General features: G+C 44.2%; 1 protein-coding gene and 1 non-coding gene across 5 annotated transcripts; one reads left to right on the forward strand and one right to left on the reverse strand.

Moving 5' to 3' along the window:
• The first annotated feature begins 37,601 nt into the window (after nucleotides 1-37,601).
• Nucleotides 37,602-117,244, forward strand: LMBR1L (limb development membrane protein 1 like). 4 transcript variants are annotated; one of them, XM_075852183.1, is made up of 17 exons: nucleotides 37,602-37,688; nucleotides 66,168-66,252; nucleotides 68,473-68,506; nucleotides 85,617-85,756; nucleotides 87,302-87,405; nucleotides 87,684-87,810; nucleotides 91,613-91,681; nucleotides 92,513-92,577; nucleotides 92,968-93,040; nucleotides 93,130-93,213; nucleotides 94,107-94,183; nucleotides 99,124-99,201; nucleotides 99,294-99,367; nucleotides 99,519-99,609; nucleotides 100,625-100,691; nucleotides 106,600-106,761; nucleotides 108,417-108,534. In XM_075852183.1, exons 2-17 carry the CDS (start codon nucleotides 66,210-66,212, stop codon nucleotides 108,503-108,505), a joined length of 1,377 nt encoding a protein of 458 aa, XP_075708298.1. In that variant the 5' UTR covers nucleotides 37,602-37,688; nucleotides 66,168-66,209; the 3' UTR covers nucleotides 108,506-108,534. The 4 variants fall into 4 exon arrangements, with proteins under 4 accessions (XP_075708298.1, XP_075708296.1, XP_075708297.1 ...); XM_075852181.1 differs by lacking the exon at nucleotides 37,602-37,688 and adding an exon at nucleotides 38,266-38,587; XM_075852182.1 differs by lacking the exons at nucleotides 37,602-37,688; nucleotides 108,417-108,534 and adding exons at nucleotides 38,268-38,587; nucleotides 116,475-117,244.
• On the reverse strand, nucleotides 110,239-110,345 carry LOC142747797 (U6 spliceosomal RNA). Its single transcript, XR_012882036.1, has one exon. It is a non-coding gene; the product is annotated as a U6 spliceosomal RNA (small nuclear RNA).
• Nucleotides 117,245-144,179: the final 26,935 nt, after the last annotated feature.

The following is a 144,179-nucleotide window of genomic DNA, read 5'->3' on the forward strand; positions in this document are numbered from 1 at the left end:
GTGCAACCTGCGTGGTTTTCACGCACCCATTGACTTCAATGGGTGCGTGATGCGCGAAATACGCAGAGTTATTGAACCTGTCGCTTTTTGTACGCAGCGAACAAACTCTGCGCAAAAAGCACGGACTGTCTGTACTGCCCCATAGACTTGTATTGGTCGATGCGTGGCGCGTGAAAGCCACACGGCCCGCACGGACCGAATACACGCTCGTGTGAATCCCCCCTTAAATTGTGTTTTTTTGTATTTTGCTTGTAAAAATGTAAATAAAAATTATTTAAATTAGAAAACTTCTGACATGTCATAGTGACATGTCAGAAGTTTTAATCGGTAGGGGTCTTAGCACTGAGACCCCCACGGATTAGTAAAACTAAGCGGCAGAAGCCGTGTGTGCGCTGTGCCACTACGTTTCTGATCTGTCACTATAACATGTCGGAAGTTTTCTGAAAGTTTAGTTACACATTAAATAGTGCAGATAGAAACTAAAACTCCACCTGCAAACAATAAGACTTCACACCACTCAATTGATGTAAAAGTAAAAAAGTTATGACTCTTGGAAGGCGGGGAGTGAAAAACAAAAAATGGTTTGGGCTGCAAGGGGTTAATGGCAGTATTCTCTCCTACCATCATGTTATCAATGCAAATGTAATACTGATAATGGCCATGATTCAGCAGCCTTGTCATTTGTTTTTTGTTTTGTTTTTTTTTAGAATTTTTTGGACAGACTTGATGTAGTATTTTAGAAGTAGCTAGGGTAGATCTCCAAGTGGAATTTCAGGAGCCGCTCCATGTATCTTTTATTACATTTATTTAACAAAATTGCAGACCCATCATTTGTCATCTTTTCATGCAATTTATAATATTTTACGGAACGGACATTTAAACTGCTTTGACACTTTTCAGAGATTTATGTTACTGGCGCAACATTGTTAAAAAAAGGGCCATATGGTGAGAAATTGTATGCCTATATGCCACTGAATACAGATCACACGTATTAGTATTTAAAGGGGTTTTCCCATCAGGAACATTTATGACATCCACAGGATATGTCAGATAGATGCGTGTCCTAGCTCTGAGACCCGCACCTATCTCCAGAACGGGCCCCCTAAAACCCGTTCAGCCGCTGTGTGTTGCGGCTGAATGTGGTGTTTCCGACCATGAAAAACATTATATGGTCGTGAGTTATATGGTCGACTTACCTGCAAACGCTGATGCTGCTGCAGAATCAACTGTAGCCTCTGCTGCCGATGTGGCCGTCACGATGCAGGACCTGTGAGTGACGTCACAGATCTGCACTGTCACAAGCTGGGCGTTCTGAAGAGAAGAGGATGTTACTTCTCATCAGAGCGCCCAGCTAGTGAAAGTATTAAAAACGCCCCGATGTACGCACATAATACACGCCCACTTGGACTTTTACTTTTAAACACACCCACTTGGACTTTTGCAAGCCTCATTTGCAAAACTACAAAAATGGTCATAACTTGGCCAAAAATGCTCGTTTTTTAAAAATAAAAACGTTACTGTAATCTACATTGCAGCGCCTATCTGCTGCAATAGCAGATAGGGGTTGCAAAATCTGGTGACAGAGCCTCTTTAACATGTTTTTTTATACTGCGTGGTGAACAGTGTAAAAATAAATAAATCGCATGTACCCCAAATTGGAACCAATAAAAATTACAGCCCGTTCCACAAAAACCAAGCCCTTACACAGCTCCGTCAATGGAAAAATAAAACGTCATGAACGCAATGATGCAAAATTATGATAAATGATGGCCCAGACTAATTTTTTAGGTGCAGTAGTTTTTCACTAAAAACCCCACACCATCTTTTGCTAGACCCCACAGGTGGACCCCATAGATGCAGCGGAGATGAGGACACTTTAGGGCCTTGTGCTTCTTATAGGGCTAGTGAAGAAGTCAAAGATTAAGCAATACTGGAGCGCAGATATTTTGTACAATACCCCGGATTTATCACATAGCCATGTCCAATGGTACATAAAGCTGGCCGTGCACATCGTACAGATGGCATTGTATAATGCTTACTTGCTATCCCGATGTACAGGTCAGTTGGGAACATTCCTTCAGTTTTAAGGGGTAATTATCAAGGCCCTAAAATTTGGGAACGGGGGCCCAAGCACGTCTGCCCCAAAACGTCATCGGCACAGCAAAACTTTCTCAAAGAAGTTCCCCAAACTGCAAACAAGGGAAGGACCCAAACAAAGTGCAGAGTGTTTAAAAAAGAATATAAGAAAGGACACCATTTATCAGTTGCTTCACCTTCCCAAAAAAACCTGGCCTGTTCATAAAGGATTGGTTCAAAGTGTACCACACCAGTCCATGGATTATTAATTTTATTATTCATTCACCCCATTATTACATCATCCTACTATGCACTGATGTACTCCGCCCAGCAATGGCGGATCATCATTGGGCATTTTGGGTGGCAGCCCGAGGCACCTGGGGGCCCATGGACGCCCCAAGTACAATGCATTTTTGCCGCAATTTTGCCACGAAACGCGGCAAAAACCGAGACAAAACGACATTGTGTATAACCTGTAAAGGACCTGCAGACACAAAGGTCACATGACCTTATGTCTGCAGTTCTTGTTACTGATTAGAAGAGACCTGATGGTCACATGACCGCAGCTCCTAGAACAGCAGCAAGAGAGAAGACCGTGAGGTGAGCTGCGAGTTAAGTATAAGGGGATCATGGATTTGTTTAAGGGGTCTATGTTTAGGGGTCTGTATTTAGGTGGTCTGGGGTCTGTATCTAGAGGGTCTGTAGTAGTTTAAGGTGTCTGGTCTGGGGTCTGTATATTTATGGGGTCTGGTGTCTGTATTTAGGAGGCCTGGGGTCTATATTTAGGAGGTCTGGTCTGGGGTCTGTATTAGTTTATGGGGGTCTGAGGTCTGTATTAGTTTATGGGGTCTGTATTTAGGGGACCTGGTCTGGGGTCTGTATTTGTTTAGGGAGTCAGGTCTGGGGTCTGTATTAAGGGATCTGGTCTGAAGTCTATTAGTTTATGGGGTCTGTATTTAGGAGAACTGCTCTGGGTCTGTACTCGTTTAGCGAAGTCCTGAATAAACTCAGGTAGAGTGTTCACCTCCTTAGCGAGAGAAACCAAATTAATAGAAAAACAGGAAGTCATGCATTCATTACCCCATTTGGTAAGATCCCCAGTATTCCAGTTAAACGTGGGATTATGCATCTGCAACCAAGGAAGGCCTAAAACCAAATCGGACGATAATCCCTGCATCACCAACACAGAACACTGCTCCAAATGCATGGAGCCAACCATGAGTTCAAATACAGGGGTATGCTGTGTAAAATAACCATTAGCAAGTGGAGTGGAGTCGATACCCACTACCGGGACAGGTTTAGGCAAATCAATTAAAGGCATAGCTAGATACATAGCAAATTCCACAGACATAATATTAGCAGAAGACCCTGAGTCCACGAAGGCACTGCTGGAGGCAGACCTACCACCAAAAGAGACCTGAAAGGGAAGCAAGATTTTATTAGGTTTCATATTTACGGGAAATACCTGTGCGTCCAAGCGACCTCCCCGATGGTCACTTAGGCGCGGAAGTTTTCCGGCTGCTTATTCTTACGCCTAGGACAGTCGTTCACTTGATGCTTGTCAGCCCCACAGTAGAAGCAGAGACCATTCTTCCTGCGGAACTCTACGTTGTTGGGGAGACACAGAGGCCCCGAGTTGCATAGGTTCATCCGAGTTTTCCGTGGAATAAAGCAACGGAACCTCTGGAGCCATAATAGGGGAGTCAGAGGAAAAGGCACAAAAACGTTCGAGTCGTCGTTCCCTGAGACGTCGGTCAAGACGTACGACTAAAGCCATAACCTGATCTAGAGAGTCCGAAGAGGGATAACTAACTAACAGGTCTTTCAGGGCGTTCGACAGACCCAATCTAAACTGACACCTCAGGGCAGGGTCATTCCACTGAGAAGCTACACACCACTTCCTAAAGTCAGAACAGTACTCCTCAACGGGTCTTTTTCCCTGACGTAAGGTCACCAGCTGACTCTCGGCAAAGGCAGTCTTGTCAGTCTCGTCATAGATGAGCCCGAGAGCGGAAAAAAAAAATCAACAGACGAAAGTTCAGGGGTGCCAGGAGCCAAGGAAAAGGCCCATTCGTCCTGGAGCCGGGACATAATTATACCCACTCGCCGGTTCTCAGAACCAAGGTAGAAAAGGTATTTTGTGCCTGTGATTATGTAATGACGGTGTAGGGAGACAGACAGATGAGCCCTAATCTATCCACTCAATCCCTGCCTACTTGCACGGCCCGTCCTAGGCGACGGCGTACAACTGGGCAACGGTCCCTACGCTCAATAAGTGCACGACTGACAAACAGACAAGGGTACACAGAAGCTAAGGGAAATGGGGCAGTTGACCACGGCAACACCGTGAGCAACAAGAGTAGTGAACGAGCCGAGTCAAACCAGGAGTGTGTACGAGGTACCAAACGCAGAGCAGGAGAGTAGTCAGTAAAGCCAGGGTCAATTTAAAGCAGAGGACAATAGTACAAGCAGGAGCAGCAGAGCCAGGAAACAAGAATCACAGGCAAAGGAGGAGCAGGAAATGAGGGTATAAATAGACAGAGGGCGGGAGCTAGCTCCGTCTGGCCAGGCTGTGATAGGTTCTCCCACTCCCCAGCCTGAGTGGTAGCAGATCGAGTCACTAACAGATCTAGGCACAGATGCAGGCTGATTAACCACGGGCGTTGACAAAGAAGCTGTGTCAGGCAAATCCATTACATTTTCACTGCCCAATTCTAATAAAATCTATGGAACACCTGTGAAGTCAAAGTGCTTACTACACCCCTAGATAAATTCCTTGTGGGGTGTAGTTAACAAAATGGGTTATTTATTTTAGCGGTTTCCTTTGTTTTAGCACCACAAGACCTCTTCAAACCTGGCAAGGTGCCTAAAATATATTCTAATAAAAAGAAGGCCCCAAAATCCACTAGGTGCTCCTTCACTACTGAGTCCTGTGTTTCAGTTCATCGGAATACTAGGGCCACATGTGGGATATTTTTAAAAGCTGCAGAATCTGGGCAATAAGTATTGAGTTGTGTTTTTCTGTTGCTGTGTTACAGGAAAAATGGATTAAAATTTAATTCCTGCAAAAAGAAATTACATTTGTTACTTTCACCCCCACTTTTCTTCAATTCCTGTGAAACACCTAAAGGTTTAAGCCATTTTCTGTTTTGAATACTTTGAGGGGTGCAGTTTTTAAAATGGGGTGATTTAGGGAAGTATCCCAAAATATAGACCCCTCAAAGCCACTTAAGAGCTGAACTGGTCCCTGTAAAAATAGCCTTTTGAATTTTTTTTGAAAATGTTAGAAATTGCTGCTAAAGTTCTAAGTCTTGTAACGTTCTAGAAAAATAAGAGGATGTCACAAAAAAGGAGGCCAACATAAAGTAGACATATGGGAAATGTTAATTAGTAACTATTTTGTGTGCTATTACTATCTGTTTTACAAGCAGATACATTTAGATTTAGAAAAATGCTAATTTTTGCACATTTTCTAAAAATTTGGGTGTTTTTCACAAATAAGCAATGAATTTATCGACCAAATTTTACCCCTGACACAAAGTACAGTTTGTCACGAGAAAACAATCTCAGAAAAGCTTGGTTAGGTAAAAGCATTCCAAAGTTATCACATAAAGTGACATGTCAGATTTGAAAAATGGGGCTCTGTCATTTAGTCCAAAAGTGGCTACAGCAGGAAAGTGTTAATGGCAGCACTATTCACATCTTATTGGCATCTGGTATGTGCAAACATCTGCATATTGATTTCAATGGGAAAAACGGCGTTCTGTTCTGACGGGCCGTTTTTTGGCGCGGCCGCGAAAAAGTGCATGTCACTTCTTGGGATGTTTTTGGAGCCGTTTTTCATTGACTCTATAGAAAACGGCTGTAAAAAACGCAGCGAAAATCGCGAGTGGCTCAAAAAACTTCTGAAAATCAGGAGCTGTTTTCCCTTGAAAACAGTTCCGTATTTTCAGACGTTTTTTAGTAAGCGTGTGAACATACCCTAAGGATAGATTCACATGACCGAGTGCAAACTCATAGACTTGACTCTATTGAGGGATCCGTGAAAACGGAAGAAAATAATAAATTTCCTATTTTTCAACGGACCCTTCACAATGTCCATTAAAACAACGGCCGTGTGAACAGCCCCACTGATATACATGCGTCTGTGTGATGGCCGTTGTTTTAACGGCCGTCACACGAATGTATACAACGTTCGTGTGAATAAGCCCTTAAAAAACAGGAATAGTCCATCTGCACTAGAGAAGTGGTTAATTAGAAAACGCTGAATTAATTATCTTGGACTCGGATCATAACTTGAGGGGCTTGGCTAACTTTTCTGTACAAAGCTTTATGTGACCACTAGATGTCACTATGAGCTGGGTGAAAATTATATATGGCGGAGGTAGCAGTCTTGGTAAGGTACACAGTCATTGTAAGGGCTCGTCCACATGCTAATTTCGGACGGAGAAAACACAGCAGAATACAGCAGCAGCATAGTGGATGAGATTTAACAAATCTCATCCAAATGCTGCGTAAAATCTTCCAAGCAGAAATTGACCTGCATTGCGTATTTTTCGGACCGCGGCATGTCAATTCCTGCTGCGGAATGTGAACAGAATTGCTGCGTTTTTCAGAGATGTCCCCATCTCCCAGCATAAACGCAGCATTTACGTACCATTTTCTGCTGTAAAAAAACACAGGAAATGCAGCGCTTTTGCCGCATCAGAATGTTTGCGTTTTTTAACAGAATTGCTGCAGAAATATTTGTAGTGTGTAGACAAGTTCTTAGTCTACTTGCACACATTGCGTAATTTGGTGAAGAAAATCCAAACCGCAGGTAAACACAGGTAATTTCGCAGGTAAAATCCGCACCTAATGGTGCATTTTTTTTAATGCATTTTTAGGTGCGGTTTTTATATTTTAATGCGGAAATAGGTGCGGTTTTATGCTGCGGATTTTGGTGTGTTTTTTTAAATAAACTTGTCAGATACAATTCGCAGGCAGAAACCAACGGATTTAATTGCGGAAAAACAGCTGCGTATTACAGTAGCAGGAGAGTGGATGAGATTTGAATAAATCTCATCCACACATAGCGAGAAAAAAAAATCAGCTGAGAAAACGTGCATATATTGACCTGCGGTCCGGTTTTTTAATCCGCTGCATGTCAGTTTATGCTGCGGAATCATTGCGCTTTTGCTGCAGGATTGTCCCCATTGAATTCAATGGGTAGGTGTAAGCCACAACAAATAGCAATTTTTGCGGCGAAAAAGTTGTGATTCCTCTGCAAAAAAAAAACCGCAAACCTGGAAAAACCCCAAAACTTTTTTATATATTAATTTAATTTTAAAAAGTCTATACTTACCCCCCTGGCATTGTCATAGCGAAGGCTCCTTTTTACCATGGCTGTTCTCTGTGCAGTCCAGCCTCCAGGGATTTCATCCCATGTGACTGCTGCAGTCAATCACAGGCTGTAGTGGTCACATAGGCTGCATGGTCATCAGAGGCCAGGCTACACGAAGATCAGAGGGATTAAAAAAGTTCTCCATCACAAACCTCGGACTTCCGGTGTCTGTGTCGGCAGCTCCGTAGAAATGAATGGAGCGCAGGTCGCGCTTGTGCGCATGCGTGACCAGCGCTCCTTTCATTTTTATTGAGCTGCGCAGACGCCGGAAGTCAGAGGTTAGTCATGGAGAACTTCGGGGGACCTTCAGTCCCCCGTTCTCCCTATCGCTGCCAGCAATCACACATGTATCCCCTATCCTGTGGATAGGGGATACATGTCTTTTGTAGGACACACTGTAGGTCAGATTTTTTTGGGGGGGTTGAGGCTGCATGGCGTTACCTACAGGGGGGCTGCATAGCGTTACCTACACGGGGGGCTGCATAGCGTTACCTATATGGGGGGCTGCATAGCGTTACCTACACGGGGGGCTGCATAGCGTTACCTACACGGGGGGCTGCATAGCGTTACCTACACGGGGGGCTGTATAGCTTTACCTACAGGGGGGGCTGTTTGGCGTTAGCACCATACAGTCCTTCCATATATGGACAATGACGTCAGGGGCTTCACCTGTAGCATAGCCGACTATCCATATATGGGACTCCCTCTGGGAGCGCCATACAGCCCCCTCTGTAGAGAACGCCATACAGCCCCACTGTAGAGAACGCCATACAGAGACCCCTATAGATAATGCCATACAGCCCCCTTTGTAGATAACGCTATACAGCCCCCCCTGTGGGTAACGCTATACAGCCCCCCTGTAGAGAACGCCATACACCCCCCGTAGAGAACGCCATACAGTCCCCTCTGTAGAGAACTCCATACAGCCCCCTCTGTAGATAACGCCATACAGCCCCCTTTCTAGATAACGCCATACAGCCCCCACTAGAGAACGCCATACAGACCCCCTTGTAGATAACGCCATACAGACCCCCTGTAGATAACGCCATACAGACACCCCCTGTAGATAACGCCATACAGACCCCCCTGTAGACAACGCCATACAGACCCCCTGTAGATAACTCAGTACAGAGTCCCCCCTGTAGATAACGCCATATAGACCCCCTGTAGATAACACCATATCTACAGAGGGGGCTGTATGGCGTTATCTACAAAGGGGGCTGTATGGCGTTATCTACAGGGGGGGCTATATGGCGTTATCTACAGGGGAATGTATGGCGTTATCTACAGGGGGCTGTATGGCGTTCTCTACAAGGGGGGCAGTATGGCGTTCTCTACAAGGGGGCAGTATGGCGTTCTCTACAGTGGGGGCTGTATGGCGTTAAAGTTGTATATAAGAAAGTTTGTTACAATGTATCAGTCAATCATCTGTGAGCTAAACGCAGCAACAGCACAAACCCCTCTCCTGTGTTGGACTCCAGGAAGATGGCTCTTATCTACACTGATACATTGTAACAAGACCATCAGCTGTGAAAGTAATAAGCCAGGACTGGTTTTAATGTTCTCATTCACAGACAGCAGGCAGAGATCTTGAAAATCATGAGGAACTGAAGCAGGAAGACAGAAAGCTGCAGAATGTCATTATACAGTAGGCTGGGGTGCTGCACCACTTGCAGGGAATTTATACGTGTAAGGCTATGTTCACTCGGAGTATTTTGACGAGTTTTTTTACGCGGCAACCGCGTCGCAAAACTTGTCAAAAACGGCCCAAAAGTGCCTCCCATTGATTTTAATGGGAGGCGTCGGCGTCTTTTTCCCGCGAGCAGTAAAAGGGGGGCCCAGAAAATTTAGATGTATGGGGCCCTGAAATTCCCGATGGCGGCCCTGCCTGTTCACATCAGCGTTGCTTTGTGTTGAGGGGTGACGTCAGAGCATTTGATGCGCTATTGATTCCGTCAAAAAAACGGAACCCTTTCACATCGGTGACAAACGGAAACCATTAGTAAAGTATCCGTCACCATTGAGATCAATGGTGATGCAAACGGAAGCTGAGGTTTCCGTTTGCCTTTCTGTTGAGGGGTTCCTTAACCCTTTCACGTCGCATCCCTTTTTCAGATTTTCATTTTCGTTTTTCCCTCCCCACCTTCCAAAGGCCATAACGCCTTTATTTTTCCGTTGATATAGTACTATGAGGGCTTGATTTTTGCGGGACAAGTTTTTCGTAGCACCATTTATTTTGCCGTATACTGTACTAGGAAACGGGAAAAAAATTATTTGTGGGGTAGAAAATGAAAAAAACAGCGATTCCGCCATTGTTTTTTGCGCGCCATTTTTACAGAATTCACTGTACAATTAAAACAACATATTCATTTTATTCTATGGGTCAATACGATTACGCCGATACCAAATATGTGTAGGTTTTTCTATATTTTACTACTTTTAGAAGTAAAAACCTAAGTGTAAAAAAGAAAATTTATTTTGTTTCGCCAAATTCCGAGAGCCGTAACGTCTTTATTTTTCCGTCGATTAAGTGGTATGAGGGCTTATTTTTTGCGGGATAAGCTGTAGTTTTTAATAATACTATTTAATAATTACTACTTTTTATTTCATTTTTTTGTGGGAGATTAGGTGAACAAAAAATAGAGATTCTGGCGTTTACAATTTTTTTTTTTACGGCGTTCACCGTGCGGGTTAAATAGTGATATATTGTGAGAGTTCAGACTTTTACGGACGCGGCGATACCAATTATGTTTATTTATTTATTGCATTTTTTACTATGCTCTAGGGGGAAAATGGGAAAAGGGGGGTTTTTTGAACTTTTAATATTTTAATTTTTTTTACACAAAAAAAACAACTTTATTTAACTAATTTTTACATTTTTTATTAGTCCCCCTAGGGGACTTCAACCAGCGATCGTTAGATCGCTTGCACGATATACTGCAATACTAATGTATTGCAGTATATCGTGATTCTGACAGTCTCCTATGAAGCCCTGCCGGAGGCAGAGCTTCATAGGAGTACCAAGATGGCGGACCTGGGGGACTTCGTCAGACCCCCAGGCAGCCGTGTGAACCAACGGCTCCCCCCGATCTCGCTGCGGGGGTGAGACGTTACAGGGGGTCGCCCCCCTGTTTTTAGTAATTTAAATGCCGTGATCTCTATTGAACGCGCCATTTAACGGCTCGTAACCCGGAAGTGTCGGCTGTAACACACAGCCGACACACTCGCTCTATGGAGCGGACTCAGCCCGTGAGCCCGCTCCATATTCCCCCACCCGGCGTGCACCGTATATATACGGCGGATGTCGGGAAGGGGTTAATGCGTGTATTAAGGGACACTTCCACCATATATGCAACATCGTACCACCTGTGCTCTTGCAACGCCAACATTCATCTGGCACACCCGGATAAAAGGCATGCAGCAATGCCGGAACCCTATACCACCGGGATAAGATCTTATAATTAGTCTCCTGAGCTTTACAAGAAATAGAGAATTTATGACACAGGACGAAAGCTTTCGACCAGTCAGCCACTGACGGGGTAGAGGCCAGGTCCCTCTCCCACCCCTTTACAAACGATGGAAGAGCATCAATACTCAAGTCTTGCAAAAGATTATAAATGAGAGATATAGTCTTCACCGGTGCTATAGCAGCAGTACACATGCACTCCAGGGGCGTGAGGTCCCTATGCAGACGCAGCTTCGTCTTATTACTTTTGTAAAAACGTTGCAACCTAAGAAAGTCCCAGCGCCTAACTGTCAATTTTTCAGACTCCGGCACAAGACTATCAAAAGACCTAAGGGGCAGAGGCGTCAACACCTGATGGAAGATTAACACCTTCCCGACCGGCCACTGTCTTTTGACGTCAGGCGGTGCGGGTGCTTAGTCTACAGAGACGTCTTTTGGCGTCGCTGCAGATGAAGCTGATGAGCGCTCGTGTGAGCACTCATCCTCTAAGCAGGAGCTGTTACTAACAGCTCCTGATCTCAGAGCAGCCTCCTGAACACAGCTGGGGTCGGCAAACATTCGGACCCCAGCTGTTTAACACTTTGATTGCCGCGGTCCGTGACCGTGGCATGATCAAAGGGAATTCCCCTCTTTGATCGCATCACCGGGATTCCAGTGATGCGATCAAACACTGGGGAATCCCTCTGCAGTCAGCCCTGGGGACCTACAAAGGACCCCAGGGCTGTGTGTTCCGTGTGCCTGCTGTTCGGGCACACCATGTGCTGCCCGATCAGCAGCCTGTGTCATAGTGACACAGTGTAATGTATTAGCGTACAGAAGTATGCTAATACATTGCAAGTAAAAAATAAAGTTACAAATAAAGTTATCCCTTGATGGGATAAAAAAAAAAAAAAGTAACAAAACAAATAAATAAATAAAAAAAGTCCCAAAAAGAGTCTTTATTTTGCATTAAATATATTTTATTGCCCCTACACTAAATAAAAACAAAAAACCTACGCATATTAGGTATCTACACGACCGTAATAACCAGAAGAATTAATCTAATGGGTTATTTAGCGTGAAACGTGAACGGGATAAAAAATAAACAAAAAAAACTATTCCGAGAATCGCCTTTTCCTATATTCACGCCGTCAAAAAATTTTTTTTTACCCCCAAACTGTGGGGAAAAAAAAATACTGTTTCTCTCGCATAAAAAAAGGCCTCATACAGCCACGTCAATGAAAAAATAAAAAAGTTATGGCTGCTGAAACGCAGAGAGGCAAAAACAGAAAAATTGAGCTGGTCATTAAGGTCTTTTCAGGCCCGGTCACTAAGGGGTTAATGGGGAAGGTCTAGAAGAGTAGGACAAAAAATTGTGACTTAACCCCAGGGGGAAATCCTCATTATTGGAAATCGGCACCTATGGGCCATCCGGAGGAATCACCGCCGCCAATCCCCCAAACCTTTTAAACGTAAGAACGATCTGCCTTGCCACAAAAGGAAGTTGAGCATTTTTAGTAACTGAATAAAATATAAATCTGAGCCAAGGTATAGTAACTAGGGGAACCGGTGCTAGCGAGTCCTCCAACATCACCCACAACTTAGAGGATTTATGATGGAACCAATCCAATATTCTCGCGCTCACCGCAGCAAAGTAATAGGCTTGACAATCAGGTAGACCTAATCCCCCACAACGCTTTCTCCTAACTAGAGTAGCCTTCGCAATCCGGGGGAGGGGGGGGGGGGGGTCTAGAACGCCAAATAAACCTGTTCAGAGCCTTACCCAACAACCAAAAAAACTGTCTAGGAATAAGTACATCAAACGAGGCCAAACATTCATCTTAACTACACTAATACGGCCCAACCACGAAAAATCTTTATTTTCCCATTTAGCCAAATCAACTCTTAAAGGAACAGTGTCACCAAAATATTTTTTTTTTATATCAGTTTGTTGTTAGTGTTTTATTAAAAACGTTTGTATTAATTTGTGTGTTACTTTTTTTTATTTTTACACTTTTTATTCCCTATGGGGGCTGCCATTTTTTTTTCCATTTCTGTATGTGTCGATTAACGACACATACAGACATGGAATACGGCAGCTCCAGTCCATAGGAGTCAATGAACGGGACCCGTCCCATTGACTTTGCACTATGGCTCTGTCCTGCGCAGACGCAGGTCAGAGTCAGACAGAGCAGAGCAGCTGTTTGCAGGGAGAGAGCAGGCGCCATCTTGAAGACCAGCTGCACTGCAGGTAAGATGTGTGTCTCTGCATGTCCCACTTTCTACCTAACAGACCCCCGCTCTCGTGACCCCCGACGGGCCCCCCCACCCGACGCCCCCCCTCCCCTGAGACCCCCCCCCCGAAACGCCCCCCCCCCCGACGCCCCCCCTCCCCTGAGACCCCCCCCCCGAAACGCCCCCCCCCCCGACGGCCCCCCCCTCCCTCCCTCCCTTGTGTGAAGGACACACGATTAAACTGTACTGGGAAAGCCCTGAACGGTAAATCTCTCTAGTTGTGCTGAGACTGTTTGGGGATGTGACTAATGAACCTCTCAGTCTCAGCACAATTAGAGAGATTTACCGTTCAGGGGTCTGGGAAAGTTGGGTGACCACCATTACCCCTCCTACTGGAGTGTGATATTCATTAGTCACATCCCCAAACACACTCCACTAGGAGGGGTAATGGTGGTCACCCAGCTTTCCCAGACCCCTGAATGATAAATCTCTCTAGTTGTGCTGAGACTGAGAGGTTCATTAGTCACATCCCCAAACAGTCTCAGGACAACTAGAGAAATTTACAGTTCAGGGGTCTGGGAAAGCTGGGTGACCACCATTACCCCTCCTACTGGAGTGTGAGAGGTTCATTAGTCACATCCCTAAACACTCCAGTATGAGGGGTAATGGTGGTCACCCAGCTTTCCCAGACGCAGATATAACCAGGAAAGGGCTGGATGGACGGGCTGAGGGTGCACAGGGTTTTTGGTGACCCCCTCTGTCATGTGATCGGACCTAGGTTACCGGTTCATCAGACGGGGTTCATGTGACTATAACTCTGTCCATAACAAAAGACAGTGCACTCAGGACAAGTCCTGCCCTCATGCCATAGTTGTGTGGTTCTGCCTGCGGTGATGGCGGTGGGTGGCTCTGACACCCGCCTCCCCCGTCGGGTCATCTCAGGACAGAAGGGGTGTCCGGATTGGAGACACAGCGCTGCACCTGTCCTCAGGTTGTGTCTGGTATTGCAGTTCACCTCCATTGAAGTGAATAGGACAGAGCTGTAATACCACACACGACCTGAGGACAGGTGCGGCGCCATGTTTTTCCTGGACGACCCCTTTAAGACTTTTCCCGTGTGTGTGTGTGTGTGGCAGAGTGGAGTGTGCACGGGCGCCGCTGATACTTCATAGCCGCTTATCAGCTGTTTTGAAGAATCAGCGGCGAGAATACACACACACACACATCCCCCAAACACACAAAATCAAGTGTAATCAAGCGTTTTTTATGTGGTTTTTTTGCACGTAAAATGTGCAAAAAAAAAAACATGTCAAATACACGGCGTGTGAACCGGTCAACTGAAAAGTCATTCACTTCACTTTCATCATTCTAAGGCTGGGTTCACACGACCTATTTTCAGGCGTAAACGAGGCGTTTTACGCCTCGATTTACGCCTGAAAAGACGGCTCCAATACGTCGGCAAACATCTGCCCATTTATTTGAATGGGTTTGCCGACGTACTGTGCCAACGACCTGTAATTTTACGCGTCGCTGTCAAAAGACGGCACGTAAAATAACAGCCTCGGCAAAGAAGTGCAGGACACTTATATACATTATATGCAGGACACTTCTTGGTACGTAATTTGAGCCGTTTTTCATTGAATTCAATGAAGAACAGCTTCAAATTACGGCCGTAATTGACGCCTCGCAAAACGCGAGTACGAGCAATTACGTCTGAAATGACGGAGCTGTTTTCTCCTGAAAACAGCTCCGTCATTTCAGACGTAAATGCAGTTAGTGTGTGCACATACCCTAGGGGTATGTTCACACACAATGTTTTCAGCTGAAAAATCGGAAGTAGAACGCCTACAAGCATCTGCCCATTGGTTTCAATGGGAAATACGGCGTTCTGTTCTGACAGGGCGTTTTTTACGTGGTAGTTTTCCAAAAACGGCACGTAAAAAGACGCCCGACCAAAATGAAGTGCACATCACTTCTTGGGACGTTTTTGGAGCCGTTTTTCATTGACTTTACAGAAAAACAGCTCCAAAAACGGCCGTTAAAAAACGCGAGTTTGATTAAAAAATGGCTGAAAATCAGGATCGGTTTTCCCTTTGTTTAGTAAGCGTGTGAACATACACTTAGCCTTTTGGTGTGTCCTATAACTTCTTCCAGCTGCAGAATCACACCCAATATGGCTGCCAGACACTGCTTAGCAATTTGAAGACACCTTTACCTGGCTTGTGAGAGGGGGGGGTGAGGTTCCCTCCCACATTTACTGCAGCTGTGAGTCAGGTTGCTTTGCCTTATTCACCTTGCTGTAATTCTGGGAAGTGCTCCCCCTGGTGGCCAACATTGGAAAACATGTCAAATTATTATTTAATTTTTAATACTTTCCACCATACGGAAAAAAAAAAAAATACAGCAAAAAACTTAAAAAATATAATAGAAATAAGTAACGACACTTAAAAAAAAAAGGTTTCATTTGCGACACATTCCCTTTAAGAGCTTGAAGAAGAGGTAAAAAGTTGAGAGATTAGGAATCCGCAAGGTCAACCGGGATCTTTACCCCCAAATATTTAAGAGAACCCACTTTCCACGAGAAGGAGTAGTTACCGTGCACCTGTCTAAGTTCTTCAGCTGGTAGAGAAATGTTCATAGCCTTACTGTTAGAGAGATTCATCTTATAATTACTAAAGTAACTATAAGTTCGGATGGTTTTCAGCAGGGACGGCAGAGATAAGTGTGGCTGCGTGACAACAAGTCATCCGCAAAAGCAGACACTTTAAATTGCATCTCACCCATCTGAACACTCCGTATGTCACCATTGTTCCTCACCGCTACCAATAAATGTTCCATCACCACGGCGAACAACAAGGGTGAGAGTGGGCATCCCTGCCTAGTGCAATTCCCTATGCTAAACGGAGCAGACAAAGACCCATTGATCCTGATGCGTGCCTGCGGATGCATATAGAGACATTATGCGCGTCGTCATCACCTGACCCACCCTCATTTGACTCAAAGCCGCCTCCAGGAATCCCCAATCTACCCGATCAAATGCCTTCTCAGCATCCAGTGATAAAAGCATACACGGGATGCTATTCTGTTTGAGATGGTAGATCAATGAGAAGGTCTTGAGCGTATTATCACGTGCTTCACGCTTTGGCACAAAACCCACTTGATCAGGATGAATCATCGACCCCAAAAACACGCTCAGTCGATTTGCTATCAGCTTAGCGAACATTTTAGCATCTGTATTTATGAGGGAGATTGGTCTATAGTTAGAACAGTGAAGCGGATCCCTACCCTCCTTTGGAATGACCGTAATATGGGCCTGTAAAAATGAAGATGGGAATCTAGAGTGCTCAGAAACTGAATTAAACGACTCCAACAATGGTGGCACCAGCTCCTCCACCAATGTATAACTTGGAATAATAAGCGCAAAAGGATGATGCTATGTCTTCCTATTTCTAATAGAAGGTATAAAGGACACCGCAGCCCTATCCCTCATCGCCCTTGCAAACGCCTTGCCCGCCTTATTACCCCATTCATAATAATAACGCAAACAAATCTGGCGCAATCTCGCCCCTCTCTTATCCAAGAGAAGCTGAATATCATGTCGCGTTCTTGTAAGCTCCCAAAGCGTGTGTTCCTGCAAAGTCTGCTTGTGCTGAAATTCCCGAGTCTGTAATGTGTGAGAAGAGTAGTAAGCGTAGCTCCCTGCTCTCTTTTAATACGAGCCCCATGCTTGACAGGGGCGTAGCTAAAGGCTCATGGGCCCCGATGCAAAGGTTCTTCTTGGGCCCCCCCAAAAACTTCTCAGGGCCGATCGCCCGCAGCTTTCAGCTGCATCGCTGGGTCTCCTAAGTGATCCAACAATGCAGCACTAGCAGCCAGCGGCGTCACTAAGGACTTAAAACATCAGGGGGAATAGCCCCAATACATATGTGCCCCCCCCCCCAACAACAAAAAATGTGTGCGTGTATGAATATGTGCATATATATATATATAGAGACAGCATATCTATAGCACTATGACTCTAAAGCTATGGATAAGATTAGATACAGCGGCTCAGCAGACAGTATCAGACATTATAGGATTAGATACAGTGGCTCAACAAACAGTATCACACATGATAGGATTAGACACAGTGGCTCAGCAGACAGTATCACACATGATAGTATTAGATACAGTGGCTCAACAAACAGTATCACACATGATAGGATTAGATACAGCGGCTCAGCAGACAGTATCACACATGATAGGATTAGACACAGTGGCTCAACATACAGTATTACACATGATAGGATTAGACACAGTGGCTGTAATGTTGGGGAAGGGAGAAAGACAGGTGAGCCCTAATCTACCCGCCACTCAGTCTCTGCCTACTTGCAACGGCCCGTCCTAGGCGACGGCGTACAACTGGGCGAGGATCCCTACGCTCAATAAGTGCACGACAGACAAGGGTACACAAAAGCTAAGGGAAATGGGGCAGTTGCCCACGGCAACACCGTGAGCAACAAGAGTAGTGAACAAGCTGAGTCAAACCAGGAGTGTACAAGGTACCAAACGCAGAGCAGGAGAGTAGTCAGTAAGCCAGGGTCAATATGAAGCAGGGACAAATAGTTCAAGCAGCAGCAGAGCCAGGAAACAGGAGAATCACAGGCAAAGGAGGAGCAGGAAGTGAAGGTATAAATAGACAGAGGGCGGGAGCTAGCTCCGTCTGGCCAGGCTGTGATAGGCTCTCCCACTCCTCAGCCTCCCAGCCTGATTGGTAGAAGGAGGGGTCACTCGATCAGACTTAGGAGCAGGTGCAGACTGACTAACCACGGGCGTCGACACAGAAGCTGTGTCTGGCAGATCCTTTACAGTACTCCCCCTTTTATGAGGGGCCACTGGACCCTTTCTAGGTGGACCTGGCTTATTGGGGAACTGAAGATGGAACCTCCTGAGCAATACTGCAGCGTGAACATCCCGGGCGGGTACCCAAGTCCTCTCCTCAGGCCCGTATCCTCTCCAATGGACCAGGTACTGGAGAGAGCCTTGGACCATCCTGCTGTCCACAATCTTGGCCACCTCGAATTCTATCCCTTCAGGGGTGAGAACAAGGACCAGAGGTTTCCTCGAGGGAGCCAAGGACGGGGAGCAGCGTTTCAGGAGGGAGGCATGAAACACGTCGTGTATTCGAAAAGACGGGAGTAACTCCAGCCGGAAGGAGACGGGGTTAAGGACTTCAATGACTTTGTACGGCCCTATATGCCGGGGAGCAAACTTTTTGGACGGGACTTTAAGGCGCAAATTTTTTGAAGACAGCCACACCAGATCCCCTACCACAAACAAGGGGTTAGCAGAACGTCTTCTATCTGCCTGAGTCTTTTATATGCTCTGGGACGCCTCTAGGTTCTTCTGAACCTGGGCCCAGACTGTGCACAGTTCCCGATGAACGACATCTACCTCAGGATTGTTGGAACCACCAGGAGAAACGGAGGAGAGCCGTGGATTAAACCCAAAATTACAGAAAAAGGGGGAGACCCCTGACGAGTTACTGACCCGGTTATTAAGGGAAAATTCGGCGAGGGAAATGAAGGAGACCCAATCATATTCCCACTCAGTCCCTGCCGACTTGCAACGGCCCGTCCTAGGCGACGGCGTACAACTGGGCGACGGTCCCTACGCTCAATAAGTGCACGACAGACAAACAGACAAGGGTACACAGAAGCTAAGGGAAATGGGGCAGTTGCCCACGGCAACACCGTGAGCAACAAGAGTAGTGAACGAGCCGAGTCAAACCAGGAGTGTACGAGGTACCAAACGCAGAGCAGGAGAGTAGTGAACGACCCGAGTCAAACCAGGAGTGTACGAGGTACCAAACGCAGAGCAGGAGAGTAGTCAGTAAGCCAGGGTCAATATGAAGCAGGGACAAATAGTTCAAGCAGTAGCAGCAGAGCCAGGAAACAGGAGAATCACAGGCAAAGGAGGAGCAGGAAGTGAAGGTATAAATAGACAGAGGGCAGGTGCTAGCTCCGTCTGGCCAGGCTGTGATATGCTCTCCCACTCCTCAGCCTCCCAGCCTGATTGGTAGAAGGAGGGGTCACTCGATCAGATTTAGGAGCAGGTGCAGACTGACTAACCACGGGCGTTGACACAGAAGCTGTGTCTGGCAGATCCTTTACAGTGGCTCAGCAGACAGTATCACACATGATAGGATTAGATACAGCGGCTCAGCAGACAGTATCACACATGATAGGATTAGACACAGTGGCTTAGCAGACAGTATCACCCATGATTGGATTAGATATAGGGCCCAGCAGACAGTATCACACATGATAGGATTAGATATAGGGCTCAGCAGACAGTATCACACATGATAGGATTAGATATAGGGCCCAGCAGACAGTATCACACATGATTGGTGTAATGGCAGGAAGGAGGTGAAGGGAAAGTGAGCCCTAATCTACCCACCGCCCTGTCCCTGCCTACTTGCAACGACCCGCCCTAGGCGACGAGGTACAACTGGGCGGCGGTCCCTACGCTGGCTAAGTGCACAGGAAGACAAACAGGGAACACGCAAGGGAAGGGGCAGTAGCCACGGAACGCCACGAGGAAACGGGGCGGCGAACGAACAGTCAGGACCAGGACGAAGTGAGTACACCCGAGCGGACACGGAGACAGAAGCAAGCCAGGGCAAGCAAGGCAGGTCAAGCAGAACTGCAGCAAGGCAGAAGCACGGCAGAAGCAGGCTGGAGCAAGCAGCAGTGGGGCCAGGAATCCAAAAGAATTACAAGCACTGAGGGAGAGCACAGGGCAGGTAATAAAGGGCAGGGGGCGGAGCTAACTCCGAGAGACCAGGCCGCGATAGGCTCTCCCACTCCTGAGCCTGCCACCCTGGTTGGTGGGAGAAGGTGTCAGTCGAACAGGTCTGGCCTCAGGTGTGGATTGATTAATCCCAGGAGTGTAGCTAGATGAAGTACCTGGCAGATCCCTAACAATTGGATTAGATATAGGGCCCAGCAGACAGTATCACACATGATAGGATTAGATATAGGGCTCAGCAGACAGTATCACACATGATTGGATTAGATATAGGGCCCAGCAGACAGTATCATACATGATAGGATTAGATAGAGTGGCTCAGCAGACAGTATCACACATGATTGGATTAGATATAGGGCCCAGCTCGCTGACATTGCAGCTCCAGCGCTGGACCCAGGAAAGGTAAGAATAATAATTATTTTACTTTTTGACGGGATACTAATTATTTTTGTGTGTTTGTTTTTTTACAAGTTCGGTTGTTGAACTACCTCAGATTCGAGGACTAATTTGATAACTGCGTTTTTTTTTATTCTCAATAAAATGGATAACGAGGGTTGTGTGGAATTTTTATTTAAATTAAATATTTTATCCATGTCTTTGTATTTATTTAAACTTTATAACTACCGCCCAAGTAATTGTCGCTGGCTGATTCACAACACCAATTACTAAGGGGGGGACTTAATGTTAGACATGAAGAGGTTAACACTAATCCCCATTATTACCCTGGTACCCAGTGCCACCAGGAAGAGCAGGGTACGATCTAGTACCCGACCATCTGTAGTGACAGAGGGGCGCTGGGGCGGCCGCAGTCTGGTATTATTAGGCTGGGAAAGGCCAAAAACTGTGACCCTTCCCACCCTGGTAATGCTAGGCTGCTGCTGCTATGTTGTATCTGGCTGGTTATAAAAAAGGGGGAACCCAACATCATGCTGTCCAATTATTTATTTTTAAAAAATGACGTGGGGTCCCGCCCATTTTTCATAACCAGCCAGATACAACACAGAAGCAGCAGGCTAGCATTACCAGGGTGGGAAGGGCCACTGTTTTTGGCCTTTCCCAGCCTAATAATACCAGCCTGCGGTCACCCTAGTATCCGACCATCACTACAGATGGTCTGGTACTGGATCGTACCTGGCTCTTCCTGGCACCCCTGGTGGCGGTGGGTACCAGGGTAATAATGGGGGTTAGTGTTAGTTTTTTCACCGGCTAACACTAAGCCCCGCCTTAGTAATGGACGCTGTCAATCTGTCAGCGGCCATTAGTAAGTTGGCAGCGATAAAGTTAAAAAAAAAAAAAAAAAAAAAAGTAATAGAAAAAATTGATTTATTGAAATAAAACACCCCCACACAACCCTCATTAACCATTTTATTGAGAATAAAAAAGCCGTCATCGAAGTAGTCCTCGAATCCGACGTAGTCCAACAACCGAACCTGTAAAAAAACACAAAAAAAACCATTAGGAAAGGCCTGTTCACATCATCGCTGCCCTTCCGTTGATGGGTTCCGTCTGGTTAACCCCTTCAACAGAAAGGGAAACTGAAACCTCCACTTCTGTTTCCGTCACCATTGATCTCAATGTGACGGAAACATTGCTAAAGATTTCCGTTTCTCACCGTTGTGCCTGCATTGTCGACTGCGCTATGGATTCTGCCAAAACAACGGAACCCGTTCACAACGGTGACAAACGGAAACCATTAGCAAAGTTTCCATCACCATTGAGATCAATGGTGATGCAAACGGAAGCTAAGGTTTCCGTTTGCCTTTACGTTGAGGGGTTAACCAGACGGAACCTCTCAACGGAAGGGCAGCAGTGATGTGAACAGGGCCCATGTGCATGTGTGATACTGTTTGTTGGACCCTGTATCTAAGCCTAATGTAGGCTTAGATACAGGGTGCAGCAGACCGTATTCTTATGTCTTATGCAGTATAAGCTGGGCCCATGTATCTAAGCCTAACACACGGTAGGCTTTAAAGGTTGTCCAGTCCCTAAACATTGATGGCCCATCTTCAGTATAGGCCATCAATAGCTGATGGGTTGGTGTCAGACACCAGGGACCCCCGCCAATCAGCTGTTTTGAAGGGGTTGCAGCCGCTCGTACGAGTGCTGCTTCCCCTTCATTTCCCTCACTTGCTCACACTGTGAATCGCTGACACGTCCATGTCCACGATTCAGTGTGAGAAAGTGACCGGAATGAAGGGGAAGTAGCACTCGTACGAGCGGCTGTCACCCCTTCAATCAAAACAACTGATTAGCGGGGTTCCCGGGTGTCTGACCCCGACCCATCAGCAGGACACAGGGGCATAACTAGGAAAGACTGGGCCCATAGCAAACTTTTGACTGGGGCTCCCCCTCCCCTGGGTATCACTCAACCCCCCTTGTAGATAGTGCCTCCCTGTAGATTCTGCCACACAGCGCCCCCTATAGATAGCACCATACAGCCACCCTGTAGTTAACGTCATACAGCCCTCTCCCTGTAGATAACGTCATACAGCCCTCCCCCTGTAGATAACGCTATACAGCCCTTCCCCTGTAGATAACGCTATACAGCCCTCCCCCTGTAGATAACGTCATACAGCCCTCCCCCTGTAGATAACATCATACAGCCCTCCCCCTGTAGATAACGCTATACAGCCCTCCCCCTGTAGATAACGCTATACAGCCCTCCCCCTGTAGATAACGCCATACAGCCCCCTGTAGATAACGCTGTACACCCCCTGTAGCTAACGCCAGACAGCCCCCCTGTAGATAACGCCATACAGCCCCCCCCTGTAGATAATGCCCATATAGCCCTCCCCCTGTAGGTAACGCCATATAGCCTTCCCCCTGTAGATAACGCCATACACGCCCCTGTAGATAATGCCAGACAGCCCCCCTGTAGATAACGCCAGACATCCCCCCCGTAGATAACGCCAGACAGCCCCCCCGTAGATAACGCCAGACAGCCCCCCTGTAGATAACGCCAGACAGCCCCCCCGTAGATAACGCCAGACAGCACCCCCTGTAGATAACGCCAGACAGCCCCCCCCTGTAGAAAATGCCATACAGCCCTAAACCCCCCTGTAGGTAACGCCATGCAGCCCCAACAAAAAACGACCTATAGTTTGTCCTACAAAAGACATGCATCCCCTATCCACAGGATAGGGGATACATGTGTGATTTCTGGCAGCGATAAGGAGAACGGGGGACCGAAAGTCCCCCGAAGTTCTCCATGACAAACCTTGGACTTCCGGCGTCTGCGCAGTTCAATAAAAATGAAAGGCAGGCTGGTCACCCATGCGCACAAGCGCGACCGGTGCGCAAGTCATTTCTATGGAGCTGCAGACAGACCCCGGAAGTCACTGGCAAGACACTAAAATTAAACTTGCCTACTCTTCGGCCGCAGGTCCTCACTCCATCAAGTGTCGGAATGCTGTGCGCAGCGCATAGCATTGTGACGTTATGCGCTGCGCACAGCGCTGTGACGTCAGAACCCCCAATGCGCTCCAGGAAGAGGAGGGGTAAGTACTGTCAGTTACTATAGTAACGGGCCCGTGCAGGGGCGTAGCTAGGGGGGGGCAAGCGGGGCATGTGCCCCGGGCACAGTTCAGAGGGGGCGCCAGCGCCCCCTCCTCCTGCACTATAATTGTACCTGTGTCGCAAGGACACAGGTACAATTAGAAGCAATGAATGACCGGGCACGTTCCGTGCCCGGCCATTCAGCGCCTCTCCACGAATGAAGCGACTGGTACCTTTTGTACCAGTGACGCTTCCATCGATGAAAGGCGCTGACTGACTGGCAGGGAAAGTCATCCTGCCCAGCCAATCAGCGCCTTTCATAGACGCCGCGTTCAACCCCCAGGAGACCTGCGCAGAAGAGAGCAAGTCTCCATGGCTGCCGGATGGCGTGGGAGCGGGAATAAGGTGAGTTTGAAATTTATTTATTTTTTAAATTGTAATAGAAGTGTGGCTGTATCTGCGGGGGGACTATATCTACAGGGGGGCTATATCTACAGGGCTGGGCTATATACAGGGGGACTATATCTACAGGGCTGGGCTATATACAGGGGGACTATATCTGCTGGGCTATATACAGGGGGACTATATCTACAGTGGGGCTATATCTACAGGGGGGCTATATACAGGGGGACTATATCTACAGGGGTGGGCTATATACAGGGGGACTATATCTGCTGGGCTATATACAGGGGGGCTATATACAGGGGGACTATATCTACAGGGCTGGGCTATATACAGGGGGACTATATCTGCTGGGCTATATACAGGGGGACTATATCTACAGGGGGACTATATCTACAGGGGGCTATATACAGGGGGACTATATCTACAGGGCTGGGCTATATACAGGGGGACTATATCTGCTGGGCTATATACAGGGGGACTATATCTACAGGGGGGCTAAATACTGGAGTGGGCTGTCTATAGAGCACCATATACAGGGGTGGGCTATATAGTATATAGCCCCCTGTAGATATAGCCCACCCCTGTATATGGTGCTCCATCGATAGCACACCCCAGTATATAGCCCCCCCTGTAGATATAGTCGCCCTGTATATAGCCCAGCCCTGTAAATATAGCCCCCTGTAGATATATTCCCCCTGTATATAGCCCACCCCTGTATATAGCCCCCCTATGTATAGCCCACCCCTGTAGATATAGCCCCCCTGTGTATAGCCCACCCCTGTAGATATAGCCCCCTGTATATCCCAGCCCTGTGTATAGCCCAGCCCTGTAGATATGGTCCCCCTGTATATAGTCCCCCTGTAGATATAGCCCACCCCTGTATATAGTATCCCACAAATAGCTCCCCCCTATAGTGCTCCACAGAAAGCCCACCCCTGTATATAGCCCCCTTGTACATATAGTCCACCCCTGTATATAGTGCTCCACAGATAGCCCACCCTTGTATATAGTATATACAGGGGTGGGATATCTGTATAGCACTATATACAGGGGTGGACTATCTAGTGGAGCACTATATACAGGGGTGGACTATATGTACAAGGGGGGGCTATATACAGGGGTGGGCTATCTGTGAAACACTATATACAGGGCTGGGCTATATGTGGAGCACTATATACAGGGGTGGGCTATATCTACAGGGGGGCTACATACATGGTTGGGCTATCTGTAGAGCTCTATATACAGGGGTGGGCTATATACAGGGGTGGGCTATCTGTAGAGCACTATAGGGGGAGTTATTTGTGGGACACTATATACAGGGGTGGTCTATATGGGGGCACTATCTACAGGGGCTCTATGGCAGGCACTATCTACAGGGGGCTCTATGGCAGGCACTATCTACAGGGGGCACAGTGTGTGTGTGTGTGTGGGACACGGTGTATGGTGCTATTATAATTAGAGGTGCAGTGTATGGCGCTATTATATTTAGGGGTGTAGTGTGTGTGGTATAATGATAACTTTATATTTATTTATAGGTGCAGAAATGTTGGAAAAGTGAGAAGCTGAAGACATGTGAGCGGCAAACTGCAGAAATGGACCGGGAGAATTCATCATAGAGGTCTGGACCAAATGGAGAAAAAGAACTAGAATCTGAGACGTCACCGGTGAGTCACTTAATGTAAATGTTCACTCTGCCTCTAATCAGCACTTGTAGTCACTGTGTGATCTGCAGTGAAATGATGGGTGGTGTGATTATGATAGGATTTATTTTTTGTGAAACGGCATCTCCCAGCATATCCTTACCATTGTTCGGGCTATGCTGGGAGCTGTAGTTTTACGCTGTACACACCTATACAGCAGGGGTTGCACTAAATTGAGCTGCATTTGTGCTGGTGCTGTATATATGTATTGAGCTTGGTTCTTGTGTTGTGTATAGTACCATATTGCTTGTGAAATGTACAAATAATTTTATGCTCGCGTTACATAAAAAGAAATGACACGTCGATTGGTAGAGAAAACAAACACGGCAAGGGGGAAGGAGATGTCGGGAAAGAGGTTGGTGGTGGGGGGGGGGGGGGGGCGCCAAACTGAATCTTTGCCCCGGTGCTGGAGAACCTAGCTACGCCTCTGGGCCCGTGTAGTTTATTACATAGGCCCCAGTTACTATAGTAACTTTTCATTGATGTGGTGCGGGGGGCTGTTGGCCCCGCTGGCTTATGGGCCCGGTCGCAATTGCGACCGATGCGACCCCTATAGCTACGCCACTGATGCTTGATCAGAACTCCTCTAAGCACACACTTAAGAGCCTCCCATTTAACCGCTGGAGCAGTCGTGTCCCATGCATGATCCACCCGAAAATTCTCAGCTGACCTCTTCCTCTCTGACATGCAGAAGGAATCCTGCAATAAAGATTCGTTGAGACGCCAGGTCCCTACACCGTACTGGGGAAAAACGTAGATCACAGTGCACCGGAGTATGATCCGACAAAAACACGTTACCTATAGAGGAATCAACCACAAAAGAAAGTAAGCTATGATGGACCATGATATAATCTAATCTACTATAAGAGTTATGTGCAAACGAGAAAAACGAGTAGTCCCTATCCTCTGGATGAAATAAACGCAACGCATCACACAACTGCATCTCCCTAAGCCTCTTTCTCAACTTATTCAATTTATTATAAGCCAATGAAGTCCGGCCTGAGGAAGTGTCAATTACAGGGTTAATGGCCAAATTAAAATCTCCACACAAAATCGGAGTACCAGAAGAAAAAGCACCTAATTCGTCTAGCATTCTCAGGAAAAAAGCGATTTGGTGAGTATTAGGAGCATATATATTGGCAACCGTAACCATCCGATCCCCCAATTCACACTTAAAGGGAATGTGTCGCTAGAAAAATTTGCATATGGTAAAGCAACCACATTGCTTTATGCTGCAAAATTTGAGAAAACTCACTCGCTCTAGTGAGCTCTCAGAATCCCCCCTCCTTTATCCTGGCTAGTGCCGGGAGAAACGAGGGGATTGAATGGTCAAACCTCCTACACTGTGTGTCGCCATTTTTTGAGCTAACACACAGTGTAGTAGGTTAACATACAGTAGTAAACACACAGTAAAACACGTACATACATAGTGTAAAGGATCTGCCAGGCACAGCTTCGGGGTTAACGCCCATAGGTAATCAGTCTTCACCTGAGTCTATGTCTCTGAGACTGACTCCAGCTTCCACCACTCAGGCTGGCAGGCTTAGGAGTGGGAGAGCCTATCGCAGCCTGGCCAGACGCAGCTAGCTCCCGCCCTCTGTCTATTTATACCTGCCTTTCCTGTTCCTCCTTTGCTTGTGATTCTTCTCGTGTGGTTTCCTGGCCCAGCTACAGCTTCTGACTATTTGATCCTGCTCCATATTGACCCCGGCTTACTGACTACTCTCCTGCTCTGCGTTTGGTACCTCGTACACTCCTGGTTTGACTCGGCTCGTTCACCTCTCTTGTTGCTCACGGTGTTGCCGTGGGCAACTGCCCCATTTCCCTTAGCTTTGTGTACCCTTGTCTGTTTGTCTCGTGCACTTACTGAGCGTAGGGACCGCCGCCCAGTTGTACCCCGTCGCCTAGGGCGGGTCGTTGCAAGTAGGCAGGGACAGAGTGGCGGGTGGGCCCAGCTACTGCGTTTAACACGCCCGAAGGTCATTTCGAATACCTCGTCATGCCCTTTGGGTTGTGTAATGCTCCTGCGGTCTTCCAGAATTTCATAAATGAGATTTTAAGGGATTACCTGGGGGTATTTCTTGTAGTGTACCTTGATGACATACTGGTGTTTTCCAAGGACTTGTCCTCCCACGTTGAGCATGTCAGGAAGGTGCTCCAGGTCCTTCGGGAAAACAAACTGTTTGCGAAAACCGAAAAATGTGTGTTTGGGGTACAGGAGATACCATTTGTCAGGATTCTGTTGTTGTACTGCAAAATTACCACTAGTGGCCGCTGTTTTACACTTTGAAGAATTGTGCTGCACTTTTACTCCTTACCACTGGAGGCTGCTGTTTTGCCCTTAACCAAGATGGCAAATGTTGCATTGTGTGAAACCATCTTGTTTCCTGTTTGGGCCTACTTCAGACCACATGGAATACCAAACAGTGCTTGAGTATTGTGACTTGTTCCAGTCTCCTGCTCCTGAGAACTGTCTTTGCCAGACTGTTCCTACTTCCTTGCTATTTACTAATACTCGTGTTCCACCCTCCAAGCACTGTTCCTGGGGACGTCTCACCGGGTTCTGCACTGTGCTCCGCTCGCTACTTCTGACCATAGGATTCCAGCAGTGTTCGCCAGTATCGTAACACCATTTTTGGGTCAAATCCTCACTCCTCATGAATTCCGCATGGACCCCGCCAAGGTCCAGGCTGTGGCGGAATGGGTCCAACCTGCCTCCTTGAAGGCGTTACAGTGTTTCTTGGGGTTCGCTAATTATTACAGGAGATTTATTGCTAACTTCTCGGTCATCGCTAAGCCTCTTACGGACCTCACTCGCAAAGGTGCTGATCTCCTCCACTGGCCTCCTGAGGCTGTCCAGGCTTTTGAGGTCCTTAAGAAGTGCTGTATCTCGGCCCCGGTGCTGGTTCAGCCCAACCAAATGGAGCCATTTATCGTGGAGGTTGACGCATCCGAGGTGGGAGTGGGGGCTGTCTTGTCCCAGGGTACCAGGTCCCTCACCCATCTCCGTCCCTGTGCCTACTTCTCCAGGAAGTTTTCGCCCACTGAGAGTAACTATGATATTGGCAACCGCGAACTCTTAGCCATTAAATGGGCATTTGAAGAGTGGCGCCACTTCCTGGAGGGGGCTAGGCACCAGGTAACGGTCCTTACCGACCACAAGAATCTGGTTTTCCTAGAATCTGCCTGGAGGCTTAACCCGAGACAAGCTCGATGGGCGCTATTTTTTTACCAGATTCAACTTTTTGGTTACCTATAGGGCTGGGTCTAAAAATATTAAGGCCGATGCAATGTCGCGTAGCTTCATGGCCAGGCCCCCTTCGGAGGAAGATCCTGCTTGTATTCTGCCTCCTGGTATAATCATTTCTTCTATTGATTCTGATTTAGTCTCAGAAATTGCGGCTGATCAAGGATCAGCTCCCGGGAACCTTCCTGAGGACAAGCTGTTTGTTCCCCTGCAATTCCGGCTAAGGGTACTTAGGGAAAATCATGACTCCGCACTATCTGGTCATCCAGGCGTCCTGGGTACCAAACACCTCATTGCTAGAAACTATTGGTGGCCTGGGTTGCCTAAAGACGTTAAGGCCTACGTCGCCGCTTGTGAGGTTTGTGCTAGGTCCATGACTCCCAGGTCCCGACCAGCGGGCTTACTACGTTCTTTGCCCATTCCCCAGAGACCTTGGACCCATATCTCCATGGATTTTATCACCGATTTGCCTCCATCTCAAGGCAAGTCAGTGGTGTGGGTTGTAGTAGACCGCTTCAGTAAGATGTGCCACTTTGTGCCCCTCAAGAAACTACCCAATGCCAAGACGTTAGCTACCTTGTTTGTCAAACACATCTTACGTCTCCATGGGGTCCCTGTCAATATTGTTTCGGACAGAGGGGTACAATTTGTTTCATTGTTTTGGAGAGCCTTCTGTAAAAAGTTGGAGATTGATCTGTCCTTCTCCTCTGCCTTCCATCCTGAAACTAATGGCCAAACGGAGAGGACTAATCAATCTCTAGAACAATATTTAAGGTGTTTTATCTCTGACTGTCAATATAATTGGGTCTCATTCATTCCCCTCGCCGAATTTTCCCTTAATAACCGGGTCAGTAACTCGTCAGGGGTGTCCCCCTTTTTCTGTAATTTTGGGTTTAATCCACGGTTCTCCTCCGTTTCACCTGGTAGTTCCAACAATCCCGAGGTAGAGGTCGTTCATCGGGAACTGTGCACAGTCTGGGCCCAGGTTCAGAAGAACCTAGAGGCGTCCCAGAGCGTACAAAAAACTCAGGCTGATAGAAGACGTTCTGCTAACCCCTTGTTTATGGTCGGGGATCTGGTGTGGTTATCGTCTAGGATCTTGCGCCTTAAGGTCCTGTCCAAGAAATTTGCTCCCCGGTTTATTGGGCCGTATAAGGTCATTGAAGTCCTCAATCCTGTCTCCTTCCGACTGGAGTTTCCCCCATCTTTTCGAATACATGACGTGTTTCATGCCTCCCTCCTTAAACGCTGCTCCCCGTCCTTGGCTCCCTCGAGGAAACCTCCTGTTCCCGTTCTCACCCCTGAGGGGGTGGAATTCGAGGTGGCCAAGATTGTGGACAGCAAGATGGTCCAAGGCTCCCTCCAGTACCTGGTCCATTGGAGAGGATACGGGCCTGAGGAGAGGACTTGGGTACCCGCCCGGGATGTTCACGCTGGGGTATTGGTCAGGAAGTTCCACCTTCGTTTCCCCAATAAACCAGGTCCACTTAGAAAGGGTCCGGTGGCCCCTCATAAAAGGGGGGGGGGGGTACTGTAAAGGATCTGCCAGGCACAGCTTCGGGGTAAACGCCCATAGGTAATCAGTCTTCACCTGAGTCTATGTCTCTGAGACTGACTCCAGCTTCCACCACTCAGGCTGGCAGGCTTAGGAGTGGGAGAGCCTATCGCAGCCTGGCCAGACTCAGCTAGCTCCCGCCCTCTGTCTATTTATACCTGCCTTTCCTGTTCCTCCTTTGCTTGTGATTCTTCTCGTGTGGTTTCCTGGCCCAGCTACAGCTTCTGACTATTTGATCCTGCTCCATATTGACCCCGGCTTACTGACTACTCTCCTGCTCTGCGTTTGGTACCTCGTACACTCCTGGTTTGACTCGGCTCGTTCACCTCTCTTGTTGCTCACGGTGTTGCCGTGGGCAACTGCCCCATTTCCCTTAGCTTTGTGTACCCTTGTCTGTTTGTCTCGTGCACTTACTGAGCGTAGGGACCGCCGCCCAGTTGTACCCCGTCGCCTAGGGCGGGTCGTTGCAAGTAGGCAGGGACAGAGTGGCGGGTAGATTAGGGCTCACTTGTCCATTTCCCTACCCCTATCATTACACATAGACCTAACTTACCTGCTCCTGCCGCCGCCGGTCTGTCCGCTCCGGTCTGCTCCCTCCGCTCCAAGTGCACAAGTCGGGAAGCCGCGACCGGAAGTAGTAATCTTACTGTCCGGCCGCGACTTCCGGTCCACAAGAAAATGGCGCCGGACGTCGCACAGTTCAATTTGGACTGTGTGGGAGCGGCGCATGCGCCGTTCCCACACAGACGGCGTACAGCATAGTGGATGGAACGGGCCCTGTTCGCATTCACTATGGGACTGTATGTGCCGTATTCCATGTCTGTATGTGTCGTTAATCGACACATGCAGAGATGGAAAAAAAAAATGGCAGCCTCCATAGACAAGAAAAAGTGAAAAAATAAAAAAAAGTAAAACACAAACACACAAATAAATATTTTTTTTTTAATAAAACACTAAAAGCAAATTGATATAAAACATTTTTTTTTCGGGACACTGGTCCTTTAAGAAAAACATATCGTGCCTCCGCATCCATGAGAGAATCTACCACCTTGCCCTGAAAGGATTTATGCAAAAATATGTAAACCCCTCTAGTCTTCCCCGTCAGATTACTACAATGATAGCCTACCGGGTAGTACTTATTTTTAATTATCGGCATATGATCAGTTTGGAAGTGGGTTTCCTGTAAACAGAGAACCTGGGTCCTATGTTTATGATAGGAATATAAGGTCTGCGACCTCTTCTCTGGAACATTAAATCCCTTCACGTTCAGGGAAGCAATAGTAAAATCAGCCATTATCCGAGAACGCGAAGGAATCCAAAATTGGACCGGCATAAAAACCAGATCCGAACAGACCAGTCGCCGAGATGCTCACTCCACCACAGCCAACACCAATTCTCCACCTCGTGTGCCCTCTATGCATCTGAAGCAAATAGCTAAGCATATCATAAATGAACAGAAAAAAAACAAAATATAAAGAGAGACAAAACATTCTGTCTACAATGGACTATTATATCGTGCCTCTAAGCACTCGGATCACTAAGGAGAACCCACGGATTCTCTGTGAAAACCTATGTGAGGAACACAGAAGACTGCTGTCAAACAGAAAAAATCCACTCAGAACAGTGAGACTCGTGAATGGGCCCACACTCCTCAGCCTATTAACCCATTAGTGACCGGCCCATAGTCTTTTTACGTCGGTCACTAACGGGCCTTTTCCGATGCCATAGACTTTTTACGTTGCGGCATCGGAATAAGTAAACAGAGCAGGGAGCTGTCAAATCTCCCTGCTCTCAGCTGCCAGAGGCAGCTGAGGGCTGGGAGCGTCCCTGCTCTGTCGGGTGAGATCGATATCAGTATCGATCTCACCCGTTTAACCCCTCAGATGCGGTGCTCAATAGCGAGCACCGCATCTGAGTGGTTTTGGAGAGAGGGAGGGAGCTCCCTCTCCCACCGACACCCGGCGATACGATCGCCGAGTGTCTGTGTCTTCCATGGCAGCCGGGGGCCTAATAAAGGCCCCCAGGTCTGCCAGTAATGAATGTCTGCTAGATCATGCCGCAGGCATGACCTAGCAGATGCCTGTCCGTTTTAAACGGACAGGCAGTAATACACTGCAATACAAAAGTATTGCGGTGTATTATAATAGCGATCGGAGGATCGCATAGTGAAGTCTCCTAATGGGACTAGTAAAACAGTAAAAAAAAAAGTTTATTAAAGTTAATAAAAAAAAAATTCAAAACCCACTTTTTCCCCTTACAAACTGCTTTACTATTAAAAAACCAAAATACAGTTAAAAAGTTACACATATTTGGTATTGCCGTGTCCGTAACGACCCCGTCTATAAATCTATTACATTACTTAACCCGTACGGTGAACGTCGTAAAAATGAAATAAAAAAACGACTGAAAAATTGCTGTTTTCTGTGAATCCTGACTTTAAAAAAATGTGATTAAAAAGTGATCAAAAAGTCGCATCTACTCCAAAATGGTACCAATAAAAACTACAAGTGTCCCCGCAAAAAAAAGCCCTCATACAACTGCATCGGCGAAAAAATAAAAACGTTATGGCTCTTCAAATATGGAGGCACAAAAACAAATAATTTTGAAAAAAAAGCGTTTTTACTGTGTAAAAGTAGTAAAACATACAAAAACTATACAAATTTGGTATCGTTGCAATCGTAACAACCCACTGAATCAACTTATTGTATTATTTATACTACACGGTAAACGGCGTTGATTTAGGACGCAAAAAAGAGTGGTGAAATTTCTAATTTTTTTCTATTCCCCCCCCCAAAAAAAGTTAAGAAAAGTTAATTAATAAATAATATGTCCCTCAAAATGGTGCTATTAAAAAATACAACTTGTACCGCAAAAAACAAGACCTTATACAGCTATGTCGACGCAAAAATAAAAACGTTATAGCTCTTGGAATGCGACGATTCAAAAACGTAAAAAATAGCTTGGTCATTAAGGTCTAAAATAGGCTGGTCATTAAGGGGTTAAACCACTTCAACCTGAAAAAAGAAAGGTTAGAAATATACATCCCAAGGGACAAACCATCAGTACAAGAAACGCTTCTAGATAGGGGAAGCAACCAAGTCCGTCAGGGGGCCTCAGGAACGCCGTCATCCCTGAAGAGCTAAAAGTCCAGCACCATACCCCAGTAATAGCAGGACGTCAAGTCCAAGTGTCTCAGCCGGCAACCCCCCCCCCCCCCCGGCCAATCTCTATGGAAAGAAAATACAGTGATACAGAAATACCCCAGTTGAAAAAATACAAGCATCTCAAATAGGCTAAAAGAAAGGATACTGTAACACTCTCCTCGAGGGGACGCTCTCTGCCTCCAACGTTGTCTCTTCGGCAGCGGAGATCTGGACCTGTCCCGCCGTCCAGATCTGATCCTCCCGATGTACGACAGTCCAGGCAAAGGCAGACCATCAACTTGGAAGGACTCCCAATTTGGTAAAGATACATGCAGGTCTAGAGCCCGTACAAAAGCCGGCAGATCCGCATAAGTAGACAACGAAACATTTTTGTCCTCCAATCTCACATGTAGCGCAAAGGGAAATCCCCAACGATAGGGAATACCACGTTGTTGCAAAATGGATAAAAGAGGTTGCATCAAACCTCTCTGCCGAAGTGTTCTCGCCAAATCCGGGAACAGAAGTAGCTTTGCACCGTCAAAATCTATCTCATTCTGCAATCTCGCTTTCTGCATAATATCCTCCTTCAATCCGTAATAGTGGATCCGACAGAGGACGTCACGCGGCCTTGAAAAATCAGCGCTTTTAGGCCTCAAGGCCCTGTGTGCTCTATCAATCTCAATGTGGGTATCCACAGGTCGACGTAGCAAGGTGTTGAAGATACCCGTCAGTGTAGGAATCAGATCTGGAGTACACATTGCTTCCGGCAAACCGCAAATTCGTATATTATTCCGGCGATTCCTGTTCTCCAAATCATCCAATTGCGACTGAAGTTGGACATGCTGTGAAGCAGACACCCTCTGAGCCTCCTGTAGTAAGTGAATGGAAGCAGACATAGACTCCTGCAGGGATTCCAGCTGCACGACTTTAGATTGCAGAGTAGAAACCTCCACTTTCACCACATGTAAGTCATGTCTCCACGCCAATTTCAAATCCTTGGCCATAGTGTCCATATCCCTTTTGGATGGAAGAAGCGCCAATAGAGCCTGCAGTTCCGGGTGCCCTCTGAGAGTCTGAGCCGCGATGTCTGGTGTCGGCAAATCCGCCATCTGATGTCCCTGAAAGGAAGGCAATGGAGATTACACCTCTACTGCCACTGCCCGAGATCTGTGAGGCAAGCACGTCACTGGGGGGACAACCCCATCATCTGAGGAGGAGGACTCCATATCCATCAGGGCAGCACCAGGTGGATTAGGGGACAGAGTAGGGGACAGAGATGCAGCCTGTAAAAACAGCCTCCCAGGTACCGAAGCAGCTGACAGCCGCGACACCTCTCCCAGCTCCTGTATGAGCACGTGGTCCGCCTCCACACCATCTCCCTCCATGCTCTCCTCTCTCACCTCCTCCGCTCTCAGCACAGGGCGGATGCCATCTTGCCTCTGCCTCGTGGAGACTCCAGGTAAGTGCCTCCCCAGCTCTCCAAGCGCCTCCTCACCACCCTCGTACGTCGGGATCCCCTCCAACCACTCTGGTCCCAGGGGACCCGATCTGCTCCTCCAGACGAGCCTTACATGCAGAGTTCTGCGCAGCACACACTGTCGGGGAGTGCCGTAATGGCGGCGTTGCTGGTCTGTCTGACCCAGGATCGCTCTCCCCAGCTCGCCAAGCGGCTGAAAAAAGTTAGAAATAGGGGCATCCGAACCCCCTGCCATCTGGGACCCTCTAGGAGTCTTTTTTTAAGCGGGTCTTCCCCATTTTGTTGCAGGTTTGTCCCTGGGAATCAGAGGCTTAAGCGGAGCTCATCTCACCCACGTCTGTTCTCCAGCGCACCTAGCCACGCTCACTGAAAATTACATATTATTTAAATCAGGTTATTAATATAAAGAGATTTTTAAAACATTTTTTTTGTATGTGACTATCCACAATTATCTTGAAATATTTCAGTTTTCACACTGGCCACCAGAGCAGTCGCAGTAGGCTGATGCTTCCTGTAGCTCACTTGCCAGCTTTCTGCGTAGACTGGGAAAAATGAATATAGCCATCTCATTATCATTAAAGAATCACTCCTACAAATAGCTTTTTTTTTTTTTACACCGTTTTGTAAATGCAATAGCATACCTGACACTGCAGCCTCGATGTGAGACTCATAGGATTGAATAAAGAGACCTACTTATGGTCCACACAGCAGACGCTGTAGGATTCAGTTAGTTAGAGCTGGGTCACATGGTCTGAAAAAAACGACTGAACGGAGACTGAAAATAGAAGATTAGCGCTCGCTAAGTATTCTTAACCACAGTGTCAGGTATGCAATCGCATTTACAAACAGGGGACTGTATGGCGTTATCTACAGGGGGGTCTGTATGGCGTTATCTACAGGGGGGTCTGTATGGCGTTATCTACAGGGGGGGCTGTATGGCGTTATCTACAGGGGGGTTCTGTATGGAGTTATCTACAGGGGGGTCTGTATGGCGTTATCTACAGGGGGGTCTGTATGGCGTTATCTACAGAGGGGGTCTGTATGGCGTTATCTACAGGGGGGTTCTGTATGGTGTTATCTACAGGGGGGTCCGTATGGTGTTATCTACAGGGGGTCTGTATGGCGTTATCTACAGGGGGGGACTCTGTATGGAGTTATCTACAGGGGGTCTGTATGGCGTTGTCTACAGGGGGGTCTGTATGGCGTTATCTACAGGGGGTGTCTGTATGGCGTTATCTACAGGGAGGTCTGTATGGCGTTATCTACAGGGGGGGGTCTGTGTGGTGTTATCTACAGGGGGCTGTATGGCGTTATCTACAGGGGGGCTGTATGGCGTTATCTACAGGGGGATTTGGGGCTGTAAGACGTTATCTACAGGGGGCTGCAAGGCGTTATCTACAGGGGGCTGTGTATGGTGCTATCTACAGGGGACTGTGTATGGTGCTATCTATAGGGGGCGCTGTGTGGTGGAATCTATAGGGAGGCACTATCTACAAGGGGGGTTGTGTGATACCCAGCGGAGGGGGGGGGCCCCAGTCAAAAGTTTGCTATGGGGCCCAGTCTTTCCTAGTTACGCCCCTGGTTAAAGGGTATTCCCAGAATCGACAATTGTTACCTATCTAGAGGATAGGTGATAATTGTCTGATCTCTGGGACCTCCTTTGATTGCAAGCACTAGGGTGTTCATCACTGCACCCGCACAGTGAGGAGCTTCAATTGAGCGGCAGTCGTGTACCCGCCACTCCTTTTATTGTGCTCCACACTGCGGTTTAGCAGTGAGGAGGAACAGGGTGTTCGGGGCCCCTGTTTTTGCAATTGCTGGGGGTCACAGCATTGGTATCCGAATGATCAGTTATCACTATAAATCTGACACGTATTTACTGGCGGATCTGCGGCAGATGTTACAGGTTTATCTTGGTATTCTGATGCAGATGTGCAGTATACCGCCGTTGGATTTGACACGGATTTCACCTTGGGACGGTGCCTTTAAGTGTTGACAGATTCTATTGAAATTATCCACTGACGATTATTGACTGTCTACAGGCAGGTACGGACACCCCCTTTTAACCGTGCAGGATCCCCGATCCTCTAGCCTAGGTCCCATGCACACGAACGTGCTTTTGCGGCCGCAATTCCCCCGAAAATCCACGGGAGAATTGCGGCCCCATTGATTCCTATGGGGCCATGCACACGACCGTGGTTTCCACGGTCCGTGCATGGTCCAGGAGCCCGGACCGCAGAAAGAACGGCCATGTCTTATTAGGCCTCATGCCCACTTCAGTTTTTTTCTTCAGGGTGCTATCCGTTTTGGTCACTCTTCGCACCCTGAACCCATTCATTTCAATGGGCCCATACACACTTCCGTTATTTTGACGGATGCGTTGTTCCTTTCCGTCAAAAGTAGAGCATGTCCTACTTTGGTCAGTGATTCGGTGACCGTGGGGCCCATAGAAGTCAATGGGTCCGTCAAAAAAACGGATGGCACACGGAAGGCTTCCGTGTGCTGTCCGTTTTTGACAGATCTGTTGCCCTAGCAACGGCAGGGCGTGCCAAAGTTCACAGACTGGGACATGTGACAAGTTCAAATAAAGTTCAATACCTTCCGTTTTCTTAAAGGAAACACAGAAGCGAAACGGAAGCACAACGTCCGTTTAAAACGGAAACACGGGACAGACACTGAGTACACACGGATCCCAAAACGGACACACGGATCAGTGAGAAACGGTCGAGAAAACGGTGATTGAAGTGTGCATGAGGCGTTATGGCCGTGTTCTGCGGTCCAGGCTCATAGCAAATAATGGCCACGGCCATGTGCACGGCCCGCGATTTGCGGGTGACACTCCGCCCCCAGCCGACCCGAAAATCACGGCTCTGCACATGACTACTGTCGTGTGCATGAGGCCTTATTCCACTGCAGCGTGAGTGTCCGTCACTGGCCTGGCCCGATTTCAGTGAACCTTTAGGGTCCTCCAGAGGTAAAACAACTATTTGCAGTGGTTCTTACTTCTGTCCCCTCTATTACCTTAAACTGCCCTACTAGAACATTTTGAAAGAGATTGTCTGATGTAGAGAACTCCTTTAAGAAATGTTTTACTAATTCATGATGGTAAGCAGGAAGAGAGCAAATGGAGGCATTTGGATTTATTAGCTTGGTTTCCATCATAAAGTGTCCTGTTCGGTGTGTGTACACATGATGAGTGCGTTTTCCCAGACATGCAGTTTTTCTTTACACGACGATTTATATTCCTGTCATATTATGGAGGCGCCCTGTATCTTCACCTTCCATCCACACGCACTACCCAGCCGTTACTAGCTGCGTCACTGCTCTACTCCACCAATCACATTGAAGTTCCCCTATCTTCGGTTAATACCATAGGTGGAGAAATGGGCGGGGCGTGTGAGGCCTAGAGGAGATCCAATGTAACCAGATACTGGCCCTGAGGTGTAGTCATAGCTCGGTGGGGACGGTGAAGCAAAGTACGGCTAGCTGCCGCGGAGCTCTGGCTTCCATCTATTCATTCTCCTTTGGGTGTGGAACCAGCTTGGGGGGGCCGCCATGCTGCCGGAGGATGGAAGCTGATCAAGATGTGTCGCTTAGAGAGCAGCTTTTCCACGAGTGGGTCCGAGAATGCATCGTGAGTTCGGGCTTCAAATGGTTAAACTGTATGGGAGGGCGTCTGTGTTAACCCATTCAGTTCCCGTTGCGTATTGCAGCAACTGACGTGACTGGAGAGGGGTATCACTAGGGTTCAATGACTTTATCTCCATAGAGGGGCAACAACCTGTGGCTGTCCAGCTAAGGAGCGACAGACATAGTGACAGTGCATGCTGGGACTTGTAGTTCTCCACTTTATTACCTTTCCTGTTCGGCTAATCTGGAGTTGTACGGCCAAAAGGCTGGAGCAGGAAGAGGACGTGTTTATTGTTGCCAGTGATGGGGCTGAGCAGTGTGTGAGGGGGGTCCTGGGGCCATACTATAAAAAATAGGTCAGGAACGAATCGGCCCATGTTTTTGATGTATAATAGTTTTATAATCTGCTGAACTTGATCATTCACCTAATCGGCTGTAATAATTGATCCAAATCTACAACCAGTAAGTTAATTATAACTGAATTATCTCTAAATGACTAAATACTTGACAGCGAAGATCACGGAAAATGTTTGTATGGACGCTTATTATTAGTAATCTAGTATGAACATTTGTTCAATAGCCAAAGATGGAGATATATTATTTTTTTTTATCAGACAAATGATCTTCCATTTCTACTCCACTTGGATGATCATCCTGGTGGTAGCAAAAATGGCAACAATAAGGGCTTGTCCACACACAACATAAAACTTCTGCAGCAATTCCGTGTAAAGTCAGAGACTTTCCGCTGCGGCACAAACGCACCATATCCTGCGGTTTTTACTTTAGAAAATGGTGCGTATTTTGCTGCGTTTTTCACAATGTTGGGAGATGGAGACCTCTCTGAAAAACGCAGCAATTCTGGCCACTTTCCGCAGCAGGAATTGACATTCTGTGGTCCGAAAAATACGCACCGCCGGCAATTTTCTGCTCTGAATTTTTACGCGGCGTGTGATCTGGTCCACTTTACAGCCTCTACTGTATTCTGCTGCGTTTTTTCCGGCCAGAAAAAACGCGGCAATTCCGCAGTGTGTGGACGAGCCCTAAATGTTCTCTATGAGACTGATGTCCAAACATATAATCTACACACAAGGTGCCTTGTTTACGTAGAAGTCTGCGCTGTACGTTCCTTTTCTATGTGCACGTCTTGCTTCTGACATCCTGTTGACTCCAGTGTCTGTTTACTTGCACTTGTTGCTGCCTCATTTACCAGCCTTGCCACGCTGCAGAGCCAGTTATTACGTGGGACACATTACTTTGACAGCTCGGTCCTCTTGTGTACGTAATCAGGCAGGAGACAGGGGAGGAAAGGCTGCAGGGCCGCACTGTAATATGCAGCGGAGAACAAGTAAAGAGAAGCCCAGGAACTTCTCATTGTACGGTGACGCTTCATAGTATGTCATGGTCGGAACAGTCGCTTGTACGTGTAGAGTTATTTTGAAAAAAGAAAAAAAAAAAAACTGCGTAGTCTCTGCTGATTACATTGGAAAAGAAGGATTTTCAAGTAGGTCAGATAACTGGAGGAGTCTAAAATTAATAACTTTTTTTTTAGATTTTTTTTTTTTTTACAACTCTGACGTTTTTAGGCCTTGGTCACACAGCAGTATTTGTATTTTTTTTGGTGTCCTTTTTGTGTATGTAAATGCTTGCTAACTGTACATACCCGTTAAGCTACATTCACACGAGCGTATCAGATTGACACCCGTGAATCTGGTCCGTTATGCATCAGTGTGCTTTGCGAGTGGTATGCGCTATTCACGCACTCACAAAGCACATTTTTTTTATTTTTATTGAATTGATGTGTAAATGTGACTTCAATGGGCGATGGGTGCGTGAAAAACACACCAATATAGGAAATGTAGTGAGTTTTACGCAACGGACAAAAGCTGCGTGAAAACTCCTGCATGTGTGAACGGCCCCATTGAGATCAATGGGTCCGTGTGCTGCACGTGATTTCCCCGCGCAGCGCACGGACGTTATTCACGTTCGTCTGAATGAGCCCTTAATCATTCACACAAGGTGGAAACATGTGCAGAGATTTCAGGGCATGCTGTAGATATTAACATCTGCAGCATGCCCTATAGGGTCCCCTTCACACGCTGCAGATTTTGTTGCTGAGAATCCGTTCCATTTATGTGAATGGGACTTGCAGGAATCCATGCGCCTGCTGCAGAAACAACATTCAGATGAATAGAACTGAATTTCAGTCGCGTCGATTTCTGCAACAAAGTGTGCGTGTGCATCTGACCTATGGCTCGGTTCCCACGTAGGGTGAACGCTGCAGGATGTCCGCAATGGAATTTCTGTGCGGAAGTTCCGCAGCATTTGAAGTAGCAGCAAAGTGGGTGAGATTTAGAAAATCTCATGCCCACGTTGCGGATAAAAAATGCAGCGTAAACGTTAATAAATTGAAATGAATTTATCTATTTCTGTTACTTATATAGCGCCGACATACTCCGCAGCGCTGTACAGGGATCCTCACTTACTGACCTCATTGGGGTTCACAATCTAAATTCCCTATCTGTATGTTTTTGGGGTGTAGGAGAAAACTGGACTGCCCGGAGAGAACATACAAACCCCATGCAGATGTTGTCCTTGTTGGATTTGAACCTAGGACCCCAGCGCTGCAAGGCAATAGTGCTAACCACTGAGCCACCACATTCTCCTCCGGCAGTCCGGCCTCCTGGGATGGTGTTTCATCCCATGTGACCACTGCAGCCAAACACCGGCTGCAGCGTGACATGGCCTGCAACGTCACCGTAGGAGGCCGGACTATGCGCAGAAAGGGGGAGGGGCTAAAAAGCTGCATTAAATCTGCACCTTGTGAACAAGGCCTATGTAGTGGATTTTCCCCTTAGCAAAGGGTAATATCTTCCGCAAAATCTGCCTGTAAGGCTCATGCATGTTTTTAATGAACCATAAATCCGGTCTTGCTGGAGACACCTAATCTGACGCTGGAGACACCAATGAGTATTTTGGCCTCTCCTGTGTATGTTTGTTGTAGGATTTGTTCTGACCTCACGGTATCTTATCTGTGAGTGCCGCAGGCAGGACGATTATACTTTCCCTGCATTTAGAAGGTGTCACCGAGCGCTGGGCAGCTGAGAATGTTCCACACAAGTCACTTGGCCTCATACCTTTTGGACAGGCTCATCCTCTTGCAGTGTCTGGTAGTAATGTGGTCTAGAACATAACATGATGGAAACCAGGTACTGTCTGCTGCACTGCGACTTACAATGGCTGGTTTATTAGGTAGACCTGGACCGCTCTTTAATGCCAATATCTAGTCGTCCAATCATATGGCAGCAAGTCAATGCTTAAAAACAAGCTGACATGGTCCAGCTGATCTTTGTCCCCATGCAAGATGACCCTGGTATCCTTAACCCCTTAAAGACCAGGCCAATTTTCATTTTTCATTTTAGTCTTTTCCTCCCCTCCTTCCAAAAGCCATAACTTTTCTATTTCTTCGTCGACCTAGCCGTATGAGGGCTTGTTTTGTGCAGGACAAGTTGTCGTTTTTCATGGCACCATTTATTGTACTGGGAATCTGGGAAAAAATTATTTGTGGGGTGAAATGGACAAAAAACAACGATTACACCATTTTTTGAGGGGCTTTGTTTTTACGGCATCTATCAGGCGGTAAAAGCGACATTTACCTTATTCTACAGGTTGATGAAATTACAGCGATACCAAATTTGTTTTTTTGTTATACCACTTTTAAAAAAATAAAACTATTTGCTTAAATAAAATGCTTTGTGTCGCCATATTCTGAGAGCCATAACGTTTTTATTTTTCCATCAATTTAGCGGTGTGAGGGCTTAAATTTTGAAGGGCGAGCTGTAGTTTTCACCGATACCATTTTGGGGTACATGCGACTTTTGAATCATTTTTTTTTTTGGAGAGCGAAGCTGACCAAAAAACAGCAATTTGCGTGTGTGTGTGTGTGTGTGTGTGTGTGTGTGTGTGTATATATATATATATATATATATATATATAATTTATTTTTATGTCGTTCACCCAGCGGGTTAAACAATGCTATATTGTGATAGTTCAGACTTTTTACGGATGTGGCGATACCAGTTATGTTAACTTTTATTTTTTTAACATTGCTTTAGGGAAAAAATGGGAAAAGGTTGTGTTTTTTTTTTTTTTTGTTTTTAAACTATTATTATAATTTTTTTTAAATTAGTCCCCCTAGAGGACTTCAAGCAGCGATCTAATGTATTGCAGTATATCATGATTCTGACAGTCGAGGCAGGGCTTGAAAGGTGTACAAAAATGGCACGGACCTGGGGTCCTTTGTTAGGCCCCCTGGCTGCCATAACAGCCACTGTAAACGGCCGATCTTGCCGCTGGGGGGGGGGGGCGCGATGGTGTGTTTGAGAGGGCGCCCCCCTGATTCTAACAATTGAAATGCCGCGGTCGCGATTGACCGCAGCGTTTAAGGTGTTTAACAGGCGGAATCAAAGTGATCTTTGATTCTGCCCGTTGCAGTGAGGTGTCGGCTGTGTAACACAGTCGTCACCCGCTGTGTATGGAGCGAGCTCAGCCCGTGAGCCCACTCCATACTTCCCCTTAACGGCTGCCACGTACCAGCATGTGACATGTCCTTGAGGGGTTAATTACGGATCCGTAATTTTGAAAAATCCGCAGACACATTAATTTCTATAGGGCACGAACACCTTTCCCTATAATTACGGATACATGTCTGAACCGTAAAATGATCCGCAAATTCTAGAACATGTCCTATTCTTGTTCGAAGTTGCGGCACAGTCTCGCCCATAGAAGTGTATGGGTGCGTACAAAATTGCGGAAGGCTACCGATGTGTAGCCGTCCATAATTGCGGAAGTGCTATGTGACGGCAGGGGATTCCACAAGAAAACTGATCTGTCATGTAACATCATGGGGCCTTATTGTTCAGACCCAACACCAGAACGTGGGGAAAAAACTATTATCTCAGTGGCTTTGACTATAGAATGATTGTTGGGGCCAGATGAGGATGTCTGGGTACCTCAGATACCGCCGGAATTTTCAAACCCAACAGACTCTATAGCTTACAGTATTGTACCAAAAACAGTGGGGGAAATATATTAAGACAGGTGTGTTCATCACCAGTCTTAAACTAATATACGTCGGCAGAAGATGCACATCTCTAAATATATTTGGCGCTTCTTTGGCTGTCCGTGCGACAGAAATGGACAGGTGTAGATTTGCACCAAACCTTACTTCAGTTTGTGGCATCAGTTGGAGGCCCTGTCCTTTCAGCTAAACCCCACCCCTTTTCATGGTGCTTTTTTTTTTTTTTTTTTTTAAAGTGACGAAGCTTAAAAAAAACACAAACTTAAAGGGTATGTTCACACGCAGTGGTTTCAGGCGTATTTCGGGCGGGGGGGGGGGGGGGGTTCGCACACTGTTTTTTTTTTTTTTTTTGACGTGACAAAAAACGGCCGAAAATGCCTCCCATTGAGTTCAATGGGAAGCGGAGGCGTTTTTTTTTTCCCGCGAGCTGTTTTTAAAAAGAGGGGACATGCACTATCTTCGGGCGTTTACGCCTCTGATCTCCCATTGACATCAATGGGAGGCAGAGAAAGCGTATTTCGCTGCGTTTTATGCCCGCGGCGCTCAATGCCTGTGGGCGAAAGTCGGCGTGCAGGCGGAGGAAAATCTGCCTCAATATTCCAAACAGAATTTTGAGGTAGATTTTCCTCCAACAAAAAACTCTGTGTGAACCCAGCCTATAAGAAGCTTAATTTTCAGCTTCAAAAACGCCTGAAAATCAGAGGCTGTTTTCTCATTTTCAGACGTTTTTTATTAAACGTGTGAACATACTCTTAAGCAACTATGAAGTGTGCAACTTTTTTACACCTGAAAACTGGTGAAAACCAGTTGATATATATCTCCCAGTGAGTGCAAGTTGCAAACTCCTGACAAGAATAGAAAACTGAGCTACAGGTATGACCGACTAAGGCCCCCATCTACATGTCCATGCCTGTATTCACAGCCCGCGAGTACGGGCACGGCTGCGGACCTCCACTTGCGTTTTTGGCCCCTGCTGCTATACAAAGTATGGGCGCATATCCCTTAAAAAGCAAAAGAACGGGCATGTTCCATAATTTTCGGAATATTTCTATGACCCGGACACCGTAAATATAAGGGAAGGTGTCTGTGGTCAATAAAGTGAAGGGGTCCGTACGGTTTTTACGGTTGTGTGCATAGGGCCATGGACAGCTGATAAGTGAAAAAAAATGTTGGCTGTTCTGAATCCATATTTATGCTTGGTAGCAGAATTGCAGAATTTGGTGTCCATGGTTCAGCACATAGTAGGCCACATTAGGTCCCTTTTTACCAACAGAGCATCATTTAAATACCTCCGATTACCTCAAGTTTGCTCCATGAAGGCCTTGCAATTTAGGATTCATTCACATCTGCGTCGGGACTCCGTTCATGGGTTCCGTCTGAGTTTTGAATGAACGGTAACCAGCATCACCATTGATTTCAATGGTGGCGGATCCGTTGCAAATGGTTTCCGTTTGTCACCGTTGTGTAAGGGTTCCTTTGTTTTGACAGAATAGCGTAGTCGACTTCGGTATAATGTTGTCCTATATATAGATGTAAGTGAAGTTGCACAAGGGACTGTATCCTTACGTTATACACATTGGCCTTGATATCTCTGTAAAAGCAGTATACTTTATTAGATTGACCTTTTACCCACTAGTATCAGCTCATTATAATCTGTTTGGCGATTTGTGTGTAATGATTTAGAAAACAACTGGTCATGGTGCTCTGTCCACCCAACCTTTGAAACGTGTTTATTTTGTGATAAGGGTATTATGGTTCTCTATCCTGGGCCTATTTTGTATAGCACTTCAAATAAATCCAGCCTTCAGTTTATACGTTTTTCTTTCCGCTGAGTATTTTATTTTTTTCAGATGGCTTAATATTTTGCTAGGACTGAAAGAGCAAATATTATTTGCATCCTTACATTGTTTAATTATTGCAGTCGCTGATCAGATTGATTTATTGTAGGGTCTGAGATTTCCATTTACAATAATGGCTATATGTAATTAATTGTACTCATTTGTATGTAAGCACTTCTGGTCACTGAGGTATTTGCCCACACTTGGAGGGTCCTCTGACCAGACGGCACCATGGGGCAATAAATCTGTCGGCAGTTTTAGGTCATATCACAAAAAGAATAAACTTAGCAGTAAATCTATAGAGCTGAACGTCATTAGGGTCACCTAGTGTGTACTGTGCTTAGCGCTACGGACATTTCTCTGTGGTATAAATTCAACTAGGATGCCAGAAACATTCCTCAGATATTCTAGTCTCTGTTGACATATCGGCATCATGTAGTTGCTTCAGATTTGTTGTCTGCACGTTCATGCTGCACTTCTGTTCTACCACATCCTTCACTTCTGGATTACGTTATGAACTTATTGTCGCATTCATTATACCTGCTTGAGCCATTAGAATATGAGTAGACTGTGGCATCTAAATGAGGATTAGTTATTACTAATGTGTACAAAAATAGTCTAAACCCTTAGGCCTCGTGCACACGACCGTAGCCATGTGCACGGCCGTCATTTTCGGGTCGCCCGCAAGCTGTCCGAAAATCGCGGGCCGGGCACATGGCCGCGGCCATTATTTGCTATGAGCCTGGACTGTGTTCTGCGGTCCGGGCTCATAAAAATTATGACCGCGGCCTTGTGCACAGCCCGCGATTTGCGGGCGGCTCGCAGCTGTCGCTCCATGGCAGGCCGACCCGGAAATCACGGCCGTGCACGTAGCTACGGTCATGTGCATGAGGCCTTCATGTCAATTTACACGGGCCAATAGTCGGAACGTTCGTTCGGCTGATTATTGGCCCATGTAAACAGGGCACTGATCAGCCTTCAAATGAGCAAATGCTCGTTTGTCAGCTGATCACCTCTTTTATGCAGGATTTATAATAATCGTTGTCGGCAGCTCACCTCCCAGTGTAACGATAGTTTGTCCTCATACAGTATAGCATCGGCCCGTGTAAAAGGGCCTGTTAACAAGTGCCAGTCGGCTTACTTATACTGTTGATCGGTGCTCGTTATTGGCCAAAATCTGCCCATGTAAACCCACAAGGCTAAAATGTCTGATCCTACTATTCAAGGTCTGGCAGGGTAGTATTGGCACATGGCAGATTTTGGGTCAGTTCACATTGAGTTTTTTTGGAGCTGACTTTGACAGGGAAACTGCGTCGCAGTCCGTGCCGAAAAGCGGCCGAATTTGCCCCTTGTTTATGTTAACGGGAGGCAGGCGTTTTGGGTTTTTTGTTTTTTTTTTCCAGCACTTGGCTGGGAAAAAACCCGGCATTTTCTTGCCGTAGTTTCCACCTCTGACCTCCCACTGAAAACAACTGGAGGCAAAAAAACATACGACGCTTGTTTCTGCGTGTTTTTCACTACGTTTTTTGCCTGTGGCCCTTGCATTAGATTTAACCCCTTAAGGACACAGCCAATCTGATTCAAATCTGACATGTCACTTTATGTGGTAATAACTTTGGAATGCTTTTATGTATCCAAGCGATTCTGAGATTTTCTCGTGACATATTGTACTTTATATTAGTGGTAAAATGTGGTCGATATTTCAGTGTTTATTTGTGAAAAACACCAAAATTCTGAGCGTTTGCAAAAATGTGCATTTTTCTAAATTCAAATGTGTTTGCTTGTAAGGCCTATAGTAATACCACACAAAATAGTTAATAGTTAACAATTCCCATATGTGTACTTTTATGTTGGCATCGTTTTTTTAAAAGTCCTTTTTATTTTTCTCGAAGTTACAAGGCTTAAAACTTTAGCAGCAATTTCTCACATTTTCAAGAAAATTTCAAAAGCCTATTTTTTTTCAGAGAGCAGTTCAGTTCTGAAGTGGATTTGAGGGCCTTATATATTAGAGTCCCAAATCACCACATTTTAAAAACTACACCCCTTAAAGTATTCAAAACAGCATTTAGAAAGTTTATTAACCCCTTAGGCGTTTCACAGGAATTAAAACAAAGTAGAGGTGAAATTTACAATTTTATTTTTCAAAATTTATTTGTAATACATTTTTTACTGTAACTCAGAAGGTTTTACCAGAGAAACGCAACCCAATATTTATTGCCTGGATTCTGCAGTTTTTAGAAATATATTCCACATGTGGCCCTAGTGTCCTAATGAACTAAAACACGGGCCTCAGAAGCAAAGAAGCACCTAGTGGATTTTGGGGCCACCTTTTTTCTTTTTTTTAGAATCTATTTTAGGCACCAGGTTTGAAGAGGTCTTGTAGTGCCAAAACAGGGGAAACACCCCAAAAGTGACCCCATTTTGTAAACTACACCCCTCAAGGAATATTTCTAGGGGTATAGTTAGCATTTGGACCCCACAGGTTTTTTGCAGAATTTATTGGAATTAGGCCGTGAAATTGAAAATCAAAATTTTTTTTTCCTAATAAAATGTAGTTTTAGCTCAAATTTTTTTTAATTTTCACAATCGATAAAGGAGAAAAAGCAGCCCAACATTTGTAAAGCAATACTCCATATGTGGTAATAAACTGCTGTTTTGGACACACGGCAGGGCTTAGAAAGGAAGGAGCACCATTTGACTTTTGGAGTTCAAGTTTTGCTGTAATGGTTTGCCATTATGTCATATTTGCAAAGCCCTTGAGGTGTCGAAACAGTGCAAACCCCGCAAAAGTGACCTCAATTGGGGTAACTGCACCCCTCAAGGAATTTATCTTGCATTATAGTGAGCATTTTGACCCCAGTTTTTTTTTTTTTTTGCTGAATTTATTGGAATTAGGCAGTGAAAATGAAAATCTAAAACATTTTTCCCACTAAAATATTGAATGATTTTCATTTTTACAAGGAAGAAAGGAGAAAAAGCACCCCAACAATTGTAAAGCAATTTCTCCAGAGTACATCATTACCCCATATGTGGTAATGAATTGCTGTTTGGACACACCACAGGGCTCAGAAAGGCAGGAGTGCTACTTGGCATGCAGATTTTGCTTGGTTGGTTTTTAGGCACCATGTCGCATTTGCAGAGCCCCTGAGGTACCAGTATAGTATAAACACATGAGATGTGACTCCATTTTGGAAACTACACCTCTCAGGGCATTCATATAGGGGTGTAGTGAGCATTTTGATCCCACAGGTGTTTCATAGACTTTATTAGAATTAGACCGTGTAGATTAAAAAATTTATTTTTTAAAAACATATGTAGTTTTTGCTCCCAATTTTATTTATTTTTTTCACAAGGTGTAATAGGAGAAAAAAAACACCACACAATTTGTTACCCAATTTCTCCCGAGTACGGCAATAACCCATGTGTGGTCCTAAACTGCTGTTTGGGCACATGGAAGGAGCGCCAGAGCCGGCCATAGGATAAATGGCGCCCCGTTCTAAATAATCTTTCGCAGCCCCACCCCCATCATAAAATAAACTGCCCCATAAAAAAAGTATAATGCCCTATATAGTTCCCCCCCACACACAGTGTAACGCCCCTTTAGTGCCCCCATACAGTATAATAATAATATTTAATTCTCTTATATATTATAACCCCTTAAAGGACACAGTATTTTGTCCGCTAATTGTGCCCCCTAAGTGCCATACACAGTATTTTGCCCCTGTAGTACCCCTACACCGTATAATGTCCGCTTAGTGGACCCCCTACACAGTATAATGCCCCCCTCCCCTGGCTGCCACACACCGCACCCACATTATGGATCGTGCCTCCCTGTAGTGCAATAATCCCACACCTCACCCTTGTAGACAGTGTCCCCAAACAAACAAAAAATTATACTCACCTATGCCCTGTTCCCACGACGAACTGAGCTGCTCCACGACAGGATCCTTGCCTAGGCCGGCGTGATCCTGTAGCCTAGTACAGAGTTTCCCAACTTTTTCGGACTCGAGGCACCACTGGAAAAAGAAAATTTCCTCAGGGCACTCCAACAAAAATTTGTTAGAACGACAGAAAATAGCTAAAAATGAGCCCTTAGGGTATGTTGACACAGCGTTTTTTGTTTTCTTTTGTAAGGCAAAAAAAAAAAAACTGTCTCAAAATTCCTTCAGAAATTTTGAAGCCGATTTTGAATTGACAGTGTTTGACCTTTTTTTTTCCTTTTGCGTTTTTTTTTTTTTTTTTAGCCGTTGAAGCTAATGCAAAAAAGCACCAAAAGTGCGCCTCAGGTATTTTCTGCCTCCTATTAATTTAAATTGGAGCTCAGAGGTGGAAACCACTTGTAGACCATCAGCCCCCACTCTCACTAAAATGACCATCAGCCTGCCACTCAGATTCCCCCTGTAGGTGGTGCCACACAGCCCCCCTGTAGGTGGTGCCACACAGCCCCCCTGTAGGTGGTGCCACACAGCCCCCCTGTAGGTGGTGCCACTGCAACTCCCTGAATGAGCGGAATCCCCCTGTGGCCAGGGATTCTGCTCCTGTATGGAGCGCCTGATGTCTCTTTCCATATATGTACAGTGACATTAGGGGCAACTCTTGAAGCGGAATACCCGTCCACAGCGTTGCCGACTCTGTGACCGGGGATTCCGCTCCAGGAGAAGCCCTTGTCGTCTGTGTCCATATATGAACCGTGACGTCAAGGGCTTCTCCTGGAGTGGAATCGACGGTCACAGAGTTGGCAACGCTGTGGACTGGGATTCCGCTTCAGGAGTTACCCCTGATGTCACTGTCCATATATGGACAGTGAGGAAAAGCGAGAAAATACCACGGCGCCACATGGTGCAGATCACAATTGAAAATGAGGGGACCAACAATGGTGAAACTGTTGGTCGCCTTAAAGAGTTGTGCAAGTAGTAGGCAGAGAACTGCACATTTGAGGAGAAAAATTGAGGACCAACGTACAGCGCTGCTAACATCAAATTGGAGTCCAGACAGAAAGGTGATAAATGGGATTTATTGGGTTTAAAAATAACATCAGCAATTTGGCTACGCGTTTCAACGCTGGACTAGCGTCTTCACTTGGCCTGATGAAGACACTAGTCCAGCGTTGAAATGCGTAGCCTATCTAATTGCCTATTTATTTTCAAACACAATAAATACTGTGACCACTTAGCTCACAGGATCGCCATCTCCCGGGTGAGATGGTTGGCACACATAGAAAGTTCACTCCAACTCATGGAATAAAAGTTTAAACAAGCCGCAGCTAGCTTTGTCTTCACCACAGCAAGCAGTGTTACAAGAAAAAACATACAAAATAAACCCTAGGCCGTCCAGCCTCTAACACATTTAGTGTCCCTCACTACGAGACACTGAGCCTTGTGCCCAGCAACTCAAAACATAGGCAGTTTGTACCTTGCACGTTGGTGACTCTCACAGGCTAGCATGCCTGTCTTCCCCAGACTGAGAGCCCTGTGTGAACAGCACACACCTCAATTAAAGAGCCACCTCAGGTGAAGCCTACCTAGGCTCATCAGACAGCCTAAGACATGGACAGTCTGTATGGAGTGGAAACCTGCCCTTCTCTTTCACCCTCCAGCAAACCAGGCCCTATTCCGGGCTTTACACCCAAGCAACAGCAGAGAAAAAAACCCTCTCTGCTGTACATGCTCCCTGGTTGCTTAAAAACCTGACCGTTTCTGCACTGTCCAGTAGCTGCACTACTACAGTCCCATTTATCACCTTTCTGTCTGTACTCCAATTTGATGTTAGCAGCGCTGTATGTTGGTCCTCCATTTTTCTCCTCAAATATCTATATATGGACAGACACGTCAAGCGCTCCGTCCAGAAGTGGAATCCCCGGCCCCGCAGGGATTCCGCTCCTTCAGGGAGCTACAGTGGCGCAAGTAGATAGGTATCTCCCAGGTCTGCCATCTGCTCTGCTATAGTGGAGTCGCTACCGCTGTAGCAGCCGCAGCTGTCATGCCTGGTATCACCGCTAGCAGACGCTATTGCTGCTACAGCAGTAGTGACGCCATTGAGTGAAGAATTCGCCCGCGTGGGAAGGCGGCTGCGGATTTGCCGGGCCCTACTGAAAAGGCAGGGGAAGGGAACCAGCGCAGCACCCCCTTCCACCTGCTGGAGTGATGCGCCCTGTGCAATGGCACAGGTCGCACAGCCCTAAGGCTGGCCCTGAGGAGCGCCATTTGGCTTTTAGAGCGTATTGTGACATTTTAGTGCACAATATGTTGTGCCTAGTTCGTGCCACTGAAGACAAATACCTCAAACTGTTAAGCAGGTTCTCCTTGATATGGTGATGCCAAATATGTGGACGTAAGCTGCTGTTTGGGCACGCTGTAGGGTTCAGAAGGGAGGGAGCGACATCTGGTTTTTGGAGCGCAGATTTTGCTTGGTAGTTCGGTTTAGGGTTGTTCTGGTATTTCAGTTAATAATGTGGGGGTATTTTTTATTTTTTTTAAATGTTTTAGTGTAATAAACAGAAATATAATATAAACGAGAGAAAAAAAACTATAATAAACAAATATAGTACATGTGTGTGCGAGCAATATAATAGTGCTTTCATAAAAAACAATGTGGGGGCATATTTAATCTGTTCGAAGTACATCAGGGCTTAATAAGAGGGTATAATAATGCGGTATCTAAAGATGTGCGGCCAGCGTCGCACTGCTAAATGGTGCCCGATCTTATCCGCTTTTGAGAAACTCTGAACATTTTGCGTTGCTATATTCTGAGAGCCAGAACTTTTTATTTTTTCTGCGCTGGAGCCTTATTTGTTGCGGGACAATCTGTAGTTTTCATTGGTACCGTTTTGGGGTACATGTGATTTTAATTTTTTTTGGCAAGCAATGTGACCAAAAACCAGCAATTTTGACAATGTTTTTTTTATTCTTTTATTTTTTACGGCATTTACTGTGCGCTACAAATGACAAATTTACTTTATTCTGCGGGTTAATACGATTACAACGATACCATATGTACATAGCTTTTTTTGTGTTTTGCATAAAATCACTTTTTTGTTTTAAATATATTTTTTGCGTCGCCATATTCTGAGAGCTGTAACGTTTTTATTTTTCTGTAAAAAAAAAAAGCTGTGAGGTCTTGTTTTTATTGGGACGTGCTGTAGTTTTTAGTGGTATTATTTTGGGGTACATGAGACTTTTAGGTCACGTTTTTTTAAATTCTGTTTTTGGGAGTGGTAGGGACCAAACAAAGTGATTCTGGAATTGTTTTATTTTTTCAGTGTCTGCCGTGCGGGTAAAATAGCATGATTTTTTTATAGTTCGGGTTGTTACGGACGTGGTGATACCAAATGTGTACAGTTTTTTTTTTTTTGTTTTTTTTTAAATTGTTTTTGCGGTTTTTTCCTATAAAGTCTTCTTATGGGGAAACAAAAAATATCTTTGAAATGTTTATTTTTTTACAACTTTTTCAAGTTAATTTTTTTTTTCGTCCCACTATGGGACATGAATCCCTGATCGCTATTCTAATACACTGCACTACCTACATAGTGCAGTGTATTAGAGCTGTCCGCCATTCACTGACAGCAAGCCTATTGGGTTTCGCCTACCGACGGGGCCTAATAGGCTTCTGTACTAGGAGGCCATTGTTAGGCCTCCGGTTGACATAGCAACCATCGGGTGCGATCTAACCACCTAGATGCAGCGATCGCTTTTGATCGCTGCATCTAAGGGGTTAATCGGACGGATCGGAGCCTAGCTCCGGTCCTGGCCATTACAGCAGGATGTCAGCTGTGACAAACCGCTGACACCCATGGCTAATGGCGCAGGCTTAGCTTCTGAGCCTGCGCCATTTTCTTGGTCCCGATAGCGAGCCTTTAGGGCCCCACATCTGGGCGGTGCCTAAAAGGCTTTCGTACTTGGCAGTCCGGAGGCCATTGTTAGACCTCCTGCAAACATCGGCATACCCGAGGCTACGTCTCAGGAGTGCCGACAGGATAGAAACCATCTAGATCGTAGCTCTGTCCTGGCCATTACAGCGGGGTGTCTGCTGTAATATACATCCGACACCTGGTGGTGATGGCGCTGGCTCAGCTTCAGAGCCATCACCATCACTTAGTTAGGTGGGGATGCGGTAACACGCCAGTGCCCATCACACAAGTGTATGTGATTTTGCGGGAAGGGGTTAATGGCCGCAGGCAAAAAAGTGGAATACAAAGCGTTAAAAGAACACTGGCAGTTCAAAATGATTTTCAGGCTGGTTTTTTTTCTGCCTACTGAAACTCTGTGTGAACAGGGCCTAGGTGTCATGGTTGTGGTATCTTTGTTTCAGTCTTCTGTCTAGACCAGGGGTCTCAAACTCGGCCGGGTAAGTGGGCCGCATATAGAAAAAATGGGAAGTTGACGGGCCGCATTACTTTCAAATTTGATACAATACAAAATTATTGTTAATCAATTAGTTATTTGAACTACTATAACACTATATTACTAGAATAATAATAATACTACATTACTATATTAATAGCGCTAGGTTTAAAATTTGAGATATTTCTCCACGTGCTTATTTCAACAATCCAGCTTTCCAGTTTAAGTGTCGCTAAATGCAGTCCGGCGGCTCAGTTAGCACACATGTCAAGATTGGGCAGCCCCTTTTTAGATAGTGCCACAGTGCCCTCTGTGGATGCTGCCGCAGTGCCCTCTGTGGATGCTGCCGCAGTGCCCTCTGTGGATGCTGCCGCAGTGCCCTCTGTGGATAAGGCCACACACCCCTAGATAATGCCAGTGTCCTCTTCAGATACTGTCACACACCCACTTGTAGATAACGCCACAGTGCCCTCTGTAGAGGCTGCCCCAGTGCCCTCTGTAGAGGCTGCCCCAGTGCCCTCTGTAGAGGCTGCCCCAGTGCCCTCTGTAGAGGCTGCCCCAGTGCCCTCTGTAGAGGCTGCCCCAGTGCCCTCTGTAGAGGCTGCCCCAGTGCCCTCTGTAGAGGCTGCCCCAGTGCCCTCTGTAGAGGCTGCCCCAGTGCCCTCTGTAGAGGCTGCCCCAGTGCCCTCTGTAGAGGCTGCCCCAGTGCCCTCTGTAGAGGCTGCCCCAGTGCCCTCTGTAGAGGCTGCCCCAGTGCCCTCTGTAGAGGCTGCCCCAGTGCCCTCTGTAGAGGCTGCCCCAGTGCCCTCTGTAGAGGCTGCCCCAGTGCCCTCTGTAGAGGCTGCCCCAGTGATGTGAGGGGCTTGCCCAGAGCTGGAGTCCCAGACAGAGTGCTAGTAGGCTCTTCCTGGGACTCCAGCTGTGCTCCTGACATCACTGGGACTCCTGCTCTGGGGAAGCCCCTGACATCATTGTCGATGTATGGACAGCGATGTCAGAGGCTTCCCCAGAGTCCAGGAGCAGAGCCGACAATAGCGCTCTGCCCGGGACTCCGCTCTGGGGAAGCCCCAGACATCGCTGTTCATATGTGGACAGCGATGTCAGGGAATTCCACAGAGTCCAGGAGCAGAGCCGACACCAGCGCTCTGCTCCGCTCTGGGCAAGACCCTGACACACTGTCCATATATGGGCAGCGATGTCAGGGAATTCCACAGAGTCCCGGAGCAGAGCCGACACCAGCGCTCTGCTCGGGACTCCGGCTCTGGGGAAGCCCCAGACATCGCTGTTCATATGTGGACAGCGATGTCAGGGAATTCCACAGAGTCCAGGAGCAGAGCCGACACCAGCGCTCTGCTCCGCTCTGGGCAAGACCCTGACACACTGTGGAATTCCCTGACATCGCTGCCCATATATGGACAGTGTGTCAGGGTCTTGCCCAGAGCGGAGCAGAGCGCTGGTGTCGGCTCTGCTCCTGGACTCTGTGGAATTCCCTGACATCGCTGCCCATATATGGACAGAGTCCCGGAGCAGAGCCGACACCAGCGCTCTGCTCGGGACTCCGGCTCTGGGGAAGCCCCAGACATCGCTGTTCATATGTGGACAGCGATGTCAGGGAATTCCAGAGTCTCGGAGCAGAGCCGATACTAGCGGCTCTGTGCCCCGCGGGCCACAGATGACAGCCCCAGGGGCCGCATGCGGCCCGCGGGCCGGGTGCTTGAGACCCCTGGTCTAGACTGATGGTTCTGATATTGACTTATTTATCCAGTGTGAAAATATCAGAACCTAATATAATGTTGCTTTGTATGCTTAGAAATTGAGGTAAAGTTGTGTGTGTGATTTTGACCTCAATGAGTGACCCCATCTCAACTACTGCTGCGAATACCAATGTCCTGAGTGTTTACGAGACGTCTCAGAACGTTTCTGATATGTGGTCTCCTTTTATGAGACAGATGCTTGTAGGAGTGCTTTCCACTGCAGATAAGGTTTACAGGCCCATACACGTGGCAGTATTAGAGATCCGTGTTGTACATATTGAGGCGCACATACGGAAGTTTTGTTTTTCTCGTGCGTTATGTATGAATTTGTGAGAGGAAAAAACATTGCATGAGAAAAATCTAGGACCATCTAGGGCAGAATATAGCACCGTACGGAAGGAAACAGGCGTGGGGATTTCGTGTGCATGTAACGCTAGTTTTCACCAGCTTTGGTTTCTGTCTTGTTGTTCAGGCTTCTTAGGTTGTTTCTTTCACTGATGAAGTAATCGGCATTCGTTCAGACATGAAGATCTTATTCCTGGGGGGATAATGCATGCTGAATAGTCAAATTCTCGACATACCTATTACATCACACTGTATTTCCTTTCCACATTTCACATTTGTGCCGTCTTATTAATGTCTCATTCCTGACTCTTCGATGTCTTATCTATAGAATTTATAAGACACTATAATTTATGAGACCCACATCTTATTTTAGAAGGAGAGATCTCATCTGTAGTAATCACTAGTACAAAGGGAATACCTTTGGCGTATGCCGGTAGAATACATTTCTCATTCTAAATATTTCGCTATGAGTGTGTTTATATATATATTTTCTTATAAATGTATGGCGAAGTGTGGTGTTTCTTTTACTTAGGTGTCATACACACTTCCCCTAAAAGCAATGCTCAGTTTTGCTGTGTCGTATAGAGAAATAGTATAGTTGTGTGCATGAGCCCTGTTTCTAAAGACTATTTTAAAATCCCTGCACCAGCTTTGTAATATGTCCATTTCTCTTTTGGCTCCCATGTTGGCCCTAAAATGCATGAAAGCAGACCTGGGCCCCGTGCATACGAACGTGCTTTTGTGGCCGCAATTCCCCCGAAAATCCACGGGAGAATTGCGGCCCCATTCATTCCTATGGGGCCATGCACACGACCGTGGTTTCCACAGTCCGTGCATTGCCCAGACCGCAGAAAGAACGGCCATGTTTTATTACGTTCATGTTCTGCGGTCCAGGCTCATAGGAAATAATGGACGCTGCCATGTGCAGGGCTCGCGATTTTCGGGCGGCTTGTGGGTGACACTCCGCCCCCAGCCGACCAGAAAATCACGGCCATGCACATGGCTACGGTCGTGTGCATGAGGACTTAGACTATGTTCACACAGAGGACTTGGGTTTATTCTATGCATCTATTGTGGGGTACTCAAACCCGAACCTAAACAGCACCCACGAATTGGAGTGCATCTTTACAATTTTGATATACACACAGAGGACTTGGCGTGTATTCCGCACCGAAATACGCATGAAAAACACTTAGGCCTTATTCACACGAGCTTGTCCGTTTTGCGCGTGTAAAAAAAACACAAAGTTTTGCGCGCGTTGCAGTTCTGTGTGATATCAGTGTACGGTGCGCGTCTGCGGTTTTTACGCATGTATGTCATCCGTATGTCACACGTTTTTTACGTCCGCAAAAAAAACCGAAGGAGGTGTTTTTTCTTTTTCCTCTTCCTCATCATTTCTTTAGCAACTATTGCGTGAATCACGGACAGCACACAAATTACATCCGTGTGCTGTCCGTGATTTTCACGCACCCATTGACTTCAAAGAGTGCGTGATGCGCAAAAAACGCAGAAGCATAGGGCATGCAGTGAGTTTCACGCAGCTGACACGCTCCATGAAAACACTGAATGTCTGAAGGACCCCATTGAATTGCATAGGTCCGCGTGACGTCTGTTGTTTTAATGCGCGTAACACGGATGTGAAATACGCTCATGTTAATAAGGCCTATCGCTACATTCACACAAGCGTGTTCAACTTACGTGCATAAAAAACGCAGCGTATTTCTTTCATTTCATGTCTGTGCATTGCCATCTCAGTGTGGCATGGGTTTTTCACGTCCGTGCAAGCACTTTTATTTTTTTTAGGTTTTTATTTCTCTGCACTTCTTTGCAACTGATACGTGAAACACAGACAAAACATGGATGTCGTCCGTGTGCTGTCCGTGATTTTCACGCACCCATAGACTTCAATAGACAAGAAGGTGCGCAAAAACGCACCAATATAGGACATGTAGTGAGTTTCACGTAACGGCCACTCGCTGCTTGAAAACTCGCGCATGTCTGAATAGCCCCATTGAAATGAATGGATCTGTTATTTAATCGGACAGCACACGGATGAGGATTATGCTCATCTGAATGAGCCCTTGGCAACCCATTGGTTTGAATAGGAAACCAGCCAATGTTTTGTACACGGTGTGAAAAAAAGAAATAAATCACACTTGTTTGGGCAGCCACACACAGATTAGTCCTATTGAATGGGGCTAACCTGTGTGCAGATCCGCAGCAGTTTAAACTATAAAACCGTGGCAGAAATCCTCCCTGGGTACGTAGCCTTAGGCCGGATTCACACGAGCGTGTGTGTTTCGCGCATGCAAAAAGCGGAGCGTTTTGCGCACGTAAAAGCTCTGTGTGTCATCACTATATGATGCGTGGCTGCGTGATTTTCGCGCAGCCGCCATCATTATGACACTCTGTTTTTATGTTTGTAAACAAAAGTACCACGTGCTTTTCTGTTTTCATTCATAGTTTTGACTGCTGTAGTGCGCATCATGCGCGGCACACGGAAGTGCGTCCGTGTGCCGTGCGCGGTTTTCACGCACCCATTGACTTCAATGGGTGTGTGATGCACGACAAACGGGCAAATCTAGGACATGTTTTGAGTTTCACGCAGCGGACATACGCTGCGTGAAAATCACTGACCGTCTGAACGGCCCCATTGACTAACATAGGTCCGTGCGACGCGCGTAAAAATCACGCGCGTTGCACAGACTTATTATACGTTTGTCTGAATAAGCCCTTATTGTATTGAAACGCGTGGGCGTTTTTTACATCTGCTAAAATTCCATTACATCGAATACGATCTCTTGAGGTGTTCATTACTCTTATTATTATTCTATTAAAAAAAATAGTTAACACTCTAGTGGTTGTAGATCTTAATAACGCCTTCCAAATGCTGTGTAAGCAGAAAGGGGCAGCGGAGAAGTCTGCACTGGATACAGTCAGGAGCTGTGCAGTTTCCCATTGGTCTGTGTCTTGCTGCATTGCTGTGTCCTGTTATCAGACGGCTGGAGGTCATCCCATCCCTGCTACTTTCCTGCCTAGTCTATAATCCTCTGACGGCCTGGCCTGCCGTGTGCCTGGATTTCAATGAATGGATCATATAGTAGGTGCTTATGTGCTGCAGCCTGAGGTTTGCTGTCTGATACGTGACCTCTAAAGATTGTGCCTCTAAATATATTGTATATAAACGTGGCACGATGTTGTATGCAGCGCAGTATTCCAGGAACAACACCCACTTGCTGTTAAAGTGGCAGAACTGCAATAAACCACAGATCCTTTCCCTATTCCCTTATATGTTCGTGGTAGGAATGCATAGTTTCTGGTACCATTGGTCATGTTTTACTCGTGTATCTGAGATTTGCTGACGTGTAGTTTTCTCTATGTTCTAATCTTGGTCTCATTGTGAAATGACAAGAATTTAAATTCATCAGATTGGGCAATAGCTCCATAATCCTCCAGCGCTCAGTGTTTTGTTTCTACGCCAAATAGCGTAATAGTGACACAAGACGGTACTAAAAATAAAATTGCTGAAGAGGCAGCGTGGTTGGCAGCATTGCCCTTCTGCACTGGAGTTCTGCATTCAAATCGGACCAGGGACGCCATCTGCATGGAGTTTGTATGTTCTCCCCTTGTTTGTGTCACTTTCCTCCCACACTCCATAAACCTACAGATAGGGAATTTAGATTATGAGCTCTATTGGGGAAGTTAGTAATGATGATTTCTGTACAGCGCTGCGGAATATGTTGACACTATATAAGCAACATAAACAATGCTGTAGTACAACAAGTAAATCCATGGCGCAAACCCAGGAACGGAGTCTGCGCCGTTAACAGCAGGTGTCAGCTGTAATTTCCAGGATCAGCGTTACAGTATAGCTCTAATCCTGGCCTATTAATCTATTAGATGCAGTGACCGCGTCATCTGGGTGGTTTTACAGAGGCCCATCGCTTCGATGCAATCACAGGGTGCCAATGGGTTGCCCTGGCATCCAGGTCCTAACAATGATTCCAAGGTCTGCACAACCTAATAGACTGTTTGTCATACAAGCATAATGTATTGCAATGTGTTATAGAAGCAATTCGGTGTCCCATAGGGGGACTAAATTTGAAAAAAATTAAAAAAAAATGTCCGTATAATAGCAGAAAAAAAACAAAAAAAAACTTTTTACCCTTTTTATCAAATACTTTTTAGTGGGAAAAAATATAAATGGAAATTTAAAAACGACACATAATTGATGCTGCCAATTGGTATTGCATTTGTATCTACCTGTTGGGTTGTCACGATATCAGAATTTGGACTTCGATACCGATACTTCGTGTAGTATTGCGATACTCGATACTTTGCTAACAAGAATATTTAGAAAAAAAGTTCTTTCATTTTCTGATGTGATGAATTTTGAAACTCCATGCGCCTCACATTAATAGTAATTAACCCCATCATGTTCCTCAGACATAATGGACAACATTGGGTTAATGTGTGAGGTACATGATGGGGTTAATTCGTATTAATGTGAGCCACATGGAGGTTCAAAATTCATAATACCATGTGTCGCACATTAATAAGTAAAAATAAAAACTCTTTTTCTGTAAACAGTATAAATTTGTTATTACAGTCACGACAATACCGACCATGTGTATATTTTATGTATTGAGACTTTTTATTTTGTTATGTTTATTGTACAGCGGCAGCCTCGCTTTAACTTCATTCATGCGTTACGAAACCAAGTTGTGCGTCCAAAATACATTTAACGTTATTTAACCGTTTGAGAGTGCACGGCATCGAAATAGTATTGATATTTCGATGCATCGTGCAACCCTACCTACATGTATTATAAAAAATTTATTTTGTTCATCCCACATGGTGAATGCCGTAAAAAAAAAACCCTCTAAAAAAACAATGGCAAAATTGTTGCCTCAAAAAAAAAGCAATAACTAGTATTAAGAAAGTCCTATGTACCCCAAAATGGTAGCAATTTAAACTACAGCTCAACTCTTAAAAAAAAAATAAAAAATAGGCCCTCATACAACTCCGTTCATGGTAAAAAAAAAATAAAAAAATCTGACTGTCTATAAAAACAAATAATATAAAAAAGTATATTTATTGTGCAAAAGTAGTAAAACAAAAACACTATTTTGTGTAATATGTAATTTGTACTGCACAGTGAACGCCATAAAAACAAAACTTAAAAATAATTTCTCCATTTTTTTTTTTTTTAAATTAATTAATTAATTCCCCCCCCCCCCCCCCCTTCCGCACAAATCATATTAACCGGTTGCCGACACAGGACGAGAATGCTCGTCCTGAGCGGCAGGTACATCGCGCATTAGGACGAGCATTCTCGTCCTATGTGACAGTCGTCCCTGCGCGCGATCAAGAGCGGGTCAACGGCTGTAATACACAGCCACGGCCCCGCTCTGACAGCGGAGAGGAGAGAAACCTATCCTCTCCGCCGTTAACCCCTTGAATGCCGTGATCATAGCTGATCGCGGCGTTCAAGGAGAGGGGACTGCACTTTGATCGCGTCACAGAAAATAACTGTGACGCGATCAAAGCCCACAACTCGTATGGCCAGACAGCCCAGGATTCATTGAAGGACCCCAGGGCTGTCTGAACATATTTCCTGTCAGGGCATACTGAGGTATGGCCTAACCACTGCCTGTGTACAATCAGTAACAGGCTAATGTACTGGCATATAGATCTATGCCAGTACATTACAGTTACCAAATCAAAATGATAAATCCCTTTATGGGATTAAAAAAAAAAAGTAAAATGAATGTAAACACTTTTTTATGATAAATAAATAAAAAGTTAAAAAAATACACACACTTTTTATAATAAATAAACTTTTTAAAATAGAAGTCCCAAAACATGAAATAATATAGACATATTTGGTATCGCCACGACCGTAACAACCTGTACAACAAATGTATACCATTATTTTTGATCGGTGTATGGTGTAAAAAAAAAAATATTAAAGCTGCTGCACAACTGCTTTTTTTTTTTTTTTTTTTTTTTTTCTGCATTTTCGCCAAAATAAAAATGTATAAAAATTAAACGATAATGTATTTGTACCGAAAATATGGTACCTACCTAAAGTACAACTCGTCCCGCAAAAAAACAGTCTCATACAACTACGTCGTAGAAAAAAATAAGAGTTATGAGCGTCGGAATACAAAGAGAGAAATCTAAAAAAATTGCTCTGTCCTCAAGGCCAAAATTGGCAGTGTCATTAAGGGGTTAATAAAAGTTGTTCAATACGTTTATATGTAGCCCAATGCCATTGAAAATTCAAATAATCCTTTTTACTGCTGCATCGATGGAAAAATAATAAAAGTTATGGCTTTGGCAATGTGGATGTGAAAAAAAAAAGATCACTGGCCTAAACTAGGCAGTGTCCATAAAGGGAAACTCTCACTAGATTTTATGGAAATTAGCCACCCATATGCCATTTTACTGTTAGGGTTTAGTGTCATAAACCCGTCACTCTCAAAACTGTCCGTTTTTAAAGGGGTTTTCTGAGATAAAATGACTGTATTAATGCTTGTCATTTATTAATGTAAATACATTTCTAATATACTTTCATTTTCCAAATTGGCCCTGTTTTCCAGATGGTGCCGTGGAGTACTTCACGGGTGACGTCACTCTCTGCCGCTGTGTTGATCTTCAATTCTTTTCCGGGTATACGACACGTCACTGTAACAGCAGGGGCTGCGCATGGACAGTACAACAGAACAGCCCATACACTGCAACGTCACAAGTGATGTGTCGTATACCCGGAAAAGAATTGAAGATCAACACAGCGGCAGAGAGTGACGTCACCCGTGAAGTACTCCACGGCACCATCTGGAAATTTGGAAAACGTAAGTATATTACAAATGTATTATTTACATTAAGTATTAATGCTTGTAATTTATTAGTCATTTTATCTTGAAAAACCCCTTTAAAGTGTAGCTAAACGTTCGACAAACTTCTGACATGTCATAGTGACATGTCAGAAGTTTGGATTGGTGGGGGTCCGAGCACGGAGACCCCCCCCCCCCCACCAATTGCTAGAACGAAGCAGCTGAATCACTTGTGTGAGCGCTCAGCTGCTTCATGCCTGTTCGGCTTTTTCCGGAAATTAATGTATCGGCGTACGGACTCAATACAAAACCTATGAGCCCGTACACAGATACATTTATTTCCGTAAAAAGCCGAACAGAAACGAAGCAGCTGAGCGCTCACATGGGTGCTTCAGCTGCTTGGTTCTAGCGATTGGTGAGGGTCTCCATGCTCGGACCCCCAGCAATCCAAACTTCTGATATGTCTCTATGACATGTCAAAAGTTTGTCGAACGTTTAGCTACACTTTAAGCATTTTATCTGAAAAGAATTTCAATTACCGGAGAAGAGTCCTGAGGAGTTCAGTAGCATCCTGGTCATGCTCAATGCTCAGATGAAGTTAAGGCTGGTACACCTGGACTCATCTCCGGACTCTTCTCTGGTCATGTACATACCGCGCATTCTGTAGCATAACATATTTTAGACAAAATGTTGAAACGGACCGTATTGAAAGGGGCATGTTTAGAACGCTAAGCCCCAGCAGGTCATGCTGGTGGTTTACTGCCCTAAAATCTAGTCACCGGTTTAAGGCTTTGATACTCCTTGTAGTGCAAGTCTGTATTGCTCTTTGAATCAATCATACATACTTAGGCTACATTCACACGACCGTGAAAAATGGCAATTTCTAACGGCGGTCACGCGGTCGTTTTCAGAACAATGAATTTTTTAACGGCCCGTGAATATGTCCTATTTTTGGCTGTTTTCACAGCCAGACGGCTCCCATAGAAGTCAACGGATCCGTTTTTACCTACTGTTTTTCAGGAGACAATCGTTGTAACGGCCGATAAAAACTGATCCTGGCCGAGGACTTCCCGCACACAGCGCTGCTTTGATCGCTGAGCCCGGGGGAAGCCCTTGACATTACTGTCCATAGAAGGACGGTTATGTCGGGCTTTCAACAATTTAGCATCGCAAGATCTACAGGGGACACTGTGGCATGATCTACATGGGCACTGTGGCACTATCTACAATGGGCACTGGCACTTTATATGTGCGCACTGTGGTACTATGTGGGCACTGGTCCTATGTAGGCATTATCTACAGGGACATTGCAGCACTATACATGGTGAATTCAGGGGGTTGGGACAAAAAAAAACACCTGACAAATTAAAAAAAAAAAAGGGATTTAATGGCCATGATAGATAGACAGACAGATGGCCTGGAAATGGGTGAAAATTTGGAGATACACTGATGCAAAACGGCCATGAAAAACTGACAGTTGATCAGTTTTTAACTGCCGTTTTTTTTTCCACTGTCAAGTGAATCTAGTCTTAGGCTATGTTCACATCTACTTTGGAGCCTCTGTTGCAGTTTATCAAATTTGACGGGAAAAATAGTGCTGTCTGGAGTGCTGTTTTTCTTGTCAAAATGATAGACCCCTTGGTGGGAACCTAGTAGACCCTGTTGTAAGTCAGTGGGGTCCGTCGGGCACCATTGGTATTTATCGTGCGTCGGATCCGTTACTACTTCGTAGCTGCTTTTTTACACACAAGGCTCTATTCACATCTGCATCATAACTTACATGTCCTTGGAGCAAATTGAATGGAAACCAAGAGTCAGGAGTAACTCGCTAGCCTCTGGTTGGGGCCGCTAATCCTGGTGTCTGTTATTTCTAAATGACCTCTGGTAGGAGCAACAGTGGAGTTTTATTTATTTTTTATTTTTATTAAATGTATGAAATAATCCAGATTACATAAATCCATTAATATGCGGTAACAAATTATTTTGCACATGTGAACGTTCTACACAATACAAAAAAAAACAAACACACAAAACACAAAGTGGCAGATTTACGTAAAATGCGACCAATATATAAAGAGGCGCACGCCTTTTAACAAATTTGTTGCATCTTGTGCTGTCTATGTGCCACAACGTAAAATTTATGCCAGCTGCTACCTGGCAAAGATTTCTGCTATAATTTGTGCCAATTTCTGCTGTAAGTTTATAGTAAATTTGCCTACTTTTTTAAAAAAGTGGCAAGAGCGACATAAAACAGCAAAAAGTTGCAAATGATTGCGCAAATATGGTGTTCGCTATAATTTTTTACTTTACAATGGCCGCAAACTGCCGTAAAGGCCTTCATAAAATTCCCCCATATTGTTTTCCTATTTACAACCCTCAGAGCTTGATAATTACTTATTAGGCTTCGTTCACATCTGCGTCGGGGCTCCATTCATGGGTTCTGTCAGAGATTTCCGTCAGGGGAACCCATGAACAGGATCCAAACTGAAACCAACGGAAACCATTGGTTTCCATTTTGCATCACCATGGATTTCAATGGTGACGGATCCGGTGCAAATGGTTTCACACTGTTGTGTAAGGGTTATGTCGTTTTGATGGAAAGAATAGCGCAGTGGACTATGGTATTGATTCATGGGTTCCCCTGACGGACAGCTCCGATGGAACCCATGAACGGAGTCCCGACGCAGATCTGAACGAAGCAAAGACATGCATTACAAGCGCCATATATATGTTTTTAAGCTCAATATTTGAGGTAAAGGGAGGTCTACAAAAAACCCTATGAATGAACACTACAATAAACACGGTAGGCACTAGTGGGTTTCTATGTATTTCATCTATTAAAATGCTGGGAGTGGTTCTGTTATTGCAGAAAATAAATAAATCCGGTTTTTTATTTGATATTTCATTTTCAAACTTTTCTCCTTGATGCTGCCCCTGATTAAAAAAAAAAACAAGAAAAAAAAAAACCTTTTGTTCCATGTTCTTCCCTAGGAAAACATGTTTCCACGTCCGAATGAGGAAAAGGGAACGGCCTTTGGAACTTCTCCAATACTTTGATGCGCAGACCTTCGTAGTATTATATTGTACTGTATGTTACACACACTATTCTATGGACCGGGGCCCTCACGTATCACTATATGTTTGTGTTTACTGCTACAACTTGTAACCAGGGCTTCAGTATTTGCATGTTGTTTTTCATTTACATAAGAGTTCTATATATAAGCTTTACTATAAAACAATAACTAGAAGGAAATCTCGTCTTCCTGGTGAATATTTGTTATGTTTGCCTTCAGTTCTGTATTTTTGTCTACATCCTGTTTTGCACTAATGGTGTTTAACTACCCGCTGTAATAGGAAATCTGTTTAACGGCCTGTTCCTGTTCTCTTGGCAGATCTGCACCTTACTCTTCACCTCTCTCTACCTCCTTTCGTACATGGTCATCACCAAGTTCAAGAAACATGCTGATTTCACCACGGGTGAGTCACACTCTTCTGGTAATAGTGCAAAATGGAGTAACTGTAAGGAGGCCTTGTTTAACCTCTAAGAAAATAAATTGTCGCTTAGGGCCTTTTTCACATCAGCGTTGGCTTTCCGTTCCAGGGTTCCGTCGGAGGTTCCTGTCGGAGGTTCCCGTCGGGTGAACCCCGCAACGGAAAGTCAAACTGAAACCACAGCTTCCGTTTCCGTCACCATTGATATCAATGGTGGTGGAAATATTGCTAATGGTTTCTGTTCGTCACCATTCCGGCAGGTTTCCGTTTTTCCGATGGAACCAATAGCAGTCGACTGCGCTATTGATTCCGTCATTAAAACGGCCCTTATAGTGTTGTATCCTCCCAATTGGCTGAATCAACATCTGTTTTCTGGGTTCCAATTGGGGAATATCCCTCTTACTTCTATCTGTTTGTAAGTATCAAAGAACAACCCCTTTAACAAAGATCAAGACTGCTCTGATCTTGGTGACTATGCCAATGATTTGGGGCACTCTGTGCATTCACATGTTCAAATCAGTGGCTCTGTAGTTACAATTTGTGTAGGGAGATCTAAGCATGTGTCATATCCATAGACTAGCCAGCTTGGACGGACACACACGCACGTACATTCGATTACTACATGTGTTATGTTAAATATTATACAATCCCTATAATATAGATTATTCTGTAGCAAATTAAAAAGTCACTTTGGGGTTCTGCATATATAATAAGGATTGTAATCTATAAATAATGGATGACAGAACATTAAAGAGGCTCTGTCACCAGATTTTGCAACCCCTATCTGCTATTGTAGCAGATCGGCGCTGCAATGTAGATTACAGTAACGTTTTTATTTTTAAAAAACGAGCATTTTTGGCCAAGTTATGACCATTTTTGTATTTATGCAAATGAGGCTTTCTAAAGTCCAACTGGGCGTGTTTAAAGTAAAAGTACAACTGGGCGTGTTGAAAAGTAAAAGTACAACTGGGCGTGTATTATGTGCGTACATCGGGGCGTGTTTACTACTTTTACTAGCTGGGCGTTCTAACGAGAAGTATCATCCACTTCTCTTCAGAACGCCCAGCTTCTGGCAGGGCAGACAGCGTGTTCTCGAGAGATCACGCTGTGTCGTCACTCACTTCCTGCCCCAGGTCCTGCATCGTGTCGGACGAGCGAGGACACATCGGCACCAGAAGCTACAGTTGATTCTGCAGCAGCATCGGCGTTTGCAGGTAAGTCGATGTAGCCTCTGTCGCCTGGTGCCGATGTGTCCTCGCTCGTCCGACACGATGCAGGACCTGGGGCAGGAAGTGAGTGACGTCACAGCGTGATCTCTCGAGAACACGCTGTGTGTCTGCACTGCCAGAAGCTGGGTGTTAACGAACAGAAGTGGATGATGCTGATTCGTCAGCATCATACACTCCCATTCCTAACGCCCAGCTAGTAAAAGAAGTAAAAACGCCCCGATGTACGCACATAATACACGCCCAGATGTAACACACATAATACACGCCCAGTTGTACTTTTACTTTTCAACACGCCCAGTTGGACTTTTGCAAGCCTCATTTGCATAAATACAAAAATGGTCATAACTTGGTCAAAAATGCTCGTTTTTAAAAAATAAAAACGTTACTGTAATCTACATTGCAGCGCCGATCTGCTGCAATAGCAGATAGGGGTTGCAAAATCTGGTGACAGAGCCTCTTTAAGGTCCTTGCTAAAATCAGTTGTCTGGCAAATGCCAAGTGAAGAAAGTAGACCAGAAGTCCAAAGCAAACTCCATTCTAGAACCATTGAACTGGATATGTTCTAGACTCTTGATAAAGATCTTATTCACGGAGTGGTCAATAATTTCGCTAGTCCTATTATGGTATCTGAGTCGGTGTTCTCCTTCCTTCAGATTGCTGTACCTCTACTTGGTACATTGTATTATTTTGCTCCGCATTTATTGTAGATCAGCAGTGCACCGGATCTGTCAGACAACTTGTGAGTGTCAGGTTAACAGAGTTTGGCTTCTTTATTACATATAGGCACAATAACATGTACATTTTAAATCCCTCTTATTATTGGAAACATTTTACGCCACGTTTTGTTTTAGTCTCACTAGTTTGAGCAGCATCTGGCTTCGTGTAGATTGCTGACCTTTTGGAAAGTAAAATTCCGCTGCGTCTGTGACTCTCTGCGCTTCATTACAGCTAATCGATTCTATCTGTTCTCTTACAGTTGATGTTGAGGATGCTGCCGTTAACAGAATTGCGTAAGTGTGTTTTCTCTCCCTTTTGTAGAAGTATGTAGGTAATGCAGAATCTGTCCTGTAACCATTGATATGCAATGCCTCACTCAGATCAAATATTTACCAAACGCTTCTCTGGTTTAATGAATGTCTGCCCTTTCTAAAAGAGTGTCACTTCTACATGTTTTGGCACAACTCGCAATAGCACATAGTTTGCACAGTGTTGTTCCATTGGCTTCTGTGTGTGTATATACTGTATATCTCCTCACACATATATACTGTACTTTTCAAACTACAATGTGCCTGATAAGACCCCCCAAGATTATAGAGTAAACACAAAAAAATGGTTGCATTAATAATTGCACATCCTCCGCACAACAACTGCAAACCGGTTTCCATTCCTTCTGGATCACCAAGGAGCAATTTTCGCAGGCGAGTGAGATAGCAAAATGGGATGGCTCCCAGTTTGGCTATGCTTGGGCTTATTCCAGCCTGTTAAGAGACCGAGATGCCACACTGACCTCTCATGTCATGTCCGAGAGATCGATGCATTTTCACCAGTGGAACATGGTAGTAAAAAACGTTCCTATGAATGTCCGATCGGTGGGGTTCCGACACGTGCACCCCCACTAATCAGATAATTGAAGGGACCGCAGCGCTCCAATGTATAGTTGGCCATTGTCATTGCACGCAATAAATGTGGATACACAGAGCCCAATGCTTTTCAAGGTATTGGAAGGGGTATGTTGTACTGGGTGAGCTGTCCTGCTAGGACATAGATATAACTGCTGTGTTGTCATGGTTGTTGATCTCTTCCTATGAGACTGGCCTTTGCTCTGCCACGCTGTCCAAGGATCTAAGGATCTGCGTTTAGACTTTCAACTTGCTGCTATGTTGTACTTGGCTTCCTTTTGACTCCTTCGACAGCTGATGTTACATTAACCCTGTATGAACCTACTGAACGCTTTGTACAGCAACAGGGATACTATTAATATCTGTAGTTTGCACGGCTACCTGGTATGTGTATATGTACATATATATTCTGCTTTCTGACCTAAAAAAATGTTTTGTTGCATTCTTGCCTCACTGCTTGCGTAGATGGAGGGTTTCTGAGGCAGTAAGACCACTACAGGGGCCTATTTGACTCTTTAGTGGATGAGCAACAGGAAGTTTCTGTGAAGTTGATGTAAACCGGGTGCATTTACTACGTCTCCTAGGATTTGCCACATCTCAGATCTATTGATCTGTATGTCTGCCATGATGTACCAAGCCCTATTAGGGTGTGAGAATACACATTACGGTGTGTGCTTTACCTGCAAAAAAAAAAAGCATTGCAAAACTGCGCTGACTTGCAGTAAAACCGCATGCTGCCGAGTTTTACAGCCGCACATTAGCTGAAACGTCGAGTGCGGCCTCGCTCTAAAGGTCCATGCACACAGCAAAGCCATGTGCATGGAGCCCGTATGGCGGTACACGGAGCCCCTAAAGGTTCGTACTAGCGAAATGTAGGCGCTCTCCTTGCTACCATTTGGTGTCTCTCTGAGGCAATGGTGCTAGGGAAACATACCTTTGTGATCCAGCATGTGATGGAGCAACCCTCTGTATAAAATCGGAGGTGCAGAATTTTCCACATGGCCCATAGCAAGGTTGTGTGCTAGGAGCCGTGAAATTGATGCTGCCTTTTGATTCTTTCTCTTTTATTTACTATTATTACTTTAGTATTTTTCATCACCAACATCTTTCATAGCACCAGCTATGTGACTATTTATTTATGGATTTATTAATAGTCTGAATAAAGGGCACCGCTTCTTTGTGTCGTGTCTTCAAAGTTCCCTTTGTTTGTCATGTATGACGCTTTCTCAAGTTCTGTCATTGTCTTTGTGGATCCTTTTCACTACACTTCATAGCTCTTGGCATTTTAAGATGTCTTTGAAATGTGATCTCGTCTTATGAACTGTAATCTTCCTGCTGCAAGGAACAAAATGTTGGAGTGAGTTAATGGAAAACTTAAGTATGCGTTTGATGCGCTGGACTATAGTTGTCACGCAAATGGTAAAACCCATATGTTATACTCACATTTTTGGCATTTTCTCCCTCTAAAAGAACAACTTGGGCCTTATTCACACAAGCGTGTCCGATTTGCGTCCGCAATTTTTTTTCTCCCTGTTCATATTACGGTCAGTGTGGTTTCTGAATGTTATTCGTCGTCTTCGTCCTTGTTTCTCCTCTGCAAGCACTTACTGGTTTCATTTTTCTCTATTTCTCTGCATTTCTTTAGCAACTGATGCGTTAAAAACGGATAGCACATAAATGTTGTTCGTGTTTCTGTTTTTTTGTTTTTTTAATTTTGTTTTTTTCACACTCACCCACAATGGGTGAGTCTGATCTGCAAAAAAAAATGGACCAGAATAGGACATGCAGTGAGTTTTACACAACGGAAACGCTCTCCGTGAAAAAAACATGTGAATGCCACCATTGAATTGCATTGATCAGTGTGCTGTCTGTTATTTAAACGGATAGCGCATGGACATGAAATACGTTCATGTGAATAAGGTCTTAGGTGGCAGCACTTGAAAATTGGTTCACCATAATCCTGGGGAACAGAGGAGAATCTGGAAATTATTAAGTGTGATTGTAGTAAGGTGAATACTCTTTAACCCCTTCCCGCTCCTTGACGTACTATTAGGTCATGGCAGCTGTATCGTTCGCGCTCCATGCCGTAATAGTACGTCTCGGGAGTAACGGCCGTTTCGGCCGTCCTCCCGACACATACAGGAGCTGTGACACTGCTGTCTTGTTCAGCAGCTGTCACAGCTCCTACAGCGGGGACCGATCGCTGTGTCCCCGCTGATTAACCCCTTAAAAGCCGCGTTATATAGAGATCGCGGCTTTTTAGGGGTTAAGCTGCCATCGCCGGCCTGCTACGCGATAGCGGCCGGCGATGGTGACTATGGCAACCGGACACCAAACAATGGCGTCCGGCTATGCCATAGACGGAAGCCTAGTGGGTCCTGACAACGTCAGGACCCACTATGCTTGCTGTCAGTGAGTAGCTGACAGTTCTAATACACTGCACTACGCATGTAGTGCAGTGTATTAGAATAGCGATCAGAGCCTCCTGCCCTCATGTCCCCTAGTGGGACAAAGTAATAAAGTAAAAAAAAAGTTACAAAAAGATGTGTAAAAATAAGAAAATAAAAGTTTTAAAAGTAATAAAAGTAAAAGTCCCACTTTTTCCCTTATCAGTCCTTTATTATTAATAAAAAGATATAAACAAACAAATAAACTATACATAATTGGTATCGCCGCGTCCGTAACGGCCTGAGCTACAAAATTATTTTGTTATTTATCCCGCACGGTGAACGCCGTAAAAAAAAATATTAATAAACCGTACCACAATCACAATTGTTTGGTCACTTCACCTCCCAAAAAATGGAATAAAAAGAGATCAAAAAGTCGCATGTACCTAAAAATGGTACTGATGGAAACTACAGTTCGTTACGCAAAAAAAAAGTCCTCGCACGCCTTTATTGATTGAAAAATAAAAACGTTCTGGCTCTTAGAATAAGGTAACACAAAAAGTGAATGATTGTTTACAAAACGTATTTTATTGTGCAAACGCCATAAGACATAAAAAAAAACTATAAACATCTGGTATCGCCGTGATCGTATCGCCCCGCAGAATAAAGTGAATATGTCATTTATAGCGCACGGTGAACGCTGTAAAAAAAAAAGTATACAAAAACAATAGTAGAATTGCTGTTTATTAGTCACCACGCCACCTAAAAATGGAATAAAAACTGATCAAAAAGCCGCATGCACCCCAAGAAAACTACAATGGATTCCTCAAGGGGTCTAGTTTCCAAATTGGGGTCACTTTTGGGGGGTTTCCAATGTTTTGGCACCACAAGACCTCTTCAAACCGGACATGGTGCCTAATAAAAAAGAGGGCTCAAAATCCGCTAGGTGCTCCTTTGCTTCGGAGGCCGGTGCTTCAGTCCATTACCGCCCGAGGGCCACATGTGGGATATTTCTCTAAACTGCAGAATCTGGGCAATAAGTATTGAGTTGCGTTTCTCTGATAAATCCTTTTGTGTTATAAAAAAAATGGTATAAAAAGAGTAAATTTCACCTCTACTTTGCTCTAAATTTCTGTGAAACACCTAAAGGGTTCATAAACTTTCTAAATGCTGTTGTGAATACTTTGAGGGGTCTAGTTTCTAAAATGGGGTGTTTGATAGGGGTTTCTAATATATGGGCCCCTCAAAGCAACTTCAGAAATGAACTGGAACCTAAAAAAATAAATAAATGAGGCAATACTTCGCTTCTTACATTATACTGATAATGAGCCGTGCCCACTCCGAGATGACCCCAGTTTTGTCCGTTTGTATAAACGGAGACCCCTATTAGACCGTTCCAGTGCCCGGTTTTCCCAAGCATACACCCCCGAGAAGTGTTTTTCTATTGATGAGTCCCTGGTACATTTTAAAGGGAGGGTTCAATTCCGCCAGTACCTGCCAGGTAAGAGGGCAAGGTATGGCGTGAAGATGTATAAGCTGTGCGAGAGTGCATCAGGGTATACCTACAGGTTTAGGATATATGAAGGAAAGGCCACCCCCAAACCAGACTGCATCCTGGACTACAGTAGGTACATGGGAGGGATGGACTTGTAAGATCAAGCCCTGAAGCCCTACAGCGCCATGCGGTGTGGTATAAGAAGCTGGCCGGGAACATCATATAGATGGCTTTGTACAATGCGTATGTGCTACGTCGATGTGCAGGCCAGAGGGGAACTTTCCTGGAATTTCAAGATCTAATCTTTAGGGACCAGGAAGGGGGGGCACCCAGTACTTCTGGAAGCGAGGCCACACGCATCGTACCAGGGCAACACTTTCCAGGAGAAGGTCCCCAAACCGGTGGAAAGGGAAAGAGTCAAAAGAGGTGCAGAGTCTGCTATAAGAGGGGGATAAGGAAGAACACAATATACCAATGTGACACGTGTCCCGAAAAACCAGGGCTCTGTATAAAAGATTGTTTTAAAATGTATCATACATCCCTTGATTTTTAATTTACCCTGATGCACTCCGCACAGCTTACCCCCCTCATCTTTCCCTTCTGAGCCCTGCCGTATGCCCAGGCAGCTGATAACAGCCACATGTAGGGTATTGTCGTACCCAGGAGAACCCACATTACAATTTAAGGGGTGTATATCTCCGGTGGCGCATGCTGGGCACACTATATTGGACACTGAAATGGCATATACATATATAAAATTGCAAATCTCACACTGCACCATCTGCTGCGCATTATCTTTTACACAGTACCTGTGGGGTCAAAATGCTCACTACACCTCTAGATGAATGTCTTAAGGGGTGTAGTTTTTAAAATGGGGTCACTTCTCGGGGGTTTCAACTGTACTGGTACCTCAGGGGCTTCTGCACACATGACTTAGCACCAGAAAAGCTCCAGTAGGCCAAATGGTGCTCCTTTCCGTCTGAGCCCTCCCATGGGCCCAAACGGCAGTTTATCACCACAAATGGGGTATTGCCGCACTAAGGACAAATTGGGCAACAAAATGGGGTATGTTGTTCCCTGTGAAAATAAGAAATTTTGATCAAAAATGACATCTTATTGGAAAAAATATAATTTTTTTCATTTCACAGCCCAATTCAAATAGGTGCTGTGAAAAACCTGTGCGGTCAAAATGATAACAAAAACCATAAATGAATTCCTTGAGGGGTGTAGTTTCCAAAATGGGGTCACTTCTGGTGGGTTTCCATTGCTTTGATACCTCTGGGGCTCTGCAAATGCGACATGGCACCCGAAAACCAATCCAGTAAAATCTGGACTCCAACAAACACATAGCGCTCCTTTCCTTCTGAGCCCTCCCATGGGCCCAAACGGCAGTTTATCACCACAAATGGGGTATTGCCGCACTAAGGACAAATTGGGCAACAAAATGGGGTATGTTGTTCCCTGTGAAAATAAGAAAATTTGATCAAAAATGACATCTTATTGGAAAAAATATAATTTTTTTCATTTCACAGCCCAATTCAAATAGGTGCTGTGAAAAAACTGTGCGGTCAAAATGATAACAAAAACAATAAATGAATTCCTTGAGGGGTGTAATTTCCAAAATGGGGTCACTTCTGGTGGGTTTCCATTGTTTTGATACCTCAACGCCTCTTCAAACCTGGCATGCTGCCTAAAATATATTCTAATAAAAAAGAGGCCTCAAAATGCACTAGGTGCTTCTTTGCTTCTAGGGCTTGTGTTTTAGTCCACGAGCGCAGTAGGGCCACATGTGGGACATTTCTAAAAACTGCAGAATCTGGACAATACATATTTAGTAGTGTTTCTCTGGTAAAACCTTCTCTGTTACAAAAAAAAAATTGAATAAAATTGAAATTCAGCAGAAAAAATGAAATTTGCAAATTTCATTTCCACTTTGCTTTAATTCCTGTGAAATGCCTGAAGGGTTAAAAAACTTTCTATATGCTGTTTTGAATGCTTTGAGGGGTCTAGTTTTTAAAATGGGGTGTTTTATGGGGGTTTCTAATACATAGGCCCCTCAAATCCACTTCAGAACTGAACTGGCACCTTCAAAAAAAGGCTTTTGTAATTTTCTTAAGAATATGAGAAATTGCTGTTTATGTTCTAAGCCTTGTAACGTCCAAGAAAAATAAAATAATGTTCAAAAAACGATGCCAATCTAAAGTAGACATATGGGAAATGTGAACTAGTAACTATTTTGGGTGGTATAACCGTCTGTTTTTCAAGCAGATGCATTTAAATTCTGAAAAATGCTATTTTTTGTAAATTTTCTCTAAATTTTGCAATTTTTCACAAATAAAGACTGAATATATCGACCAAATTTTACCACGAACATGAAGCCCGAAGTGTCACGAGAAAACAATCTCAGAATCGCTTGGATAGGTTTAAGCATTCCGACGTTATTACCACATAAAGTGAAATATGTCAGATTTGAAAAATGGGCTCTGAGCCTTAAAGAGGCTCTGTCACCAGATTTTGCAGCCCCTATCTGCTATTGCATCAGATCGGCGCTGCAATGTAGATTACAGTAACGTTTTTATTTTTTAAAAACGAGCATTTTTGGCCAAGTTATGACCATTTTCGTATTTATGCAAATGAGGCTTGCAAAAGTACAACTGGGCGTGTTGAAAAGTAAAAGTCCAACTGGGCGTGTATTATGTGCGTACATCGGGGCGTGTTTACTACTATTACTAGCTGGGCGTTGTGTATAGAAGTGTCATCCACTTCTCTTCACAACGCCCAGCTTCTGGCAGTGCAGCACTGTGACGTCACTCACAGGTCCTGCATCGTGTCGGCACCAGAGGCTACACTTGATTCTGCAGCAGCATCAGCATTTGCAGGTAAGTAGCTACATCGACTTAGCTGCAAACGCCGATGCTGCTGCAGAATCATCTGTAGCCTCTGGTGCCGACACGATGCAGGACCTGTGAGTGACGTCACAGTGCTGCACTGCCAGAAGCTGGGCGTTGTGAAGAGAAGTGGATGATACTTCTCATCAGAACGCCCAGCTAGTAATAGTAGTAAACACGCCCCGATGTACACACATAATACACGCCCAGTTGGACTTTTACTTTTCAACACGCCCAGTTGTACTTTTGCAAGCCTCATTTGCATAAATACGAAAATGGTCATAACTTGGCCAAAAATGCTCGTTTTTTAAAAATAAAAACGTTACTGTAATCTACATTGCAGCGCCTATCTGCTGCAATAGCAGATAGGGGTTGCACAATCTGGTGACAGAGCCTCTTTAAGGCCCAAACTAGGCTGCGTCCTTAATGGGTTAATTTATTTTATTTTTTTTAACTTTTAATGCAATTACACCAGTAAAATGGCGTAATTATGTTGACAGATTTCCCTAAAATATAGAAAGTGTTGTGAAATGTGATCACTGTCTCCTTATTCCCTCTAGTATAAAAGCTATTTAGGTGAGGCTAATCTTCGTTTGTGGTTTTCTTCTTTTTTTTTTTTTTTTTTATATGCACGAAAGGATGAGGAATTCAGAATTGACTGAATATTTAGCAGAGCTGAGGATTTTATCAAATAATTCTGTGACACCGTTATGACAGTCAGCTGTTGTTTACAAGCCATAAGCCTGGCATGTGGGCCCATTAACACCCATATGTCACAATCGTGCTGCATTTGTTGATGACTCAAACCGCCTACCAAAACGAGCTCCGCTCCAATTAGAAATGATCTCTTACAGCCTAAAGTGTTGGGTGCATAGTGATCTGTGCGTGAACCCCTAAATAAAGTTCTAAAAGTTCTAGGAAATTTAGTATTCTAAGTACAGTGAAACCGTTATTAAAAAAAACACCATCTAGAAGACCAGACTTTATTTATTTTTTTTCAACATTTTCAGTTCCACCATATACTACCTATCTTCTTTGAGAAGACCACCCCTCTAAAAGTCCACATTTCAATGCAACTTTGGGTAGTCGTCGCAGTCTCAAAGTTTCTGTATTATTGTTGGGTTGGTAATTATAGTAACAAAGTATGATACTGTTTAAGGCCGTTCCCCTAAAATGTCTTCTTAGTCCCCCTTTTAAATGGGTCACTCCTCTCGCTCCTCTCCTCTCATTGATATGAGTTTTACGTTTCTTTTTATGATTATGGGGGTGGTCATTTTACTTGAAAAGCTGCTATTCTCTGTTAACAGCATTCAGAGATCTGCTTTACAGCAGCCACATGGACCAAAGAAAACAATAGTATGGTGATGACCCATTGACTTCTATGTGAGGGTTTTCTATGCATGATTGTTTCTGTGACCTGTGCAGGGAGTAGGGGATCTATGTCCATCACCGATTTATCAATGGTGGATCCTGCATTATCTATAAATAGGTGTTACCTGTCGTAATAATTAGATGACTACTGAGAAGTGATCTCTACAGAACAGGAAGTGTCAGCTGATTGTGAGGCTCAGTGGCCAGTGTGAAAACTGCAAGATTTCAAGATTTATTTTTTATAAATATTGATAGTGACATGGAAAAATAAAGCACAAAAATGTTTACTAAATAATTTACCATAAAAACTTTATTATATATATTTCTCTAGGACGTTACAAGGCTTTGAACTTTAGCAGCAATTTATCACATTTTCAAGAAAACTTCAAAAGGCTATTTTTACAGGTGCCAGTTCAGTTGTGAAGTGGCTTTGAGGGTCTTCTGTATTACAAACCCCCAATAAGTCACCTCATTTTAAAAACTTCACCCCTCAAAGTATTCAAAACAGCATTTAGAAAGTTTCTTAACGCTTTAGACGTTTCACCGGAATTAAAGCAGTGTAGAGATGAAATTTACAAATTTAGTGTTTTGTTTTTTTTTTTGCAGAAATTCATTTCATTGCCCAGGTTCTGCAGTTTTTAGAAATATCCCCAATGTGGCCCTAGTGTGCTACTGGACTGAAGCACAGGCCCCAGAAGCAAAGGAGCACCTAGTGGATTTTGGGGCCTTTTTTTTTTTTATTCGAATATATTTTAGGCACCATGTCAGGTTTGAAGGGCTCTTGCGGTGGAAATCCCCCAAAAGTGACCCTATTTTGGACATTACACACCTCAAGGAAATTATCTAGGGCTATAGTGAGCGTTTTGACTGCACACGTTTTTTACAGAAATCATTGGAAGTAGGCCGTGAAATAAAAATCTACATTTTTTTCCAAAGAAAATGTAGGTTTAGCTAATTTTCTCTAATTTCCACAAGGATTGAAGGACAAAAAGCAGCGTCAAATTTGTAAAGCAATTTCTCCCGAGTAAAACAATACCCCACAAATGGCTGTTTGGACACACTGCAGGGCTTAGAAGGGAAAGAGCGCTATTTGGCTTTTGGAGATCACATTTAGCAGGAATGGTTTGCTGAGGCCATGTCGCATTTGCAAAGCCCCTGAGTGGACAAAACTATGAAAACGCCCAAAAAGTGTCTGCATTTAGGAAACTACACCTCTTGAGGCATTTATCTAGGGGTGTAGTAAGCATTTTGACCCTACAGGTGTTTCATAGAATTTATTAGGATTGGGCAGTGAAAATAAAAGCAATCCTTTTTCTTCAATAAGACGTAGCTTTAGCTCAAAATTGTTAATTTTCTCAACATAGAAAGGAAAAAAAGAACCCCAACATTTGTACAGCAATTTCTCCAGCGTACGGCAATACCCCATATGTGGTCATAAACTGCTGTTTGGGCTCAGAAGGGAAGGCATTCCATTTGGAGTGCAGATGTTGCTGGATTGGTTTCTGCGTGCCTGTGGGACCAAAACAGTCGAAACCACTCAGAAGTGACCACATTTTGGAAACTACACCCCTCAATACACTCACCTAAGGGTGTAGTGCGCATGTTAACCCTGCAGGTGTTTTGTAGAAATTAGTGTGCATTCCATGTTGCAAAGTAAAAATGGGATTTTTTTCCATAGATATGCCAATATGCGGTGCCCAGCTTGGGCCACCATAACAAGACAAGCTCACTAATTATTATGCGGTGCTTCCCGGTTTTAGAAACACCCTACATGTGACCCTAATCTTTTGCCTGGACATTCGACCAGGCTCAGGAGTGAAAGAGTAACATGTAAAATTGAGGCCTAATTTTGCGATTTACAAAGTATTGGTTCACAATTGCAGAGGCTCAGATGTGAAATAATAAAAAGTGACCCAATTTTGGAAACTGCACCCCTCAAGGCATTTATTAAGGGGTGTAGTGAGCATTTTCACCCCACAGGTCTTTTCCATAAATGAATACGCTGCGGATGGTGTAAATGAAAAATTAATATTTTTCCCTAGATATGCCATTTCAGTGGCAAATATGTTGCGTCCAGCTTATGCCACTGGAGACACACACCCCAAAAATTGTTAAAAGGGTTCTCCCGGGTATGGCGATGCCATATATGTGGAAGTAAACTGCTGTTTGGGCACGCTGTATGGTTCAGAGCGGAGGGAGCGCCATTTGGCTTTTGGAGAGCGGATTTTGCTTGGTGGTAGTTTTGTTTGAGTATTGCTGGTGTTTCCGTTTATAATGTGGGGGTACATGTAAGCCGGGCAGAGTACATCAGGGGCATAGTCAGGTGTTATAATAATGGGGTAAAAAAACAATAAAATGATCCATAGATGTGTGTTACGATGGGAAGCAATCCTTTCTACACAGGCCGGTGTCGCACTGATATATGGCGTCCTTTCTAATTCCCCTTTTGGTCCACACTCCGCACCTTTGCAGTTTGGGGAATTTTGCTGGGAAGTGTTGGGCTGGATTCACACAAGCACATTACGTCCGTAATGGACGGAACGTATTTTGGCCGCTAATCCCGGACCGAACAAACTGCAGGGAGCCGGGCTCCTAGCATCATAGTTATGTACGACGCTAGGCGTCCCTGCCTCTCCGTGGAACTACTGTCCCGTACTGAAAACATGATTATAGTAGTTCTACGGAGAGGCAGGGACCTCCTAGCGTCGTACATTACGGACGTAACATGCTCGTGTGAACCCAGCCTGACTGTTTAACTTTTTTGTCGACGGAGCTGTATGAGGGCTTGTTTTTTGCGAGATGAGCTTTAGTTTTTATAGGTACCATTTTTGGATACGTGCGACTTTTTGATCACTTTTTATTTCAATATTTGTAGGGCAAAGTGACCAAAAAACAGAAACTCTGGTATAGTTCTTTACCGTTTTTTTTTTTTACGCTGTTCACTGCGTGCAATAAATAATAAAATATTTTTATACCTCAGGTTGCGGCAATACCAAATACGTATGGTTTATTATTATTTTTTTATCAATAATAAAGGACTTGATAAGGGAACAGGGCGATTGTGGTTTATTTTATTAATTGAAACTTTTATTATGTTTTCAAACTTATATTTTTCACTTTTTTTTTACACTTTTTTTTTACACTTTTTTTTTACACTTTTTTTTACACTTTTTTTTCAAGTCCCACTAGGGGACTTGAAGGTCCAACTGTCTGATGTTGTTTTTTTTCTAATACATTGCACTATCTACGTAGTGCAATGTATTAGATCTGTCAGTTATTCACTGACAGCAAGCCGATTAGGCTTCGCCTCCCGACGGGGCCTAATCGGCTTCCGTAATGGCAGAGCAGGAGGCCATTGTGTCTCATGTTGCCATAGCAGCAGTCACCAGTCCTGATTGCCTGTCAGGGCTGGCGATCTGCTAGCAACTGCTAAGATGCAGCGATCGCTTTTGATTGCTTCATTGCAGGGGTTAATGGCAGGGATCGGAGCTAGCCCTGTTCACATATGCGTTGGAGCCTGTTAGGGGCATCTGTCACATATCCGTCAGTGATTACCAAAAACAATAGCATGGCATGCTGCGCTATTGTTTCTGGTAAAATTATGGAGGCCCCGGCAGAAAGCAGACAGAACCTATTAAAGTCAATGGGTTGCGTCGGCAGTGTACATTGTTCAATGGAACCGTTGATGCCGTTATTCCCCCTTTCTGCTCCTTTGAGATGTCTCGTTGATCGGCGCTCCTTTACACGGCCCACATCGGGGCGTGTAATACATTTGGAAATGGTATTGTTAGGCCTTGTTCACACTTTCAGAATTCTGCTCTCTGGTTGAGCAGCACCAGTGTTGCGTACCGACGACAATTTGACAGCCAGCATTGGCTGTTAAAAATATTGTTTTGAGCAATATCTACACAGTGTTTATATGCTGGCCAAAAAAAACAACATTTCTCCCGCATAAAACAAGCCCTCATACAGCCAAGCCATTGAAGAAAAAAAAAAGTTATGGCTGCTAAAAGGCAGAGAGGTAAAAACTGAAAAATGTAGCTGGTCTTTAAGGCCTTTTCAGGCACGGTCATTAAGGGGTTAATAATACCATTGAAGAACATCAGTCGTCCATCTCTACCCCACCTGACATGGCTGATAAATTGGAAACCATGCATTGTATTCCACAGCACTGTAAAAAGACTCGAGGTATAAAAGCTTTGTTAGAAATGTAGCAATGACTTGTTATTACTCACTCATCCCAAAAACTGCTTTTACTGGCTTGACTTGAACTTCACCTATGAATGGCCTCCGTAACACTGAGGATGGCCTCCGAGCATGAACGTGCAGCGTGTCTCCGGTTCCTGTTTTTCCTTTGGCTCAGCGAGCATACATTGGGCGTACGTCATCACTCTCCCCTAGCTGTCATATGGTCTTCTATACATGCCATGGGCTATAGTCAGTAATATTTAGAATTCCCTTCCCATACAATACATTTAATCACAATATTGTCATATTTACCCATGGACAGTCCACAAGGCTATGAAATGTGACATTGGCTTGCCTTTAACCAGTTCAAGACCAAACCATTTTCCCCTGTTAATGACTAGGCACAGTTTAGCTTTCTTTTGTGGCTTTGGGAGATAGTACTATTTTTCTCGTTAGTTTATTAAGATAATAAATTACAATTTTGAAGTGATACATGGGGCTTTATTTTATGCCATTTTTTTTTTTTTTATTCGGGAAAATTGAAGAACACAAAGCAAAAATAGTGACTATTTTTTATTTTTATAATATGACAAAGATGCACAAATACATTTTAAATTGTGTGCCACTTTCCTTCTGCATGAATTACTGCATCAATGCGGCGTGGCATTGGGGCGATCAGCCTGTGGCACTGCTGAGGTGTTATGGAAGCCCAGGTTGCTTTGATAGCGGCCTTCAGCTCTCCTGCATTGTTGGGTCTGGTGTCTCATCTTCCTCTTGACAATACCCTATAGATTCTCTGGGGTTTAGGTCAGGCGAGTTTGCTGGCCAATCAAGCGCAGTGATACTGTGGTTATTACACCAGGTATTTGGCAGTGTGGGCAGGTGCCAAGTCCTGCTGGAAAATGAAATCCGCTTCTCCATAAAGCTTGTCAGCAGAGGGAAGCATGAAGTGCTCTAAAAATTCCTGCTAGATGGCGGCGTTGAGTCTGAACTTGATACAAGACCAGAGTCCACTGGGTCTGTGGGACTGACCGGTTGTGTCAGCGGGTCCTGCGTGTGTCTGACACGCAGGATCGAGCTGATATCTACCACATCCAAGTTATGAACTTAGATGGTATGGATAGCAGCTCGAACCTGCGTGTTAGAGACACGCAGGACCTGCTCACACTGAACCCGTCAGTCCCGCGTCCTGGCGGATTCAGGTCTTGGTGAATTATATAGCTGCTCAGTAAACAGTGCAGCTGTATCTCAAAGTGAAAATCAAAAAAAACCTGTCAAAGGTGTACATAGCATTTTTAAATGTGCCTTCCGGCCATCACTCAAAGTTGAAGGAGCTCACAAGGTATACAAGGTTGGGGACCGCTGCTCTATACAATCAATAGATTATCACGATTATACGATTACGCCCACTATATAGCCGTTCTGAAGTATATAGCCACCTATTGGTTGCATGCATCAGTATCTCATTTTCTCCAGTATTATCCATTGTAATTCTGTCTGTATAATGATGTGAAGGCTTTAATATTAATGGCAATAAATAACCGGAGTGATCTAAAAATGGCTACACCCACAATTGTAGGACGCTTTATGAAGGATTAGGGGCGAGTCACTCGCTCGAGTAATCCTATTTCTTGTTATGCCGGTACAGAATGAACGCAACGTTTCTTATATACCTTGTGACATCTGAAACCCAGAGCAGGCTGGGCAAAGACACATACATGTATATATTATCAGTTCCTGCTTCAACTGATCCTGCCATGGGTAGTCGTGTTCATACTAGTGCCAGTTTCATTGACCTCCCGTGTGTTTTTGGCAGTAAGGCCCTGTTCACACGGAGTTTTTTGCAGGAGGAAAATTCCTCCTGTAAAAACTGACCCTGGAGGTTTTCATGTTTGATGTGGTTTTTGACGTGGTTTTTGAGGCGGTTTTCCAGGCGGTTTTTCAGGCTGTTTTTGCCGAGGTTTTCACACGCATGAGGCTGGGTTCACACAACCATGTTACGTCCATAATGTACGGAACGTATTTCGGCCGGAAGACCCGGACCGAAGACAGTGCAGGGAGCCGGGCTCCTAGCATCATAGTGATGTACGACACTAGGAGTCCCTGCCTCTGCGTGGAACTACTGTCCCGTACTGTAATCATGATTACAGTACGGGACAGTTGTCCTGCAGCGAGGCAGGGACTCCTAGCGTCGTACATCACTATGATGCTAGGAGCCCGGCTCCCTGCACTGTCTTCGGTCCGGGTCTTCCGGCTGAAATACGTTCCGTACATTACAGACGTAACATGGTCGTGTGAACCCAGCCTGACAGCCTTCTGTCAACGGATCTGTCACCATTGAAATGAATGGTGATGCAAACGGAACTTACTTCACACTTGCCTTTCCGTTGAGGGGTTCCCCTGACTGAAAGCACCGACGGAACCCCTGAGCAGAAACCACGCTGATGTGAACAGGCCCACATTAAAAAAAACATTGTTTTCTGTTTGCATCATCATTGACTTCAATGCTGATGGATCCGTTGCTAATGGGATTCCCTACACTGCGGTATTGGTTCAGTCGAAACGACAGAACCCTTTGCACAACGGGGACAAACAGAAACAATTAGCAACGGATCTGTCACCACTTCACACTTGCCTTTCCGTTGAGGGGTTCCCCTGACTGAAAGCACCGACGGAACCCCTCAGCGGAAACCACGCTGATGTGAACAGGCCCACATTAAAAAAAAAAAAAGTATACTTACTTCTTGAATCAATTTCCCAACATCAATGTCCATTCGGTGGTACACCTCTGCTGTCGTCATTTCTGTTCCTGAAATGTTAAAAAAAAATAAAAAAGAGATGACATACATGAACAACTGCATAACAAAATTAAAAAATTAAAAATAAAAAAATCTAAAAAAAAAATCTAAAAAAAAAATCTAAAAAAAAAATCTAAAAAAAAAATCAGAAAAAAAAATTAAAAAAAAAATTCTAAAAAAAAAAATGCACAGCTCCATACATGTATAGCATGTATGGAACATAGGAGCAAGTGCACTTGTATTTGGATGCAGGACTTCGGTTTTCTGTATCCCTGAGTTCTGTCCACGATGTTTTTCAGCCTCCACGAGCAGACAGGAAATGACAGCCCCTTTCTGGGCTGGACTAGCAGCAGGAGACTGCAAGAAACTCCTCCAAAACTCTCGGCAATATACTCGTCAGAAAACACCTCACTAGTTCGAGGTGTTTTTTGACGTGTCCCCATTGCTTTCAATGCGGTTTTGGACGCGGAAACCGCATCAAGAAGGGTCATGTCCCTTCTTTTTGCCGCGAGGCGTTTTTTTACTCGCGGTAAAAAAACGCCTCCGTCTCCCATTGAAATCAATGGGAGTAATTTTGGGTCGTTTTTGGCGCGTTTTCCGACGCGTTTTCCGCGTCAAAAAACGTGTCAAAAAACTCCGTGTGAACAGGCCCTAAGGAGGGTACACAAAACCTGCCTATAGAGAGAAAAACAATTAAGCCCATGGTCCCTGTTGCATTTTTTTCTTCTTTTTCAAGAGATTTAACATTCGCAAGATTTGAGGATTATTTTGCGGATTCCATCACTCTGCTCCCTATTGGACTTGCTTGCAGTGTTTGTTGGCACAACCAGTGGTTGACACACACAGCTGAGGGCCCCTACTCAAGAACAGTATATGGGCCGCTTACTCTTTAATATTTTATCATAAATGACCCCCTTCTATGTCTCTCTCACAATCTGAGTAATTGTGAGGCATAAAATTCATCATCTCAGACATTTACGTACAATCTAATGGACCGAAGAAGGCTGCTTTAGGGTGACCGGGTGCCCTCCTCTTACCGAATGGGCCCCTGTGCAGTTGCATAGGTGGTACAAATGGAATGGCCACCCCTGGGCACAACATTCTGTCTAGTAGAAAATGCCCAGAAAGAAATGGTGTATGCTAGGCCTCTGATAACAAATGTGTGCAGTGTTACTTACAATCATTATAAATATGAATTGCAATATCTGAAGGTACATTAGTTGTTACCACGTTTGTTTTTGTAATTGTTATATATAATCACAGGACCAGAAAGCAAACCCTGCAATAGGATTTCACTATTTCACATGCGTCTGTTTACTACTGGAATTCTATCTGAGCACTTTATTCATATTTTGTTACTGTGTTTCTGTACAGGCTCTGGATGTGCACATTTACACTTGCTGTGTCCGTGGGGGCCGTACTCCTGCTGCCCTTCTCCATCATCAGCAATGAAGTGCTCCTCTCTATGCCACACAACTACTACATCCAGTGGCTCAATGGATCCCTCATCCATGGTGCGTGCAAAGTAACATGCCATAGGAAGAATGTCAATTATGTAGAGATTGCTTGGACTGAAATGGTTAAATGAGTAGCACGCAATCTGCATCTCCAATTTCATACCAGAAATAATTTGCATGCCGTGCCTTTGAGGAATTTGTAGAATTAAATGTCCTGCAGGACAAAAGATAAACTCATGACCCGGTTTAGGGACCATTTGTTTTGTGTTCTATTGGCTTGTTTTCACATTTTCATTTTTTTTTTTTTTTTTTGTATATTTTTGTAAAAAGATTACGTTAATAGATGGTCCAAAAAAATTAATTTTAATAAAGCTTTAATTGGATGCACGTTTAAAGGTGACCAGTCACTCAGGCTCTCATCTGTCCAATGCCATAAAATAAACTAGTGGGTACGAATCTAGCCACAAAATTAAATCATGAAGTCCCAATCGGCGAGCCTTGACTGCTAGGAAAAGTGTCCGGGCGGTAGGGAAGTATGCCAGGGCACCCTACTTTTTTTTTTTTTTTTTTTTTTTTTTATATAGCATGGAGGGCCATATGCGGCAAACCATTTTTCAGCCTTCCTATAAACATATAGTGGGTGCAATTCTACCCACTAGTTCAGAGTTGTTGGGGAGACCTGTCCTGGGGTCAGTAATACCAGTGCTTGTGGTAAAGACTTAGTCTTATACTTTTTGTGCAGCTCTTTCATACAGTTGAAAAGCTATACAAGAAACTGTTCTCAAATCTTTCCTGTACTCAGACCACATACACTGTATAATGGCAAAAATTGTCAGACGCCTCATGTAGGAAAAGAAAGCGAACAGACTTGGAGGTTGAGATGTGCAGATACCGTGCAGGCTCCTATAACTGCAGTCACCCAATACTGGCGGCAGTATAATCCATGGCAGAGCTTCGTATTTCTAGTTTACCACCTTATACAACTGGTCACCTCAGTCCTGTTTCTTTTTATTTGGTCATGACTTATTCTGATAAATCCTTTTATCTATTCCACTGTTTCTTGTCCAACGGCTTCCTCTGCCAGATCAATTGGTGTTCTATAACCTTCAGAATAACTCTTCTAGCCTTAGGCCATGTGCACACGTGGTGGATTTGCTGCAGGTTTTCAGTGGGAATTAATCACAGAAAATCCCCAGAAAATCCCCAGAAAATCACAGTATAATACATGTGAATAGACCATCCACATGAAGTGAAAAAAAAAGTACATGTTAAAATCTGCAGTGAATTTCAGCCTTTACGAAGTAATAAATCTGAGGCCCGTCTCCTCTTCAGAAAATATTCTTTTGCGTTTGTACTTGGCCTAAATCATTGAAATCGCACTGCTTATCCTATCCCACATTCAGGGGGTTTTTTGGCTGCACACACAAGTAATCTTCTAAGGAAAATAGTTTTTATCCTAGAAAATCTATAATTACTCATAAATCGGAGACAAATGTACAAATAATCCATGAAACAATTGGCCTACAAACTCTTATCACCTCATTCATAAGGCGTGTAACATTTCGTCCATCCCCAGTTAACCCTTTTGACTCCTTTTTCTAGGCCTGTGGAACCTGGTGTTTCTCTTCTCCAATCTGTCACTAGTGTTTCTGATGCCGTTTGCGTATTTCTTCACTGAAGCAGAAGGATTTGCAGGATCAAAAAAGGTAAATCCGTGTAATCTTGTGAGTCTTCCCCTATATTTATGTGCCGAACTAGAGAACATGAACCAGTGATCAGGGATATATTCAGAGAATCTATCGTCTAGTTTCATACCTGTTGTGTGAACCTGCCAGATGATAATGTGGATCTCTAACCATCCTTAGATTTTTTTTTTTTCTTAGCAAAGAAACCGCTTGTGGATGCCATTCACACTACGTATAATTCTACATGTTCTGTCCGCTTGTCTGTTAACAATCAATCTTCTTTGTGGTCCTGCTCGCAGGGAGTCATGTCCAGAGTATATGAGACCTCCGTAGTTCTTCTGCTTCTCACCCTCCTGGTCTTTGGCATTCTATGGGTGGCATCTGCAATTGTAGACGATGATGCTGCTGGAAGGGAATCTCTCTATGGTATGTCTTTTAGATAACTAGTCAGATGCTGATGTTTGTATAATGTTGCTGATGTTTTGTATAATGCCATGGTAAGCCTCATGGCAATCCGTATACACCCCCCACCCCTACATGAGAGAGAAGTCAACTGAGATTCATCACAAACTACCATGCAGAATGGGACATAATGATCAACATCTTGAATAAGCACTGGCATGTTCTCAAATCGGACTCGGATCTCAATAAAATTCTGGGAGATAGAGCTCCGTCAGGTTACCGTAAAGGGAAAGGCATATCAAATCTCCTAGTCTCAAGCCACTTTTCACGAGATGACACCAGTAGGAATACATCGACTCCAGGGTTTTTCCCATGCAAATTATGTAAAGCTTGCAGAGTGCGGAGAACCCCAAAAGAGTCGGTGGACGGTTTTGGGAACAAATAATTAGTTAATTAGAGACCATATAAGATGCACATTGGAAGGTGTTGTATGTTGCCTAGAATGCCCACGTGGTCTGAGATATGTGGGAAAGACAACGAGGGAACTCCGGGTTCGTATTGGAGAACATATAGGGACCATCATCAATTTTGACAAGAGTGAGAAAGAGTCTGACCCAAAACAAACCCTTTACCCCCACTCCAATTGCCCCAAGAGAAGACATAACCTGGATTGGACCACCCTTCGGGGTTGGGCTATATGCAAGATTATTTTGGGCATTCGGGGTGGCAGTCTGGATGAGGCTCTCTTGAGAGAGAGAGAGAGAGTGTGTGGATTTTTCGTATGAATTCTGTCAATCCTCATGGCGTAAATGGGAGCTTTAATTTCGGCTGTTTCTTATAACGGGTCATAGTATAGTCTTCTTGGAGTTATATACCTCATTGTTATGTGGTTGTCAATCTTCTAATTGCCCCCAGAAAGTCTATTATTATGATTTAGGTCCTAGTGTGAACTGTGATGCAGTAAAATATGTAGAGATAATGGCAACAATGTAGATCCATATTGATATTTATTGTGCATCAATAGGGTAATGATGGATAACCATACCATATTGTATCTCTCTTTTTTCATTATCATATTTATGTTCTCACGTTTCATCTAATATTTTTATAAACTCGTATTAGTTTCTTTTTCGAGGTCACTTCTGATTGTTACAAATGGTCTTGCTTTTGAGAAACCGGTACAATACTGGATTTTGCCAGATGTACTGCTACACACTAATACAATGTAATTCATTACATCCTTTCTGATTGGTCTTCAATTCTGTCAATCAACTTACCAATTTGAGGGCTGCTGGTTTTGCAATCGCCACCCCTAGAAGCCAGAAATGCAGGCGAAACGCGTGTCGGGTGCTTAGTCGCTTTTTTAATCCATCCAATTTAAGGTCCTAGAAATTCTCTGCAACAAATTATCTAGCCTACCTCCAAGTAAATCACAACTCTGTGACTAATCTCTAGACACAGCCGAGCGGCTACACTGCCTGATGCAAATCTCAGAGCGGTTTTCTGGCGCATGCACCCTCTGTTCTCCAGGCTTACCCCGCAAGCGGGACTAGCGGAGTAACCGCTGAGCGCAGGAGGCCGCTCTTACCATACACTCAGAGTGGCTCTTCCGGCTCAGGGTCTCCATCTCACTGTGCTCCTCAGAACACGCCCAATTGCCGCTAGTGCAGGGCCTCTCCACCGCTGGGCTTCAATCCTACAGTCCGGTGGAGAGACCCTGCTTTCACTCAAGCACTAGCAGGACTAACATAGTTTTTTTTAATTTAGCCTGTAACTTTTCTAAGTGCTAGTGCAAACATTGGTGACCTATTGGCATGATTGATACTCTGACACACAGGGTGTCAATACTTAATACTGTGGTATATAAGGGGATATATTGCTCCCAGTCCAACGCACCATGTACTCATGGCACATGGAGTGGCTGTGATTTCTGGAGACCATGAGAATTAGACCCTATAGTATGTGTATAGACAGTACATAGAGACTAATCACAATAGTCCATTGGCAATCTACCTTAGAACACCCTATAGTGCCTTGAGCACTGCTTGCACGTATGAATAGTCAACATTACTTGTTTAGACTTAGGGTAATTTCTAATTGAACAATACATATAGTGAACACACCCAATGGTTTCAACCCCTATTCTATATAGCAGGACTGGTTGCTGCCATGCAGACGTGGTTCTACCATTGGGCATCAATTTGAATTAGGGACTTGTGATTTATTTACACATGAGGCATCTCATACTATTGTGGTTTTCAATTTATTACCGTCGTAGAGTATTCAATCAACATACGGACTGAATTACATCCTTAGTGCAGAGTTAGAGGACATCTGCACATGATACATTACACTTTCATTAGATTTTTTTAATGATCAATAATTTTCTAAGTTTTTTTTATTTTATATGTTCTCTATTGAACCACACAATTTTTTCCCTCCCTTTTTTTTTTCCCGTTTCCAATTTATAGATGCACACAGAGTGTGGTTCTTTTTGCTTCAACAATTCAATTAAAAAAATTGAGGGCAGTTATCCACTTTATCTGCCTACATGTTAGATCCCGATACATCAACAATATATTGCCAATATGTCACTCTGTAATTTGCCCAAACTCCACACATGTAGAAGTTTGCTGAATAGGTGGAATTACTATATGCAAATATGTGTGGGGTTTTCCCACCACACAGAAAGTGATGGCATATTACTAGGATATGCCATCACTTTCTGAATGATGGGGGTCTTGACTGCCAGGATCCTTACCGACCCTGAGAATTAAGGGGCCACAGTGATGGTTTAGCGCTGCGGTCCCGCTATAAAGTTTTTCACTGCATAGTGGTGCTCCGAGACACCTGCTGTACAAGGAACTGCAACACTGCTCCATTCAAGCTGGCCTTAAAGGGAATGTGTGTCGCTAGAAATTATTATTTTTTTCCAGTTATACAGTTAGTACATAAATGATTACACATTGTTTTAATTTTTTCACAAGTCAGGAAATATTATAAATTAGATTATAATTTATAACCTTTCCATGTGCTGGTCACTAGAGGGAGCAATTCCCAAAATTGCAGCATTGGCAATGTGGTAAAGCAACCTCATTGCTTTATGCTGCAAATTTGGAGTAGACCGACTCGCTCTAGTGTCCTCACACAATCCCCCCTCCTTTATTCTGGCTGGTGCCAGGAGAAAAGAGGAGGTTGAATGTTCAAACCTCCTACACTGTGTGCCGCCATTTTCTGAGCGAATGCACAGTGTAGGAGGATTAGATACAGTGGTAATCAGACAGTATAACACGAACATAATACACACATCACATACACAAACATAACTTACCTGCTCCTGCCGCCTCCGCTCCTAATTCTTGCGTCTGCGCTGCCTTGAACATATGGCCGGAAGTCGTCATCTTACTGTCCGGCTGCAGCTTCCGGTCCACATGAAAATGGCGCCGGATATCGCTCTACCAAAGACCGACCTCTTGGTCTGTGTGGGAGCGGCGCATGCACCGTTCCCACACAGAGGGATTACGCTATAGTGAATGGAAGGGCTCCAGTTCGCATTGTCTATGGGGATGTATGTGCCGTATTCCATCTCTGTATGTGTCGATTAACGACATATACAGAGATGAAAAAAATGGCAGCCCCCATAGTGAAGTAAAAGAGAGAAAAAAGTAAAAAGTACAACACAAAAACACGAATAAATAAAATTTATTTTAATGACGTACTAAAAGCAATATTATATAAGAAACATTTTTTCGTGACACCTTCCCTTTAATAGAGAAGTGGCTGCAACTGTACCCATGGTTGTCACGCTTGTTTTTTGTTCTTTTAGATCTCTGGGAATACTACCTGCCATATCTTTACTCTGGCATCTCTCTCTTTGGTGTACTGCTTCTTTTATGTAAGTATAATGTTAATTTATATTTCTCGTTTCCTACCAGGATTTGCAGTCTAAACCTAGAAATGGCAATTTAGCTAAAGCTTCGTTCACATCTGTGCTTAGTTTTTGTGTCCCTCTGTTCTGTCATAGGAACCAAAAAACGGAAGTGCTGGAGCCTATGCGTCATGGTCCCTGAGGCCCCATGCACACGACAGCAAAAAACCTCCGTTTTTGCGGACCGCAATTGCGGTCCGCAAAAACGGAGCCATTCACTTTCATTGAACACTGACACCTTTCCGTAGCACTACGGAAGGGTGTCAGTGCCGTGGAAATGTTCCGGGAATTATGGAACATGTCCATTCTTTCGCATTTTGCGGGCCGTGCTTCCATACTTTGTATGGGAGCACGGCCCGAAAATGCGGCTGTCAGTCAGCGGCCGGCCGTGCCCGCAATCGCGGGCCGTGATTGCGGGCACGGTCGTGTGCATGGGGCCTAACATGGGGTTTCCATGAGGATGTCCGTTGCTTTACCAGAACAAATAGCGCAGCATTCTATTTTGCCATTTTTTAGTAGAGCTGTGACGGAGGCACCTAACGGAGCAGATGTGAACAGGGCCTGAGCAATCACTGTGGTTGTATTAACCTAAAAAGCATAAATATTTTAAGCCGAGGTTCTTACTTCCCTTTGCTGGTTAAGAACCGTGTCCTTTTATATTTCCTAGCCCTGGAACACTGTCGGTAAATTACGGTCACATGAAGATGTTATCTCTTTCTGTGTTTATGGACTTCCGCACAGTTCTCATTGAATGGTGTTACTGTGTGACTTGATTTTTTGTTTTTTCTTCCCTTGCAGTTTGTACTCCATTAGGACTGTCTCGGATGTTCTCAGTTACTGGAAAGTTGCTAGTCAAACCTCGGGTGGGTGTACATTCAAAGCACGTTGTCGTTTTCTTTTTTTTTTTTTTATTCACTACTTTGTTTGCTTTGCATTAGCAATAATATTTAGTCATTCCAATCAAAATAAACCCTATGTTATTAACAAATATAGGGGGAAAGGGACAAGATATATATACATATATACATACATACATACATACATACATACATACATACATACATACAGTTTTTTTTTGTGTTTTATATATTTTTTTATTTTTTTTTAAAAGAGCCTTGACTGAAGTTGTGGAAGAACTGTAACGATGCTTGTAATAAAGTTGTTTGACTGCGGTAGTGGCTGCCTCCACATGTGAATGTAGCCCATGGCTGGCAATTAAACAAGTTTTCCACTCCTTTGTGTCCTTTGTCCAGCTGTTGGAGAACTTAGAGGAACATCTGAGCTGTACGGCATTTGAGGAAGCAGCCATATCCCGTAAGATCTCAAGTAAGTAGCTCATCTGTAGATATAGTCGTGCTGGTTAACAGCCACTTGGGTTTTCTTCCTCTTCACTTTTTGGACTTTTATTTTTACAGCTAAGGCATCTTGCTGGCTGAACCTAAATATGGAGGCATTACAAAAAAGGCTATTGGCTATAAAGAGCCACAGAATTACGTTAGGTGAGTCTATGTTATTGCTTTGCTTGAACTTTCTATGGGTGCTTTTTCTAAAACTGATCTTTACTGTCTATTATATCTCTGGAAAACCTGTAAGGGTTTTTTTTAGAAATACATGTGAAATACATAGAGATTTAAATACATACCATGAATAAACCTAAAAAAACAAGCCAGTGCAATAAACATGAGCTTACTGAGTGACGAACTAGTACAGAAGGAGGGGAGGGCCCTGCCCGTGAGGGCTTACAATCTATTAATCATTTATATAATTTGTTGTGCTTTGTTTATCCTTTGTTCATTGTATGCGAAATGCCGCAAAACCAAGGAGAATCGCATATAAGTAACTTGTAATCGTGATATGATCACGAGTCTAAAGGCCCTTTTACACTGGGCGATTATCGGACAGACAAGCGTTCATGGAACGCTTGTTCCCGATAATTGCCCTTTGTAAACAGGGCAGCGATCAGCAGATTAACGAGCAAACGCTCGATCATCTGCTGATTTTGTAACGTTTCAAAAAATTGAAATATTATCGTTGTCGGCAGCAAATCTCCCTGTGTAAACAGTGAGACACGCTGCCGACATGATAACGTATGGGGACGAGCCATCGGAGAAACGAGTGCTCATCCCCATACATAGCTCTGTGTGACAGGAGCAAACGAGCGCCGATCAACGATGTCTTGTAGATCGGTGCGCCAGCCAAATATCGGCACGTGTAAAAGGGCCTTAAGTTCACCTAAAGTAAACCATAGCATTTTCACTTCTGTCTTATAAAACAAAATAAACGGACAGAAACTGAAGAAGGCTAAAGACTATATATGAAGCCATGTAGTCAAAAATAACAGGGAAACTACGCCATCTAGTGGCTTATAAATAACTTTTTTTTTTTCTTTTAGAGATGAGAAGGAAAGCCTCTCCGTGGCAACGTAATTTGGTCTACCCCTTGGCCATGTTACTGCTCCTTGCACTCGCGGTAAGTTATTTGCTGCATCCTCTGATTTACAGAAGAAATCTTGTATACAGTTGAATAACATTGACCTGATTATTGTTTTTATGTTCAATATAATTATTTGTTATTCTCTCAAAATGCCTTATTTATTATTTTGGTATAAAGAGGCTCTGTGACCAGATTATACGCTGTGCACAATCACACTGTGCAGTGAAAGTAGCTGTGCTGGAACAATGAGAAGTGTATGACGCTGATTGGTCACTGATTAGTCACCGTCATACACTCCTCTGTACAGCACCCAGTTGGTAAAAAGTAAAAACACGCCCAGTTGTCTATTAACCCCTTCCCTCTTTAGCCACTTTTGACCTTCCTGACAGAGCCTCATTTTTCAAATCTGACATGTTTCACTTTATGTGGTAATAACGTCGGAATGCTTTTACCTATCCAAGCGATTCTGAGATTGTTTTCTCGTGACACATTGGACTTTATGTTACTGGCAAAATTTGCTCGATATGTTCAGTTTTTAATTGTGAAAAACACCAAAATTTAGCGAAAAATTGCAAAAATGATCATTTTTCTCAATTTAAATGTATCTGCTTGTAAGACAGGCAGTAATACCACACAAAATTGTTGCTAATTAACATCTCCCATATGTCTACTTTATGTTTGCATCGTTTTTTGAACATCCTTTTATTTTTCTATGACATCACAAGGCTTAGAACTTTAGCAGCAATTTCTCACATTTTCAAGAAAATTTCAAAAGGCTATTTTTACAGGGGCCAGTTCAGTTGTGAAGTCGCTTTGAGGGCCTTATATATTAGAAACCCCCAAAAAGTCACCCCATTTTAAAAACTTCACCCCTCAGTATTCAAAACAGCATTTAGAAAATGTCTTAACCCTTTACACATTTCACAGGAATTAAAGCAAAGTAGAGGTGAAATTTTAGAAATTTTATCTTTTTTGGCAGAAATACATTTTTAATACAATTTTTTTTTTTTTATAACACGTAAGGTTTTACTAGAGAAATGCAACTCAATATTTGTTGCCCAGTTTCTGCAGTTTTAGGAAATATCCCACATGTGGCCCTAGCGTGCTACTGGACTGACGCACCGGCCTCAGAAGCAAAGGAGCACCTAGTGGATTTTGGGGCCTTATTATTGTTAGAATATATTTTAGGCACAGTGTCAGGTTTGAAGGGCTCTTGCGGTGCCAAAACAGTGAAAATCCCCCAAAAGTGAACCCATCTGGGAAACTACACACCTCTAGGAAATTATCTAGGGGTATAATGAGCATTTTGACCGCACAGGTTTTGTACAGAAATTATTGGAAGTAGGCCGTGAAAATTAAAATCAAAATTTTTTTCAAAAAAAATGTAGGCTTAGCGATTTTTTATTTTATTTTTTATTTTCTCATTTCCACAAGGACTAAAGGAGAAAAAGCACCGCAAAATTTGTAAAGCAACTTCTCCCGAGTAAAACAATACCCCACATGTGGTAATAAACGGCTGTTTGAACACACGGGGCTTAGAAGAGAGAGCACTATTTGGCTTTTGGAGATCACATTTAGCAGGAATGGTTTGCGGAGGTCATGTCACATTTGCAAAGCCCCTGAGGGGACAAAACAATGTAAACGCCCAAAAAGTGACTCCATTTAGGAAACTACACCTCTTGAGGAATTCATCTAGGGGTGTAGTGAGCATTTTGACCCCACAGATGTTTCATAGAACTTATTAGAATTGGGCAGTGAAAATAAAAACAATCATTTTCTTCAATAAGACGTAGCATTAGCGCAAATTTTTTCATTTTCTCAACAAATAAAGGAAAAAAAGAACCCAACATTTGTAAAGCAATTTCTCCCGAGTACGGCAATACCCCATATGTGGTCATAAACTGCTGTTTGGGCACACGGCAGGGCTCAGAAGGGAAGGACCGCCATTTGGAGTGCAGATGTTGCTGGATTGGTTTCTGGGCGCCTGTGGGCCCAAAACAGTGGAAACCCCCCAGAAGTGACCCCATTTTGGAAACTACACCCCTCAATGCATTTACCAAGGGGTGTAGTAAGCATTTTAACCCTGCAGGTGTTTTGTAGAAATTAGTGTGCACTCGATGTTGCAGAGTGAAAATTGGATTTTTTTTCCATAGATATGCCAATATGTGGTGCCCGGCTTGTGCCACCATAACAAGACAGCCCTCTAATTATTAAGCGGTGTTTCCCGGTTTTAGAAACACCCTACATGTGGCCCTAATCTTTTGCCTGGACATATGACAGGGCTCAGGAGTGAAGAGTACCATGCGGAGTAGAGGCCTAATTTGGCGATTTACATAGTATTGGTTCACAACTGCAGAGGCTCAGATGTGAAATAATAAAAAGAAATCCTTGAGAAGTGACCCCATTATGGAAACTGCACCCCTCAAGGCATTTATTAAGGGGTGTAGTGAGCATTTTCACCCCACAGGTTTTTTTCCATAAATGAATGCACTGCGGATGGTGCAAATTAAAAATGTATGTTTTTCCCTAGATATACCATTCAGTGGCAAATATGTCATGCCCAGCTTATGACGCTGGAGACACACACCCCAAAAATTGTTAAAAGGGTTCTCTCGGGTATGACTATGCCATATATGTTGAAGGAAACTTCTGTTTGGGCACGCTGTAGGGTTCAGAGCGGAGGGAGCACCATTTGGCTTTTGGAGAGCGGATTTTGCTTGGTACTAGATTTGTTTGATTATTGCTGGTGTTTCCATTTATAATGTGGGGGTACATGTAAGCTGGGCAGAGTACATCAGGGGCATAGTTAGGTGGTATAATAATGGGGTAAAAAAAATAATAAAATCCATAGATGTGTGTTATGCTGTGACACAATCCTTTCTGCACAGGCCGGTGTCGCACTGATAAATGGTGTAATTTCTTATCCCCCTTTTGGTCCACACTCCGCACCTTTGTAGTTTGGGGAATTTTGCTTGGAAAGTTGTCCTGGTATAATACGGGCACCGTCGCTTCCAGCGGATATGTTTGGGCTCTCCCCTACCTGGTTCCCTAATTTTAGGTCCTTGATAAATTGTCTCTTGAAACAGAAGAAATGTTCCCCTCGGGCACAACTGCATATTTTTTTATTTCCTGACTTATTGGAGCCTTAACTAATTTTATTTTTTCATAGACGTAGCGGTATGAGGGCTTGTTTGTTGCGGGACGAGCTGTAGTTTTTAAAGGTACCATTTTTGGATACGCGTGACTTTTTGATCACTTTTTATTCCAATATTTGTAGGGCAAAGTGACCAAAAAAACAGAAACTCTGGTAAAGTTTTTTAAGTTTGTTTTTTTTTACGCGGTTTACCGCATGCAATAAATAATATTATATTTTGATACCTCAGGTCGTTACAGTCGTGGCGATCCCAAATACGTATGATTTATTATTATTTTTCAATAATAAAGGACTTGATAAGAGTAAAAGGGGGATTGTGTTTTATTTGATTACTTGAAACTTTTATTGTTTTCATACTTTTTTTTTTTTACACTTTTTCTCAAGTCCCACTAGGGGACTTGAAGGTCCAACGGTCAGATTTTTTTTTTTCTAATACATTGCACTACCTATGTAGTACAATGTATTAGATCTGTCATTCACTGACAGCAAGCCGATTAGGCTTCGCCTCCCGGCGGGGCCTAAATCGGCTTCCGTAATGGCAGAGCAGGAGGCCATTGTGTCTCCTGTTGCCATAGCAGCAGTCACCAGTCCTAATTGCATGTCAGGGCTGGCGATCTGGTAGTAACCGCTACGATGCAGCAATCGCTTTCGATTGTTGCATCGAAGGGGTTAATGGCAGGGATCGGAGCTAGCTCCGGTTCCTGCCATTACAGGTGGATGTCAGCTGTAACATACAGCTGACTTCCACCGCTGATGACGCCGGATCAGCTCCTGACCCGGCGCCATCTTGCCGGCAGCTACGGAAGCCGATCAGGCTCCGCCGCCGGGCGGATCTTGACCAACTTCGGTGCTAGGCAGATTGGGAGGCCTCCGGTTGCCATTGCAGCCACCGTAACCCCGGCAATTTCATTGCTGGGGTTCCGATGAGCTGCAAACACCTTAAGTACAGCACTCGCCTTTGAGCGCTGCACTTAAGGGGTTAACGGCGGGGATCGAAGCTAATTTAGGTCCCCGCCGTCAGTCGGATGTCAGCTGTAAGATACAGCTGAGATCCGACGATGATGGCACCGGCTCAGCTTCTGACCGGTGCCAAACATTTGTCGTAAGTATACGACATTTTGGGGGAAGCACTGGCTTTCCATGATGTATATTTACGACAAATGTCGGGAAGGGGTTAAGAAACGAATTAGCAAAAATCTAAAATTTGGTAAACTTGGTAAAAAAATTATCGTTTTTCAAAATAAAAAACACTGTTCTACATTACAGCGCCGATCAGATTATGTAGGGGATAGGGCACTTCACAGCGCCTCTTTAAATCTCACATTTAGTATTAAAGAGTTTATCAAATATTGTGTTAATAGTCTCCAATAAGCTCATGTTAGTTGCTGGGAATATACGTGTGCTTGCGGTGAGCACTCGCCTTTAAACCCTTTGTGGGACGGATGTAATACATTATGACTTTGCAATTGCTGTAATTAGACTATAAGGGCTGGAGCTTAGATCTTCGTATCTATTACATCTATGAGTATAAAGTGCTGGGTGGCATTTTCATAATGTTTCATAACGTTCAGAAAATGTATAAAGGAGCAGTATGATCTTTTTTTTAAAATTTTGTCTTTGATTTATTTCTGTATGTCAATAATGTTAAAATTGCTCAACAGCAAAAGGGTTGAACGATGATGTCTGACGGTTTCACAAGGCAAAAGTTAAACACCAAATTGTCATTGTTGAAACTGCCTGCAAATTGCTTAAGCATAAATGTCCTAATGTCTCGAAGCGTTGCTTATATACAGTCTAATGTTGACTGGCTATTTTCCTCTAGGGCATCTCTGTGTTGATCGTATGCTTCCACGTCTTGGAACTCCTTATTGATGATGCAGCCATGCCAAAAGGGATGCAGGTACTTCGTTACATTTTAGTAGTCTTCAATGCTTATTTATTTTTACTTTTCTCCAGAATATTAACTGAAGTACTTGCCATTGTGTTCCACAGGACTCACGGCTTGGAAAAGTGTCTTTCTCTGTTTTTGGTCCTTTTGGAGCAGCTGTGCAAGTCGTCCTTATATTGTATCCTTATATGAGCAGATGTATCGGATAAATGGTTGCATGTAGTGGGGCTAAAGGTTTTCTCTACAAAACTATATGTCAGTATCTCGTGGTGGAACAGTTTGTGTAAAAGTGCAGTCTTAATGGATGTGAATCCTTAACCTCACACCAGCTACTTGATGGCCGCTTCTGTCGTTGGGTTTTACAGCTCTCCTTTTTTTATACGTCTCCTGCCCCAGAAACATAATACAACGATGACCAAAGTAAGAACCTTTTACGTGTCTTTATTTGCAGTGTTTTATTCTGAAAAATTTAAGAGCGACTAAAGTAGCCATAAACATTTTTGGAATTGCAATCTGTAAAAAAAAAAAAATGGGTTGATTGAACAAGAAAACCATTTAAAATTGTAAAAATGGAAGGATCCCTGAATGGTAAGCTGATCTCTGCGGTGTCAGGGGTGGGGTAAATAAAGCCTTACACGGTGCGCGTAGAAATCAATCTGGGCTATCAGTAGTGGCTCTCTGCTCTGACTAGTAATATCTGACTGGGTAGAAAAAGCGTACTGAACACTTCTTGTGTATACACTACTCTCTAACACAGCAGCATTGCCTGGAAATGTTTGCCCAATCTATATACCATCAATAAATGATAGTAATGTAGCTAATCTGGCTAGTTCAGTGGTCAGACAATTATAACCTATGAGTTTACTATCCATCGTAAGTGTACACCTGGCTGATAGTTGTGGCTGACATTTGTATACGAACACCTGGGTAGTCGGTAGTCATTCACGAATAATGCTAATCGGCGCTTTCTATCAGGTGGCACATGGTGTTTTCCTGATGCAATCATTTTGTTCTTTTCATGCCATACGACGTGTGCTTCAAACCACAAGTTCTGTGGTTTTCATGAAGCGGCAATAAACATCCTGATTGTGGTCCTGGATTAATATAGTTCTTGAATGGGTTTCAAATACCGTTTTCTGAGTTAGTACAAGAGTTTCCCCCTGTCTCAGACCCTCATCTATTATGCAGAGCAGAGAGGTTCTGTAAAACGTGTATCTCAGGTAGGATTACCTGGGCCGATCTGCACATTATATGAAGAGCCTATTGATTTCAATGATGACCGTGTAATGCTTAGCTGTTCCTGAGGTGGCGCTGCAGTGAATATGAACACAGGCTGGTAGGTTACCCCCCATATTACTACTTACAACTAATAGAGCATCGTAAAAATGGTGAATGCATTATTTGCACGGCACGTAACCTCTGCTTTCTCTGATAGATCATTGGAAACTGTGTGTCCTTGCTTGTTCTCAGCTCTGCTCTCCCAGTCTTCTCCAGAACATTGGGTAAGTCTTACTATTACAAATGGAATTTATCCAAGAAAAGAAAGAACCTTACAATGCATTTGGACAGTCTTCAGACTCTTTCAATGTTTTCACATTTTGTTATTTTAGGGCCCTACACTAACGTGAATATAAAACAAAAAAAATCACGTTCTTCCCATCATTCTGCACTCAATACACCGTAATGACAAAGTGAAAACAGAGTGTTCGTAATCTTTGCTAATTTATTGAAAAGGAAAAACTAAAATATTGCATTGACATAAGTATTCAGACCCTTTACTGAGTACTTAGATGAAGCACCCTTGGCAGTGATAACAGCCTCCAGTCTTCTTGGGTATGATGCCACAAGGTTTGCACACCTCGATTTGGGCATTATTTGCCATTGTTGGATGGGGACCGTCAGTGGACAGCCATTTTCAGGTCTCCAGAGATGTTCAATTGGGTTCAAGTCAGGGCTCTGGCTGACCCACTCAAGGACATTCACAGAGTTGTCCCTAAGCCTCTCCTGTGTTGTCTTGGCTGTGTGCCCAGGGCCATTGTCTTGTTGGATTTGAATCTTCAGCCCAGTATGCGGTCCAGAGCATTCTAGATCAGGTTTTCATTAAAGTGTAGCTAAACTTTCGACAAACTTCTGACATGTCATAGTGACATGTCAGAAGTTTGGATTGGTGGGGATCCGAGCACGGAGACCCCCCACCAATCGCTAGTACGAAGCAGCTGAAGCACTTGTGTTTAGCGCTCAGCTGCTTCGTTTCTGTTCGGCTTTTTCTGGAAAGCCGATGTATCGGTGTACGAGCTCATAGACTTTCTATGGAGTCCGTACACGATACATTTATTTCTGGAAATAACCGAACGCACACGAAGCAGATGAGCGCTCATACGAGCACTCACTTCAGCTCCTTCGTTCTAGAGATTGGCGGGGGTCTCTGTGCTCGGACCCCCACCAATCCAAACTTCTGACATGTCTCCATGACATGTCAGAAGTTTGTCAAACGTTTAGCTACACTTTAAGAATATCTGTACTTTGCTCCATTCATCTGTCCCTCACTCCCTGTCCCAGTTGCTGAACCCCTGTCCCCCCACCCCCTACAGCATGATGCTTCCACCACCATGTTTCACTTTAGGGATGGTATTGGACAGGTGATGAGCAGTGCTTGATTTCCCCCAGATATGACACTTAGAATTGAGGCCAAAAAGTTAAATCTTGGTTTCATCAGACCGCAGAATCTTGTTTCTCAGTCTGCAAAAAAGCACCTAAAGGACTCTTAAACTCCTCACGGACCTTCATGTGTCTCTTACTGAGGAGAGGCTTCTTTCTGGGCACTCTGCCATAAAGCCTAGATTGGTTAAGTGCTGCAGTGATGGTTGACCTTCTGGAAGTTTCTCCCATCTGCACAAAGTATCTTTGGAGCTCAGCCAAAGTGACCATTGGGTTCTTGGTCATCTCTTACCAAGGCCCTTCTCCACGATTACTTGGTTTGGTGGGGCGGCCAGCTCTAGGAATAATCCTGGTTCTTCCATATAAGAATTATGGAGGCCACTGTGCTCTTGGGAACTTTCAGTGCAGCAGATTTTTTTTGTCCACATCTCCAGATATGTACCCCCACACAATCATGCCTCTGAGCTCTACAGGCAGTTCTTTCCTTCTCATGGCTTGGTTTTTGCTCTGATATGCATTGTCAGCTGTGAGACCTTATATAGACAGGGGTGTGACTTTTCTTGTCATGTCCAATCAAATGAATTTACCACAGGTGGACACCAATCAAGGCGTCAAAGATGATCTAGAGAAATGGGAGGCCCCAAGAGCAAAATTTCAAGTGTCATAGCAAAGGGTCTAAATACGTATGTCCATGCGAAAATTTTGGTTTTAAATTTCTAACAAATTTGCATAAATTTCTAAAATTAAGTTTTCACTTTGCCATTATAGGGTATTTAGTGCAGAATAATTGGGAAAACTTTGTTTTTTTTTATTTTTTTTTCGTTTCGCACAAGGCCTTAATATAAAAAGTTAAAGGGTCTAAGGATTTTCCGAATGCCCTGTATGTTCTTGTGCAGGAATTCTTTGTCACAGAAACCTAGTTTAGAAGTTTGTGATATTGAAGTTTTAAAGATGAAAGATTAATTCTACTTTGAGTACCCACTTCAGTTTCCACACAGGAATTTGCCTTTTAGGAATTATATGATGGGCTGATAGCTTAACTGGTTCAGGATCGAGCTATTTTGAGCTTTCAGGACCAGACATCGTGTTTAGCCATTTTTAGCACTCGTTCGTTAAACGGCTATAACTATTTGTTGTGCTAGCGACATGATTTTTGCGATGTTTTTTTTGTAGACAATGCTGGTTTCTTTTATCATTTTTATGCGTATACTTTTTGCTCTTTTTAGAATTTCTTGAAAATAATAGTAAAAAATGTTTTTTTTTACTTTTCAGCTAATTTTTTCTGGTAATAGTTTTACCCTAAAATAGACCTTTTATTTGTGACTATCATTGTCTACTGTAAATTCTGATGTGTTACATGTGTGTTTTAGGGTAAAAGGGTCAGTGCTAGTTTTATGACAGTAATTGGCGGGGGGTGGGGTGTTATGTGTATTTTATTTTTTTATTATTATGGTCTTTCCCTCAAAGGTCAGATGAGATCTATAGGGGACTTTTTTTTATTTTACACCTTATACTTCCACTGTAAGGGGCTGCTGTGCAGCCCCAGTTACAGTGAAAATCAGCCCTCTTATAGTGACTATTGTCACTAAAAAGGCAGTGCTGGGTCTAGTTAGAACCAGCAGCAGCCTGCCACTAACGGCATCCCATTGATCACGTGACCAGTCGCATGATCACTGGGACCAATAGAGGCAGCGGCACTGCTGCTGCCTCTATTCTATACATAGCATCATTGAGCGCTGTGTAGAAGCAATCCGAGACAAAAGCCGCTTCTATCCTTCAGGGTCACCAGCAGTCACTGACTGACAGGGACCCGACATTCAGCTGCCCTATCGCTCGGCCTACATTCAGCCAGCTAAAACCTGTGTCGTATATCTGCTACGGCGCAAGTCATAAGGACCCAGACCACCGAACATTTATATACAGCTGCCGATTGGGAACCGGTTAAAACCAACTGAGATCTGTCTTTCTTTTTATACATAGAATCTGACCACCTAAGGGCCCTTTTACACCAGCCAATTATCGGGCAATTGAGTGTTCACAGAACGCTCGTTCCCGATAATGGCCCTGCGTAAACAGGGCAACGATCAGCCGATGAACACGCAAACGCTCGTTCGCCAGCTGATTTTTATCGTTTTAAATGCTGAAAATTGTATCATTGTCGGCAGCACATCTCCCTGTGTAAAAAGGAAGATGTGCCACCAACATGATAGAAGTGTATGGGGATAAGTGATCGTAGTAGCGACCGCTCGATCCCATACATAGCTCGTTGATCGGCGCTCATTTGTTCCTTTCACAAGGAGTTGTCTTGTTGATCGGCACTCATTTACACGTCACTCGTCGGGCCGTGTAATGGAACCTTAACTCTGGAAGTCCAATCCTCCAAACATTGCGCTTTGGGCATGGGCAAGCAATGCGAATGCATATTCAATCCCCATAGTTACAGAAACCTCAGCTCGTCCTTGTTCACCAATCTTGGGGGTTCCAACTAAATTGACATTTATGATGTCTCTTTATATGGATAGACCATTTTAAGGGACATATTTGGCTTAATACCGGCTGTGGCTGTGATCTTTAAGTTAAGAGTTGGATTTGCACCAAAACTTGAATGCTCTGTATGTTTAACCCCTTCAGGACTGAGCCATTTTTTTTTATTTTTCAGTTTTGTTTCCAAGAGCCATAACGTTTTATTTTTATTTTCCTGTCAGTAGAGTGGTGTGAGGGCTTATATTTTGCAGGAGGAGTTGTAGTTTCTATTGGTACCATTAAAATGACCATATAATGTACTGGGAAACTGGAAAAAAAAATATTTGCAGGCTGAAATTGGGGAAAAAATGCTATTCCTCCATTGTTTTTTTGGTTTTGTTTTTAGGGCTTTCACCGTGCGGTAAAATGACAGCTTAAAGGGGTTATCCAGGGACCAAAGATTGCATTGCGTTAATATTTTTATATAAAAAAAAAGTCACTAATGTACTTTTAATTAAAAATTCAGTACTAAATCGCGCAGTTCGAACCCGGTGAATTGTTCCTGGAAGTCCTGTAGCTTTTCCAATCTTGATAACGCGCCGACACGTCCCCACGTGACTGAGGGCTTACTTCCTCTGCTGTTCTTGTTGGCGTGTTATCAATCGCATGACCGCAAGGGGGTGTCACATTGTCTATTGCAGGAGTCACTGAGCAGAGCATCAGCTAGCGCTTTGCTCAGGACTTCAGCCCTGCTCCCGACATTTGGTCAGCGATTTCAAGGGTTTCCTATCGCTGGAGTTACCAAGCAGAGCATCAGTACTCCAGTACTGCTGCCGATGTCACTGCCCATATATGGACAGTGACAGTGATGTTGACAGCAGTGCTGGAGTCCCCGGACATAGCTTCAGCTGATGCTCTGCTCTGGAACTCCAGCTATAGGAAACCCCTGAAATCACTGACCAAATGTCGGGAGCAGTGCTGGAGTCCCGAGCAAAGCGCTAGCTGATACTCTGCTCGTGGACTCCAGTAATAGGCAGTGTGACAGCCCCTTGCGGTCATGCTATTGATAACACGTCGACACGAACCGCACAGGAAGCAAGCCCTCAGTCATGTGGGGCCGTGTCGGCGCGTCATCGATGTTCGAAAAGATACAGGACTTCCAGGAACCATTCACCGGGTTTGAACTGCACGATTTAGTACCGAATTTAAAAAAAAAAAAGAACATTAGTGAGTGACTTTTTACATAAAATATTAATGCAATGTAGTTTTTGGTCACCCGGATAAGTCCTTTAACTTTATCCTGTTTCTCAATACGATTACGGTGATACCAAATTTATATATATTTTTATTTATTTATTTTTTTCTATTTTACTGCTTTAAAATAAAAGAAACTTTGTTTAAAAAAATATATTGTTTTGTTTCACCACATTCCAAGAGCCGTAACTTTTTTTTTTTTTTTGTCGATTTGAGCGGTGTGAGGGCTTATTTTTGCGGGACGAGCTGATAGTTTTTATCAGTACCATTTTTATTTTTTTTTGTACATATAACTTTTTGATCACACTTTTTTTTTTTTTTTTTTTTTTTTGAAAGCCAAGTTGACCAAAAAACGCAATTTTGCCGTTTTAAAATGTTGTATTTTTTACGGCGTTCACAGTGCGCGTTAAATAACGCTATATTGTAATAATTCAGACTTTTACGGACGCAGAGATACCAGCGCGATTGCTGTTCCTGGCCATTTGTCCCGGGTTTCAGCTGTAAAACACAGCTGACACCCGCTGCATATGTAGCACCCTCCAAACATCACCACCCCGCACCAGGGCGTAATGGCACGTCCAGCTGCGCGAAGGGGTGAAGGCAGCTGTCAGAGAGCAGTAGTACAGTTTTGTGTGGCACCTGTATATTCTGTGCCAATAGCTGGATCAGATCCCACCCAGACAAAGCAGTGAAACTTTTCCTAAACAAAACCTTGGGAAAAGCTACATCTGTATCACCGCCACCTGAATGTGGCTTATCGCTACCTGTATTGTGAGGGGAGCTGAGATATGGGCCCTATTTTTAGGAACTTGATGGTAAAATCACTGATAAAAAAAGATTTGGGGGTTTGCAGAGAGACAATGAGCTAGAGAGCACAAATCCCAGAGAATGTTGAAAATTTAAATCGGTCTGTATAATTGGAGAATATACTGTGACTTGACTGAATTATGATTAAACCATTGTAAAAGTTTTTTATGACTATTAACAGATGACTTTATATGTACTTGATTATTTCTTTGTACAATTAACTTTTAGGTATCACTAGATTTGACCTTCTTGGTGACTTTGGGCGTTTCAATTGGCTGGGGAATTTTTACCTGATCTTCCTGTACAACATCTTGTTTGCCGGTCTCACCACACTTTGCCTAGTGAAGAAATTTACTTGGGCCATGCAAGCTGAGCTTATCCGTGCGTTCGGTAAGTGTGCTTGAATGGAAGAGAACTGGATCTTCCACGTTTCCTATCTTCTGAAATACCCACTCTCATTATGTGTGACTTTAACATTCCTATTGATAACTCGATTTCCTTATCTGCCTCTCAGATTCTATCTTTAACCTCCTCTCTAGGCTTTTCACGACTTCTTTATCCCCCTTCGCGTGAAGACGGGAATTCACTTGACCAAGTCTTCTTCCAGGCTCTGCTCCGTTTCTGACATTAAAGGCACTCTTACGCTGGGCGATTTATCGGGCAGACAAGAGTTCATAGAACGCTTGTTGCCGATAATTGCCCTGTGCAAACGGGGCAGCGATCAGCAGATGAATGGGCAAACGCTCGATCATCTGCTGATCGTATGGTTTTAAAAAAAACTGCACTATTATCATTGTCTGCAGCACATCTCCCTGTAAACAGGGAGACGCGCTGCCGACATGACCATAATGCATGGGGTTGAGCGATCGGAGTAACGAGCGCTCGTCCGTATACATAGGTCCTTGTGACAAGGGCAAACGAGTGCACATCAACGAGCTATCTCGTTGATCGGTACTCGTTGCAGCGGCCGGGCCTTAACTCTCTCATGCTTTCTGACCACAACCTTCTCTCCTTCACTATCAAAATTTCCCTGCCTCCAGAGGACATGCTTACCTATTACACATACAAAATCTACATGCCATCAACAGTCAGCAACTCCTAGACCGTCTACAGTCCACATTAGCCCATATCCCTTCCTTGTCCCAATCTGGCTGCAAAACGTAACAATGAAACTCTTTAAAAGTGCCGTGGATGAAGCAGCCCCCTCCCTGCACTCCGAACTACCCACCTCAATCTCCCTTTCTTTAGTGGCTCTGAACGTCTGCAGAGAAAATCTCATATGTCAGCAGATTTCCTCCATTACAAATTCATGTTCAAAACCTACAACTTAGCTCTTCACCGAGCCAACCAAATCTATTTCACTTCTCTCATCTTCACAATCTCTAATAATCCAAAATGACTCTGATACTTTTCACTTCCTTTTTAGTCCTAAAGTACAGACGCCAATCACAGATCTCAGTGCTGAAGACCTGGCCACTAATTTGAAAGTTAAAATTGACACCATCCGACGTGATATCTCTCTGTCCCCTAGTAACATTGATGCCCCTTCCACGCTTCCTCTTCTTTACTTTCATCAGTTGACCCAATAACAGGAGAAGTCTCTAGGCTCCTCTTTTTGTCTCGACCTACTACCTAAATTAGTGAACCTCTCTTACACCTCATCTGGTCTCTATCCTGTCTTTCACTAGTCGCCTAGCTTAAATATTTAACCTCCCTCTTTCTTCTGGGATCTTTCCCTCCTCCTTTTAAATATACGGTTATAACCCATTACTGAAAAAAACATCCCGTGACCCATCCAGCGCCGCTAACTACCAACCTGTCTCAAATCTCCCCTTCATCTCTAAACTCCTGGAACGCTTGGTGTACTCTCTCCTAATCTTCTATTTCTCAACTAACTCTCTTCTCGACCTTTTACAATCTAGTTTCTGCACCCTACAGGAACTGCCCTTACTAAGGTCTCAATCTCCTGACCGCTAAACCTAACAAACTTATCTCTACTTCTTCTTCTTTTTTTTTTTTTATTTGTTTTATTTAAAATGTTGCAGACAGGATGAAGGGCAAACAAGTGCACCAAGAAATAAATCATGTTACATCACATGGGATACAGAAAGAGCAAAAAAGAGGGAAGGAGTAATCAGTAACAACTCTTAAACAACAATAAAACCTGTCGTCTATGCCGTTAAAATATCACAAATGTATGAGGAGTATATGCAATAGGCAAAACAATAACCGAATAAGGTTAGGGACATACATCATGAAACAAAAGTTAAAGAGGCTCTGTCACCAGATTTTGCAACCCCTATCTCCTATTGCAGCAGATCGGCGCTGCAATGTAGGTAAGAGTAACGTTTTTATTTTTTTTAAACGAGCATTTTTGGCCAAGTTATGACCATTTTTATATTTATGCAAATGAGGCTTTCTAAAGTACAACTGGGCGTGTTTAAAGTAAAAGTACAACTGGGCGTGTATTGTGTATGTACATCGGGGCGTTTTTACTTTTACTAGCTGGGCGTTGTGAATAGAAGTGTATGATGCTGACGAATCCGCATCATCCACTTCTCTTCGTTACCACCCAGCTTCTGGCAGTGCACAGACACACAGCGTGTTCTCGAGAGATCACGCTCTGACGTCACTGCCTGCCCCAGGTCCTGCATCGTGTCGGACGAGCGAGGACACATCGGCACCAGAGGCTACAGTTGATTCTGCAGCAGCATTAGGGTTTGCAGGTAAGTCGATGTAGCTACTTACCTACAAATGCTGATGCTGCTGCAGAATCCACTGTAGCCTCTGGTGCCGATGTGTCCGACACGATGCAGGACCTGGGGCAGGAAGTGACGTCACAGCGTGATCTCTCGAGAACACTCTGTGTGTCTGTGCACTGCCAGAAGCTGGGTGTTAACGAAGAGAAGTGGATGATACTTCTCGTCAGAACGCCCTGCTAGTAAAAGAAGTAAAAACGCCCAGATGTACATACACAATACACGCCCAGTTGTACTTTTACTGTAAACACGCCCAGTTGTACTTTTACTGTAAACACGCCCAGTTGTACTTTAGCAAGCCTCATTTACATAAATATAAAAATGGTCATAACTTGGCCAAAAATGCTCGTTTAAAAAAACAAAAAAAAAACGTTACTCTTATCTCCATTGCAGCGCCTATCTGCTGCAATAGGAGATAGGGGTTGCAAAATCTGGTGACAGAGCCTCTTTAAGGTTCCTCTACATCAAAAGTCTCAGAAGTATCTAACCAGGGACCCCATGTTTGAATAATTTATCCGGACATCCTCTATGTTGATATACCAATCGTTCGTATGTTACTACTGTATTTACAAGGCCCCTCCATTGAGCAAACGAGGGCGTGTAATCAGCCATCCAGCGGATAGCTATGGCATTACTAGCCAAAAACAAGGTTTCTTTCAAGAAAATTCGTATCCAGTGTGGCCAAATCTCCAGCTAAGATACCAAATAAAGCAACTTTAGGGGAAATGGGCACAGGGGACGGTAAAAGGGAGGATAAGAAGTTAAATATTTGTGCCCAAAAATCTGAAATATATGGACAGTTTCCACATAAGATGCCAAAAATCTGCATCCAAGCAATGACATCCGTGACACTCCATTGTGGGTATTCTACCCATTTTATCCCGTCTAATAGGTAAAATAGGATTGGTGTTCAATGTATAGCTGTATCAATTTATTATTTATTGCTGGGGAAACCGACATATCCGAACTAAACACTTCATCTTTATCATCCGAAGTAAGATCTGGAATCTGCATCAAACACAGGCAACGGCACTGAAGTGCGTTTGGAAGAGAGTAAATGGGTGTAGAGTGCTGATATGAGGCCCCTAGGTCCCTGTGACTTCAAAGTAAAAATATGGAACGCTTCACGAATTTGCGTGACATCCTTTCGCAGGGGCCATGCTAATCTTCTCTGTATCGTTCCAATTTTAGTATATGTACTGCCGAAGCGAGCACATCTCTACTTCTTCTTCTGGATCTCTCTGGTGGTCTACAGCGTAAAACGCTGCAAACTCCTACTTAGTATGCTCCACTCCATTAACCTTAGGACCAGGCTTTTAATGCGGAAACCGTGCCCAAAAACTTCCAAAATCGCCTCTTATTGATTTTCAGTGGGAGGCGGAGTCACTTTTTTCTGCGAGCGGGGAAAAAGAAGCGTCATGCCTTTTAGGCGTTTCCATCACTGACCTCCCATTGACCTCAATGGTAGGCAGGGAAAGCTGTTTTCACAGCGTTTTTTTGTCCAACGCTCAATGGCTGCGGTCAAAATACGTGGTAAAGAGTGCAAGCAGGGAAAAATCTGCCTCAAATTTCCGTCCTGCAAAAAACTGTGTGAACAGGGCCTTGAGGACACTGCTCTCTTGGTTTTCTTCTAGTTGCCAATTCTCTTTAGAATACAATTAAAGCTTGTTCTTACTCTCAACCACAAGGATCTCCACAGTGCTGCAGCTTCTTACATCTCCTCCCTCGCCTGTATACTACCCTACCCATGCTCTACGTTCTGCCAACTACCTTAGATTATCATCCTCCATAATCCGAACCTCCCCCTTTCGTCTCCAGGATTTTTCTTGTGCGTCAACAGTTTACTTACTGATTACATGGTCGGGAGTTGCGGAAACAGCGTAATTCTCACGGCCTACTTCCAATAATTTCTGTAAAAAAAAAACCTGTGCTGTCAAAATGCTCACTATACCCCTAGATAATTTCCTTGAGGTGTGTAGTTTCCCAAATGGGGTCACTTTTGGTGGATTTCCACTGTTTTAGCACTGCAAGAGCCCTTCAAACCTGACATGGTGCCTAAAATATATTCTAATAAAAATAAGGCCCCAAAATCCACCAGGTGCTCCTTTGCTTCTGAGGCCGGTGCTTCAGTCCATTATCACACTAGGGCCACATGTGGGATATTTCTAAAAACTGCAGACTCTGGGCAATAAATATTGTTTTGCATTTCTCTGGTAAAACGTTATAAAAAAAAAATGTGATTAAAAATTTCTGCAAAAAAATAAATGAAATTTGTACATTTCACCTCTACTTTGCGTTAAAGGGGTTGTCCGAGATACCAACATTTTTTCAAAAACTGTGTCATACATTACCCCTTATACAGACAACCTAAATAAAGCATTATTTTTAAAAAAAATTCTACTTAGCACATTTCTGCTTTGAATTTAGCACAGCTTGTTTACATGCAGTTCAGCTCTGGTTTGTTTATCTTTCCTTGTGAGGAAACTTTTTTTTTTTTCCATGCACGCTCATTGCAGGCTTTTCGAGGCGTTTTCCGTGGAGTTTATCGTAGCCTTTTTTGCGTCGTTTTTCGCGTTTTTTTTGCTGCGTCTTTCGTGGCGTTTTCCCTGTCGTTCTTTGCCTCTTTGTTTGCAGCTTTTTTTGCTGCGTTTTCCGTGGCGTTTATCGTAGCCTTTTTGGCGTTGTTTTTCGCGTCTTTTTTTGGCGTCGTTTGCGGTTTTTTATTGATGCGTTTTTCGTTGCGTCTTTCGCTGTGTTTTCAGTGGCGTTTTTCGCCCGCGGCAATTGAGCGCCGCGGGCATAGAACAACGTGAAATACGCTTACTCTGCCTCCCATTGAATGGGAGGTGAGAGGCGTAAACGCCCGAAGATAGAGCATGTCGCTTCTTTTTCCCGGAAGGCAGTTTTACAAAGCGTGTATCCGCTGCGAAAAACTCACGACATGTCCGTTATTTGTGCGTTGTTTAAGCATCACGCACCCTTTTAAGTCAATGGGTGCGTGAAAATCACGTGCAGCACACGGAAGCACTTCCATGGGACGAGCGTGATTCGCGCAACAGCAGTAAAAACGATGAATGAAAACAGAAAAGCACCACGTGCTTTTCTATTTACAAATATCCAAACAGTGTCATAATGATGGCGGATGCACGAAAATCACGCTGCCACGCATCATACGCTGAAGACACACGGAGCTGTTAAGTTCCTTTTGCGCACGCAAAATGCAGCGTTTTTTGCGTGCGCAAAACGCACACGCTTGTGTGAATAAGGCCTGACGCTGAGTACAGTCCGCAGTGGAATTCTCCAGCGGACGTTTTTTAAATAGTATTCGGGCCAATTCACAGGAACGTGAATTTCGTCCGTGCAGGCCGCGTGGTTTTCACGCGGCTCGCATGGACCAATAGAAGTCTATGGGGCAGTACAGACAGTCCGTGCTTTTTGCGCAGCGTTTGTCCGCTGCGTAAAAAGCGCAACATGTTCAATATCTCAGCGTTTTTCACGCATCACATACCCATTGAAGTCAATGGGTGCGTGAAAACCACGCATGCCGCACGGAAGCAACAGCTGTCAAAAGGATGAATGTAAACAGAAAAGCACCACGTGCTTTTCTGTTTACAAACATCCAAATGGCGTGTCATAATGGCGGCTGCGCAAAAACCACGCAGCCGCCCATCATATGATGCTGCCTCACGGAGCAGGTAAGTGGCTTTTGCGCAGGCAAAATGCAACGTTTTGCGTGCGCAAAAACGCCACGTTCATCTGAATCAGGCCTTCTACACATTTTTAGGCAAGTTAGTTCAGACATTGATAAACTCCGCTGCGGACCATAGGCAGCGGTGCAGAAATTTCTGGCCGCAGCATGCACTGTCTGTTGCGGAGAAGTGGAATGGCACAAAGTATTTCAGCCTTTACAATGCAAAAACTGAAATATGTGGCAATTCAGCGGTTTTCTGCAACGTCTGAATTACCTGTCAAAACTGCAAATATTGGTGCAGATTCGTTGCGTACTTTCCCCTAAATCTGCAACAACATTTAAAGCATAAAAACTCTGCCACGTCTGAACGTGCCCTAATAATAACAGCCAGCGCTGTGGCCACCACCGTATTAGCGATGGTCAGCTACTGGATGTTACCCAGGTATGCTATTCCCAGTACCCCTGGTGGCGGAGGGTACCAGGGTCATAGTGATGGTTAGTGTTTGTCTAGCCCCGTCTATGCCTCATGCACACTTGCGTGTAAGATTGACGCCCGTGAGAAACGCGTATGAATGGGGTCAGTTTGTGTGCGTTCTGCATCCGTGTGCTTAGCAAGTGGCATGCGTTATTCACGCACTCAGAAAGGCCATTTTTTTGTTACAACAAATTGCAGCATAAATCACGCACCAAACACGCTTGTTTGGTGCATGGTTTTCACGCATGCGTCTACTTTAATGTGAGTGTAGGTGCATGATAACGCGCCAATAGAGGACATGCAGTATGTTTCACGCAGCGGACTCTCGCTGCGTGAAAACTGCCCCATTGAAATAAATGGGTCGCATGTGCTGTGCGTGGTTTCGACTATCAGCACACGGACGAGATTCACCCTGGTGTGAATGGGGCCTTAGGCACGATTTACACAAGCGTGAATCAAGTCTGTGTGCTGTGCTTTGAAAAAATGCACAACACGCGACCCATTTATTTCAATGGGGCCGTTGACACATGCGTGACTTTTCACGCAGCGAGAGCCCGCTGCGTGAAACATACTGCATGTCCTCTATTGGTGCGTTATCATGCACCTACTCTCACATTGAAGTCAATGCATGCGTGAAAACCACGCACCGCACACACGTGTTTGGTGCGTGTTTACACAGCAATTTGTTGGAAAAAAGAAGAAAAAAATGGGCTGGCTTTGTGAGTGCGTGAATAACACATGGCAATCGAAAAGCACACTGATGCATAAGGGCGGATTTACACGAGCGTGTGCGTTTTGCGCACACAAATACGGTGGCGTTTTGCGTGCGCAAAATGCACTTGACAGCTCCGTGTCATGTTCATATGGATGCGCGGCTGCGGTTTTCGCGCAGCCGCCATCATTATGACACTCGGTTTGGATGTTTGTAAACAGAAAAGCACGTGGTGCTTTTCTGTTTACATTCATTCTTTTAATGCTGTTGCGCGAATGACGCGCGTCCCACGGAAGTGCTTCAATGGGGTGCGCCTGATTTTCACGCACCCATTGACTTCAATGGGTGCGTGATGCTCGAAAAACGCAGAAATATAGAACATGTCGCGAGTTTTACGCAGCGGACTCGCGCTGCGTAAAATTCACGGACTCTGCACTGCCCCATAGACTTGCATAGGTCCGTGCGACCCGCGTAGATACAACGCGGTTTGCACGGACGTATAGCACGTTCGTGTAAATCTGCCCTAACACACACACACACACACACACACACACACACACACACACAGGATTGACGCAAGTTTTTCACGCGCGGAAAATACACGCTAGTGTGCATGAAGCCTTACTAATGGACGCTGTTAGACAGTGGCCATTAATAATGCACTAGTAATACATTTTTATATAAATGAGAAGGACATAGAAAAAATATTGTAATGAAATAAAATAACACACACAACACTGGTTAACTATTTTATTTAAAATAAAAAAGGTGTCATTGAAGTAGTCCTTGAACTTGATGTAGTACCAAGGACCCAACCTGAAAAAAACACATAACTAAGAAAAAAAAGAGGGATGCTTCGATACACTGCTCATGTGTGATACTGTCTGTTAGACCATGTATCTAAGCCTACCACAAGGTAGCCTTAGATACATTACCCAAGCAGACAGTGTCACACATGGGCCATGTATCTTAGAATACATGTTAGGCTTAGATACAGGGCCCCAAAACACTCATCTTATATAGGAATAAAAAGAATGTCATCTGGGGTCCTGTATCTAAGCCTACACTGTTAGGCTTAGATACAGGCTCCATGTGTGACACTGTTTGTTAGACCCTGTATCTAAGCCTAACAATGTAGGCTTAGATACAGGACCCCAGAAGATCTTATACAGTGTACTATTATAGGCTCTGCTCCGGGACTCGCCTGACATCGAAGCAGAGCCTATACTAGCGTAGTGCGGCTCCACCTTGGGCCTGCTCGGTCCTACGGCGCAACGGTGTCCCGCGGGCCGCAGATAACAGCCTCAAGGGCTCCATGCGACCCGTGTGCTGCATCGTGTTGTATAATCCCCTATCAAAGCCTACTATGTACCTCGTCGACTGGGCTAGTCCGCAGGTGCCGTCCCTTTTCACTTTTTTCACTGTGAACACGCATAGGCGCGCTCACAGTGAAAAGCTGCATAGGCTGGGCGGGCAGTCATGAACGAGCACCCGCAGAAACGACACGTCACCAGTGCTGGGGCGAGACCATGTGATCGGGATACGACACGACAGTGGAGGAGGAAGAAAAAGTGACGTCAGAAGACATGTGATCGGAAGAAAAGAGCTGCCAGAACGGAGAACAGAAGCAAGATTGCACAGGTAAGTATATTATTCAATAGTTAATATGTGCATTGTGGGTTTAAATTTAAAGTAAAAATATATCTCGGACAACCCCTTTAATTCCTGTGAAACGTCTAAAGGGTTAAGACATTTTCTAAATGCTATTTTGAATACTTTGAGGGGTGAGTTTTTAAAATGGGGTGACTTTTTGGGGGTTTCTAATATATAAGGCCCTCAAAGCCTCTTTACAACTGAACTGCCTCCTGTAAAAATAGCCTTTTGAAATTTTCTTGAAAATGTGAGAAATTGCTGCTAAAGTTCAAAGCCTTGTAACGTCCTAGAAAAATAAAAGGATGTTCAAAAAAGATGCCAATCTAAAGTAGACATATGGGGGATGTTCATTAGCGACTATTTTGTGTGGTATAACTGCCTGTCTTACAAGCAGATATATTTAAATTGAGAAAAATGCAAATTTTTGCAATTTTTCGCTACATTTTGGTGTTTTTCACAATTAAATACTGAATGTATTGAGCAAATTTTGCCAGTAACATAAAGTCCAATGTGTCACGAGAAAACAATCTCAGAATCGCTTGGCTAGGTGAAAGCATTCCGGAATTATTACCACATAAAGTGAAACATGTCAGATTTGAAAATGAGGCTCTGTCAGGAAGGTCAAAAGTGGCTAAAGAGGGAAGGGGTTAAAAATGTTTGGGCCTTGTATTTTTTGTTTGTTTTTTTTTTTTGCTGCAGATTTCACCCCTTCGTTTGAGTGCAAATTTTTTTAAAAAAAATATTGTCTATCTTTCTGTATATGGAAAATATGTGTAAGCTGTTGTCTGATCACCTTTTGCGTTTCACTTTTAGGACTAGACAGATTATCGCTGCCTGTGAACAGAATTCGAAGTCAAGGAAAGGCCTGATTTACCTCCAAGGAGTTGTCTTTCAATATGACGAGCGCCTGGTATCCAGGTCCTTAAATCCACGGATGGTCAGACAATCTGCTCAGATGGCGGACCTGAGTGACAAAGTCTTGTGAATGGACTTCATGGGACAAGAACATTTGAATAAGGCAATATCTGCTGTGTTCTGGATTTATCAGGATGAAATTGTTAGCAACAAAATGCTAACACTTGATCTAATGTTCCAAAACAATCTGAGCCAGTTCTTGCAGGGGTGAAATCTCCCTCTATACATTGCTTGAATATGATTTCTGCTGCTAAAAAGTTGGAAAGGAGTATAGATAGACTTGTGTTGGTTTTCCTTTTTATTTTTTTAGATACCCAAGGGTGTGTTTGCTGATGGGATACGTGCAACCCTAGTATTACTCCATGGACCACCCTTGTTTGGTTGTAGCAAGAGGAAGGTTTATTCTGTAAGATGAATGAATCCTGGAGCGTTTTTCTTACTGACTACACTATCTCAGATTGATGTAACTGCTGGAAGCCCAGTAGACTTTGTGAGTCTCCTTCGCTCTACTTGTGCTTGTTTACATGAACTCCACTACAGCCCATAAGGGCGTCTTGTTGCCATCTCATCAGACGCTGGTGGCATTCATTAATAAGAGTGCCCTGGCATATTATAAAGCCCATAAACTAAAAGACTCTCCTGTCCCTCGTGTGAAGGGGGCCTGACTCCTTACTGTCTTCTGTGTCTTTTCTACTCATTTCATTGAGATTTTATGTGTTTGTACTTGGGTCTTGTCTGTTCCTGAATGTGTGTGATACTTTAGAGACCTTGTCTCTCGTAACTATAGCAGGATTAGTCTGAATATTTCTCATTCTGTGTTTTTTTTCTATTTATTTGTTCTACAATGCCTTTCTGAAGATGTTCTAGACTTGCAGTATTTTGTGTATGTTCCATATTTTATTAAGGAAGATCTTGCTAAGTACTTGATGCACAGTGACTATCATAGAAATGTCCGAAAATCGCTGTCATCCACCTCTCTATCGTATTTTCCTACTTACCCTAAAGTGTGAATCCGAGAGATATAGTCCACTATCTAAACAGAGATTCACTTGCTATAGCTGCACACGTGGGTTGCAATATATCAGCAAGGGCCTGTTCACATCGGCGTTGGGTTCCGTTGATGGGGAACCCCGTCAAAGAAACGGAAACCATTTCTGTTGATGGGTTCCACACATGGGTTGCAATATATCAGCAAGGGCCTGTTCACATCGGCGTTGGGTTCCGTTGATGGGGAACCCCGTCAAAGAAACGGAAACCATTTTTGTTGATGGGTTCCTCTGACTGAACCCATCAACTGAAACCGAAACGCTGATGTGAACACACCCATAGTATATGTGTCATATATAACATCACTTTTTACATATGTAAAATATATTTTAACTAATGGGAATTTTACCATATTCTTTTAGCGGGTGAGGTGCCACAATAAGGATACATCGCTTTATGGGTTCTAGTAAACCAGCTATTCTCATTTGTACAATACTAGTGAAATCTGTCTTTTATGACCAGATTTCTAGGTTTACAATATATGAATGTTTACTGAAGAAACAATAAAGCTTAAATAAAAGTTGCCTTGTGGATGAAACAGAAGTGTTAGGAAAACTGATATACAGAGTACAAGGTCATTATGATTTAGGACCTTTATGTAGATTTCAGTGTTACAAGGCAACTTTTTATTAGTAAACCATGTAATATTTTTATGTATCCATCTTTTAGGAAGCATAACGTATGGGATTTTATTTGCACAGATCAGTTAACAGACAATTGCAAATGCCACCGATAGGTAGTATATTATCTGGAAAAAAAAATAGATATCAAGCACTCCCTTAGATAGTATTTCCAAACTTTCAGACAGACACGCCAATGAGTGGAAAGGTGCTGACCTCATGGTGTTGTATTAAGACACAGCCGCTATTCTGCACGTTTCTGTAAATGTTATGCTGCACACGCTGCGAAGCCGCTCTTAGAAATGTCCTGAGCTGGATACAATGTAGGATAAAAATACCTACCTCTTAACCACGGACAATCCCCCTGAACTACTGGAATGAATGAATAGCTTAAGACACAGATTTTGAAAGTCGTTTTTATGTTTGTGCTGAATTGCTTTTCCTGCAAATGGTGTATGTGCTGTATGCTAATGCATCCCCTTGATTCCTTAGCTCGGCGAAATAATACAGCGGACTCCTAGGTGCTTAATTAGGCCCCCTGCACGAGACCATGCCCGTAATCACAGTCTGTAATAACGGGAACGGCCTGGACAGCCACCCGCATTTGTGGGCCGTGTTCCCATATAAAGTATGGGAGCACGGTCCGTAAAATGCAAAAAATAGGACGTCCTTTCTTTTGTGGATCCTTTCTACGGCACGAACACCTTCCCGTAAATATACAGGAAGGTGTCCGTGGGCAATAGAAATGAATGGGTCCTTAATTACGGTCCGGAATTACGGATGACTTCTATGGTCATGCGCCTCTGAATACATTGCACGTGCCGTTTGCGGGGGAATGCAAGCGAGTACAAACATAAAAATATTCAAAATCTGTCTCTTTCAAGCCAATCACTCATTACAGTACTTAAGGGGGTTTTCCAGGGTGACTGATTACCTTTAAACGAGGAGCTGTCACCTCCTCTGACATGTCTACTTTACGAAATACTCGTATTCCCCCATAAATAACAATTCTGGAGACTCTCTTCTTAGAACTCTGGGTTGTGCCATTCTTTTGTTGTTCCTACTAGAAATTTATGAATAAATTGACAACCGGGTGTTACTATTCCACCTTTTCAAAGGGGCGTGTCCATACCCTCTCACTCTCCGCACTGATTGGACAGTATCAGTGTACGGACACGCCCCCAAGTGGTAACACCCAGTTGCCAATTTATTCATATATTTCTAAAAGGAATAACAGAGGAACCGCACAATGTAGAGTTCTAAAAAAGATGCTCCAGAAAGGTTATTTCATGGGGAATAGAATTTATTTACTAAAACAGACATATCCAAACAGGTGACAGGTCCTCTTTAGCTGTAGCTTTGCTTATAAAAGGAAATAGAATGGTAAATATCTGTTTAAAACTTGGTCCACTGATCTGCAAAAGTAAAAGAAATTAATTGTGGAAGCAGAAATATGACCTGAAATAATAAAACCATCATCCATCCCTAGAATTCTGCACTTCGGGACCAAATTTTAACTGTCTGTTTTAAGAATTGTGAGTGTTATTTTTAGTTATTTTGTGTTATTTTACGCTTATTTAATTTTTCTTAGACCACATATTTAAGACTTATAGGACATGTGGACAAAGTGCTTTAATTTGGGTCTCATGGGGAAATAGTGGGTGCACCTATTAATAGTCTCCATGATCTTCCGATGTGGGGGCCAAAAGATTACATGCACTGTATGTGAATATGGGCACGTAACCCCTCTGTGTTCCTTACTGGGTGAGGGGTCTTATTCCTCTTCCTGCTGCTCAGGCTCGTATAGTGCAGGATCTGATAGATGTCCTAAAAAAACAGAATAGTATAAGTGGCATCTATAGAGGTAGACTGCTCTATCTATCCAATACAAAACCTGTTTATTGTTGTGTGGTGGTTTTTTTTTTTGAGTAAAGACAGGTTATGTTTAATGATGAAACTATGCATACAGTATATTTTTTTGCGTCAAAGCAGTACTGTTGGATTGAAGAGAATTTATAGTCCCCTAGTGGTGGCACTAGCGTACTGCAACCTGTTGCATAAACTTATAAACTCACCACTGTCAGGTGCTGTCACTAACGTGATGAATCCTGATGAAGTGCAATAAATGACCAATTCCTTCATGCGTATAAGGCTGTGTTCACATGTCGCTGCCAATATACATTTATATATATTTTTTTTTGGCCGCAACTGAACACAACGCATGAACCCAGACCTAGGCTATGTTTACACAATGTATTTTTCCTGTGAATCGAACGTGGATTTTGCAGAGATTCCGCAGCATAAGGCCTCATTTACACGAGCGTATGCGTTTTGCGCGCGCAAAAAACGCTGCGTTTTGCGCGCGTATGCATGGCGTATGCACTGCGTATACGCAGCCTTGTTGCGTTTTAAACGCGCAAAAGGCATTTGACAGCTCCGTGTGTCATGATGCGCGGCTGCGTGATTTTCACGCAGCCGCCATCATAGAGATGAGGTAGTCGAGGCCCGTCACTGTCCAAGGTGCTGAAAGAGCTAACTGATCGGCAGTAACTCTTTCAGCACCCTCGACAGTGAATGCCGATCACAATATACACCAACCTGTGAAAATAAAAAGACTTTCATACTTACCAAGAACTTCCTGCTTCCCCCAGTCCGGGCTCCCGGCCGTTGCCTTGGTGACGCGTCCCTCTCTTGCCATCCGGCCCCACCTCCCAGGATGACGCCGCAGTCCATGAGACCGCTGCAGCCTGTGATTGGCTGCAGCCTGTGCTTGGCCTGTGATTGGCTGCAGCTGTCATTTGGACTGAACTGTCATCCCGGGAGGTCGGACCGGAGTTATCGGTAAGTCAGAACGTCTTTTTTTTTTTACAGGTTCATGGATTTTCGGAGCGGAAGTCACTGTCCATGGTGCTGAACCAGTTTAACGCTTTCAGCACCGTGGACAGTGACTGTCTCCTGACGTCGCGTACACGAACATTTTTTACCGGTTTCGGTCAAAACGAGTTTGGCCGAACCCGGTGAAGTTCGGTGCGCTCATCTCGAATTTGACACTCCGTTTGGATGTTTGTAACCAGAAAAGCACGTGGTGCTTTTCTGTTTACATTCAGGAGTTTGACAGCTCTTGCGTGATTTTCGCGCATGCAACGCAGGACCGTCAGTGTGGCATGCGTTGTTTTCACGCACCCATTGAAGTCAATGGGTGCGTGTTGCGTGAAAAACGCAAGAATATAGAACATGTCGTGAGTTTTACGCAACGCACTCACGCAGCGCAAAATTCACGCATCGTCTAAACAGCCCCATAGACTATCATAGGTGCGTACGACACGCGTGAAAAGCACGCGCGTATAATACGCTCGTGTAAATGAGGCCTAAATCTGAAACTGACCCTCGGATATCTGCAGCAGTTTCGCAGTAGAAACTGCCATGTTTCTGCATGCAGATTAGCCCTATTCAATGGGTATAACCTGCATTTGGCTACCTGGAGCTGTTCTTGTATAAGAATATGCTGCTGTAACTGCGCCAAGAAGTGACGTTACCTTTTTTCTGCGAGGCGGTTCGAAATTCAGCCTGCTGGAAATACTGTCTCCTGAAAACAGGGCAGTTTTCCACTGAAGACAATGGGAGGTATTTTACAAGCAGAATTCACACTGATTCTGATGCGGAAAACGTGTTGGAATCCGTGTGAATTTTTCGTGATGTGAACAAGGTCTTAAGAGTGCTTGCTCGTACAGGTTTCGTTCCGTTTTTTTTTTATTGCCAGTTTTTAAATCAAAACCAGGTGTAGATCATAAAGGGTGAGAAAGTATAAGGCCCCATGCACACAACAGTGTTCGGTCCGCATGTCCTGGACCGAACACAGTCGTGTGCATGGGGTTCATACGTCTTGGTCAATTTGCGTTTTCCATGCTGCAATTTTCACAAAATCGCCAGAAAAAAAGGGTTTTGAACGTGACGTGTGAACACAGCCTAAAGGACAGATAATGCGTCTCTTATTTGAATCCACTCTTGGTTTTGGCTGAAAAAAAACTGATCCAGACCTGCTCGTGTACTAGCACCCTAGGGTGCTAGTACAAGTATAAAAGACTGATTCTACGTTTTTGTTTTTTTAGTACACGTCTGGCTGTATACTGCATGTTTTCCCTTGGGGTGAATGCCTACAAGCAGCCAGGTTTCCATAATTCTAGATGTCCGTTCAGTCTGTCTCCAACTACGGTCTGCCTATTCTTCCATGTAATATTTCAGCGCCACCAGTTCACTGTTATATGTAATTCCCCACTTGTGCCTGGCACAAGCTGCTGTGCTGTGTATTCATGTGTTTCTGTACTTTGGATAAATGTTTGACAAATCTGTTGACTTATTACCTGTGTTACTTTTTTTTTTATCTTTAGTTTCAATTGTACACCGTTGTATTATTTTGAATTGTCTGATATCAGGAAGTAGAAAGTGAATTCCGTGTTACCTTTCCCAGCGAGATCTTCCGTTCAGTGAGCATGATCTAAATCTTTTAGGTCTGGAAGATTTAAGGTTGTGATGAATGTGCGTTTACATTTGCCAAGATGTGAATATATATTCCTGTACAGTGAAATGTCTCTGATGCCTCCTGTTTTTTGTAGGAAAAAGTAAAGAATATGTCTGGCTGTAAATTCCTCGCAGTTTAAGAAATGCTGATTTTGGGTACATCCAGATTTAGATACTTTATGCTCCAAATTCAGATAAATTGAGTTTTAAAGGAAGCTTATTTGCATTTCAAGCCAGTGGTATTTGACTGTGGGATATTTTAAATAGGTAAAACAGCCATCTGGATATGCCCAATGCTCTGACAGCAGACTATTAACCAGCACCTGGAAGGTTTCATGTTCAGGTGTTGTATATTTATTGCATAGTATCGGACCGCCTATGTCCTTAAAGGGATTTTCCGTCGGCGCTGCTTCCAGCCATGCATCTACATTATACGATTGGGGTTCTCTAAAATACCTCATGCGTCAAAATCCCAAACTGTAGGTGATGAGATCTCTCATGCGAACGCGCTACTATGTTCCCTATACACGTATACAGATGCCTGCATAGGACATGCCCTAAGGATACCCAACATTTTGCTGTAGGTGCACGACCAGAAGCACTCCGAATTCCCTTTTTATGATGCAATAAATGAAAACAAATATAACAAAATTGTGAGAAAACACCCATAAATAACCAAGTGGTAGGGAAGGCTTGGACATGCTGCACAGGAAACTCCTAAAGAAGAGGATTCTACAAATAGTATGGGTGTGTATTGATGAAATTGATGTATATTTTTGCTTTGGCATAAGCATAAAACGCTATTTTCACCCAATTAAAATCTCCTATTTGTACGTTGTAGTGTTGCTGTTATTTATGTAAGTGAAGTACATGCTGCTTTTACCAATAATGGGATATTTATTAGGCCGCCAACTCTGCGTCTTACATTATGTTGGTTATGAACCAAAATAATGTCAAAGCTTGTTTAACCCCTTAATGACCCTCGATTAGCTTTCACGGCGGTCATTAGTGGGCTTTATTCTGATGCAATAGCCTTTTCACGGCGCTGCATCAGGATAAATAAACCGAGCAGGGAGCCGTTAAATCTCCCTGCTCTCAGCTGCCAAAGGTAGCTGAGGGCTGGGGGCGTCCCTGCTCGAACGTGTGAGATCGATATTGGTATCGATCTCACCCGTTTTAACCCCTCAGATGCGGCGCTAAATAGCGTGCGCCGCATCCGAGTTGTTTTGGAGAGAGGGAGGGAGCTTGCCGATCGCCGAGTGTATCTCCGATGGCAGCCTGGGGCCTAATAAAGGCCCCCAGGTCTGCCTGTAGTGAATGCCTGCTAGATCATGCCGGAGGTATGACCTAGCAGATGCCTGTCCGTTTTAAACGGACAGGCAGTAATACACTGCAATACAAAAGTATTGCAGTGTATTATAATAGCGATCGGAGGATCGCATATTTAAAGTCCACTAGTGGGACTAGTAAAAAAAAAAGTTGAATAAAGTTGAATAAAAAAATGTGAAAAAAAATTACAAATCCCCTTACAAAATGCTTTACTATTGAAAATAAAGCAAAAAAGTTACACATATTTAGTATCGCCGCATCCGTAACTACCCAGACTATAAAGCTGTTATATTATCTAACCCGCACGTGAACGCCGTAAAAAATAAAATCGAAAACAATGGAAAAATTGCTGTTTTCTGTGAATCCTGACTTTTTAAAAAAAAGTGATCAAAAAGTCGCATCTACTCCAAAATGTTACCAATAAAAACTACAAGACGTCCTGCAAAAAACAAGTCCTCCTACAGCTGCATCGGCGGAAATAAAAAAAGTTATGGCTCTTCAAATATGGAGACACAAAAACATAATTTTTTTAAAAAAAAGTGTTTTTACTGTGTAAGTAGTAAAACATACAAAATCTATACAAATTTGGTATCGTTGCAATCGTAACAACCCGCTGAATAAAGTTATTGTGTTATTTATTCCACACGGTAAACGGCGTAGATTTGGGACGCAAAAAAGAGGGGCGAAATTTCAGGTTTTCTTCTACCCCCCCCCCCTCCAAAAAAGTTAATAAAAGTTAATCAATAAATTTATATGTACCCCAAAATGGTGCTATTAAAAAAATACAACTTGTTCCGCAAAAAACAAGACCTTCTACAGCTATGTCGACACAAAAATAAATAAGTTATAGCTCTTCGAATGTGACGATGGAAAACGTAAAAAATGGCTTGGTCATTAGGGCCCAGAATTCAAGCCGGGGGAATGGGTTAAAGTGTTACTAGCATCAGTAAAGCAAGCTGCACATTGCATATTTAAAAAACAAAACAACCCTATGGAATTGGTGTAAAGCGTTAACACATAATCCATGTGCCCAAAAAGTGAAAGTGTCTTTCACAGTTGCAAATTTTTTACGTTTTATTTAATTCTGTGTGCTTCTATCTCCAGGAGGTACATTATGCAGCTGCAGAACCTCTTGATTGCTTGACATGTAGGTCCCTGTTCTCAATAGGTTCTACAGCAGTTGGAAGTGTACTGAATGTGCACCCAACTGCTCCAGAACCTCTATTAATGTCAGTGATGGACGTGTATCCCAGCTGTTGTGTAGATTATACTGTTATTTTCCCCCAGAAGCTGCTGATCCTTTGCAACAAAGAAGGTATTCCATGTCCGTTTGATATGAAGCTGCTACCTAGGGAAATGCTGGCTGATCAAAGAAGGAGAGCAGGCTAGGTCCTAAATCATTTCCACAGTTGCATTTCATGTATAACTTAAACCCATACAAATCGCTTTTTTTCTGCCTAAACCAATTCCACATCTGTCCATAGGTTGTGTGTGTGGTATTGCAGCTCAGCCCCATTCACTTTAATAGAGCTGTAATACCAGATACAACCCATGGACGGTGTAGCGCAGTTTTTGGAAGAAAGCAGCCATGTTTTTCCTAAACCTGCACATTCTTACATAAACCATGTCAGGAAGATCAGTAGGATTGCAAAAGCCACACACTGTTGTGCGGTGAAGTTTATTCTTGAAGTACTGATCCAAAATCAGACCAGCTATTAGACCGCCCAATCCCCTGTTTTGTCAGCGTTCATGTACACGACAGAGCCGCGTGCACACACATAGCGTGTATGTCAGTGAAAGGAGGCCGAGCACCTACGTAGTACAGAGCTCTGCCGGGTGCTGAGAAAGTCTCCCTCACAGGCGATGAGGGAACTTGTCACAATTTTATTTTTTTTGTCATATTTGGAATCTGATAGAAAAACATCTGTATGAAATCTATAGAGTAAAATCTCACACGCTTGTATGTGTGCCATACATTATATATTACAGCTTTGTACAAACTTGGAGGTTGTACAGAGCTGTAATGTGGCGTGTGCATGAGCCCTTCGTAACGTAGGATGCACCTCATACTATCTTGTATTTTTAAAGCAACTTAAAAATCGTTTAAGAATCGTTCGACTATCGTTTATGCTGCAAGAAATATCGATGTTGGCAGCACCTTTTGCCGGTGTAAACAGAGAGATGCGCTTCCGACATAACGGCCATGAATGGGGATGAGCGATCATAGTACCAATCGCTCGTACCCATACATTGCTCCTTGTGAAAGGCGCAAATGAGCGCCGAATGATTGGCGCTCGTTTACACTGCCCATGTTGGGCCATGTAAGAGAACCTTTAGAATTGCGCCAGTGTTGAGGTATATGACTGTATATTTCTTTCCATGGGTGGAGGGAGACCAGTGGAGACCAGTGGCTTGTCGCGAGGCAAAACAAAGAATTGCCCATGTTGAATTTTTTTTTTTTTTTTGCCATTGAGCCTGGTGGCTCCCATACACATTAAAATGTCGGTGAATCCAGCCAACGTCGTTCTAATATGTATGGGCAGCTTGTATGACTTTGGATTAATACCTTATGTAAAGAATAAATGTAACCAAGTGAAGCACGCTGCTGTGGACTATTTTCTTTGACACTGGTTATTGCACTTGAAGTTAAAGAGGTTCTCCCCATGAATTTACATTTCCAAAAGTTTGAGTGCCGCCAATCGTTCTTGATGCCAGCTTAAAGCTAAACTGGTCTTGCGCTGAGAGACAAAGCGACTAGCTGCTAGGGACATACTATACACAGCCCATATAGAGGCTGTAGTTGTTAAGGAATGTTTACATAGCAACCAGTTTGGGTCAAATGGCTGTTTACATGTGGCATATTGGTTTCCCATCTAGCTATCTTAGGTTGCATATTATGTATACATATATGTACAGCTATACGGATAGATAAAGTATGTTATTATTGAGTACCGTTTATTTTTTTCATATTTTACTTAGTTTATTAAGAGAAAATAAGTAAAAACTAGTCAGGTGCGACCTCTAAGGACAAAAGAATGTGATTTAATCCAGATAGTCGCTGGTGATACTGTATCGTACTCTGTATCACTTACACCCCTTCCTGACCAGGCACTATATGTAATGGGAAAAATGTCTTGCCTCGCTCTCAGACCTTGGGTCTTATTCCTCCCTCTGGTGGAAATCTCCTGGCAAGGTCTCCTCGTTTGTTCACCAGCCGTAATAATTGTAAATGCCAGCCGCATCCCCCTCACTGACTGGCACCAGCGTTTGTTCACTTTTCCTGTAGCTGAGATCTCCGCTTGGATAAATGCAAGCTCCAGCAATACAGCCCGCTCCACTGACCAGAAACTGTAAATAATCTGTACGGTTCTGCGGCTTCATTCCTAGGGGCCTTTTAGATATTTCACTGCCTTCTATTCTCCACTGTGCTCGTCTATAATATTCACACAGAAAATTATATCTATGAAGGTGTGATTAAAGATATTGGGGCAGATAAATGTGTTTCACTGAGACTAATATATTTGTGCTATGAATATTTTGTACTATGTGGTGCATAATGTCGCATCAGGTTTTGGACAGCTGGCTGGGCTTAATAGGAGCACAAAGATGGCCACCATGCTGCCATGACCACCATCTGCACGCTACGATCGCATTGGCTCCTCTTTCTAACGGCTTAGATAGGACTGGCATCTAAAGGGTTAAAAGAGGGTGAGCCTGCTCGTTGCAGTGAAGTGTCGACTATAACATACAGCCGACTCAATAGATCAAAATTTCAGGCAGCGCTCCAAGGTATAAGCATAAACAGTGGTGGTGTTTATTGGTCCATCAGTGCAACGGTCTAGCTCAACACAAGAACCTTTCTCAAGCAAACAATATCATGTGAAGACATATATATATATATATATATATGTATATGTGTGTGTGTGTGTGTGTGTGTATATGTCTATATATAAGAGAGAAAAAACATCAAGCATTAATTGTAAAAAAAAAAAAGTAGTACCAATTAGGTGTAAACACATATAAAATTTATACACAATATATAAAACCACGTGATTATGAAGTGCTAATGTGAGATCGTGTCTCACCAGATAGCAGGAGCTTATCATGGTAAAAAATACATTGTGACAAGATCAATTTTATAATTATGAATAGTAATCAATACAATACACCTGAGTGAATATTATGACATGTGAGCGACTCCCCACAATAAGGACCGGCTCCTCTCTAGATGAATTACAAGCGCGCGCGCGCAAAACAGCGTTCTCAAGTTTCTACGGCGCATACTCTAACTAATCTGTCAAAACAACATAGCCCTTCGGCGCCTGTCCGCGCATGCGCAGATCACACTGATCACGCATCGTGGACATGTCAAAGTCGGGCACAGCGCAAGTAAGTGCCATCTACTTAATTAGATAGAGAAGCAGGAAAATAGCTAGCAGGCTCTAACTGAATATATTCTACACAGGGGAATAATCTAGTAAAAAGCATTAATGATATCATCTATACTTGGGATAACATTAATGATCATGGTATTCCATCTGTCACACTGGACACCCTTGGATCTGAGGACACTAAATACATGTGTATATACACAATTCCACGTATACTGTACCCCAGAGGAGTACACTACTGATCGCTCCCCTATTCGCAAGGGAGAAATCTATTCTGCTAAGTGGGAGGATGCACAACAGGCATACGTATAATATTTCTAGGTGACTAGTCCACCACCGCTCATCCTCTTAATGGGGTATATTCGTGCAAAGCCTGTCTCAGCCTTATAATAGTGACCACTAGTCCACATAAATGATGAACCCGATCCAAATCGATATCATCACAAATTTAATCACACATCAACATCACTGTTAGTGTAAACCCCTTAGTCACCCGCTTTTCCCTAAACGATCGCACTCATATGACAGGACTATTTAGTGATGTAATAAGGAATAGTACAAAACACGTTCATAACATGTCGGATATCAATAGGCAATATTTATTAAGCATCCAAATTTTATAAGCCGGTCCCATTATTGGTGAGGCAATCCATGTTCCAACATAATGTGTATGATCTGTGAACAAGAAGAAGAGAAGATATCAATTAAAATCAATCAATAAAAATGACAGTAACAGATACTCAAAACCTATACTGATGCTGGTGTCGGCCATAATAGTGGAGGGAAAGTCACAGGGAGAGTGGCATCTAAAGAACACTACCGAGAGGGAAGTCTACATTGAGACCACCTAGTTTTAAAGTATCCAGTCTATGTATCCATTCCAACTTTCGAAGCTTAAGTGTCTTATCGCCACCACGCCTTAAAGGGGGCATGGTCAATGATCCAGAATCTTAAATCACGTTCACCATGTTTAGCGTCTGTAAAGTGTTTTGATACTGGAAGACCGATTCTCTTCTTCTGTATTGTATAGCGATGCTGGTTCAATCGCGTCTTGACATCAAGTGACATCTCCCCTACATACAGTAGGTGGCAGGGACACTGGAGTACATAGATTACAAATTTTGTTTTTACAGGTAAGGAAGTGGTTGATTCTAAAGTGTTTATCAGTAGTTGGATGTGTAAAACTTTAATCATGTATGTGCAATTGGTACAGCCTAGGCATGGAAAGCACCCTTTCTTGGGAGGGAAAAGATAGGATTGTCGATTACCCTTCGAAGAGCCAACGTCAGACCGCAGAAACTTATCTCTAAGGCTGGGTGGACTCCGATACGAAAATAAAGGCATAACCTTGAAATCAACTACATTGGGAAGACAACGACCCAATATTGGCCAATGTTTTCGGATGACATCATTAATTGGATTGCTCATATGAGTAAAAGTGGAAACAAAAGGAATACGTTTATCCCTATCCTTATAAGTTTTATGTTGCAATAAATCAGTTCTAAAAATATGATCAACATGTCGTCTATGTTGTTCTAGTAAATATGTGGCATATCCCCTCACTTTAAATTTATCCGCCATCCCATCTAGACCACAGCTCAAGTCTATCAGGTTTTTTAATAATTTGCTTGATCCTCAACAGTTGACTGATAGGTAGGGATTTGATCATGCTTCTTGGATGCGAACTATCATAGTGCAATAGACTATTTCTGTCCATAGATTTTACAAACTGATCCGTGGAAAAAGTCGTTCCACTAATACGTCCAGAAATTGTATTGTAGTCTTGGAGCTGACCAACGTAAATTTGACCGTTCAGTCAATAGTGTTTAGAAAGTCATGAAATTCCAAAAGTTCCACTGGTCCTCCGGTCCAAACGAGGAAGACATCATCTATGTACCACCACCACCACCACCTCAGCACATGTCGATAGTGGTGGGATACATAGATGAGGTCCTCCTCAAGAGAACACATGTATATATTTGCATATGTTGGTGCTATGTTTGAACCCATAGTAGTTCCTTGACATTGAACAAAGAATTGGTCACATAATAAAAAATAGTTTCTAGACAATATAACCTCTAATAAGGACAATAACAGAGATTTGCATTCCATCAGTAATCAGATCTATCCAACATTTTCTCAACAGCTCTCAGACCACAATCATGTTGTATAGAGGTGTAAAGGGATGTCAAAATCTTTCAATTGCAACTCAGTCTCTCTAGTTTTAACTGTATACACTTTATTGGAAAACCACGTTTTTAATTTAATATTCCTAAAAAAGCTGTATAAATCCAACTCCACCTGAAACCAGTCAGTCCTCCTGACTGGACAGAAGGACAGACATTTACGCAGAACATTCAATTGTATCTCAGATAAAGCTTTAGTGGAGATATTCATCACTAGATCTTCTTTTGCATATTTGCTCCCCGAGTTACAGGAGGACAATAACTCAATGTTCGTTTATCTCCCACGGTGATGCCTCCTACCGCCCCTTCTGGTGCGTCTCCTGCCGGTGTTGATACTTCCAGGGCTTCTCCTAAAAAAGAAGTGTACCCAATTGTCTCCTTGTTATTGGTTATCCTTTTATTATCAGTATGGCCCTTCTTTTTTCTATTATCCTTCAAATATGAGACCTAATTTATTTACAGACAATCAAGCATTTTTTACACGCTTTTAACAAATTGCTAACAAATATGCTATATTAAATATTGAATTTCTACAAAAGGAAATTGCATCTTTGACATCCTGTTTACAGGACACCAATACAAAATTTAAATCGTTGGTTTCCGCGTTGGAGTTTGATAAGATCAACACTGGAATCAGTACATATTTATTGAAATTCAAGGCAGAGCTTGAGGATAACAAAAGGAAGAAATGGTACCGTGATGCGGATGACTATAGTCGCGGTCGTATCTATAATTTGCAAAATGAGGACACCAAAGGAATGGGACCATATTTGAAGGATAATAGAAAAAAGGAGGGCCATACTGATAATAAAAGGATAACCAATAACAAGAAGACAATTGGGGACACTTCTTTTTTAGGAGACGCTCCGGAATTGTCAATACCGTGAATATCTCCACTAAAGCTTTATCTGAGGTACAATTGAATATTTTGCGTAAAGGTCTGTCCTTCTGTCCAGTCAGAAGGACTGACTGGTTTCAGGTGGAGTTGGATTTATACAGCTTTTTTTAGGAAAGTTAAATTAAAAATGTGGTTTTCCAATAAAGTGTATACAGTTAAAACTAGGGAGACTGAGTTGCAATTGAAAGATTTTGACCTGTCTAATAGGAGTTCTTTTGTTCCTTCTACTGTGTCCGCTGTAGATGCATTTATTAATGATGTAATAACTGATATTGACAAATTAAGATCAGGATATGACATGATATTTGAATATACTAATATGACTAGGGATGAGATGTTTGCCCTTGATGAGCTGATCCATGATGACAGTTTGTCCATCAAACCTACAGACAAGGGTGGGGCAACTGTCATCATGGATACTGTAATGTATATACAGGACATTAACCGCTAACTCTCAGACACGTCTATATATGTACCTATCCCTCATGATCCAAAATTGGATATTTTGAAATTAATTACTACCATCATCAATGAAGAAAGCAGTGGTGGCCTTATCGATGATGATCTAAGGCCCCATGCACACGAACGTCAAAACGCCCGTAATTACGGCCCATAGACTTCTATTGGCCACCTGTACCTCCTCGTATGCTTACGGGAAGGTGCCCGTGCCGTTAAAAAATATAGGACATGTCCTATTTCAGGCCGTAATAATGGCACGGGCAGGCCGATAGAAGTCTATGGGGCTCCCGTAACTACGGGAGCGTTGCTAGGCGACGTCAGGGGATAGTCACTGTCCAGGGTGCTGAAAGAGTTAACTGATCGGCAGTAACTCTTTCAGCACCCTGAACAGTGACTACCGATCACAATATAGATCAACCTGTAAAAAAAATAGAAGTTCATACTTACCCAGAACTCCCTGCTTCTTCCTCCAGTCCGGCCTCTCGGGGTGACGGTACAGCCCATGTGACCGCTGCAGCCAATTACAGGCTGCAGCGGTCACATGGACTGCCGCGTCATCCAGGGAGGTCAGACTGGATGTCGAAAGAGGGACGCGTCACCAAGACAACGGCCGGGTAAGTATGAATTTCTTTTACTTTTTCTGCGGAAAGGGCTGTCCCTTCTCTCTATCCTGCACTGATAGAGAGAAGGGCTGCCGATTACTGCAGTGCAATTTTTCAGCGAAAGCGTGCCCGTAAATACGGGTGGAATACTGGTGACACTGGACCCGTATTTACGGGCACGGGTCCGTAAATACTGGTGCAAAACGGGTCGAATACGTGTGACCAAGGACCCGTATTTATGCCAGTATTTACGGGAGGACAAAAATACGTTCGTGTGCAAGAGGCCTAAACCAGGGGTCTCAAACTCGGCCAGGTAAGTGGGCCACATATAGAAAAAATGGGAAGTTGACGGGCCGCATTACTTTCAAATTTGATTCAATACAAAATTATTGTTAATCATTTAGTTATTTGAACTACTATAACACTATATTACTATAATAATAATACTACATTACTATAATAACACTATATTACTATAATAATACCGCTAGGTTTAAAATTTGTGATATTTCTCAACGTGCTTATTTCAACAATCCAGTTTTCCAGTTTGTGTCGCTAAATGCAGTCTGGCGGCTCAGTTAGCAGTGTTTGGCAGACACACATGTCAAGATTGGGCAGCCCCTTTTTAGATAGTGCCACAGTGCCCTCTGTGGATGCTGCCACAGTGCCCTCTGTGGATAATGCCACAGTTCCCTCTGTAGATAATGCAACACACCCCCTAGATAATGCCACAGTGCCCTCTGTAGATAATTCAACACACCCCTAGTTAATGCCACAGTGCCCTCTGTAGATAATGCCACAGTGCGCTTTGTAGATAATGCAACACACCCCTAGATAATGCCACAGTGTCCTCTGTACATACTGCCACAGTGTCCTCTGTAGATGCTGCCACAGTGCCCTCTGTAGGTGCTGCCACAGTGCCCTCTGTAGATTCCTCCACAGTGTCCTCTGTAGATGCTGCAACAGTGCCCTCTGTAGATAATTCAACACACCCCTAGTTAATGCCACAGTGCCCTCTGTAGATAATGCCACAGTGCGCTTTGTAGATAATGCAACACACCCCTAGATAATGCCACAGTGTCCTCTGTACATACTGCCACAGTGTCCTCTGTAGATGCTGCCACAGTGCCCTCTGTAGGTGCTGCCACAGTGCCCTCTGTAGATTCCTCCACAGTGTCCTCTGTAGATGCTGCCACAGTTCCCTCTGTAGATGCTGCCACAGTGCCCTCTGTAGATGCTGCCACAGTGCCCTCTGTAGATGCTGCCACAGTGCCCTCTGTAGATTCTGCCACAGTGCCCTCTGTAGATGCTGCCACAGTGCCCTCTGTAGATGCTGCCACAGTGCCCTCTGTAGATTCTGCCACCGTGCCCTCTGTAGATGCTGCCACAGTTCCCTCTGTAGATGCTGCCACAGTGCCCTCTGTAGATGCTGCCTCCGCAGATGCTGCCACAGTGCCCTCTGCAGATGCTGCCACAGTGCCCTCTGCAGATGCTGCCACAGTGCCCTTCGCAGATGCTGCCACAGTGATGTCAGGGGCTTTCCCAGAGCTGGAGTCCTGGAGCAGAGCCGCTTCTAGCACTCTGCCTGGTATTCCAGCTCTTCTCCTGACATCACTGTCCATATATGGACAGAGATGTCAGGGGCAACCCCAGAGCTGGAGTCCCGGGCAGAGCGCTAGTAGGCTCTTCCTGGGACTCCAACCGTGTTCCTGATATCACTGGGACTCCTGCTCTGGGGAAGCCCCCGACATCATTGTCGATGTATGGACAGCGATGTCAGAGGCTTCCCCAGAGTCCCAGATCAGAGCCGATACTAGCGCTCTGCCCGGGACTCCGCTCTGGGGAAGACCCTGACACACTGTCCATATATATGGACAGCGATGTCAGGGAATTCCACAGAGTCCCGGAGCAGAGCCTATACTAGCGCTCTGCACGGGACTCCGGCTCTGGGGAAGCCCCAGACATCATGTGTCCAAACATGGACAGCGATGTCAGGGAATTCCACAGAGTCCCGGAGCTGAGCCTGTACTAGCGCTCTGCACGGGACTCCGGCTCTGGGGAAGCCCCAGACATCGCTGTTCATATGTGGACAGCGATGTCAGGGAATTCCAGGGTCTCGGAGCAGAGCCTGTACTAGCGGCTCTGTGTCCTGCGGGCCGCAGATGACAGCCCCAGGGGCCGCATGCCGCGGGCTTGAGACCCCTGATCTAAACAAATTTTTGATTGTGGAGCATCCTAGGACTCCAATACTATATATATTACCTAAGATTCAGAAAACATTGATCAATCCCCCAGGATGACCTGTCGTCTCGGGAAATGACTATATATTCTCTAATATAGCCATTTTTCTGGATAAATGTTTAAGGCGCTTTGCTGTTGGTGCTGATTCGTATGTTCAGGATACGACTGATTTTTTCATTAAATTAAAAGGGATCTCTTTAACTGAGGGTAGCGATGTCATCTTGGCCTCATCTGATGTGACATCCCTTTACACCTCTATACAACATGATTGTGGTCTGAGAGCTGTTAAGAAAATGTTGGATAGATCTGATTACTCGATGGAATGCAAATCTCTATTATTGTCTTTATTAGAGGTTATTGTAACGTCTATGGCCGAGGGCCATCGTTCAGACTTACCCCCTGACGGCCCCGGCCATGGACATCTGTGTTCTCGGCGACATCTCCCTTCAGGGAGATGCCGGCACTCACTTCCGGGTTCTGGGACTGTTTCCGGCAGGGCGCACGCGCCCGGGCGTGCACGGCCTTAAAGGGCCAGTACGTGTCCAGCTGTCATTATTCAATCATTAGCCCACTGTTCTGCTGGAAAGGCTGTTGATCGTTGCCTCGGTAGATGGACTGCCTTTGCCTGACCCCCTGTTCTTCACTCTGAACTCATCTCCCTGTTTGTCCTGCCAAGGCCGTCAACCCTGTGCTGCTGGGTTTGCCTTGGCTCCGTCTACACGCCCCAGTCCTGGATTGGAACTCTGGAGAGGTTCTCCAGTGGGGTCCAAAGTGTCTCGACTGCTCTCTGGTGCATGTCCATCCACCTCAGTCTCCTCCGCATCAGTCACTGGCAGGGTTGCCTCCTTGTTACTCTCAGTTCGCAGATGTCTTCAACAAGAAGGAAGCAGAGACATTGCCACCACATCGAGCATATGATTGCCCTATCGACTTGGTTCCTGATTCGTCCCCTCCTCGCCGTAGAGTATACCCTCCTTGCCTGAGACCCAGTCTATATCAGCCTACGTTAAGGAGAATCTGGAGAGGGGCTTCATACGAAAATCCTCATCCCGGCCGGAGCCGGGTTTTTCTTTGTCAAGAAGAAAGATGGATCCCTCCGACCCTGCAGTGATTACCGAGGCCTCAACTAGATCACGGTGAAGAACAAGTACCCATTGCCTTTGATTTCAGAACTCTTCGATCGCATACGGGGGGCAAATTTTTTTTCCAAGCTAGACCTGTGGACGGCTTACAATCTAATCTAGATTCGTCAAGGTGACGAGTGGAAGACTGCATTTAATACACGTGATGGACACTACGAATATCTGGTCATGCCCTTCGGCCTGTGTAACGCCCCCGCGGTGTTTCAAGAATTTGTCAATGACATTTTTTGTGATCTCCTCTATGTCTGTGTTGTGGTGTATCTCGATGACATTTTGATTTTTTCCCCAGATCTTGTGACTCATCAGGGTAATTTCTGCCAGAGGAGAACATCGAACCCCCTATCCTCGTGAAGAGATTTCTCTCCCGCTCTGGTCCCAAGAAGAGGGGGCGTAAGAGGGGGGATATTGTAACGTCTATGGCCGAGGGCCGTCGTTCAGACTTACCCTCTGACGGCCCCGGCCATGGATGTCTGTGTTCTCGGAGACATCTCCCTCCAGGGAGACGCCGGCACACACTTCCGGGTTCTGGGACTGTTTCCTGCGCGTGCACGGCCTTAAAGGGCCAGTACGCGTCCAGCTGTCATTATTCAATAATTAGCCCAGAATACTGCTGGACTATAAAAAGGGCTCTGCCCACTTGATCCTTGCCTGAGCGTTGTTGTATACCTAAAATTTGTCTTGCAAATGGTCTCCCCGTGTTTTCCAGTTCCCAGTGTTAACCGTTCCTGCTGCCTGTACCCTGTATCCCGTGCTATCGTATTTACAGTGAGATTCAAGTCGTGTCTTCCGCTGCATATACTGTGCCATCTACAGTGAGAGTCAAGTCGTGTCTTCCACTGCATCTACTGTGCCATCTACAGTGAGTCAAGTCGTGTCTTCTGCTGCATCTACTGAGCCATCTTCGGTGAAAGTCAAGTTGTGTCTCCCCTACTGGCCTCAGGTACCCGTTCTGAGCTATAGACATTGTTTTGTACCTAGTTGGCCAGCTGCTATCCCAGGTCCACACCCCGCGCAGTGACAGTTATATTGTCTAGAAACTATTTTTTATTTTGTGACCAATTCTTTGTTCAATGTCAAGGAACTACTATGGGTTCAAACATAGCACCAACATTACATTGCATTACATTGCATTTCTGGACGTATTAGTGGAACTGCGTGGAACTACTTTTTCCACGGATCTGTTTGTAAAATCTACCGACAGAAATAGTCTATTGCACTATGATAGTTCACATCCAAGAAGCATGATCAAATCCCTACCTATCAGTCAACTGTTGAGGACCAAGCGAATTGTTAATAAACCTGTTAGACTGAGCTGTGGTCTAGATGGGATGGCGGATAAATTTAAAGCGAGGGGACATCCCACGTATTTACTAGAACAACATAGACAACATGTTGATCGTATTCCTAGAACTGAGTTATTACAACATAAAACTTATTAAGGATAGGGATAAACGTATTCCTTTTGTTTCCACTTTTTCCCATATGAGCAATCCGATTAATGATGTCATCCGAAAACATTGGCCAATATTGGGTCGTTGTCTTCCCAATATAGTTGATTTCAAGGTTATGCCTTTATTTTCGTATCGCATTAGAGACTTTGGCTCTTCGAGGGGTTATCGACAATCCTATCTTTTCCCTCCCAAGGAGGGGTGCTTTCCATGCCTAGGCTGTACCAATTGCACACACATGGTTAAAGTTTTACACATCCAACTACTGATAAACACTTTAGAATCAACCACTTCCTTACCTATAACACAGAATTTGTAATCTATGTACTCCAGTGTCCCTGCCACCTACTGTATGTCGGGGAGACGTCACTTGATGTCATGACGAGATTGAACCAGCATCGCTATACGATACGGAAGAATAGAATCGGTCTTCCAGTTTCAAAACACTTTACGGATGCTAAACATGGTGAACGTGATTTAAGATTCTGGATCATTGACCATGTCCCCCCTTTAAGGCGGGGTGGCGATAGACATAAGACACTTAAGCTTCAAGAGTTGGAATGGATACATAGACTCTGAGGCGTAGCTAGGTTCTCCAGCACCCGGGGCAAAGATTCCGTTTGGTGCCCCCTCCCTCCAACCTCTTAGCCGACATCTCCTTCCCCCTCGCCGTGTTTGTTTTCTCTACCAATCAATGACGTGTCATTTCTTTTCCACATTTCTTTTTATGTAACTCGAGCATAAAAACATTTGTACATTTTACAAGCAATATAGTTCTCTACACAACACCAGAAGAGTGCTCAGTACATATATACTGCTCCAAGCTCCAGAACCAAGCTCAATACATATATACAGCTCCAGAACCAAGCTCAATACATATATACAGCACCAGCACAAATACAGCTCAATTTAGTGCAACCCCTGACATATAGGTTCACACTAAATGGTTTTCAGCTCCCAGCATGGCCCGAACAATGGTAAGGATATGCTGTGAGATGCTGTTTCACAAAAAAATAAATCATATCATAATCATCTCGCTGCAGATCATACAGCGACTACAGTGCTGATTAGAGGCAGAATGAACATTTACATTAAGTGACTCACCGCTGACGTCTCAGATTCTAGTTCTTTTTCTCCATCCAGTCCAGACCTCTATGATGACTTCTCCCGGTCACAGCCCATTTCTGCAGTTTGTCTTCAGCTTCTCACTTTTCCAACATTTCTACACCTATAAATAAAGATAAAGTTATCATTATACCACACACTACGCCCCTAAATATAATAGCGCCATACACCGTGTCCCACACACACACACTGTGCCCCCTGTAGATAGTGTCTGCCATAGAGCCCCCCCCTAGCTAGTGCCCCCATATAGCCCACCCCTGTATATAGTGTCCCACAAATAGCTCCCCCTATAGTGCTCTACAGATAGCCCACCCCTGTATATAGCTCCGTTGTCACCCAGATAAATTTCGCTCCTTTTGCCGCCTGTCTGTGCCCGCCTTTGATATGCTGCTTGAGCTGGTTCGCCCAGGAATAACCTATCAGGACACCAACATGCGGCGCTGTATTTCCCCAGAGGAGCGTCTCCTTGTCATCTTGCGGTATGTGCGGTCTCTTAATCCAGATTACACATTGGTTTATGTGCTTCATGTCCTACCTAACATGTTGGCTTTGTTGTTTGTGTTCCTGATTTCATGTAGATTTTTGGCGACAGGCAATAGCTACCATTCCCTTCATTTCGAATTCCTTCTTGGAGTGTCCACTATTTCCGGCATTGTCCCAGCAACCTGTGTGGTCCTGTGGCTGAGATTGAAGAGCAGCGTGATGCCTCAGCCAACGGCCCAACACTGGCTTCGAATAGCCCAGCAGTTTGAAACTGACACCCAATTTCTCCACTGTATTGGTGCACTTGATGGGAAGCACATCCGTGTCCAGAAACCCCCCCACTCTGGGTCTCGATACTTCAACTACAAGCAGTTTTTTTCCATAGTCTTGCTGGCCTTGTCGTACTGTAATTTCTGCTTTACCATCGTCTACATCGAGTCCTATGGAAGTTCTGCAGTTGCCCGCATATTTCGCTCGTCCAGAATGGGCCAGCATCTAATGTCTAACCAACTTGATGTTCCCGAGCCTAACATCCTCCCTGGCACCAGCGGTCCACCCGTTCCTTATGTTATGGTTGCAGATGAGGGTTTTGCCCTCAGCAGACAAGTCATGCGTCCATATGCGCGAAGGGGCTTGGATAACCGTAGGCGCATTTTCAATAACCGGCTAGGCAGAGCACAGAAAGTTGTGGAATGCGCCTTTGGCATCATGTGCAGCAAGTGGAGGGTCCTGATGACAGCAATGCAAATGTCGCCGGCCAATGTGACATCTGTGATCAAAGCCTGTGTTGTGCTGCACAACTTTACCCGCATCCATGATGCCGCTCATGATGGGGAATATATGTTAACAACTGCACCCACCACCAGCATCGCCCAGCCTGGTCGGCCAGGGCGGCCACCGACATCTGGCCTGCGAGTGCGGCAGCAATTTGCGGAGTATTTTGACAGCCAGCCTGGAGATGTACCCTGGCAGAACATAGCCATTTGAGGTGTGGTGAAGTTAGAATTCTTTCGTAGAACGTCTGTTTATCCCTCTAGTCCTTTTTTGTTTTGGGGGGGGTAGGGTTAGGGACTCGCAAAACTTGAGGCCCCTTGACGTGGGTTGCGAGCTTAAACCTCGGGAGGGGTTTGGAATTCCCTTTTTTAAAGCCACCAATTCCTTGACATAACATCCTCTTGTGTAGCCAAAGGATTTCCTGCCCTATGTCAGCGCCCCTTTCTGCGTGAGTGAAGCTAGGTATGGGCAACCAATAACTATAATAATACCTCAGTTCATGGTATTCCAAACCCCTTCCGATCAACGAAGACCTCAACGATGTGGTGGAGAAATGTCATACCGTCCAAACCTCTTACGCCATGGCACCTCATAGCGGTAGAGGCTATAGAAATCGGTGAGATATGTTAAAGAAGGATTGTCCACACGGGAGTGAAATATATAACTTGGTCGTTTATGTTATTTTCACATAAACTACATAACACAAAAAAACATAGTGGGATTACATACCCCAACAAAATTTGGCACCAACATGATGCATTTCACATACTAACCAGGAATGGTTACAAGGCTTTCATGGCTTTCGGACATTTGCCCTTAGTATACACGGGCTTGCTCACGCGCCCCTACAGATTATGATATGCATGGGGCGGCTATGTGTATGCGGACATATCAGCAGCACTATGCTGTCCCCGGGCCTGATGAGGATGTTCCTGAGCAGCATAGTGGTGCTGATACTGTGGCTGGTAGCCGTGAGGCTGGATGGGAGCCTGAAAGCTTGGGGCAGGTAGGGCTTAGGGAGGGAAGTGACGGACAGGGCCAGCCATCGGCCCAGGGGAGAGGTGTCTTGGCACTGGAGCATATTGCGGCATCTGCGATATGGCAGGGGCAGGTTGTGAGGGCCATGGCAAATGGACCCCCGCGGAGGGCATAACGACACGCCATTGCTCTATAGCAGTGAAGCACCGCCCTGGACTAAGCGGGGGTGTAGCACTGTCGAGGAGCGACAGCATGTTCGACTGTAGCCGCGCCAGCCTATGCTCTGGTACCCGGCGCATTAAAGGTGCCATGCTGCAACAAAAGAAATCGCAGTTGTCCTCATCAGCTGCACGCCGCAGGTACTCCAGAACACGCGCGTCCACCTGTGCACCTGCGGACGGGTTCACAGGGCGTCTGCGGCGGGGTGCTGCATGTGTAGGTGGCACTTGGTCTGGTGGGCCCTCTTCTGGTGCTGAGGCGACTGGGACAGGCTCCTCTCTGGTGGGGTCCGGGGTTAGGGTGACCAGGCGAGCGGCGGCTTCGGACGCCTGGGTCGACTCGGCCCGTGCCTCCTCTTCCGACGTGTCCAGATTGTCGCTAGTTCTAGAATATAGGGGAGACGTCAGTTGAGGAACACATTTTACTGTTCAAAAACAAAGCATCTTTGCCGTATATGACATTTTTGCTAGGTCACGTTTGCTAAAAGGGCCAACCACGAGTACTTTCGGTCGCATGTCCATTATTTCCCGCAAGAATAACAGCTGCTCATAATAGATATAGCGGCGCTTCCTGGTGCCACCTTCTCCGCTGCGGCCGCTGGAACCATATTCTCGCCGGAACTGGTCCCTGGTACTTCTCCACCGTCTCTTTACATCCTCCACTGTATAAATAATAAAGAACACATCATTCAAGCAACACACAAGATGTTACTGCGCACTAAGGCACTGCATAGAAACGACAGTACGACACCTACACACAAGAACAGACATTACTTTCAGCTACTAAAGATGCCCCTGAACTGAAATGTTGCCCATGAGAGGCATTGTTTCCGCAGGCACACAATAGTCAATATGGATGGCATTATACACGTATATCTAGACACACATATATACACTCACCAATGCGTTGGCGGTCGCGGGTGCGGCTGTCGGCCCAATCCTGCTCGAACAACGCCTCGGCAATATGCTCCCATGCAACCTCCTTGAGTGTGCGGTCATGGTATGACTCCGCACGGGTGTTCCATACCTCCGGGCGCTCCTGAACTAAAGCGATCAGCTTAGCCACATCCATGTGGCGTGGCGTGGCATGGCTGCAAGCTGATTGTGGTGCAGGAGTATACGGTGTGGCCTCTTTTTTAAAACCTGGTCTCTAAGCTACTTCCTGCTTTTCTGCTGTTTTGGACTCATTAGCATAGAGACATGTCCTGCGTGAAAAACGCGCGTTCCACGCAGGTGCCTCCGTGAGACATGCGTGATTTTCACGCACCCATTGACTTCAATGGGTGCGTGATGCGCGAAATACGCTGAGATATTGAACTTGTCGCACTTTTTACGCAGCGAACAAACGCTGCGCAAAAACCACGGACTGTCTGTACTGCCCCATTGACTTCTATTGGGCTGTGCGTGGCGCGCGAAAACAATGCGCCCTGCACGGACGCAAATCACGCTCGTGTGAATCCGCCCTTACTGTCATTTTTATTGATTGATTTTAATTGATATCTCCTCTTCCTCTTGTTCACAGATCTTACACATTATGTTGGAACATGGATTGCCCCACCAATAATGGGACTGGCTTATAAAATTTGGATGCTTAATAAATATTGCCTATTGATATCTGACATGTTATGAACGTGTTTTGTACTATTCCTTATTATTCCTTAATAAACATCACTAAATAGTCCTGTCATATGAGTGCGATCGTTTAGGGAAAAGCGGGTGACTAAGGGGTTTACACTAACAGTGATGTTGATGTGTGATTAAATTTGGGATGATATCGATTTGGATCGGGTTCATCATTTATGTGGACTAGTGGTCACTATTATAAGGCTGAGACAGGCTTTGCACGAATATACCCCATTAAGAGGATGAGCGGTGGTGGACTAGTCACCTAGAAATATTATACGTATGCCTGTTGTGCATCCTCCCACTTAGCACAATAGATTTCTCCCTTGCGAATAGGGGAGCGATCAGTAGTGTACTCCTCTGGGATACAGTATACGTGGAACTGTGTATATACACATGTATTTAGTGTCCTCAGATCCAAGGGTGTCCAGTGTGACAGATGGAATACCATGATCATTAATGTTATGCCAAGTATAGATGATATCATTAATGCTTTTTACTAGATTATTCCCCTGTGTAGAATATATTCAGTTAGAGCCTGCTAGCTATTTTCCTGCTTCTCTCTATCTAATTAAGTGGATGGTACTTACTTGCGATGTGCCCGACTTTGAGATGTCCGCGACGCGCGATCAGTGTGATATGCACATGCGCGGACAGGCGCAGAAGGGCTATGTGGTTTTGACAGCTCGATTAGTTCGAGCATGCGCAGTAGAAACTTGAGGCCGCCGTTTTGAGCACGCGTGTAATTCATCTAGAGAGGAGCCGGTCCTTATTGTGGGGAGTCGCTCACATGTCATAATATTCACTCAGGTGTATTGTATTGATTACTGTCCATAATTATAATGTTGATCTTGTCACAATGTATTTTTTTACCATGATGAGCTCCTGATATATGATGAGACTCGATCTCACTTTAGCACTTCATAATCACATGTGGTTTTATATATTGTGTATAAATTTTATATGTGTTTACACCTAATTGCTACTACTTTTTTTTTACAATTAATGCTAGATGTTGGTTTTCTTATATATATACACTGTCTTCACATGATATTGTTTGCTTGAGAAAGGCTCCTGTGTTGAGCTGAAACGTTGCACTGATGGACCAATAAACACCACCACTGTTAGGGTATGTGCACACACACTAATTACGTCCGTAATTGACGGACGTATTTCGGCCGCAAGTACCGGACCGAACACAGTGCAGGGACCCGGCCTCCTAGCATCATAGTTATGTATGACGCTAGGAGTCCCTGCCTCGCTGCCGGACAACTGTCCCGTACTGTAATCATGTTTTCAGTACGTGACAGTTGTCCTGCAGAGAGGCAGGGACTACTAGCATCGTACATAAGTATGATGCTAGGAGCCCGGCTCCCTGCACTGTGTTCGGTCCGGTACTTGCGGCCGAAATACGTCCGTAAATTACGGACGTAATTAGTGTGTGTGCACATACCCTTAGTGTTAGTCACTGATCTATATATATATATATATATATATATGTATATAGTTATATAGTGGATG

The sequence above is a fragment of the Rhinoderma darwinii genome, chromosome 2, assembly GCF_050947455.1.
Source record: "Rhinoderma darwinii isolate aRhiDar2 chromosome 2, aRhiDar2.hap1, whole genome shotgun sequence".
Classification (NCBI taxonomy): domain Eukaryota; kingdom Metazoa; phylum Chordata; class Amphibia; order Anura; family Rhinodermatidae; genus Rhinoderma; species Rhinoderma darwinii.

Bases quoted from the DNA above. Each gene is read 5' to 3' on its own strand.
- LMBR1L (XM_075852181.1), top strand. From the start codon at position 38,522: ATGGAAGCTGATCAAGATGTGTCGCTTAGAGAGCAGCTTTTCCACGAG. The intron at 91,682-92,512 runs GTAAGTATAATG...CTTCCCTTGCAG, and splicing joins TGGTGTACTGCTTCTTTTAT to TTTGTACTCCATTAGGACTG. The intron at 99,610-100,624 runs GTAAGAACCTTT...TTTCTCTGATAG, and splicing joins ATAATACAACGATGACCAAA to ATCATTGGAAACTGTGTGTC.